General features: G+C 34.8%; 1 protein-coding gene and 1 pseudogene across 7 annotated transcripts; one reads left to right on the plus strand and one right to left on the minus strand.

Annotated features, from left to right (window-relative positions):
* Positions 1 to 59069: 59069 nt before the first annotated feature.
* Positions 59070 to 118015, minus strand: LOC149533395 (uncharacterized). 7 transcript variants are annotated; one of them, XR_016357295.1, is made up of 5 exons: positions 117117 to 117961; positions 116789 to 116898; positions 116220 to 116474; positions 59657 to 59686; positions 59070 to 59445 (listed from the first exon to the last, which is right to left on the minus strand). XR_016357295.1 is itself a non-coding variant. In XM_089805456.1 (3 exons), the coding sequence occupies exons 1-3, from the start codon at positions 117776 to 117778 to the stop codon at positions 116335 to 116337; spliced, it is 909 nt and encodes a 302-aa protein (XP_089661582.1). In that variant the 5' UTR covers positions 117779 to 118015; the 3' UTR covers positions 115993 to 116334. The 7 variants fall into 7 exon arrangements, 2 of the variants coding, with proteins under 2 accessions (XP_089661582.1, XP_089661581.1); XR_016357296.1 differs by lacking the exons at positions 59070 to 59445; positions 59657 to 59686 and adding exons at positions 66510 to 67059; positions 100116 to 100152; XR_016357297.1 differs by lacking the exon at positions 59657 to 59686.
* Positions 70838 to 71596, plus strand: LOC149533396 (secreted RxLR effector protein 161 pseudogene; annotated as a pseudogene).
* Positions 118016 to 144179: the final 26164 nt, after the last annotated feature.

A 144179-nucleotide genomic window follows, 5' to 3' on the forward strand; every position in this document is an offset into this window, starting at 1 on the left:
ATATCTGCTCTGTTTCTATCACTACTCTATATTTCTCAAAATTATATATCTCTTGGATTTTTGATTACTCCCCCTTTGTTCATGCTTCCTTTTTGCTTTATTCATCTCTCATCTTTTCATTATTCTCCCCCTTTCTTCTTGCATATTTACTCCTCCTTTGAATCTGTCTCCCCTTTGCTTGTTTATCTCCCCCTTACTCTTTTCTTTCTCTCCCCCTTTTTGACGCTTATGTCAAAGGGTCTATACACTTAAGAGTATAACTGTCCAAAAAGGATTTATGCACTTCCATGATTATCTTTAGAGCTGCATCCCAGTTGTCACATGCAACATCTAGTGACTTGAGTTGGATTTCCAGCTCAGCTGCTAGGTATACTAGGCCATCTGATGTAGAAAGATGGGGATCTTTCTTTAACAAAGTTTCTACATATCCTAGCTCTTTATGGAGTATTTCCATATGTGGGGTGAGGGAGGCTTGAATGTTTGTCAACTTGGCTCTTATATTAGCCTCTTATGTTGTTAACACAGCTAGTTCACTCTGTGATTGAAGCAATGCATGAAAATACTTCTCACTCTAAGCTGGGTTTTGAGGTAGTTGCATACCTGATATATTGAGATTCCTCTCCAGACTCATAATTCTATATCTTGTGTCTTGAGTGAAGATTCTAGGGTCACACAGTTTAGTGAATAATGAGAAAATATTCTCAAGTACCTTCTTCACATCCTCAACCTTTGTGGTTAGTGCAACTTGAGTAAGTGCTATCTCACCAGATATTCTCTTGTTCACTTTACTCTAGAATTTCTTCTCTGACCACTCAAGAAGTTGTGCACTTGTCTATATAATATCTTCATTATTGACCTTTTCAACAATTTCTGACATTTTTTCCTATAGAGGCTTTGTTTTTTCAGGTGTAGGCAAGCTAAATGCATCTAAGAAGATTTCCTTGATGTCTTGCAATGGTTTCTTTTGCCTAAATTCCTATCTAAGCACTTCTTAGTGCTTCATCTTTTCCAAAGCTTGTTGTAATATTCCTATTTTTTCTAATGTCATTGTTGTATAATCAAACTGAGGTATCACTATTTCTTCATCTAAAGTTACATCACCATAGTGAGTTACCTTGTCAAATTTTGTAGAGCTTGGGCCTGGTGCTGAAATTTGCAATGGTATAGCCTCTGTGCTCAGCTTCTAAAGGATTTTTGTAGGATTTCTTGATGCTGATAATTTTACCAATGCTTGAATAGCTTTTTGCTCCTTTTCCTTTGGTGTATCCTTGCTCTCTTCAGATCTACTTTGGTTAATCACAATGATTGGACTTGCACCTTGTGGTTGTGTTGTAGGTACATATGTATCTATCTGTCTTGTTTGCTCTATTGCTGTCTCCTTTTCTTCTTCTTTGGCATTTTACCCCTGCTCAATTGTTTCTTCTTTGACACTTGTGTCAACCTTAATAGATGTATCTATTGATTTTTGAATTAAAGGTTGAGCACTAGTAGTTGAAGGGATGGCAGAAGGTGGTTCTTGTGTATTCACCTTATCCCTTATCATGTCAGCTACAGCCTTCTAAAGTTAATCTACACTGACCAATACTAGATTTTCACATAGTCTTGCTTGTAGTGTAGATTGGTCAAGAATTTTGTTCAGATCTTCTGCAATTAAAGGATTGATGTTCTGAGCTGAACTATCAGGAACATCCTTAATAGTTATGGTTTCTGCAAGTATACTAGTGTCATGAGGAGGGCTCATACTTGGCATTTGTGTGTCTTGCACACTTTGTTCTTCCTATTGCTCTTCAAGTATAGCCATGTCTTCAGTTTTCTTTGTATCTCCTCCTCAGTGTTATCCTTTTCTTTATCTTCCTCTTTGTCATCATTTTCATCTCCATTATTTCTGCCCTCAAAGGGATCTTCATCTCCTTGTTTGACAGTTGTTAGCCCATAAATTGATTTCCATATTTGAGTGGATTTCTTTACAACATCTTCAATGTTTTTCTGAAGAATTTTGAATGCCCTGTATTTTGGTGCAAACCTTCCACCATATTTCTTGTTGGCCTTGATAATCTCCCTTTTGTCAATTCTGGCATTACCTAGGCTAATGTGAATTCTCTAATTTGTTTCTCCAAGTTTAAACAACAATGCCAATTATTTTTAACAATAGTATATAATTCCTTTGGCATGGTATTATCTAATTCAAGTGGGGTGTTCTTGAATTTAGACATCATTTCATATATTGATTCTTCAATCGAATCCTGCTCTTCCCTACCAAGTTTTTTAAAATTAATACTTTTCAAACTAGTCAAAACTGCATTATTTCTAACATTTTCATAGATATTTTCAAGATCAAATTTTGGTGGATGACTTACCACTCTAAATTGGCTTGTATCCTCATATTTTGTTCTCTCATCATCAGTTTCTAATTGTGCAATGTATTTCCTTCTTTGTTTATTCTGCACTAGGCCTTTTTGTTCCGTAGCCTTTATCTTCTCTTTGGCTTTCTCCTTGGCCTTTTGTGTGGTGGCTCGTGTGCTTGTCCTAGTTGTTGGTGTTGTTGGCCTTGATGGGCTTGGCTTAGCAATCTTCTTTTCCTTTTCTTTTGCCACAGGTTGTGCCTTGACCTTTCTTTTCTTTGGTTCTTCTTGTATTGGTACTTCCTTAGTTTCTTCTTCCTCGGCACCTTCTACCTCTTCTCCATCCTTATGTTCTCCCAATCCTTGGGTTAATGCAAGCGGTTCTTGAGTTTGTTCATGTTCCTCCTCTTTATCGTCTTCATCATCTTCTTCTTATTCACTTGTGCCTTCACCAAATTTGGCCTTTAATTTCTTCACCAATTTGTCTTTCTTCTTCAATGTGGAGGTTGTCTTTAATTCCATCTCAACTTTGGATTTCATGACATCATAATTTCTAAAGATTTTGGCTATTTTATCAACTTCTTCAGTAAGAAGTGTAGTGATGGTAGCTGAGGCTTCATCAATATTAATCTCATAGCCTAAGGGTCTTAGCCATCTTCCCCTAGGTATGGCAACCTGTACATATGTATAATCAATATCAACAAGAAAGCATATGTCATTATAATAATGTTCAACCAATGAAACAGGTATTCTCATCCTTTGTTTCATAGACTTCTTGAAGTCTTCAAAATAATTGGTCATGATAGTTTCAAAGTTTTCACCCATTTGCTCAATATACTCATTGATTTGAACTGCAACTAATATGTTTGTCTTCCAACTCACCTTACCAAAAGATGGGAATGTGTTTTGCACATAGAAAAATATGCAAACAAGTATCAATCCAAACTTACACTGTGCACTCTCGATTTTTCTGACTGCTCCAAGATTTTCATCAACTATTGTAATTGAAGCTTGGCAAGATCATAGATATGATCCTTCTTTACAATTTTATAGTCCACATCAACTGTAATGCAGGGTACATTGTTTAACCTGCTTGACTAATAAAACTTATGAGAAATTACTCTAATGGAAATGTCCAATAGAGGATCTATTATGGTATCAATTGTTATTCCATGTTTGTTCCATTTGGCTCCTGTATTTCTCTCTATAACCTCCTTTGAATCACTTCACAGTCTTTAGTTGATCTGGGGTTGGGAAACCAGTCACCCTATGAACTATTCTCTTTGAAATTTTGATGGGACCATCTTCCAACCATAAACATCCATCATGTATTTCACTCAACACTATCTTGATACATTTTGTTTTGAACATCGTGGGAAAGTCTAGGGCATGGGTCAAACCCTTTCTTTCAACAATCTTAAATTCTTCTTTCAAAATCTCATTTTCACATAGTTTATCATAGGCTTGCCTCCTATTCCTCCTATCTTGCAATTGTAGCATTTTTTGACGTCTTGGACCATTATGAGTTTTGGGGGAATCATGGAAAGTGTGCCTAATAGGTATTGCTTATAAGCAACATCTAGAATTGCTTTAAAATCTGCTTGCTTCACTTCATTGATAACTAATTGAACATTTAAAACTTCTTGTCCCTCTACATTCCTTGAGTTGGACGCCATTTGACAAACTAGGGTTTATACAAATTTCAAACTACATGACTTAGTTTATGAAGAATACCTTGGAAATTCAATGAACTGATGTTGGATCGTCACTAGAATCTGTGCAAATGCTTCAAACTAGTTTTTGAGTCACCTTCTCCCTCTGCTTGCTCTTGTTTGAATTTGTTATGATGAAAAATGAGTGAAAACCAACCTTATACCCTTCAAAATTCTACATTTAATGCTTAATGCTCATACAGTTGTAAACTTGGCATCAACATAATTTTTGTTTCACTCGGCATCTATTGACATTACCATCACTCGACATCTTCTATAGGTTCGGTATCCACTAACTTAGTTTCATAGCTCAGCACTGACTAGTGTTCCACTCAGCATACACAGAGAACTTTTCATGCTTGGCCATAACATGAAAACTAAAAGATTTAATTTTGAATTTTCACAACACCTTGCATCTTTATTCATGCTAATCCATTCTTTTCAGTGCTATTTTCTTTTAGAATTGACGTATGATATAATACTTTGAATATCAGTCCCACATAACTCTTGTTTGCTTAGTTTGATGAGGTGTGATCACTTGACCCATTGGGTGAAGTGATCCCTTCTCCATTTGATGTACTACAACCATCTTTCTTTTTCCATGTCTTATTCATCTCATTCTTGATGTGCTCAACATCTGCCTTGCCTTTGCCTTTATCAAATTCACAACTTGGTGCTTTGGACCTAGTTGGACAATGTTTACTGATGTGATCAATCTTCAAATAATTGAAACATGTAGTTTGACTCAACCACCTCTTGTAATTACCACTAAAGTGAGTCCTAATGCAGTTTTCAAGTACATGTCCATATTCTTGACAATAGTGATAGTTATATCTTCTATTGTAATCCCAATCATAAGAATTTCCATAGCTTCTTACCTTTGTTGGCTTGCTTGATGACCATGTGGACTTGGATTTGCATTCAAAGGCTCTATGTCCATACTTCTGAAAGTTGTAGCAATATCCTTCAAATTTTGGTACATGCATGGTTCTAGTTCTTCATTCATGTGCATGATGACCTTGTTTATTGCACTTATGACAATGGACCATGTTGTTAGACTTAGCATTCTGATTTGTATTCTTGATCCTGCACACATTAGCAATATGCCCTTTCTTTCCATAGTTATCACAAGTAGGTTTGGAATTCTTACCTTTGTTGTTCCTTTCCTCAACAGCTTTGGATGATTCTCCTTCTTCAATGCTTGTGTAGCCAAATCCAAATGTATCTATATTGGATCTAGGGGATTTTAGTAATTGCTTAAAGTACTTGATGGCTTCATTTGGCTTGTTGAAACTTTCAGCAAATTCCTTTTCTCTTTTCAGGTCATTCTGCAATTGTTCATTTTGCAACTTTTGACTACAGTGAGTCCTAATGCAGTTTTCAGGTACATGTCCATATTCTTGACAATAGTGACAGTTATATCTTCTATTGTAATCCCAGTCATAAGAATTTCCATAGCTTCTTACCTTTGTTGGCTTGCTTGATGACCATGTGGACTTGGATTTGCATTCAAAGGCTCTATGTCCATACTTCCGAAAGTTGTAGCAATATCCTTCAAATTTTGGTACATGCATGGTTCTAGTTCTTCATTCATGTGCCTGATGACCTTGTTTATTGCACTTATGACAATGGACCATGTTGTTAGACTTAGCATTCTGATTTGTATTCTTGATCCTGCACACATTAGCAATATGCACTTTCTTTCCATAGTTATCACAAGTAGGTTTGGAATTCTTACCTTTGTTGTTCCTTTCCTCAGCAGCTTTGGATGATTCTCCTTCTTCAATGCTTGTGTAGCCAAATCCAAATGTATCTCTATTTGATCTAGGGGATTTTAGTAATTGCTTAAAGTACTTGATGGCTTCATTTGGCTTGTTGAAACTTTCAGCAAATTCCTTTTCTCTTTTCAGGTCATTCTGCAACTTTAATGTAGTTATCTCAATGTCCTTAACATTTAACTCATGATGAGCGTTCATCATTTGGCTTAAGGTATCCAATTGCATGTTTGAGATCCTAGATAGTTCTATTGACTTCTCTTCCAATCTGTTTGCCAACATTCTTTTTTCTTCTTCAATCATGGTCTTGTCTTCTATAGCTTTCTTCTTTTGTTCAGTCACCTCACATAGCAGTTAGCTTATGATTCCTGCTGCAACTTGAGATTTTTGTTTTCTTTAGCTTGTGCTCTATTCTTCTTCCTTAGATCTACAATTACTGCATCAAATTTAATGGAGTTACCATCTGCAAATCGCTTTGTGTTGTCAATCTCCTTGTAGTTTGTGTCATTTTCTGCTATGGCAATCTCTTTCCTTCTCTTCATGGAACTCTTCAAAGCATCGTTGGCTTCATTCAGTTGATGTAGTATAAGATGTATTTCAATCTCTTTGTTCTCAATAGTCTTTCCTAATTTGTAGACTTCCATTTCAAGATCTGTCCTCTAAGCTACAAAGCTTCTTCTTCTAAAAACTTAGTTCTGATACCAATTGTTGGAATTACAAATGGGAAACATGTGCTTCTAGGGGGTGAATCAGAATTTCAAACTTTAGCTATTAAAACTTTCACCATTCATTAAATACATGTAATATATGAACTGAAAATAACATGTAAAGCACATACATCTAAATCATGTAAGCATATAATCAAACACACACACACTTAACACCAAATATGATTACCCAAAAACCCTCCAAATGAGAAGGTAAAACTGGGGTGGGGATGACACACATGAATCTCCACTACTGCAGCAATAAAGTGTAGCCAATTAAGGTTACAATGGTTTGACCATGAAACATGATCTGCCCTATAAAAGGCCTGCCTTGTTAAAGCCTTACAAGGACTACTAAGTCCCACCTTGTTAGAGGATTTCAACACCCTGTGATGTAGGAGCATCCAGAGGTATAAGAGCAATCCTATGTCAACCAAAAAAATGTACTTAGACTTAGTTTCTGTTTCATGTGTTTTCATTTTTGGATACCCATTTGGGTCAAATAAAGGTTCCAACTCTCACAATTCCACTATCAGTGTTCTAGGATAGAGTATTTGAACACCTTGGGATACGTGTAAATGCCAAAAAAAATAGGAGTATGTAATTGAACCATCATTTTGATGAAGTAGAAGGTGTAAATTGGTCGGAAGATTGTAATTGTAATTTAGAGCATTCCAAAAAAAGAATCAGGTCGAAAGGCCCCACGGTTTGAAAGTTATTGCAATTTTTTAGTTTTTGGAGACCTCCTAAGAATGCTTCAACGTCAGGTTAAAGGCATTAAATGACCTCGAACAGGGCCAAAAAAGGGGGACGAGCGAAGCTGGTCCAGAGGGCTATAGAGTGCTTTGAGAGCTTTTCAAAAATGTAAACGGTTTGTCAATCGGAGCTACAATTCAAAGGTTATGCCTCTCAAAAGTTCGGTTACCATTTCTGGATTCTTCTAGAATTGCATCGACTTCTAACGCAGCTTCTGTAGCCTTCTATTTGGTCGGTGGATGCCAACTAGCACTTTCTAGAATGTACTCCTAATCCTTAAACCTCTGGGATCTATTTAAGAACATTTCTAGCATTGTAAAAGGAAGTTCGGAGTGGATTTTGAGAGAAGGTACTAAAAGGAGAAATTATCTCCAGACTTATATTGTTGTAAGCCCTTAGGGCATGTTTTGAAGTCTATTTTCTTTGTACTAAATGTATTAGCTTATTTACAAAGTTAATAAAATTTTCCTTTCCTGTTCTATCCATTCTGTGCTTGGGTTGTGTCCCCATCACCATGTTAGAAGTGTGCCTGGTTAAAGGACTTTAGAACATCCACTTGGAATGTCACCCTATCAAAGGATTAACTACAGCATGTTATGACTACTTTGCCTAGGAGATTAAACTAAAACCACCTGTTAAGATGTTTCAACATAGATCTTGTGATTGGCTCTAGTTGACTAATTAAAGATCAAATCTGTATAGTGTCCTTCTTGATCCTCTTTGATCTTATATAGCAATTGTTGTATCCTTCTATTCTTTGTTCTCCTCCAACTGGTTCTGCAATTCACTCTCACTACTAGGTCACCTTGAATGCTTTGTGAACAAATTTGATCATTCACTCCTTGTTACCTCCTGTAATTTGATCTCTTTCTCGCTCAATTCAAAAATAATTGTTGGGGCTTCATCTTTCTTATAAAGACTTTGGTGGCTTAGGGTTAGGTATGAATCTACAGTTGAGATTCATTCTTTTTGTCACTTAATCCTTCCTATTTTTTGTTGCATGCAAATACATAGGGATTCTACAAATAGATTTGCCCTTATCTTTAGAGAATCAAAATCTAACCTTAAGTCAGCTTGAAAACGGTTTACATAGTTGTTTGAGAAATCACAAAAAAATATGTCCAATCTGAGTTACTCAGCACTTGAAGTTACTAATGCTCGACACATACTGTAATTATCTTTCTAACTCAACACTTGAACTACTCAACATCTACTGTTCACTCGACACTTGAACTGCTCAGCATCTACTGTTCACTCAGCACTTGAATCACTTGGCATGGTTTATCTGCTCGGCACTTGCGTGACTTGGCACATGAGTGACTCGGCACAGTCTTGTATTTACATATTATACTCGACATACATTACTAGTTCAGCATGAACTAAGTAAATGTTTTAAGTGTGTTGACACTCAATTGTCAAAACCAATTTGAGATCAACATTAAATTTCTAGTTACTAAGGTGTTGCTCAAATTTTAGTTGAAAGAGTTAATGTAAACAGTAGTTTGGTGCTCCCATTTACAACAAGACATTGGTGTCTCCAATAGATTGGTGCCTACTTGATTTAAGTGATTCATTATTTGTAAGGCTAGATTTGCACAGCCAAGCAATGAATTCTCACCATAGTTTTTCGCATATTGGGTTCCTATGTATATTTGGTGTTCCTATATATTAATGCATGTTTGTTTACTACCTAACGTTTACTTCTTCAAAAAATTGTTAAAGCTACTTCAAAGAACTGTATTAATGTTGAATGAAGTTCAAAAATGTGTATATCATTTCACTTTCCTCACCGAATCTATCAATATATTATGGTGTCTCCAATAGATTGGTACCTACTTAATTTAAGTGATTCATTATTTGTAAGGCTAGATTTGGACAGCCAAACAACTAATTCTCACCATAGTTTTTCCCATATTGGGTTCCTATGTATATTTGGTGTTCCTATATACTTATGCACATTTATTTACTACTTAATGTTTATTGCTTCAAAAAAATGTTAAAGCTACATTAATGTTCTAAGAGTAAGGCTCAAAGATCTTTATTAATGTTGAATAAAGTTCAAAAATGCATATATTGTTTCACTCTCCTCGCTAAGCCTCTCAATATATTACGGTGTCTCCAATAGATTGGTGCCTACTTGATTTAAGTGAGAAGCAATTTATTCTCACCATACTTTTTTCCCATATTGGGTTCCTATGTATATTTGGTGTTCCTAATGCATGTTTGTTTACTACTTAATGTTTCCTTCTTCAAAAAGTTGTTAAATCTACATTAATGTTCTAAGAGTAAGGCTCAAAGAACTTTATTAATGTTGAATGAAGTTCAAAAATGCATATATTGTTTCACTCTCCTCACCAAGCCTCTCAATATATTATTTGGATAAAAGATCCAAGAAGGAATTCGATGTGGTTTTCTCTCAAAAGAATATCCATGAATAAATTTATGTTCTCCCTTGTGTGGATGTTGACTGCTTGCAATTGTTGGTGTTGTTGATTGTTAATCTTATAATTAGTAACTTTGGACTAAGTAAAAGTATTATAATGTATTGATTCACACCCTCTTTGTATAAGTGTGTTTGCATCATGCTTGATGTCTTTAACTATTGTTCAAATACCACTTATCTAGTTTGCTTAGACATTTTATTTGAGAGAAGATAACTATGCTTTACTAAGTTCTTCAAAAGTATTTAAATATGTATGTTCAAATTTTAAAAGGCAATGTCTTTTATAATGTATTGATTCACACCCTCTTTGTATAAGTGTGTTTGCATCATGCTTGATGTCTTTAACTATTGTTCAAATACCACTAATCTAGTTTGCCTAGACATTTTATTTGAGAGAAGATAACTATGCTTTACTAAGTTCTTCAAAAGTATTTAAAAATGTATGTTCAAATTTTAAAAGGCAATGTGAACTAATTCCCAAATCATAAAGCCTATCATATTGATTTCACATTATGTGCATTGATTCTACACCTAGAGCAAAGTTATTGCATAGTTTACAATAAACTTAGATTTATTGTGTTATGTTACTTTTTCTCTAGACGCAATCAATGTCTATAAGTTTTCAACTATAGTAAATCTTGTAATATTGCTATCCAGATCCAACTGTATACTCTTTAAGTCGAGCTCATAACTAAATATAACCATAATGTAGTGTCAAACCATCATTTCTAAAAGTTGTAGTCCCAATGATATATCAAATCAACTTAACCAAAGCCACCTATATCATCTCAAAATAGAGTCATGTTTGCTATTCATTACCTCAACCCCTTAATTGAATCTATTTAATCATCTTAATAATCTTTGGCAATGGTCTCTTTACTTTCTTTTAAAAGTTAGATCAGGTTATTATTACAAAGTGACTAACTAAACCAAAAGTGACCATACATGAATGCTCATGTAAACTTAAGTCTCACACACTCTAGCAATGAGAGTGGGACACACATAGCAATAACTGGAAACCCTAAGTGGAAGACAAAAGCGTAGTAATCATTGCCACAACATAAGATTCGAGAGTAAACTTAAGGGGGGCAATCTCCGTTTTATTTTATTTGGAAAGGCCAAGCATGTTGGTTTATGGTGGGCAAAGGGGAAATTTTAATGCCCGTTGGTAGAGGCAGACAGGAAAACATTCCCTTGTGTGTACACTGAAAACGGAAATCCATGTCTTCCTCTGCACAAGTCAAAACTAAAAATAAAACCAGACGACAAATTCTCTTGAAATTCGGCGAAGCGGCCATTGAAGAATCGAAGCAACGCATGGTAAACTGTTCCTTCGCCTGCCTGATATTTGTTTCGGGATTGCGCCTCTGAAATCATTGAATTGCTTCAACAATTCTCTCAAGAAAATATTCACCTTGTTACCCATGCCTCTACATCTCACAATATTTTAATCTATTCATGTACTTCACAAGCTTATCATTTGAAATAGGAAACTCAATAAAGTTTTGAGGTTTCTACTGGTTTAATCATAGATATTTGAACTTGTTTTTTCAGGAATGCGGCTATTGTTTTTATATAGACTAGCTCTTTGTTATAAAAATGGATTTTTATGTATTTTTTATTGGTCTAATTGTTCAAATTGTATTTTGTAGATATATACCTTTTTTGAATATTGGTTTTTTTGTTTTAATTTAAAAACAATTTAATAGCTAAATATACTTTGAAATGTTTTCTTATATATCATTAGCTTATATTTATTTATTATTATGTGTTAAAGTATATTATATATAAATATTAAAGAAAATAAATGTAATTGAGTAAAAATAATAATAAATAATAATTCATGTGAAATAACCAATATTGATATAATGTGATAGTTTAGACATTATTGTGTTGTTCTTGGCATGATCTTACTTATCAATTCTATTGCATAATCTTTAATATTTCATTTAAATTGTTAAAAATATTACTTGCAGCCCAAGAAATTTGGGCACATAGAGATAAAAAAGTTATGGAACATAAAAAATTTGAGTAGATAAAAGTAAAGACTCTTTGACTATTTTACTAGAGAAAAAAGTTATATATATCATGAAGAGACAATTGAAATAGATACACACTTTATATTTTACAATTGAATTGAAACTTGTTACCAATTTTTACTTATAGACTTGACCTTTCCTATCACTTATAGACTTAGATTGTTCTAGACTATTTCCCATCCAATTATAAATTTTATGAATTTCTTACAAATGATAGCTAAGCCTCTATAGAATGGGTGAGCACACAAGCATAAGACTAAGCTATATGATTCACGCACTAATTTTATGTTTACTATTCCAAATTTACTTTTTATTCAAATAAAATAGAAATGGCATTGTTACAAGCTATGATTCTCTTTCAAACAAAACTTATTGGTATTGTCAAATGAATTAGAGGAAGTTGGAAATGATCCAATATATGTCATATAAGCCAAGTGTTAAAACAAAACTATTGCACATAGTTATATACAATATACTTTATTAATATAAAAAGTATATTCACATAAAAAGTATATTTATATACAATATATTTTATTAATATATATAATAATAAATAAATATAAAAATTAAGGAGGAGCAGTGAATCAATGGTATAACAAACTTACTATCATTTTTACATAGGTATTTTTACCAAATAACGCTAAAATAACATATACAATCGGTCTAATACATCTTTGACACTTATTTTGGAAATTTTGGTCAACCCAACTTTGGAAGGCCATAACTTTTGAACCATTGCTCTGATTGGCTATCATAACCCCTTTTTCAAAATCCGCAACTTCTGATCTACAGAACCCGACTCACACATGTTCCAGCCGACCCCATTTTGAAGCCCATCTGAGGCCTCTAAGGTCTTAAAAATTGTGCCTGAAGTTTTTATACCAAAATTGCACACCAAAAATTCGTAATAACTTCACAAATACTCATGATATAGCATTGAGCCTCAACTGGTAGGCTGATATATCTAATCTAAGATGAACATCCACCTCTGAAATTAGGACATTTCGAGCTCATATGACTAACTTACTGAGCAGCAAGTCTTCACAGAAAATGACTATGTACTAAGACAACCTTTATTCAAGAAACAAAAACAAAAATTTTTGGGTGATGCAAGATTGCTCTTTCACCCAAGATACTCTTGTATCAGACACCCGGGGTAATTTGAGAAGTGACCCAGTCACATCTCAGGTATTCAGAGGAAAACCAAGACGTTTAACCTCCTCTTTTGCTAGTCATGATGAATATTCCACTGGCCACCCTTTCCATTTGACCAAGTACTCTTCATAAGTTATGTTCCTTGTACTTTTTCCAACACGGCTATCCAATATCTCCTTGGTAGTCGAGCTAGCTATTGGATACTCCATGGTGCTTTTGTAACTTTGTCTCCATCACCTCCCTCAGATCATTGTCAAATCTAAAATGTTAAATATTGATGAAATATTCAATTCAACAGGCAACTCCACTTCATAGGCATTTCTAGAATCATGCATCTTCACTATCTTACACGGTCCAAACTTCTTCATTTTCAGCTAATGATATGTACCCACTAGAAAAGGCTCCTTTCTCAAATGAACCATGAGTTCATCTCCAATCTAAATTTCCTTATACCTCCTTTTCACATATGCCTTATCCCTATATTGTGTATTCATCTTTGTAATGTGCTTCCTCTCCTCATGGATATGCTTCAAATGTTCAGTAAAATCCTCTACTCCAGCACTACTTATCTCTCCTTTATCTAACTGTCTCAATTTAGAAGCATTCCTGGGACTGCTCCCATATACAATCTAGGATGGTGATTTACCAGTACTCTTGTTAACAAAATTATTGTATGAAAAGTATGCATATGGTAAAAGCAAATCTCAACCTTTTGGTTTATCTCCAACCAACCATCTTCGCAGATTTCCCAAACTTCGGTTTACAACTTCAATTTCCCCATCAGTCTGTGGATGGTGTGATGAATTGAACTTCAATTTCTTCCACAATGTATGCTAAAAATACCCAACAAAATTGGTATCTCGATCTAAAACTATACTCTTTGGAAAACCATGTAGTCTCATCACTTTTTTGAAAAACAACTCAGCCACATGAACAACATCACTAGTCTTCTTGCAGGGAATGAAATGTGTCATTTTTGAAAATTTGTCAACCACCACAAATATGGAATCATGCCCTCATTGTGTCCTTGGTAAACCAAGAGAAAAATCCATGCTGACATCCTCCCACGGCCTCTCTGGTACAGGTAATGGTTGATACAACTCAATATTCTACTTCACGCCTTTTGCCATCTAACATACTCTACAACTCCACACAAACTTCTTCACATATTGTTGCAACTATGGCCAATAATAATTCTCAGCAACCAAAGCAATGGTCTTACCTCTACCAAAGTGTCCAACCAATCCTCCACTATGTTGCTCCTTGATAAGATTCTCTCATGGAACTTCTGAAAATGCACAACTAACTTCCCTTGAACAACATACCATCTTGAATTATGAAATCCAACCACTTTGTCATGTCATGTGTAATAGGCTTTGTACAAGCTTTCCAAGCCTTGCCAAAATCAGGATCCTCTGGATACAAATTCTTGAGTTCTTTGAACCCAACCACTTCAATATGCATCTCTTTCAAGAAAACTTGTCTTCTACTAAGAGCATCTGCAACTCTGTTAGACTTCTCACTTGTGTGCTTCAAAACAAATGTATAACTCTACAAAAACTCAACCCATTTCAAATGTCTTCGATTCAATTTTCCTTGACTATTCAAATATTATAAAACTTGATGACCAATATACAAACAAACTCCTTAGGAAGAAGATAGTGTCTCCGCTTCTTCAAAACCTGAACTATAGCATAAAATTCTTGATCTTAAACATAATATTTTATTTTGGCATCATTCAACTTCTCACTAAAATAAGCAACAGGTCTTCCTTATTGGATCAAAACAACTCTTATTGCAGTACCACTAGCATCACAGTCTACTTCAAACACGTTGTTAAAATTTGAAAGTACTAAAACAGATTCCTCTATAACTTTTTGTTTCAACAGATTAAAACTCTTATTTGCTCCTACAATCCACTTAAATTATTTTCTATCTCCTTTCATTGTTTCACTCAAATGTCCACAAATATTGTTAGTCCATGAAAAGATCTTACCTCTATCACACCCCTTGGAGTAGGTCATTCAAGGATAGCCTTCACTTTCTAAGGGTCCATTTTTCTACTGAAACTATAGATCCTAGGTACACCAACTCCTTCACAAAACTACACTTCTTTAGATTTGTTAGCAACTTTTATTCCCTCAACTTATCAAACACCTTGTGAGTATGCATCAAATGCTCCTCCAATGTCCTACTAAAGATCAAAATATCATCTAGGTAAGCAATGACAAAGTTACCCAAAAACTCCTTCAGTACCTCATTCACGAGTCTCATAAAAGTGCTCAGTGCATCGGTTAGCCCAAAAAGCATGACTAACCACTTGTACAATCCCTCCCTTGTCTTGAAGGTAGTCTTCCACGTGTCTCCTTCTCTGATGTGAATCTAATGGCACCCACTCTTCATATCTATCTTTGTGAAACATAAGCTCTACTCAAACAGTCCATAATATCATCCATTTGCGACAATGGAAATCTCTACTTGATCGTGATCTTGTTGATAGCTCGAGAATTTGTACATATCGTCCATTCTCCATTCTTCTTTTGTTCTAATAATGTTGGAATAACACATCGACTCAGGCTCTCTTGAATCAACCCCTTTTGCAACAACTCGTGAACTTGTATGTTCAACTCCTCACTCTCTATTGGAGTCATCCTATGCATTGCCTTATTTGGAAAATTGGCTCCTAGAATCAAATTCATTTGGTGATTGATTTTCCTCACTAGAGGTAATCCATTAGGTACATTATCAGACACAATATCAAGAAACTTTCCCAAAATATTTGCAACTTCTACAGGTACCTCCTTGTCTTCTTCTTTACCATCTTTTGAGATTACAACAAAACACATATTCTCAAGCCTCATACCCTTGAGAAAGTCTTTTCCATCAACAAACAAATTCTACTTGTACTACATACCTTCTCTCCTTTCTCCTTCATTGGCTTCAACTTGTGTTTCACTCCATTTTTTGTCAGAGTGTAGGTATTTGCACGCCCATCATGTATAGCATGCCTATAAAACTGCCATGGCCTACCCATCAACATGTGACATATGTCCATAGGTATGATTTCACATAACACCTCATCTTAGTAGCTTCCAGTCTTAAACTTAACTAAGCATTTCTCATGACCATAACCTTGTGGTCATCCTACATCTAGACAATACGGTATGGACACGGGTGTTCCTATCTCTTGAGATTTAACTTTGTGAACATCTTTTCTGACACCAGATTGTTAGGGCTTCCACCATCAATTATCATGTCACAACACTTATCTTCACATTTGCACCTAGTGTGAAACAAGCTCCTCCTTCAATCAGGTTTAGTCGCATCATTTAGTGAGACTCCTCTATTAATAACGACTTCTCCTCTTTCAACATCTTTAGGATGTGATGACTTAGCATCTTCATCAACATGTGCAACTCTAGCATGGTCGTATGTTCTTCTTTCAGTCCTTTCTTAACACTAGGAACATAATGAAGACATTTTCCACAGAATCCTCCTCTTCTAGCTCCTTGCCCTCTTCCTCTTCCTCTCTTATCTCTATTGCTCTGATCATAGAAATGATTGAAATTGTTTCCCCTCTTATTCTGACTTCTACTACTTGCATCATCCTTTTTCTTTTGATCATCATTTTGACATCCATAAGATCGTCTGTCAGATCTTCTACCACGACCTCTTCTACTATTCTTGTTATCAAACTTCTTTCTCATATTTTCCTCAACGCTTAGGGAAAACTAGTATGTCTCTTCAATACTATTCATTTGAACCAGACTTAGCTCCTCCTAAATGCTTGGCCTCAACCCATTAAGATAACAAATGATTTTCTCCTTATCATTTTCTGCATGGCCAGTTCTTATGAGAACTTGGTGCAAGAGCACCTATTCATTTTATATCTCATGGATAAATTCATATTTTAAATTATCTTAAATATCGTTTCAATTTTATGTAAGGACCTATTAGAGTTCATTCAAATTATTTTGTAAGGCTATAAAAGCCATTAAAAATCATAGTGACTTACAAGGTCCTAAAAAATGTCAAGTATGAAAAAACCATTCAAAAAAAAATCAAAGTAGGGTTCAAATTGTTTAATTTAAGTCTTAAATTCATTTTTATCATATTTCAATGGTTTATGGAAAGTTTGAGGTCATTTGGATAATAATTGTAAAAGTTGTTCAGAAGTTACCAAAATTGTAATGACAACTTGGTGACAACTTTTTAAAAGTTGGTTTAAATATGTTAATGGGTAGTTATAGGTTGGTTGTAGAGTTTAATGTGCTTCCAAAATATATATTTGGTCTCCAAAACACAAAATTGTAATTTGGAGAAGTTGGAGGAAGGATTTGGAATGGAAGAAAACTTATTTTGATGTTGTATATTCAGCTTTCTAGTTATTTTTTCCTGCAATTTCTCTGATGTTTTGGTTGATGCAAACCCATTGTGAATGCTATAGACCTAAGACTTGTATTTTTAGAAATTTATATTAGTTAACTTTGATTTGGTTTTGGTTTCAATGATTTCCATTACGTTTAGAAGAAGTTATGGCCGTTTTGGTGAAGACTGGTCAGATTCTGTCATAATATGAACAGTTTTGAGGAAATTGCAATAACTTTTATTTCATTTCTTAGATTTGGCTATAACTTGGAGAAAATATTGGTAACTCACTGTTATTGAGTCTCAAAAAAAGGATTGGTTTTATTCTTCCATTTATGGAAGTTATTAATGAGTGATTAAGGGTTTTAAATTCTACCCTAATTGAGAAATTGTTCTTAAAAGATGCAACATTATTGCATTCATTTGACTAGTTGGAAAAGATTATAAATGTGAATCCATACCTATAATTTCAAATCTTTTTGGAAGGCCCATATAGCACACTTATGTTCTGCTCTCTGCATCAAGGGGTATCAGAGCCCAAAAGGTCTGGGCAAAAGGTATTTTGTGGTTGTGTGTTTGTCTTTTACAGGTTGAAGAGAGAGACCCTGGATACCAAGAGACTAGACCAAGATAGAAAAGAGGGGAAAGGCCTAAGGAGAGGTATCAAAGACGAGAAGAAGAAAGGTAAAAGAGACTTTCTTGTAAATAGATTTATTTATGAAATTGATGCATGGTAAATTTTAGGGTATGGATTCACAAAAGAAGAAGGAAGAAAAAAAGAAAAGACAAGAGGAGATTAAAATATTGGAAAAAGAAGTAAAGGAGCATACAAAGAAGTTGGAGGCACTTCTTAAAATCCTAGAGCAGAAAATTGCAAATGGTGAAGGAGATGAAGAATTTAATTTTTCAAAAGTTCAAGAAGTTGAAAAAGATTTGGGAAAAGAGAACGAACTTAAGGAAGAGCAAAGAGAAACAAGTATAGAAGAAACAAAAGAGGAAGAGTTGATTGAATCTAATATGGACTCCATGAAGATGGGCATTGTTGAAAATGATTATGTTGAAGTATTTTCAAATATAAAGGATAATAATGAACAAATATTAGAGAGTTATAAGATTTATGATGAGAATGATGGTAAAAGGGAAGAGTTGTCCAGAAGCTTTGAGAAGAAAGATGCAAATTTTGGGATTGATTTTGATACTAATCAATTGATTTTTGCCCATAATTTTTTCGTTATACTCATTTCAATGTAGGTGATGAAGAAATTAGATTGGAGAGGACATAAATTTGTTCTTAATAGGTTCATATTCTCAAGCAAAAGAATTGAAAGACCAAAAGTGAAGATGAAGAGATCTTTGAAACCCCATTTCCAAGAGGACTTGGAAAAATTTCAAAGTTGGAAGTATGGTGCAAGAGCACCTATTCATTTTATGTCTCATGGATAAATTCATATTTTAAATTATCTTTAACATGGTTTCAATTTTATGTAAGGACCTATTGGAGTTCATTCAAATTATTTTGTAAGGCCATAAAAGCCATTAAAATCATAGAGACTTACAAGGTCCTGAAAATGTCAAGTATGAGAAAACCACTCAAAAAAAATCAAAGTAGGGCGAAAATTGTTTCATTTAAGTCTTAAATTCATTTTTAACATATTTCTAGGGTTTATGGAAAGTTTGAAGTCATTTGGATAATAATTGTAAAAGTTGTTCAAAAGTTGCCAAAATTGTAATGACAACTTTTACAGGTTGGTGGCAACTTTTTAAAAGTTGGTTTAAATAAGTTAATAGGTAGTTATAGGTTGGTTGGAGAGTTTAATGTGCTTCCAAACTATATAAATTTGGTCTCCAAAACACGAAATTTTAATTTGGAGAAGTTGGAGAAAGGATTTGGAATGGAAAAAAACTTATTTTGATGTTGTATATTCAGTTTTCTAGTTATTTTTTCCTATAATTTATCTGATGTTTCGATTGATGCAAACTCATTGTGAATGATACAGACCTAAGAATTATATATTTAGAAAGGTATATGAGTTATCTTTGATTTGGTTTTGGTTTGGATCATTTTCATTACGTTTAGAAGAAGTTGTGGTTGTTTTAGTGAAGACTGGTCAGATTCTGTCATAATATGAACAATTTTGAGGAAATTGCAATACCTTTTATTTCCTTTCTTAGATTTGGTTATAACTTGGAAAAAATATTGGTAACTCACTATTATTGAGTCTCACAAAAAGGATTGGTTTCATTCTTTCATTTAGGGCCCATTTGGTTGCTGGAATATGATGGGAATGATCATTGAGAATTAGAATATATTTTTGAATTCTTTGTTTGGTGCGCAAAATGGGAATGGGGAATAGGATTACGTATTCCCATTTTAGCCCAAAATGAGCATAAGTCAATTCCCAAAAATATCAGTTATTGGAATGGAGAATAAGATTTGCCTAGAGGAAGATCAAGGAAAAGGAAAATTCTTTGGTTGCTGATAAAAATGCCTTTCAGAGAAATTGCAGTCAGGGGGCCACGGGAGGCCATGCATCCCATGGCCCTCAAAGCCGCTTTAGCAGAGTTCATTTCTACTCTCATCTTTGTCTTTGCAAGAGAAGGCTCTGGCATGGTGTTTAGTACCATCACTAAACTACTTCTTAAATCATCACCTAAATTGTAGCTTAAATCGTAGTAAATTTTTTGGTACAGTTGCATAACTGCTTAAAAAGATCATTGCTTAAACTCTTGCTTAAATCGTAACTTGTGTGTTACTTATTTTCAAATTGCCAATTAAATCATCGCTTAATTAGTCTATTAAATCGTTGATTAAATACTTACTTAAATCATTGCTTAAATTGTAGACTAAATTGTCGGCCAAATCATAGCTAATATCGTGGCTTTACGTTTCTTATAGTAAATTGATGGCCAAATCGTAGCTTATATCGGAGCTTCATGCAGCACCAGCAAAAAATCCCTAAAAATATTGATTGCAAGAAGTGGTAAAGATAAGCCATAGATCTGGAGGACAAAAGAATTGTCAAAAAAATTCTCAAATGGATTTTAGGTGAACCAAACAGGAATGGGATTGTCATTTTCCATTCCCATTCCCTACTCTGACTCCCATTCCTATTTCCTATTATAATTTTCTATTCCTATGCTTGTCACCAAACGGGCCCTTATGGAAGTTATTAATGAGTGATTAAGGGTTTTAAATTTTGTCATAGTTGAGAAATTGTTCTTAAAAGATGCAACATTCTTGCATTCATTTGACTAGGTGGAAAAGATTATAAATGTGAATCCATACCTATAATTTCAAATTTTTGTGGAAGGCCCATATAGCACACTTTTGTTGCGCTCTTTGCATCAAAAATCAATAGAACTCCTTGGTATACTCCTAAACAAATCTTCTCGCATGTTTAAAACCTTGAATTTTCTTTAGCAGATTGAGCTCATAATCCACGGCAATGAATAGTCACTTCAATTTAGCTATTATACGATCTAATCTGATGATTTTGTCCTTCCCTCTTCTATTTCATTCCAATTGAATCTCCTACCACCAAATCATCGTATGTCCCTTCAATTTTGCCTTCACAAACTTGAACCTATCAAGATTCTCAATATCTTCATACTCAAAATATTCCTCTAATTCATTGATCCAATTGATCAACTCTTGTGGGTTAAGATTTCTCAAAAATGTGGAAACCTCAAACTTAATTATTTTTCCAATCTTGGAGATAACCTTAAAAAGTCTTTCTTCTTCAGTGTTCAGAATTGCCTCTTCTTCAACATTTTCTTCTTATTCGCCTTAATCATCACTTTCATCTCTTACGGAAAGATTTATCTCTCTACGCATATGTTCTATCAATGCTTTCTTTTGTCTCTGGAGGGCTCTAAAACCCTTAGGTCTAACAACTACAACTCTCCTAGTATGCTCTCTTTGTAGAGGCATTTTTGTGATTTCATTGAAACCCTAGTGCAAACTACCTCACAATTGGTGATTTATCTACATGCTCAACTCAAACCACGGTCCTGGTGAAACTGCCTCACAATCGATGATTTGTTTACAGACTCAGGAACTCCTACTCTAATACCACTTGATGAAGAGTACTCTCCTTAATACCACAAACACATAACAGAAAAAAAGAAATAACAATTGGCAAGAACAAAATATGGGCTTCTTATTATCGCCACAAATGCGGAATCACTAAATTTTGAAATACAATATGCAAACCCACGTGGGCAACTTCCTTACAATAATTTGCAACACCAAGCTATGAACTATCACTCAGAGTTGTCCTAGACAATGTACAGGTATTCTTTATATAGGAATTTTTACACCACCTGGGAAGTTTCTAGATATCAAACCATAACCCTTGAGATCGACTTAGTCTAAAATTATATATAGAGTCGGCCCAATACACCTTTGACACTTATTTTAAAAATATCAATTGGCTCAACTTTAGAAGGCCATAACTTTCAAATCATTGCTCTGATTGGCTATTATAACGCCTTTTTAAAATCTACAACTTCTAATCTACAAAACTTGATTTGTGCAAGCTCTAGTCAACCCATTTTGAAGCCCATCCAGGGCCTCTAAGGTCTTCAAAACTGTGCCTGAAATTTTTATACCAAAATTGCCCACCAAAAATTCACAATAACTTCATGAATATGCATGATATGGCATTGAAACTGAACAAGTAGGCTGATATATCAAAGATAAACATTATGTTAAAGTAAAGGTTTTTGGGCACACTTATCAGTGTAATCTGGCACAAATCTCAAGGCAATGATTATTTTATGCTTTTCTAGTGCTTTTTTGACCTACCTATGGTTTTTTGGTCGTAACTTGCTCATCCGAACTTTTTTCCCAAACAAAATATCATCGAAAAGTTAGTTTCGAGCCTGTCATGATGGTGTAGTTTATTTGAATTTTTTTATGTCATTTGGTTGTCAATTTATGCAGTCAAAGTCAAAGGTTCTATTTTGCACTCCGGGAGACATATTTTGAGACATTCTATTTTCCAGATTCTGCTCCAAGCACATCCCATTCATTTTTTTTCTTTTCTACATTCTAATGGATATCTTGGTTGTTTCCGGTATGGGGATTGATTTTGTTGTTTCAGATAATTTTTCATGGGTTATATTATCTATTGTATCATCCTTATGTCTCTATTGATCTTTGTTGACATCCTTTTGTAGTATTTTTGGAATCACACTGAGATAAAGTGTCACTCTATTGCATTTCAGGATCTTCGACATCTTTGTGTTTTTTATGTACTCGCACTACAATATAAAGTGCCTTTGGGGTTTCGTGTTGGTCATATTCGCCATCTTTCTTTGTCAAGTGAGTATTGCTTCCACAGCATTAGCCCCATGATGTGTCAAAGGCATGTGTCATTATAGGTGTTTGTACTTCTTTTGCACTCTCGATGTTCCTGATTCTTCTTTTTGTAGGAGATATTGCACTCAGTTTCAGTGTTCATGTCTTATCTCTCAGCATTATAGGGGGTTATCTTGGTTCTATTGCTTTCTTGGTTTGATGGAGTGAGATATGTATTTAGTATTTGATCATATGTACTAGGTGATTGCAGTGGCTAGATACCTATGAATTTCAATGAGATGGATCATTTACCATACAGACATTCTTTCATTCTTATTTTTAAAGGCCATGAAGATACCTTACATCTTCGATTGATCAGCTTTCCTAATGTAGGGGCATCCTAGGTGCAAGGGCAATCTTGAATCACCCAAAAATATTTTATTTTTAGTCTTTTCTATATTAATAAGGCCTAGTAGACAAGGTGGTTACTATTTATGGAAATTTACTATTTTTAGTATGTTTGTCATATGAGCTCAGAATGATCTCATTTTCTACATGAAGGTTTATTTTAGAGTTGTAAACCTACTCTAAAAATCTCATTACTCAAGCATAAGTATTGTAGAAGTTATTGCGAATTTTCAATGGAAAATTTTGCAGAAAAATCTTTAGGCTCACTGTTGGAGGCCTTAGAGTACCTGCATGAGGTCTGAAGACTTGACAAAAGGGCGCTAGTGTCATTCCAAGTCTGTAGATCAGGAGTTGGCATTTACAAAAAGTGGTTAAATAGCCAATCGGAGCAACGATTTGTGAGTTATGGCCTTTCAAAGTTGGGCTACTCGAAATATCTAAAATAATTGTCAAAGATGTATTTGGCCGACTCTATATGTATTGTTAGGGTCTATCAGCCCTAGGTATTACATTTCAATGTCTACAACCTTCTCGGGCGGCATAAAATTACCTATTTAAGAAAGGCCTGAACATTGTCTAGGATAGCTCTAGGTGATGGTTTGCAGCTTGTCTTGCAGATTATTGTAATAAAGGCACCCGTGTGTGTTAGCATATTTTACTTGAGAATTCTATAATTTCGCATTTGTGGTGCAAATAAGAAATCCATATTTTGTTCTCACATTAGCTGTTGTTTCTTTGTTTTTGTTATGATTTTATGGTTTTAAGGGGGGGCACCCTACATCAAGTGGTATCAAAGCTAGAGTTCTTGAGTGTGTGGATAGATCGCCAATTGTGAGGCAGTTCACACCAAGACCATGGTTTGGGCTGAGCATGTACACAGATCACTGGTTATGAGGTAGTTTGCACTAGGGTTTCAGTGGAAGCACGAAAATGCCTCCACAAAGAGAGCATGGCAAAACACCTGTAGGTGTTACACCTAAGGGTTTTCGAGCCCTCCAAAGGCAAATGCGAAAAGGAATAAATCTTCTTGTGAGAGATGAAAGTGAGGATGAGGACAAAGTAGAAGAAAATGTCGAAGCAGAGGCAATTCTAAACCCAAAGGAAGAAAGGCTTTTTAGGGCCATCTCCAAGATTGAAAAAAGACCTAAGTTTGAGGTTCCCACATTTTCGGGACTCTTAACCTAGAAGAGCTAATCGATTGGATCAATGAACTAGAGGAGTACTTTGAGTATGAAGATATTGAGGATCCGGATAGGGTCAAGCTTGCAAAGGCAAAACTGAAGGGACATGCAAAGATCTAGTGGCAAGAGGTTCAGTTGGAGCGAAATAGAAAGGGAAAAGACAAAATCACCAGATGGGATGGGATGATAGCTAAAATGAAGCGACAATTCATTTCAATGGATTACAAGCTTGATCTATTGAAGAAGATGCAAGGAATGAAGAAAGTGGAAAAATCTGTTCTAGAGTATACCAAAGAGTTCTACCAAGTTCTCGTTAGAACCGGCCATGCAAAAGCCGATAAGTAGAAAGTTGCCCGTTATCTTAATGGGTTAAGGAAAAGTATTCAGGATGAGCTAATTCTAGTTTGAATGAGCAGTATTGAGAGGCATACTAGTTTTCCCTAAGAGTTGAGGAGAAATTAAGTAAGAAGTTTGACAATAAGAATAGTAGAAGAGGTCATGGTGGAAGATCTAGCGGACGATCTTATGGAGGTCGTAATTATGATCAAAAGAACAAGGATGAGGTTGGAAGTAGCAATCATAACCAAAGGGGAAGAAATTCCAATCATTTCCATGATTAGAAAAATAGAGGTCAGAGAGGAAGAGGCAGAGGACAAGGATCTGGAAGAGGAGGCTTCTGTGGAAAATGTTTTCACTATGGAGAAGAAGGGCATAGAGCATTTGAATGTACCCAATGCCAAGAAAGGACAGATCAAAGAATAGAAGGTCAGCTGAGAGTTGCACATGTTGATGGTGAGGATGCTAAAAGAGGAGAAGTCCTAGTTAACAGAAGGGTCCTGCTAAGTGGTGAGAATGAACTTGATCAAAGAAAGAGTTTGTTTCGCACAAGGTGTAGATGGTGTTGTGATGTGATCATTGATGGTGGAAGTGCTGACAATCTAGTTTCAAAAACGATAGTCACCAAGTTGAAGCTGAAGAGACAGAAACACTCGCATCCATATCGTATTGCTTAGGTGCAAGATGACCACAAGGTTATGGTCAATGAGCAGTGCTCAATGAAGTTCATGATTGAAAGTTACTAGGATGAGGTATTATACGATATCATACCTATGGACAGATGGCATATGTTGTTGGGTAGGCTATGGCAATTGACAGGCATGTTGTACATGATGGGCGAGCAAATACCTACACTCTAACCAAGGATGGAGTGAAACATAAGTTGAAACCGTTGAAGGATAAAGAAGAAAAGGTATGTAGTGCTTCCAGAATATATTTTGTTGATAGAAAAGAGTTTTTAAAGGTATGAAACATGAGCATATGTGTTTTGATATAATTCCTAAAGATAGTAAACAAGAAGTAGAGGAGGTACCTACAGAAGTTGCATATATGTTGGAAGATCCTGATGGATTTCCCCCAATGAGGAAGATCAGTCACTAGATAGATTTGGTTCTAGGAGCCAGTTTTCCAAACAAGGCAATGCACAGAATGACACCAGCAAAGTGAAGAGTTGAATAGCCAAGTTCATGAGTTATTGCAGAAGGGGTTGATTCAAGAGAGTCTAAGTCCATGTGTTGTACCAGCAGTATTAGCGCCAAAGAAGAATGGGGAATGGAAGATGTGAACAAATTCTCGCGCTAGCAACAAGATCACAATAAAGTATAGATTTCTATTGCAAAGGGTGGATGATATTATGGATTGTTTGAGTGGAGCTAAGTATTTCAGAAAGATAGATTTGAAGAGTGGGTACCATCAGATTCGTATCAGAGAAGGTGATGAGTGGAAGATTGCTTTCAAGATGAGGGAAGGACTATATGAGTGGTTAGTCATGCCTTTTGGGCTAACCAATGCACCAAGCACATTCATGAGGCTCATGAATGAGGTATTGAAGGAGTTTCTGGGTAAGTTTGTCATTGTTTACCTAGATGATATATTGATCTTTAGTAAGACATTGGAGGAGCATTTGATTCATATTTGCAAGGTGTTTGATAAGTTGAGGGAAGAAAAGTTGCTGATAAACCTGAAGAAGTGTAGCTTTGTAAAGAAAGAGTTGGTGTACCTAGGATTTGTAGACTCAAGAGAGGGGATAGGAAAGAGTTTAAGTGGACAGTAGGAGCAAATAAGAGTTTTAATCTATTGAAACAGAAAGTTACTAAGCAACTTGTTTTAGCACTTTCTGATTTTAACAAGGTGTTTCAAGTAGACTGTGATGCTAGTGGTACTGCAATAGGAGTTGTTTTGAGCTAGGAAGGTAGACCAATTGCTTATTTTAGTGAGAAGTTGAATGATGCAAAAAGAAAATATTTTGTTTATGACTAAGAATTTTATGCTATAGATCAAGCATTGAAGTGGAGACACTATCTTCTTCCTAAGGAGTTTTTTTCATATATTGATCATCAAGCTTTGCAATATTTAAATAGTCAAGGAAAATTGAACCAAAGGCATTCAAAGTGGGTTGAGTTTTTATAGATGAAGTAGAGACACTATCTTCTTCCTAAGGAGTTTGTGTTGTATATTGATCATCAAGCTTTGCAATATTTGAATAGTCAAGGAAAATTGAACCAAAGGCATTTAAAGTGGGTTGAGCTTTTGTAGAGTTATACGTTTGTTTTGAAACACAGAAGCAGAAAGTCTAACAAAGTTGCAGATACTCTTAATAGAAGACAACTTTTGCTGACAAAAATGCAAATAGAGGTGGTTGGGTTCAAGGAACTCAGTACATTGTATCCAGATGATCCTAATTTTGGTGAAAGCGTGGAAAGCTTCTATAGAATCTGTTACACTTGACAAGACAAAGTGGTTGGATTTCATGATCCAAAATAATATGTTGTTCAAAGGAAGCCAGTTGTGCATTCCCAGAAGTTCAATGAGAGAGAATTTCATCAAGGAGAAGCATAGTGGAGGATTGGTTGGACATTTTGGCAGAGATAAAACCATAGCTTTGGTTGCTAAAAATTACTACTAGCCGCAGTTGCAGTAAGATGTGATGAAGTTTGTACAACGTTGCAGAGTATGTCAGATGGCGAAAGGAGTGAAGTAGAATACAAGATTGTATTAGCCATTACCTGTACCAGAGAAACTGTGGGAGGATATTAGCATGGATTTTGTTCTTGGATTACCAAGGACACAGCAAAAACATGATTCTATTTTTGTGGTGGTTGATAGGTTTTTAAAGATAGCACATTTTATTCCTTGCAAGAAGACTGATGATGTTGTTCATGTAGCAGAGTTGTTTTTTAGAGACGTGATGAGAGTATATGGTATGCCAAAGAGTATAGTTTTAGATCGAGATACCAAATTTGTTGGGTATTTTTGGCATACATTGTGGAAGAAGTTGAAGATAGATTTGAAGTTTAGTTCATCACATCATCCACAGACTGATGCACAGACAGAGGCTGTGAATCACAGTTTGGGAAATTTGATGAGATGCTTGGTTGGAGATAAACCAAAAGGATGGGATATGATTTTACCACAGGTGGAATTTACATATAATAATTCTATCAATAGGAGTACTGGTAAATCACCATTCCAGATTATATATGGGAGTAATCCTAGAAATGCTTCTAAACTAAGGCGGTTGGATAAAGCAGAGATAAGTAATGCTGAAGCAGACAATTTTGCTAAACATTTGAAGAACATCCATGAGGAGGTGAGGAAGCACATCATAAAGATGAAGACGCAATACAAGGCTAAGGCAGATGTGAAAAGGAGATACAAGGAATTTCAAATTAGAGATAAAGTCATGGTTCATTTGAGAAAGGAGTGTTTTCCAGTGGGTACATATAATAAGTTGAAGATAAAGAAGTTTGGACCATGCAAGATAGTGAAGAGACATGAGTCTAGCAATACATATGAAATGGAGTTGCCTACTAAATTGAATATTGCACTAGTATTTAACATTTAAGATTTGACAGAGTACTATGAAGGAGGTGATGGAGATGAAGTTGTAGAAGCGCAGTGGAGCATTCCACCAGCTAGTTTGGCTACAAAGGAGATTCAGGAGATACTAGATAGTCGTGTTGGAAAAAGTACCAAAAATAGAACTTATGAGGAATATCTGGTCAAATGGAAAGGGAGAACAATTGAGGATTTATCATGGCTAGCAAAGGAGGAGGTTAACCGTCTTGGTTTTCCTCTGAACACCTGAGATGTGACGGGGTCACTTCTCAAATTACCTCGGGTGTCTAATGCAAGAGCATCCTAGGTGCAAAGGCAATCTTGCATCACCCAAAAATATTTTATTTTCAATCTTTTCTATTTTAATAAGGACTAGTAGACAAGGTGGTTACTATTTATGGGAACCTACTATTTTTAGTAAGTTTTTCATATGAGCTCAGAATGTTCTCATTTTCTACAGGAAGGTTCATTTTAGAGTTGTAAGTCTACCATAAAAATATCATTGCTCAAGCATAAGTATCAGAGAAGTTATTGCAGATTTTTGGTGGAAACTTTTGTAGAAAAATCTTCAAGCTCACCATTGGACACCTTAGAGCGCCTGGATGAGATTCGAAAACTCAACAGAAGGACACTACCGTCATTTCAAGCCTTTAGATCAGGAGTTGGTGTCTCCAAAAAGTGGTTATAATAGCCAATCAGAGCAACGGTTCATGAGTTATGGCCTTTCAAAGTTAGGCTACCCGAAATATCTAAAATAATTGTCAAAGATGTATTTGGTCAACTCTATATGTATTGTTAGGATCTATCGGCCCTAGCTATTAAGTTTCAATGTCTAGAACCTTCTCGGATGGTATAAAATTACCTATTTAAGAAAGGCTTGAACATTGTCTAGAACAGTTATGCGTGATGGTTCGTAGCTTGTCTTGCAAATTATTGTAATGAAGGCGCCCATGTGGGTTAGCATATTGTATTTGAGAATTCTATAATTCCGCATTTGTGGCACAAATAAGAAGTCCATATTTTGTTCTCGCATTGGTTGTTGTTTCTTTATTTTTGTTATGAGTTTATGGTTTTAAGGGGAGCACCCTACATCATCTTCAGACTTAATCTTCTCTACCTAGTCATGTTCCATATAGTGGAGGTTCTTCAGATCAGCAGTTTGGCAGTGTTTGCAGCCTCATGCTTCAATGTTCTTCATGATCATCCTTCTGTTACTATCTTCTGAAACATTTCATTTCCATCTCTTTTTGAAGTAGGATTTTTCCCATGTGGTTTTCTCTATTTCTCCTCTTTACAGAGATTTGGTTGTGCTTGGGTACCTCATCAGGCCTTGTTGTTGAGACCCAAATTTTCTTTCAGCAGTAGTTTCTAGGTTTTTAGCTACTCCTTAAGTTTATCTTAAGGGGGGGTGTTAGAGTAATAAGATATTGCCTTATTAATTAAATCATTTTGATTTAGTTATTCACTTATTATCTCTAGTTTACTTAAGCTAAACTTTAGGCATATAATAATTATTTATTTTATTAATTATTATCATGCAACCTAGGTTTTTACCTGTTAGGATTTTGATCTCCTTTATAAGGATGATCTCTCTTTGTAATTTATTAATTCACTTTTGATTATAGCAATTTCTCTTTTGCTCATCAAGAATGTCTCATCTATGGATCTCGCAATTCTAGCCTCCATAACTTTTTGCTTCTCTCTTTTGTGACAAGTGTTTGCATGCAGGTGATTCTTGGGAGTTGTGGGGTTGATCTTTCATCAACTTCAACACATTCACCTATGAAATTAGGACATTCTGAGCTCGTGTGACTGATTTACTAAGTAGAAACCCTTCACAGAAAACAACTTTCAACTGAGACAACCCTTATTCAAGAAATAAGAAGAAAATATTTTTGGGTGGGAAGTTCCTACACCATCATTACAAAAGAAACAATACAAATGTTGTTACAATTTTGTAATTCAATAATATTGAAATGCTAGTTACAGGTTGAAAGTGATGACATGACATTTTATGTCTTTAATCTCATTAATGCTCGATGACACAACCTTAGCACATGGTGCTAAGAGTTGTGATTTTCACAACCCTTTAATCTCCAAGCAAAGTTGGCAAAAAGGTTTACTTATCAAAACATTTCAACATATATCTTTGCCATTTTTATGACACTAAGTCTTAACATAATAAAGAAGATTTTTACTAAACAGTGCTACTCAAATATAGTATAGTTTCATGGGCATTTTGATTCTCCAAATCACATTCATAATATGATTGTTTCATGCATATAACTTATTGGTCTTCCAACTTTATAAATGTGTCATTTTCATCAAGCTCAATTACCTTGTTATAAGCATCATATAGCAACACCAATTGGTAAGTCGTGTAATCAAAGCAAATACCATATTGAAACAAAATGACATTAAGTGCAATGCAATCCTTATACAATGTTGTTCCATATATTAACCGACTTGTCAAACTGAATGTACCATGTCAATGCAATGTGTTGCTCCAAGTGTTGTGTGTAACTGTGTGAGCATCAAAATGAAAATTCCACTAATAACCCACCAAATGATCAATGCAATGTCTAATGATTCTTAACAAACCGAATGTTGATAAGTAGAAGATATTTTCCAGAAGTCAAATTGTTATATTTCTATCAGGATTCAACTCTATAGTTTTTTTAATCAAACACATTGTCCCATGGTTCATAAGTAGTGGATATGTGTATGAACCACTACTCATGAACTATGGGTCAATGAGTTTGACTCAAAAAACTATATAGTTGAATCTAGATAGCAATGTCACAACCTAAAGATTTCTAATTCTTTACAAATTGAGAGTATCAAATGACTAATGCAACCAATGAACAATGCAACCAAGGCAAGGAACGTGTCCATATTCAACAGTTAGTGTTTTTGGCATCAAGGACAACCTAAGGAGACAAGAAAGAAACTCTCCTGTTGTCCTTGGTGTCAAAACACTAACCTCTCCCCCCATTTGGATCAAAGACAAACGAGAGGAAAAACAAGAATGGTGTGCATATGCTCACAAAATCAAATTGAAAACTATATCATGTAACACCATTTAGTTGAAAGATTTCTTCATATATATTGGACAACTTTTCCCAAATGGTTTGGGCATTTTCATAGTCCATAACTTTTACAAGAGGATCATTGGATAATCCACAACAAACGTCATTAAACATCTTTGCATCACACCATATGATTTCTTCTCATGTTGAGTAGATGGAGGGGTTGTACTAGTATAGGCAATTTTAATTATTTACAACACTTCATAACCTAGGAATTTCAAATGACATTTCATTCTATATTTCCATAATGCATAATATGTACCATCAAACAAAGGTGTCCTAAAACTTGGAATTCCTTCTTGACCAACCATGGAAAGTACTCCCTAACTAGGAAACCCTTAAAGAAAGGGTTTGACTTTGATACCAATTATTGGAGTACAATATCACTAAGAGAGGGTTGAGGGGTGAGTCGGTAATATTACAAACTTTAAATCGATTTTTACTTAAGCATGTGATTTAACTCAATGGAAGCAAAAGAGATTACAAGACAAATAGAATATGCACAAAGAATGTAACATAAGATATGTTAGAGTGGAATAGGGAATAAAACCAGTCAAATCGCCTCACTAGCTTATGTGAAAATACCCTTTTACAGTGTCTCACTAACAATGTTATCTCATCGATAGTATTTTCAATGTCTCACTAACTTATTATCACTTTAAGAATACTAATTCATGGAGAGTCAGACTATTTGGATCAAAATAGAAATCATATTTCAGTACAATACTTCATTGGATACGATTTACACTTTGTATCAAGCATTGCATCATATTATAGTAAGATCGCTACCCTCAATTAGACACTTCTGATTATATAACTAATATGCACAATAAACAAAGAATGTTTTATGAAGACCTAATATCTCTATGTGTACATTGAACAAATCCACACCTTCATGTTTTTGTAATATTTTAAAATAACCAATTGAAATGAAACTTGTATATCAAATTGTTTTTCAAATCTAATCAAATTATTTTTTAATCCTCAAAAACTGATTTTCCTTCTCTTAAAATATCCTTAATGGAAACAAACTAATCAAAAAATTAAATCTCTATTAGTTGTCTCTGTCTAAAATTGTAAGTTCAAACATTCTTTCCTCAAATTGAATAGTCCTTAAAAAGACATTGACAATAGTTAAGAATCAAAATAGAGCATAGACTAAACACCTTACAAATATCAACAACCCATGACTACAATTTAGAAAGAAATGACACAAACACTTAAATCATGTATTCATAAGATGTATGCTTAAGGCTTACCAAAAAAATCCTCAATATTTGATCTAAAAAATAATAAACCTCAATTATACAAACTATACATAGAACCTTAAGCTTTACTATTATCAAAGTAACATCAATGTGTCGAACACAATAGACTCGGGCTAAGAAAGTATTCGTCAGAAAATACTCATATGAACAATGTATGTACAAACGCACGTTGAACCCAAACTTCATCACATATCAACATAAAATATATACGGCAATATGATAATTTTTAATAGAAAAACAAGTCCTCAAAGCTTTACTGACCCAAAACAAACCCTAGAAAGAAAGACATATTGAGTAAAACCCATATGATGAAAAGATTGAGTTTAGCTAAGAACTATGCCAACAAAGATTAATCATATATGAAACAAATATTAAACACAAATAATTAATGCAATGTCTAATGATTCTTGACAACCTAAATGTTTTTTATTCTTGACAAAGTAAAAGTATCAAATGACCAACTAAAAGTATCAAATGACCAATGCAACCAAGGTGAGGAACATGCCCATACTAGATAGTTGGTGTGTTTGGCACCAAGGACAACCTAAGGAGACTAGCAACATTAACTAGTTCTTCCTTAGCATAGATAAATAAGGAAAAGGTGGGAACCACTTTACCAAATTCACTTTTCTATTGGTCTAGCAATTTGATAGTCCCATTGATCTTAGAAATATTGAGCATATGACCATTGGCGCAAATGATATGATTAGGTTTGTGTGATTGCTTATGGATATTGGACAAAAGATTAACAAAGGGGAGGAGAACACTTGTGAGCTTTTTGAGAAAATTACAAAATATGGAAATCAAAAAATCTTCAAAGAAGTATTGCAAGAAGAGCCACCAGAGGAAGTTGTGTTTAATGTGGGGGTAATGGTCTAGGGTAAATTGAAGTTGAAAGAGTATTTTGGGGTGTCCATACTAAAGGAGGTAAGGAACTTCTCGCTCAAGATTTTAAGAATTTATCCAAATGAGTCATGGTCGATGTCATTTATATAGAAGAAAATAAACTTTAAAACATTGCCCTATTTTTTGCATGTCTTGATTGTAATAGCTTACTAGCAAGAAGATTTTTTGATGATTGGTTCAATAGTTGAAGGACTAAAAAAATAAGCAACCTTGTAATCAACACTCTAATAAGAAGTTGAATCATCATCACTTACTATCTAGCAACCATCAATATGTGTGCCCTCAACTTTGCACACATCATCAACTAAAGTGTCAACATTATCTACCTCATGGGATAGCTCTAATGGCATGGTAGAAGTTATTGATTTGACAATAGTTTCACACACTTCTTCCAAATTAGATGCAACCAAGAACAAGGAGCTATACCACAATCCATCTATTGAGGTTTTTAAGGTCATTGCAAATGTAATGGCATTGCATGTTTGGTATATTTTTCCAAGGGCAATGATCTCTCTCTTATATTGTGGATAAGACATGGAGAGACATGTCCCTTCATGAGACATGTCTACTCATTATTATTTAACTCAAATAATAATTCATTATTATGTTAATTAAATAATAATGAGTACACACACACACACACATCTATATATGTATACACATTTGTGGGGGGGGGAGTATCTTCAATTTAGTCTCATGGGTTTATCCAACTGAAGCTACCAAACACTAACACTCCCTCGTAGCTTATAGGGAGGATAAACAGGATAGGTATTACACCATTGGTAATATTAGGAATGACAAATTCAAGGATATCTTGATCAAAAGATGTCCACAATTTTGATATCACATTTGGCATCATGAGTATTGGCCTCCAAAAATATCAACATATGATATTCACCAAATAGTCTAAGTAATGGCCTACAAAAATTAACACGTGATATTCACCAAATACATATCATATATCTATGCAAACAACTCATAGACCGTCAATTTAATGACATATAACACTTAGTTGTTGATTTACAAGATATAATCCATCATGATGTGTTTCAACATTATAACTAATGTATATCGTGATTTAACTTATTGTAAGATCGGTACCTTCCAATATCTTTTGCAAATACAAGTGATAATCATTTGGAAGTCATCATTTCCTCATGATGTACTAATGTAGGCATGGTACTAGGATAAGGTGGAATAAAATCAACTTAAACCTACTAACACCCTACCAAGAGTACACACAAAATCCAAACACAAAATTGCAACAAAAAGACCATAGAATTCATAGATTTGTTGATTGATTACAAAAGGTAAACAATAACCAACATGCCTTATTGTGATGCCTTTCGGGTTGTGGCCTTATACAAAGGAATACAACAGTAGACTACAAGTGTGAAGTCTTGTCTGCTTCATACTAATTCCTCCTATCTTGCTTACTATTCTCCTACATCAAATCCAAGTGTTTATATAGCCAACTAGACCACAAGTTGGTCAGTCGAGCATTTAATTATAATATAGGTCCAGTCTTGGAGATGTAAAGCATAACCCAAGCAACGGGCATCAATTGTTCGTGTGCTCTTAAGGATAGGTCCACACACAAGTTAGGAGTCAGCTCCCAATTGTGCAAGATGCCACATCATCACAGAAAATTGCACAAACAAAAACAACATACCTCGTATGATGATATTAGTAGAAAATAGAGACCGAAAAGAATGACATAGAACTTGAGAAATATGACACTTCATCATTTGTGCTCTTAAAGCAAGGACTGTAAATAGGTCTAACACAAAACTCAAGGTAGAAATGGCTACACTATGAATAGAAAAATGGTACATAAAACAAGAGAAGTTTTTTGGGTGATGCAAAATTTCTCAATTGCCCAAGATGCTCCTGCACCAGACACCTAGGGTAAGTAAAGAGCAAATGTCCACATCAGGTGTAATGTCCCCTCTTTAGTATGACATGGCATTGTTCGTAGATTTGCCTATTATAGACTCTCATAGACAGATGGGATTGATGAGAGAGTCATTTTGGCATTTATTTGGTGATTGGATGGCTTATAATGCTCTTGGAGATATTATTTTATTTATATGGGACCTACATGTTATAATTCTAAGTTACGTTGCACTTTTTATTTTATAAAGTTATTTAATTATAAGAGTGTATTATAATGAGATTTTATAATGGATGCTTCTAGAAGTTCTTAGTAACTTCTTAGAAAAGTGAATAAATAGAGGGCTTGGCCTCTCATTTGCATATGCAGGATTTGATAACTCAACTACATCTTTTATGAGCATTTGTGGAGCTTGATAGTTTGCAAATATTCGGCATAATCCTTGAGAACGATACCTCTCAAGAGATTGCATAACTGAGGAAGTGAAAGACCTTCTGAAGGGTTGCACATTAGAAGTGGTACTCATCCATTTCATGTTGATCTTCACTGGTATATTCAGTTTGGATAGAGATTTGATTGAGGGGTTTGAAGGTTTTTGTTGCAAGAAGACTAGCGCTTATTAATACATCAAGAGGATCAATTCTTGGATATAAATCAAGGCATTTCTGAGGCGTTTTTGACAGGTCCTGTTATGCAACAACGGCAGACATTTTTGCTCATAACTTCCAACCAGCTAGGAGTCTGATTTTACAATTTTGGGAGGTCATTCTACAACCCTAGGCGCCCCTTTTCTTGGCATTTTCGGCAACTAACACTCCAACAATTATTTTTGCCAAGGGTCGTACAATCTACACAAGTACGATTGTACCTACTGGCCGTACAGGGTCTGATCTGGAGCAGTTTTCTGGGCACAACACTGTTGTTCCAGCTTCAGCATTCAACCACAGCATTTTTGGCAGTAATCAGGTTCCATTTTGATTGCATTTGGTTAAAAAAATTGCAAATGTTATATTCAGATATAAGGGTTTAAAAGTTCAATCACTGTGTAATGGTTTTGCAATAATTCAGTCATTTGTATTTAGTCAAAGCCTATTGTGAAATCATAATCAGTCCATTCCATAAGAACTCTTAGTGTTGCATATTTGTAATAGTTTCAAGTGTCAATTAATTGCAAATTCTCTGAGGTAAGTGACATCTATATTGAATGCATATCCATTGGTACTGTTCAACATCATTGTTTTGTGTGGGTTCGGTATTAACAATTTTCAATCAGTTATTTACTATCAGCAGTTTAGTTGATTACATGCCAAGTGTTTGACAGAATTTCCATAGAACATATTCAGTTTCATTCTACAGCAGTACAGTACAGATTGCATGCTAAGTGCTTGACAAAAATTCCTTACTTCAACCTTGGTAAGTTTAGCGGTATTTTAACAAGGATCTTTACATCAAGCATCCCTAATTGTCTGCCCTGAATCATAAAGATCCAACTCAACTTGTGTAATCCATGAATTGTCTTCATCTAGATTATCTTTCCATTGAACAAGGTATTCCATGTAGTCTCTTCCTCTGGTACTCTTGCTTATTCTTCTATCCAAAACCTTCTCAATGATGTTAGCCTTCTTCTTGGGTTAATCCAAGTTATCTTTTAATTCCTCATCTTCTTCAAAGTACTGAAAGATGTCTGCAATGTTGAATATAGGTGAAATATCCATATCTCTAGGTAATTCATCTTCAAAAGCATTTCCATTGTCAAATTTCCTTAGAATTTTAGAAGGACTAGACTTCTTTTTCTTTAGCTTACTGTATGTACCAACAGGAAATATGTTCTTCAAATGAACCATTACTTTATCTCCAACCTGAAAAGATTTATATCTTCTCCCTTTATCTGCTCTTTTTTTACATCCAAGGTTACTATTTTCCATATTATCTCTCACTTCATCATGTAAAGCCTTCATGAAATCTACAAATTCTTTAGCTTATGCACTTCTCTTTACCTTGGTGTTTAAGTCTCGCAATTCAGTAGTTCCTTTAGGATTCAATCCATTAACAATCTCCAAAGGTGTCTTCTTGGTGCTCCTATTCACAAAACTGTTATATGTGAACTCTGCTTGTGCTAGAATGAAATCTCAATTACCAGGTTTATGCCCAACCAAACATCTCAACAAGTTACCCAAACTTCTATTTACTACCTTAGTTTGTCCACTAGTTTGTGTATGAAATGTAGAACTGAACTTCAACTTGGTATCCATTTTCTTTCGAAGTGTCCCCAAAAATGACCACTAAATTTAGTATTTTGTCTGACACAATAGTCTTAGGAAACCCATGCAATCTCACTATCTACTTAAAGAATAATTCAGCCACATGTACTGCATTAGATGTCTTCTTGCAAGGTATGAAATGAGACATTTTTAAAAAGTTGTCAACTACTACTATAATAAAACCATTACCTCTTTGAGTTATAGGTAACCCAAGAACAAAGTTCATATTGATATCTTCTGAAGGCTTACTAGGTACAAGCAATGGTGAATATAATCCCAAATTCTGACCAACTCCTTTTGTTGTTCGACAAATTTTGCAACTTCTAACCATCCTATGTACATCCTTATAAATTTGCGACCAAAAGTACCTATCAAAAAACACTTCATTGTTTTATCAAATACAAATTGTCTGGCAATTTCACTACTATGTTTCTCCTTCATGATATTATCTCTCATAGATCCTCTAGGTATGCATAACTGAATCCCCTTAAGCAATATGTCTTCTCGAGTGAAATAATCAATGCACTTATCCTCACTCATCAACTTGTTCTTACAAGTTTTCCAAGGTTCTACAAAATTAGGATCAGTTTCATACAAATGTTTGAAATCATCAAAACCAAGTACCTAAACTCTCATTTCTGAACAAATTCCTTCTTCTACTCAAAGCATCAGCAACTTCATTTGACTGCTCACTCTTACATTTCAACACAAAGGGAAAAATCTGCAAGTATTCAACCCACTTCATGTGTATTCGATTCAACTTGTTTTGACTTCCCAAATACTACAAAGGTTTATAGTTAGTGAATAACACAAAATCTTTAGGCATCAAATAATGTCACCACTTCTTCAACGCTTGAACAATAGCATACAATTCCTAATCATAAACTGAATATATTTTCTTAGCATCATTCAACTTTTCACTATTGAAGGTTACAGGTCTTCCATCTTGACTCAAACAGCTCCAATGGTACTTCCACTAGCATCAAAAACAACTTGAAAAACTTTACTGAAATCAGGCAAAGTAAATGTAGGTAATTTAGCTACTTCCTATTTCAATGTTTCAAAACTCTTGTGTGCTCCATGTGTCCACTTGAAATCTCTTTTGTCACCTCTCATTATTTATGTCATGGCATCACATATTGAATGAAATTCCTTATGAACTTGCCAATCCATGAAATGATCTAACTTCTGCAACGTTCTCAAGTGTAGGCCAATCAAGAATAACTTTTACCTTTTCAGGATCCATCTTGAAACATCAACTGAAATTTCAAAACCAAGATACACAATCTCCTCCTTCATGAATGAACATTTCTTCAAGTTAATTAGCAACTTCTCCTCCTTCAATCTTTGCAATACTTTTCTAATATGCTCAAGGTATTCTTCTTTAGTCTTACTAGGTGTGTTAGTTAAACCCAAAGGCATAATCAACCCTTCATACAAACCTCCATTAGTCTTAAAAGTAGTTTTCTATTCATCTCCTTCTCTAATTCTAATTGATGATAACCACTTTTCAAATCAATCTTTGAAAAATACTTTGCTCCACTCAAACAATCCATTATGTCATCCATTCTAGCCAAGGAAAACTTATATTTTATTGTGCTCTTATTGATAGCTCTAAAGTTAGTGCACATTCTCCATTTGTCATTCTTCATAGGTACTAATACAGCAAGTATTGCACAAGGACTGAAACTTTCTCTAATTAGACACTTCTTAAGCAATTTGTGCACTTGTCTATTCAATTCAACATTTTCAGTGGGTGTCAACCTATGTGGCACTTTATTAGGCAAACTAGCTCCAGGTATCAAATCCATACAATGACTAATACTTCTCATAGGAGGTAAGCCATCAGGTACATTATCAAAAATAATGTCTTGAAACTTTGCCAACAAAGACTTAACCTCAGGTGCATGTTCTAGTTCACCTTGTTTCTTAGTCTTTCTAGAAATCAAAGCAAAACAAATATTATGTTCTTTCATATCCTTAGTAAAATGTATTCCATCAACCAAACATACTCCAACTATGGTACAGTAGTTCTCATTAGGCTTTTCTACCAAAGGTAACAAAATTTGCTTCTTCCAATCAACTCAAATAGTATACTGATTCAATCTACCATCATGCAAAGCTTGTCTATCATACTACCAAGGTCTACCTAAGAAAAAATGACAACAATCCATAGGCATAATATCACACATGACTTCATCATGATAATTCCCAATTTTGAACTTTTCAAGGCATTACTCACAAGTAAATTATGCTCCTTATGGATCCAAGCAACCTGATAAGGTTTAGAATGTCTCAATCTCTACAACTACAACTTGTTAACCAGCTCCTCAAATGCCAAATTATCAGAACTTCCACTATTAATAATTACCTTGCAACACTTTCCAGTGATCTTACATCTGGTCTTGAACAAACTTCTTCTCAAAGCAAGTTCTTCATCAACTTCCTTGTTCCACAAAATTCTTCTTATCATCAAGTTCTTGTCATACTCAGATTCATTAGGTGTTTCAGCAACTTCTTCACAAGCCAAGGTATCCCTATTGTTACGTCCAATCTTCTTACCACAGTTACTACATTCAAAAACTCTATGTCGGTCTTCTCCACATTTGAAACAAGTACCCTTAAACCAAAATCTTTCTTCTCTCTTACCACCATTGTTGTTTCTAGAGTAACCACTATAGCTACCTCTAGCATAATTACCTTTTTTTCCAATAGGTACTTTCCATTTTGTTTTTCCTTTATCTTGCATCGGATTGTTAGATTTGCTACCTTCTCCATATGTTTTGTCTCTGCCTATTTGAAATTTTACCTCTTTGTCTTTGATCATGTGTCTTCACCAATCTTTCTTCAGCTTTCAAGGCATACTGATATGTTTCTTCCACACTATCCATCTTAACATAACTAATCTCATCTTGAATTGATGTCCTCAAACCATTCTGGTATCTTTCCATCTTTTCAACTTCATCATCCACATGTCCAAATCTAATATCCAATTTATAAAATTCCTCAGTATATTCCTTCACACTCATGTCCTTGTCTCACATTCTACATTCTCCTTAATAAGTTAACTTAGTAATTTGCAAGAAGGAACTTTTTCTTCATTTTGCCAATTATCTTTGCCCATGTCTTAATCTTTTCTTTTCCCCTTCTCTTCCTTTCAGTCTGCAAGTGATCCCACTAAAGTGAAGCATGACCTTTCAACTTTGTAACTGTTATCTTCGCCTTCCTGTTATTGGGAGTGCTTTCATACTCAAAGTACGTATTCATCTCAGAGATCCAATCTAATATTGCATTAGTCACAAGTCTTCCATCATTACAAGCAACTTCAACATAAGGTATGGAATTTTCCCTAGACAAGACTCTAAGAAGTCTTTCCTCATCTTGTTCCAACTCAAGTTCAAGATTTTGATTAGGTGTTGCTTCTTCATCATCACTAACATCCTCAAGATGTACACCTCTCCTCTAGGTTGTTTCAATAGCTTCAAGTCTCCCTACAATATGTGTCAACATGTCCATTACAGCATTACTTGCATTTCCTCTACCTTGAACCATTTTGACAATAGTTCCTACAAGATCATAACATTTTGCAAGTTATAAGTCAGATTTTAGATCTGGCACCCTACAACCAATCCAATTAAGGTTCTCAATGATCCAATTCACCAAAAAGAACTCAACCTCTAATACCACTTGGTGCAAGCATGGTAACAGGATAAGGTGGAATAAACTCAACTTAAACCTGCTAACACCCTACCAAGAGTACACACGAAAGCCAAACACAGAGTTGCAGCAAAGAGACCATAGAATTCGTAGATGTATTGATTGATTACACAAGGTAACAACAACCAACATGCCCGACTATGAGGCCTTCCAAGTTGCAGCCTTATACAAAGGAATATAATAGGTGAATTTGTGTTTGCTTCACACTACTTCCTCCTATCTTGCTTACTACTCTCCTACATCAAATCCAAGTGCTTATATAGCTAGCTAGACCACAACTCGACCAGTCAGACATTTAATTACAATATAGGTCCAATCTTGGAAATGTAAACCATAACCCAAGCAATAGGCATCAATTATTCATGATCTCTTAAGGATACGTCCACACAAAAGTTAGGAGTCAGCTCCCAACTACGTAGGATGTTGCATCATCACAGCAAACCGCGCAAACCAAAACAATGCATCTCATAGGATGAAATCAACAGGAAATAAAGACCGCAAAGAATGGCACATAACTCAAGAAATATGACACTTCAGCATTTGCGCTCTTAAAGTAAGGACTATAAATAGGTCCTCAACAACATGCCAACTATGCATGGCACAAAAGTCAAGATAGCAACAGCTACACTGTGAACGACAAATGGTACAGAAAATAAGAAATGTTTTTGGGTGATGCAAGATTGCTCCTACATCATGTACATGGGGGTAGGCCCATTAAAATTATACAGTCACACACATGGACTTTTAAACTCCGTCTTTATATCAATCATCCAAAGTTTCATTTGAAGAAGTGTCAGACTCCCTCTGAATCTGATATCAATCTCCCTTTTCCTACAAGAATGTTCTCAAATGAAAAGATCAAGGCAAATAGCTCTTGTAATATGTATTGAAAATATAAATAAGAGAGAGACTAACCCAAGAATAACAATAATATTAGTAATAATCATTTATTCATAATAATTATAATAGTTTAATATTTTTCCTTTCCTTAGAATAACATACTTACTCTATTTAAAATTATATTCTTATTCATTTCTAATTTTATTCATATTTCAATCTATTCAATATTATTTAATAACAATGTTGGAGAATCACTCATTTTTAACATATTTATACTTATCTTACTGTAGAGCCCACTACATTGCTAATGTAGGAGAACCCGATATTTAACTCTTAAGTTTCCACTCTATTTCTTTGACTCGTATTCAAATTGCAATCACGTATTTTAATTGCTTTAAAAAAATGTGCCACCATTCTCATCGCTACCTTGGCTTGGGAGCAAATACGCAAGTAAAATTCCATGCAATCATTTAACTATCACTTTTCATCTTCCATGTGTGCTTTCAAAACACTCTAACATACTTGGTTTACATGAATTTTCCCAAGCAGCGATGTTATGGTTGTAAGAGGCTTTTGAACATGAAGTAAAACCAAAGAAGCAATTGGTTGTTGTGGAGAGTCCATTGCATAATAGAGGTGCCTTGTAGTATGATTTTTCCTATGGTCACATACACTTCCTCGCACTAGCTTTCCATCAGAGATCGCCTGTCACTGGTTACATATATTTCATTCTTTATTAATCTGCACAAATCTGGTAGAACACATCATGTTATATGTATTTTCTTGCATACAGTCTGTTTGAACAAAATGGAATCAAAAGATGCCTTTTTCTCGTAACCCTCTTCCAAAGTTTGATAAAACATCTCAAACTTGTATTTCACTAATATAGAATATTGTTGATTCATACTCATTTCTTCTTCAATTTTCGTACATGGTCTTTTGGTTGAACTTTTTGAACATTTAGAAGGTGGTAGATAAAATATCATATGACCCAATAATACCAAAGAACGTTGTTTGCATTGTATACAAGTAGCAAAATTCCAAATGCACAAACACCTGATTCTCATATACACCTTGAGGTTTTAGCTCACAAACTCTTTTCTCTTTTGTCTACATATAGGCAATTGTGTGCATCATTTTGGACCAACTTGGCTTTGATACCATGTTCAGGATTTCAAGATCACTACAAACATAATCACATTGCTTGTTTGGTATATGTTTTCTGAGGGCAAGAATCTCTCTCTTGTATTGTTGATGAGGCATATCACATCATGGGACATGTCTATTCATTACTATATAATTAACGTAATAATTGATTATTTAACTACATAGACACATACATACATACAATTTAGTCTTATGGGTTTATCCAACTGAAGCTACCAAACATTAATACAACTACCATGAAGTGCATTATTTTAATTTATTTCTCCAAGTATGATTTACAAAGTTAGACTTGCAGTGACTTGACTTGACATCACCATTTAACACTCAAATCCTGAGTCCAATCATGGGCTACATCACATTTAGCTCTAGTGTCCTACGGAAGCTCAACCAAAACTTCATCCTCTACTAACTGTCCAATCTTGAGTGTAAATTCAAGAGGTGTCTTCAAAGATAAGCTAACTATATCATGTGTCATAATTTTTGTCCCATGGTTGCACTGTAAACTAGCATGTGTATTAAGTCTTCCTTACTTCATTATATGTGCATTAAAAAACATAAGCTTTGCAAGAGAAACATAAACATTGCCTTCTCATTTCATTCTTGCTCATCATGGGAGTTCTTGTAACCCAAGCATTCAGTTTGGATGTAGAACCATCTTCATTATTTGATTTAACAGTTCTACCATACATTTTAACATTGTGCCCATGACTAATTTTTTTCTCGTTAGATGAAATTTTCTCCTTAGACACCCTCCTAATATCAACTCAAGATAACAACAAAGTTCAAAAAATTATTAAGAGAGTATAGTTCCTAAGTCATCTAACATATTTTGATAGTCATCAAGGAGCTTAGGAGCTTCATATTCACATCTTTCCCCCATCTAGATTGTGTCCTAATCAATCTGTTCTCTAGATTTCCCTACAATACTATAGTAACTCATATAACTTAAATCTGTGAGTGTTGATTAATCAAAAAATAGCTATGTGAGCTCCACGAGTTTTTAAATCAAACTCCAAAATGGTGACAGAACCACTTGGATGTTGTTAAGGAAATAGGATCAAATGTAATACCTTTAATTCAAATTTATATGATTGATCTGCCAAATTTTATCTCTCAAAACATTTTCTTGATTATAAGTCTCATGATGCTTACCAAGGAAAATATTTGCACATGGTATCTCCAATACTACATCTCTAATATACACCATTTTATATCTTAGTAATATAGCTTCAAAAGTTACATAAGAGACATGTACTAGATGATCTCCATAGACATCAACCAAATGAATCCATCCTGATAGAAAGTTAAACTATTGTTAAGATCGTCAACTTTCATGATGCCTCTACATAATCATGTAGTAACTCACATGATAAAAAGAATATACACATATCTTTTAATTATAAGAAAAAAATTTGAGACTCAACCTCGGCAAATATAATTACATTTTAATCATACCAAATTTACCTCTGAAGTGATCCACTTCTGTTTTTGAAAGGGATTTGGTTAGAATTTTAGTAGTTTGTTCATTTGTGCCAATATATCTCACTTGTATGATATTTCTTTCCACCGTATCCCTGATGTAATGTTAGGGGATCTCAATATGTTTTGATCTATTATGAAATACTTGATTCATCGAAAGTTTTATACAACTTTAATTGTCACAGTATCTAATAATGGATCCATGGATTGTTCAAACAATCCTACCAGTAATTTTCTCAACCATATTGCTTCTTGAGCTCCCATGGATGTTGCAATTTACTCAGCTTCTGTTCAAGATTGCTTTCTGCTAAACTAGTATATCATGGCAAAGCATAAGCTAAAACAACACCTTGAGGTGCTTTTGTGATCAACAACACTATTGGCACAATCTAAGTATGAATATACATGTAGACATATATCAACATTATCATATTTTAATCCAAGTCCAATAGTTCCATAAAAACACATCATGATATGTATTGTTGCTACAAGATGTACTCTCTTGGGTTCGGACATGAACTGACTGAGAGTGTTTGAAGCATAGCAAATGACTAGCGTAGTACTTACCAAATACATCAAGGATCTAATTATCTGACAATAAAGAGTAAGATCGGCTAATTCTGACTCAGAGGCTACATCTTTTAATTTATGTAAATTTGTTTCCATGGGTGTAGACTTAGGTTTGCAGTTCATCATTCCAAATCAATTTAGAAGATCAAGAATGTATTTACCTTGATTTAGAATAATACAATTCTCTTCTTGTCATTGTCTAAAGAAGTAATGCAGGAGACCCAAATGTTTCATATCAAATTTTGAAGCAAGATCTTGTTTGCATTTTATAATGAGATGATCTTCAACTATGATTAGTAAATCATCAACATAAAGAACTAGGATTAACATGTCAACATTTGTTACCTTGATATATAGATTAGGATATGCTTCGTTGTCGGAGAATCCCAACTTGGTGAAATATTTGTATATCCCTTCATATCAAGCTATAGGGGCTTTCTTAAGGCCATAGATAACCTTCTTTAGCCTACAAACATGAGAAGTGCTATCGTGAATAATAAACCCTTCAGGTTGCTTTAGATATACAAGTCCTCTTCTATAATACCATTTAGAAATGCATTCTTTACATCCATTTGAGGTATTTTTCATCCTTTTGTGGCGGCGATAGCAATTATGGTCCTCACTGAAATGTACCTAGCAAATAGCGCAAATGTTTCTTTGTAAATAATTCTTGCCTTCTAACAGAAACCTCTAGCAACAAATCTTCCTTTGTATTTTTCAATACTTGTATAGGTTGCATGTTTGATTTTAAATATGCCATACAGATGCAACAATTGATTTTCCTTTAGGCTTGAGTACAATGTCCCAGATATTGTTCTTTAGAATGGACTTGATACTCTTCAACCATGGTATCTTTCCAAACTTAATGTTTTAGAGCCTCTTCAGTGTTTGTGGGCTTTGACTTAATAAGCTCACTCATAAGAGCGGCATAATTCAAGTGACCTCTAGGCTGTTAAACTGTAGTTCCGTCAGATTGATATGATCATGAGATTCATTATAAATGGTAAATCATCATTAGATATATATTCTTTATATATATATATATATATATATATATATATATATATATATATATATATATATATATATATATATATATATATATATATATATATATATATATATATATATGGTTAGTTATATTAAATATACTAAACCAATGATGATTAACTATGGAGACATGTCTCCTCCTTCTCATATTTATATGAGAAGCAAATCTGCAATTGGAACACCTCAATCAAATTGGCAACGTTACTACATTTGCAGAAACAGTCCTAGAAAATCAACATGGTATCAGAGCCTCCTGCAAATGTAAGACAATACACGCTAAATAAGTGACTATCCAATAACTGAAACAAAATGCAAGAGAAATATATGCAAGGAGAAAAATAATCCTCAACGTGGATGTTTCAAGGTGGAGGAGATGATGTTTCATATGCGATCAGTATTTTAAATAAACTTGTGTGATGACAGAGACTAAAGATTTATCGGGTATCACATAAACTCTTCTCAAATCACCAACACTAAATCTATTTCGTAAAAGTATATACATATAAAAGTAATCTGGTTGTCGGAAGAAGAAATGGTGATATTTTGTTATTGCTAAAATATGTGATTCGATTCGGAATCACAAACTGACAAAAGACAAATTAACCCGTGTTTGTCTCAACATATAAGGCTGACATGTGTCAATACTTGTATAATAGTGAGAAATATCACATAACTAAGGTGTTTATCACCGTCCAGTGTTATGCATTAGTGCTCACAGATGTAATGTCTTCATCACTATGCAAATGCAATCACCATTCTAATCTATGTTTAGTTCAAATCTTTGTAACTACCGACTGTTGGTCTACCTCTTGCATCACATCAAATATTACTTGGTGTTAATTATTTTTTCTTGCTAAGAAATAAAATCTTCATTGATAAAGCTCTGCATGAGGTTGAAGTGATCGATCGAAGGTCTAAACAATAGAAAAAAACATTATAAAAAGTGATCTCAAGAAGAAGAAACTTGGAGCACATTGAAATCTGTGGTGGTCAAACTAACATAAGTGTCATCTACAAAGAGGAAGAAATGAATCAGAGCTAGAATATGAGGATTGTGCATATTTATTAGCACATGGTACCTTAGAATTTGATAGTTGAGATAGTGCCAATGAACATCGTGAAATGAAATTAGCACTAGAGATTACAATAATGTCAAATAAAACCGATGCGGGGATAGTATCACTCTCGATGTTTGCACTTCTTCATAAGACCTGATATTCATCACGTGTCTTATTGACCTTCAATACCATGTAATTATGGTGGTGTAGATGACAATATTGCCAGCAGTCAAAATTGGTATGAATATGCTTCACTTTGGTTACATGCCTTCATAGACCCGAAGCATCTACACTTATTATTATTAATGACAAACCTTCCTATAATAATGATGAACCCAATTAGTGTAAAACCATTCTTAATAATATATGGATCATCATAGTGTAATGATCGATTGACAACAAAATTTATCCTAATCGTAAATGATGCTTGCAAATTGGAAGCATATCTAGTTCTAAGTACAACTTCACATGCATATTATGTACCTTTGCCTTCTGGGTTACCAAGTTATCAAGCGGTTATCCCCATTGAATCCATTAGTTATTCCCATGTAAGGCTTGCTTGATAAGAGGAACATTCTATGGAAACCTAGCTACAAGACGTGGCTACCATTGCAGTGTTCACAATAGCATTCAGATGTTCACAAAACCCGTGACGACCGGTATTGTCCTAGAGGACACTAATATAATGGAGTTTTGTGAGGTTCAACAATAATTTTAATACAACTCATATCCTTTCGTTAAAATGGTTAAATCAATTATATTCAAGCTATTAAACCCTTGATGGAAGGAAATCACAAAGATTTGTGTAAACCCTTGACATTGGAAATAAATTAAAAAGGAGTGATGTGGAGGTAAGTATTTATCTCTTTATTATTAGATTCTTTGGTGAATATGATAATTAAAGTGATAATAGATTTAAGATCAAGGTACATCTAATTGTTAAATATATTTGGTATTGATAAAGAATAGATTACTAAATATGTAGGTGTTATTCATTGTTATTTTTGAATGAGAATTTCATAATCATTGTTATGTTTTATTGGTAATGATCACTTTTATGATAAGGATATTATAATTGAAAGTACACTTTGTATATATATATATATATATATATATGTACATACATACATATATGTACATACATACATACATATATATATATATATATATATATATATATATATATATATATATATATATATATATATATATATATCTATGTACATAGATATATATATATATATGTATGTACATAGATATAGATATGTACATATATATATATATATATATATGTACATATATATATATATATATATATATATATATATATATATCTACATATATATATATGTATATATACATATACATATACATGTATATGTATATGTATATATACATATATATATACATGTATATGTACATGTATATGTATATGTATATGTATATATACATGTATATGTATATATACATATATATATACATGTATATGTATATGTATATATACATGTATATGTACATGTATATATACATATATACATGTATATATAATGTTCTATATGTACATTCATATATATACGTGTATATGTATATATATACATACATGTATATGTATATATATATATATGAATGTACATATAGAACATTATGAATTTCTCAAAAATAGATAAATTATGAAATGATTTATTTTTTGAGATCAATATAATATCTTAAGTATAAGGGTGAAAGAATTCTAGTTTATATATATAATCCCACATAAGTAATAACAAGGACAATTAAGGATATTGGTATATAGATAAGTATTCTTTGAGTATTACAATTATCTATTCATTCAGACTCTATTTATTTATATTTCAATAAGAGCTATGTGTTTTGATCTCCTTCTCTAAGAATGTTATTGCAGAGAGAAGGAGATTAAGAGTTAGAGGGAGTAAACCAATGTTGTGATGGAAACTTTGGTGATCAATAAAATTGTAACAGTCAAGAGGACTGAAATTCATGCAATAGGCCTACCCCTTGAGTACATCATAAGAAAGTTATGACTTTAATTAAACTATTGACAAGTCTCTCTTTGATAAATGAAACTTGACAGATGAGTTGTGGAGTCATTCAAGTGGCACAATCATACTCAATCAAGTTATTGACGTATTGTGGAAGAGTTTGTGTTTGCTTCTACTATTAAGCTAAATAAATGTTTATTATTTCATTGGATAAAAAAAGAAAGTTCAAACTTAGACAGAAGTTATCATATTTGATACAAAACAATATAAGAATGAGTGGGAATTTTACATTGTGGGAGGAATAATATTCAATGTGTCATTCCCACCTGAACCTTCATCAGAAGAGATGTTCTATTCCCAAATATTCTAAGAAGACAATTTTTGAACCTTCATGTGCAGATAAGTATTCTTATTTATTTGTTTACATTTAACTCTCTTATGTTTCAATTCTAAACATAATATAAGAGTTATTTTCCTTGATCTTTTCCTTTATGTTTGAGGATGTTCTTAAAGGAAAATAAAGTTGGTACTTTACACATACTACCAAACATTGTGCAGACTCAATCTTATAAAGTAGCACCAAAGAAGTCGTGATCTAGAATTCATTAGTCTTATGAGGATCAAGTTGAATAATGGAAGGATCTTAAAACAAATATCAATGATGATCGAGGTTTTGAGTATTCTTCTTTATTAAGAGGGAGTCTGACACTTCTTCTAGGCAACGTTGGAGCTTGGATTATTTATAATTAGAGGAAGTCTAGAAATACATGGGTGTGACTTCGTGATTTTGATGGGCCTACCTACATGTACATAATGAGAAATTATTGACTTATCACCTGAAGGTTGAAAAGATTAAAATATTCAAAGGAAATTCAAAAGTTTATGAGTAACAAAATGATTTTAATGGGCCTACACCTTGTGAACATCATAAGAAATTGAAAAGACCCTTAAATAACTTGCATGATCATACTCTAGATACCGAGTAGGTAAAATTGTTCAATGATATAAGAGTTGGAATTTCACATTGTGGAGGGTAAAAATAATGAACAATGTTCAAATTCCCACTTGAAACCTTCTTTAGAGAGGAAAGTTAATGATTTGACGTTTATGGATTGTCATAGAAAGATAAGTAATTCTTACTCTCGAGTATCACAGTTATCTACTTACTAAAGTCTCTCTCTTCTTGGTTATAAATTTATACGTACTATAAGAGTTAATTGCATTGATCCTTTCCTTTATATCTAAAGATGTTCTTGCAAAAAAAGAAAGTTAGTACGTTTGCTACCAAGATTATTGTGCAGGCTCTGGAAGTGAACATTTTTTTATGGTTAAGATTATGAAGAGGGAATATGACATTGCTTCAACTTAAGAGGGAGCAAATAAAAAACATGATTCTGTCAAAAAAAAAATTTAGAGGGAGCAGACCATATCACTTCAGAGGTAAACTTGATATGGTTAATGTTTATTATTCTTATGCACTTATTGACTAACATCATATGGTTGATGACTATATGCATAAAATGATAAATCTACTCTTGTAGAAAATGCTCAATGACTTGATGTCATGTGACCTTGTGATACTGGTGCACTTATCACAAGGATGAGTTATATCAATACAAATGAGCAAAATGCTGATTTTTTTTTACCAAGCCTCTTGAAAAGTTGAAATTGTGTACCTCAAAGGTAAACTTCGTATGACATTTTTGTATCTGCATTTATTAAACCATATATTCATGAATATAAAATTCTTTGCTTGCAAGCCTATTTTGTGAAAAGTGACGACTTTTCTTGTGAAAGGTGATGACCTTTCTTGTCTTCTGATCCTATTTAAAGTGACGACTTTATTATAGTTGATCTGTCTTCAAACAATGGTTGAGTTTAGTGTTATCTTTGTTCTTTGGGCCGGATTTTGTTGAACAGGCTGATAACTTTCATGGTTCTTTGGGTTGGATCTTGTCGGACACCATGAAAACCCATTGTCTTGAAGTTAGGGTTATCCTTATTCTTCGGGCCGAATTTTGCCAGACACAGTGATAACCTTCATGGGTCTTTGGGCGATGTTGTTGGACACCATGAAAATCCATTTGTTATGGTTCTTCAGGCTAGATCTTGCTGGACACCATAACTTATTAGACCACATTTCAAGTGGTGTTTTTATATCTACTTTAATTCCCCATTTGCTAAAGGAGTGTTGAGGATTCTAGCCTCATAGTGTATTGAAGTAAATTCCATATGTTAATTTACACGTGTGTTAATGAATTCATATTGATCTGCCATGCTAGGGATATCATAGTGAGATGATATCTCCTTATACTCAAGAACATAGTATGTTCTATATCAATCCTTCCTAACTAAGAGGGAGTGTTAAACTGTAGTTCCGTCAGATTGATATGATCATGAGATTCATTATAAATGGTAAATCATCATTAGATATATATTCTTTACACACACACACACACACACATATATACATGGTTAGTTATATAAAATATACTAACCAATGATGATTAACTATAGAGACATGTCTCTTCATGAGACATGTCTGCTCCTCATATTTAAATGAGAAGCAAATCTGCAATTGGAACACATCAATGAAATTGGCAATGTTACTACATTTGCAGAAACGATCTTAGAAAATCAGCATAGGCTTCTTTCTTTCTATAAATGTGCCCTTAGGTACAACATAGTTTGCTACTCCTTCAAGAATTTTCCTCGCCCAAAGTGGTTGTTTTCTATTATTAGCAGGTTTAGAAGTAGAAATTACAAGTTCATAATTTTCTACAATTGTCTCCCTCTGAAATTTAGTGTTTGAATTCTCTTCCATTTCTTGAGGTGTCTCATTGTTTATCTCACTAATGTTTTTAGATGTTTTGAATGTTATGGCTTTTTCAAAGGTTACATCTCTACTTAGTTCAATTATTTTTTGACCAAGAACATAAATCATGTAGGCTTTGGATGATTCACTATATCCAACAAATATCCATTTCTTTCCTTATAAGCCTAGGTTTGATCTTTTCTCCTTAGGAATGTGAATATAGACTAGGCAACCAAATATCTTAAGTGACTTAAATCCGACCTATTTCTAGTAAAAGCTTCTTCATGAGTTATGTTGTCAAGGCTAGAGTGAGGACATGTGTTTTGTATGTAAACTGCAGTGTTAGAGGCTTCTAGCCAAAATTAGGTATGAAGGTTTGGATCATGGATCATAGCTTTAATAGCTTCTACTACAATGAGAGGTCCCTTTCAAATTCTTCCCTAATGCACAACTTACATATTTCATCATGTTCAGATTTTAATTTAGGTATTATTGTAACAAGTTTTTCTACAAAAGGTAAGACACGAAAGTTAAGTTGTCCTAGCCTGTTATGCCAAACTTCATTTGTAGTGGATAAATCATGAGCCAAGGCTTGATTTGAACATTACATAGTTTATTCAAAAATCCATCACAAACTCATATTGCATATGCATTCTTAATGTTAGAGTTCTTAAGCCAAGTAAGGACCTTCCCATCCAAGAATGTGATACAGTGCCCTTTGTTTTCCAGGGCTGATATGGATGCTAGATTTCTTTTGTTTCCTAGTGCAAATGGCACTCCAAATAATTGTAAGGAAACTCCAGGTTTTAATTGAATTTTGCATGTCCCAATTCTTTTTATAAGGTGTGTGGAGTAATCTACAATAGTGACTTCTTCATTTGAATTTTCATCAACACCATCTAATTGTTATTTGAATCCAATTATATGATGACAGGATGCTCCAATGTCTATGACCCAAGTATTTATACTAGTCATTAATTCACTTGATAATGTTGAGTAGAATACCATTCCTTCTATATCCTTCACTTTTATTGTAGAGACTTGGTTTTCTAGTCTTTCATGGCATTTTACTGCAAGATGTCCAAACTCATCACATCTATAGCATTGTACTTTAGACATATCCCTCTTTCTTTTGAATGAATGTTTATTGCTATAGTTTGTTTCCAATCAATCAAGCTTTGGAAGTTTGAATTGGGCACTTATCCCTTGTATGAACGAAGTTCATTTAGAGCCAATATTGTTAATTCTTTATTGACAATTATTTATCCAATTGTAGATAACTAGTCCCTTCAATTATTCTTATGAAGTAAGACGTAACAGTTTCTCCCTTGTTCATTTTTATATGCTACAATTGTTGCTTCATATAGTGCAAGGGCTCGACTAGTCTTGTTAATCTAATACATGTTTTCTAAGAAGGTAACATGGCATGAGCAATGTCCAATTTTGATATGACAAGAATTGTATGATCCTTGATTGAGTCTACTAGGATCTTCATGTCTCTATTGTTATTCTTTTTCCATTGTGTTTCCTCAGTGTCATCATCTGGGATAGGTAGAAACACGTATGACTCTAATTTTTATTCTCTAAGTGGCATCATTAATCTGAGTTCCCATGAGACAATTTGAAGCACCCTCAAGTTTATCTTCAAATCTAATTTTGCTCACCGTGATTGTTAATTAAAATTGCAAGTTCCTTTTGATGATGTTTTAAGGTTTTCTGAGGTTGTATATGCTCTTGATATTATTTCCAACATGGCTCTAATGCCATGTTAAGGAAATAGGATCAAATGTAATACATTTATTTCAAATTTATATGAGTAATTCTTATTCTCTAAGTGTGTCATGATTAATCTGAGTTTCCATGAGACAATTTGAAGCACCCTCAAGTTTATCTTCAAATCTAACTTTGTTCACCATGATTGTTAATTAATTGCAAGTTCCTTTTGATGATGTTTTAAGGTTTTCTGAGGTTGTATATGCTCTTGGTATTATTTCCAACATGGCTCTAATGCCATGTTAAGGGAATACAATCAAATGTAATAAATTTATTTCAAATTTATATGATTGATATCGTCTCTCAAAAGATCTTGGTGATAAACTTATTTTCTTATGCAAAAATTATATAGGTATATATATGGCAGCCAACCTGTAAGTATACTTTGAATTTGTTTGAATGAAAAGTATTTACATATAAATCAGATCTCTGCAACTTGTATTCTCAGATATGACAAAATATCTGAGACTCTCAGATATGACAAAATCATTCACTATTATTCTTAGTTTCACAAAATCAATGGTATATATATATGATAAGATACTTTCTTCAGTCATACAACTTGCTTTTGCATCAGACTAAACATTTCTTATTAGTGTGATCTTCACCCATCCTTTTGCATCTAAGTTACCCAGTTCGCTTGTTTTGGGTTCAGACCAAGGTTGGGTTCAAACTAGTACTTGGCTTTGGTACGGTCCACCCAGGGTTAGAACCCAACCAAGTTGGTTTGTCTAGGCTGAACCCAGATTAAACCAGGGCAGACCTAGAACAAGGTACATTTCTACTACAAAACATTCTATAATTCAGTGCAAAAAACAATTAATACAGAATTTGAATAAGATCTTTAACATTACAAAACAAAATTTGTTGAAGTTCAGATATTTATTTCATCAAATTATACTAGCCCTCAGGATTTCTTCTAGTGAAATTGTTATATCCAATTGCTGATAATGCCCCCTGTTTTAGAAGCTCCCTCTAGTGATAAATCAAATTTAAACATTAAACAACATCTTCAGCAGGTGAAGGGAGTCGGAAGCTAGTTTTTTAACATTTATCAAGTAGGATGTTAATTACATAAAAAAATTCTCTATACAGTGAAAAAGTAATAAACCTTTGAAGTCTTGGAAAGCGAGAATGTTATTGATGCAGCTGATCCCATTGGCATTGTCACTGTTTCCAAGTCAACTAATGCCTTTGATGATGATGATGATGAAGAAGAAGAAGAAGAAGAAGAAGATTTTGATGATCCATGAGATGATTGTAAGTTAGTGTAAAGTTCCAATTGCTGAAATTCAAAACAATGACATTGAACTCAATATTATTATTTTAATGTTGGCATGATGCTTTGATTACAAGTTTACGGTGTTTTTGTTGTTTTTATGATACCAAGTGACATTCTAATCTTAATTAATCCTTCTAGGCTGCACACACACATGTATATATGTACATACACAACACACATATATTTTACATGTTCTTGTACAAACAGACTCGAACCCTAATAATCAGACATCTTGTTTATATGTGACTCAAAACAGTCACTTCAACAGAAAACTCAGAACAACCACGGTACATTGAATACATAAATATTAAATAATGTGTACTGTTAGGTGTTAATACGCAGAAAGTTTCCATGATCTCTGCAAATATCTGTAAGTACTCGTACAACAGTTATAATGACGAATTCTTCTAACACTTAGCTGGTCTAAGACCTGTAGATGAAGACACTGGAAGAGGTTTGAAATAAGAATGTGTGAGAGAAACAGTAAAAAGTGTGGAAGAAACAATTGAGAGAGGTATATCCTTTGTTTATGCAGTATGGTATGACTGAGACAGTGTTTCCTTTTATTCTCTTTCATATATTAAGAATGACTATGCAAGCAAATCATTCAAATCACCATGTCACAGCTAAATATAAGGGAGGCAACAGAAATCATTCAATATGATTCGCAGATTATGCAACAGCCATAGTCATGGTTCAAATACAAATCATGCCAGGATACAGAAAACAAAAACCCTCTGGGACATACTCTAGTTGAACACTGGAATGAGCTGTCATTAAGTGACAGCGAAGATGTTTAGAGACAATCTTATGACTTTTCGAGACCACTCAGGTTTCATAGGTCTTTAAGCAATAGAAGGATTTTATTTTTTATGGCATCAAGAAGCTTTTGTGACAGTGACCGTCTCCTCACACCCAATGTCATTCTCAAAGTTAGTCTACATGCTCAAAAGGTACGAATAGAATGTAGGAGAGTGGAGTAACCAACAGTGATTAAGAGGGCAAATCATAAATTTACATGTATATATGTTTCAAGGTGACAAGTCCCCAACATGCATTGTAATATACAAAGGTAGCACAATGAATACCTCTGCTGATATATCTCAAAGTAAAGGCAGTGGTCTAAGTGGCTTTGTTAAAGAACAGAGAGAATGTTTTATGGTATGTCAAAAGAAGGGAGGGAAAAACACAGTCTTGAATGTACAAGAATGACAAGTAATCATATTGACAAAAGCCTAGAAAAAGACAATGAGGAGGTTACTCACAAAATCAAACCTTAAACAAAAGGAAAACTAAGAGTGGTTAATAAAATTGTAAGGAAAGAAAAAGTGAACAGTCACACAAGATTTCCTTGTCCTTGACAAATGCCAATGGTCAAGAGCCATACAAATCTTTGAAGAACATAATAAAGCCATCACTGCCAAAATAGTCAAGAGCAACTTTTATATATCACATGTAGTCTCTTATTTTCAAACTGGATGTACAGTGATAATAGCTTGTAGAAGGAGATCGTTAACAAGATAAAGATCAGCAAGACAACTGCCCTCAGAATGATATAGTAACAGTTTTAAGCATTGGAAGAAACAGTCAGTTTCAAGTGGTGTCTTGTCAAGAACACTGTATTAAGGCTTCAAAGTCTTGAAGACAGTCAAGTTATTGTCAAGGCAAAGATTGCATAGTGACACAGTAACTGTCAAAGAAATGTGAATGGAATATAGATTAAGAGTCAATGTAAATTACAGTGGGAACAAATTTTGAAAAGGATGATCCTAAATTATCTAAGATAAGCACGAAATATGGTGCTAAGGGGTCAAATAGGTGACAGTCCCTGGCCCATATGAGTGATAGTCCAAAGAGGTACGAAAAGCAATACAGAACCTCACAACTAAGCCATACAAATCATTAAAGAAGTGAGTCTACAAATCTGACAGGGGCCATTGGTTCGTATGTCAAAAAACCCAAAGGGGACAAACAATCAAGGTTCATTATGTGAGAGAGACATAGACTAAGGTAAATCTGCAGTTATAAATGAAATGAGCATGCACATTTCCTAATGGCAGATTTCAAGATCACAATGACAGTCAATATATGCAAAGACAGTGAAAAGAAGAAGTTAGAGAGTTTGACAGTCCAAGAACTACTAAGTGCAAAGCAAACTATGTTCATGGGCAGTAACAATCAACCACTCCAAAGTAATCTCCATGATGTGTTAGTGAGCATTGTAAAGGGAGCACAAAGACTATAGACATATCTGCTCAATAGCCTTTTTGAAAGTTTATTTGTAAATATAGCATTGCAGATGCTCTTGAAAGTTATCGAAGCCATCAAGTGGAGGACAAACAACATATAAGAGCATTAGTATGCCAAAAAAACAGAGGCAAAGATACAAATAAAAAAGGACACTCTCTTTAAATCACAGTGACAAAGAATATTCACCATGAGATATGGACAAAAGAGCTCAAAGGTTGGCCTCCTAAAATCGTCATAGAGGAATATCAACTAGGAGAGGCTACATCGAAGAGTAGACAGCACTTAACAAGTCATGAGAGTGCAAACAAGATGACAGTGGTCCAACAAAGACAAAGATTCATATGAAAATTTCGAAGGCCAGAAGGAGACTAGTGTGTGACAGAGAAACAAGAAAAGGTGCAGACAAAACTGTATAAGAGACAAAGAAAAGGAGCAGTTTTGGAACTCATGATCGTCATTTGACATGTGTAGAGATTCCCAATGGATATGTATGCATCTAACAGGCAGTTTGAATATATTATGATGCATTTTGCAGCAGTTTTGGGGGGTCTTAAATGGCCAAGTTTTATTTGATCCGACTCCAAAGTCATTCTAGAATTCATAAAATTATGCTAAGGACACGTGGTCTATTATTTTGAGAGGGTGTAGACTGTTGAACAGTTTGGCAAGGTGGAACAGGAATATAGGAGACTAAGAACAAATATAGGGGAATTGGGACACTCTTAATCTGGTTTCCAGCATCATCCACGCATCTACGAGTTCCAAGCCAAGTCAGCCACATTCATCAAGTGGGAAGCTACAGCAAAGTCAAAGCACTGAAGACAAGTCATCAACCACTCCTAGGAGCCCAAGCAGGTGGACCCAGTCTTTTGCATTTATTTCCTTAGATACTCCTCTATATTCTGTCACATGGAGAAATAGAGATATAAAGATATCTAAACTCAATTTTAGAGTTAAATCTTATAAGTATTGCAAGTATTGTAGCTCCAATAAAGCTAATTCAGCAAAGATAGCTTGTAACTCAAAATCAGTCACTTCTATGACTCAATAGTAAATACTATTTTCATTTCATTTTTTCAAGTTCATTTTCAAGCATTTCCAGATCTGTAGCTTCTGTTTCAGCACCCTCAGTTAATGAAAAAGGCATATTGGACCTTCAAAGTATGTTTCCTTGTGTGCAAATCAATGGATGACCTCTATTGTTAATTCTGTAACTTGTTATCATACTGATCTGATAACAGATCAGTCTGATCTGTTCTTAGATAATATAGATTGATCAAATGTCCTTGCCTTATCCTCCTTATGATATCGGCGTCTATCCTTAAATGCTAGTTTATATTTAAACTAAAACTCCTTTGTGTTAGTGTCAACTAAACTTGTTGTTTTAATGAAAAGGTCCCCAACTTCTAGGGATTAATTAAAGGATGTTTTGGAAGGGACATGTCCCTTGTAAAGACATGTCCCTAGGTCTCTCTACTTATAGTGGGTATTGTTGAAGTCTAAGAGCACAAAAAGAACAAAGATAAGTCTGCTCCTTAGTCAATACTGCCCACATACGATTTGCAGAAATAAAAGACAGAATTCTGAATTATATTTCTAATTCAATTGAAGGCAATACTTTGAAGTTATTCACAGCAAGTCACAAGGAGAAGAAGGTTGAATCTAGTCTATATTCAGTCATAAAATTTGCAGAAACTTTACATAGTATCAAAGCTCTGGTAGTCGAACCTAGGCTCTGCAAATTTAAATAATCAGATCTTAAACATATCTAGCACTTTTCTTCTACCTTCAATGGCATACACAATCAGACCCGAGGACAGGTTTGATGGGAAAGAACACTTTGATCCCTGAAATTTTCAGAATCATGATGATTCTTGAAGAAAATGATGTAAAACAATTTGTTGATAAACCATCCAAACAACCTCCAGTTGAACCTCATAAATCTATCTGGAGCAAAAGAAATAGAAAAGCCATTCAAATCATATTAGATGGAGTAAAAAATGATATCGTACCCATGCTTACAAAACATCAAAGAGCATTTGATATGATGAATGCATTACTAAATGCATATGAGGTCAACAATGCAACTAGAGTTCTCACACTGAAAAAGCAACTAAATCACATACAAATAAAGAAAGGAGAATCAATGAATTCTTACTTCCTATGGTTTGCCAGCATTAGAGATAACCTGTCAAGTATAAGAACCATTATTAGTGACATAGAATTAACACTAATGGCTATAGATGGATTACCAAATTCATGAGAAACTTTTGCACAAGGAATAAGTGTCAGAGATAGACTTCTTGACTTCAACAGACTTAAGGGGGATTGTCTTCAAGAAGAATCCAGAAAATTAAAGAAAGGAGGGAAACTGAAAACAGAAGATGAAGAACTTCATGTTCTTAATACAAACTCCTATAAGGGCAAGAAGAAGCATTTCAAGAAGAAGGGAAATCAAAAGAATGGTAAACCCAAGAAAGATCTATCCAAAATAAAGTGTTTCAGATGTGAAAAGTTTGGACACTACAAATCAAATTGTCTTAAGAATTCTAAACAACAAGCAAACTATACAAATGTTACTAGGGAAGAAGATACCTATGATCCTGAGAATCGTGTATTATATTCCATTATCAAATGAAATCTCAAGTAAAGCATGGGTAATTGATAGTGGGTCTTCTAGACATATAACAAGATACAAAGAAGCACTAGACTCTATATCAGAAAAGGTTAATGGCGAAGTTACCATTGGTGATAATTCAGCACATTCTGTAGAAGGAATTGGAAATTGCACCTTGAAACTAAAATCAAGAAATTCTCTTCTGCTCAAAGATGTAATCTACGTACCAGGAATAAAAAGAAATTTAATCTCAATTACAACACTTGAAGATGATGGGCATGACGTTGCATTCGTGGACGGTAAAGTAATAACGTAAGCAAAGAATCCTCAATCAAGAAAACGAAGTTGGTTGGTCAGAGAAAAGGATATTTGTATGAATTGAATTAAGAATCCAGTTGACCTATTGAAGCCTTAATTCATGAAGCTACAAACATAAATGAAATATAGCACAAAAGATTAGGGCATCTAAATTTCAAAACCTTATCAACTATGGAGAAGATGGTTACTGGTCTACCTAAGCTAAATAAAGACCACTCAAGCATATGCAAAGGGTGTGCACTGGGTAAGCACACCAAAAGTCCATTTCATGATAGCACAAGAAAAACAAATAATGTTTTTGAATTAATTCATTCAGATTTATGTGGACCTATGTCTGCTCCTTCTCTTAGAGGATTCTGGTATTATATTTTGTTCATAGATGACTTCTCTAGGAAAACGTGGATTTACTTCTTAAAGTGCAAAGAATCAGAAGAAATCCTAAAGAGATTTAAAAAATTCAAAACATTAACTGAAAACTTATCAGGGCACAAAATTAAAACTCTTAGAACTGATAATGGAGGGAAATACACCTCAGATTTGTTTAAAAGGTTTTGTAAAGAAATAGGAATTAAGAGGGAGTACATTGTTCCTTATAATTCAGAACAAAACAGGGTAGCAAAAAAAAAGAATAGAACAATTACAGAAGGTGCTAGAGCTATGATATTTGATCAAAATCTAGAGTATTATCTTTGGGTAGAAGCCTCTTGTACTGCTGTCTATATTCAAAATCGAAGCCCTCACTCTTACCTTAGAGATAAAACTCCTGAAGAAGTCTTCACTAAGGTTAAACCCAATATAAGTCATCTTAGGATTTTTGGGTGCCTCATATATATCCATGTTCCAAAAGAAAAGATAACCAAGTTACAACCCTCTGGGAGGAAAGGTATTTGTGTAGGGTATAGTGAAAGATCTGAGACATATAAGATTTTCATACCAAGACAGAAAAGTATTGAACTTAGTAGGGATGTAATTTTTGAAGAAGCTCTAACATTCAAAAGAGCCCTAAGTTCTGAAGAACCTTCTCCTTTAACTAGTTCTGAAAGAAACAGTGAGTCTGAGTCTCAAAGGGAGAACATAGAAGAAATTGAAGATGAAATTCAAAATCTAAATCTTGGAGAAACTCAAAATTCAAAAAAAAGACCACTTTGGGCCATTAAAACAGTTGAGGAAGCACAAGACTTTGTTGCACCTTTTAGAACAATCAGAAAACGCAAAAGACCTAAAAGATTTTCTAGTTATACAACAAACATGAATGATTTGTCCAAAACAGAACCAACCAATCCTTCAGATGCTATTAAACATACAGCTTGGAAAGAAGCTATGACAAAAGAATAGCAATCTATTATGAAGAATGATGTTTGGGAGATTGTTCCAAGACCTAAAGGAAAATCTATTGTTTCTTCCAAGTGGATATTTAAAATAAAGCATGTTGCTGACGGTAGCATCAAGAAATATAAAGCTAGATTTGTAGCCAGAGGATTCTCTCAGAAAGAAGGGATTGATTATGAAGAAACTTTTGCTCCTGTCGCCAAATATACCTCTATAAGAGCAGTCCTAGCAATTGCAGCATTGAAGGGATGGAAAGTACATCAGATAGATGTAAAAACAACATTCCTAAATGGAAAGATTGCAGAAGAAGTATATTTGGAGCAACCTGAAGGATCTGAAACACATGATCCTAACATTTATGTTTGTAGGCTCAAGAAAGCTCTCTACGAGCTTAAACAGACTCATAGGGCTTGGTATGAAAGAATTGATAAGTATTTCACCGGCTTAGGTTTCTCCAAGAATGAAGCCGATCCAAATTTATATTATAAAAGATGATATGGTAATTCTGATACTGTATGTTGATTGATGATTTACTAATAACAGGTGATGATCATCCTATAGATCAATGCAAGAAAGATCTAAAGATGAAAGACTCGGGACTCCTTCATTACTTCCTAAGACTGGAAGTACAGCAGAATTCTGACAGTATTATACTTAATCAAGGGAAGTATACATCAGACATTTTGAAGAGATTTCAAATGTGGAATTGTAAGTCTATGTCTTCTCCAATGGAAACTAATATATATAAACTTAAAGAAGCAGCAGGAGAATCACCTTCCATAGATTCTACTCTCTACAGACATATGATTGGGTCCCTTACGTACTTAATAAATACAAGACCTGATATTTGCTATGTTGTTAATGCCTTAAGCCAGTTTATGTGTGAGCCAAAGGAGATTCACCTAGTTGCAATTAAATACATTATGAGATACTTACAAGGCACTCTTAATTTTGGACTCAAATATGAGAAGGTTAACTTAGATTTACATGGATTCACTGACTCAAATTGGGGTGTTAGTGTTAAAGACAGGAAAAGTACTTCAGGATGTTGTTTCAGTTTAGGATCAGCAATGATATCTTGGATATGCAGAAAGCAGTCTTCAGTAGCTCAAAGCTCCACAGAAGCCGAATACATTGCAGCAGCAATGGCCTCTCGAGAAGTAGTTTGGCTAAGGAAGTTACTTGTTGAATTATTTGATTAAGCCATGAATCCTACGATTATTCATTGTGATAATCAGAGTCCCATCAAGCTTTCAGTGAATCTAGTTTTCCATGACAGGTCCAAGCATATTGAAATTCCTTACCATTATTTGAGAGATATGGTAGACAGGAATTCTGTAAAATTAGAATACATTTGTACTGCAGATCAGACAGCAGACATACTCACCAAACCTCTATCTAGAGTGAAGATAGACCACTTCAGGAGAAGACTTGATATGGTTGAATTGTAATCCATTTGTATTCTTTAAATTATTAATATTATTAATTTTATTTGTCAGGCTGTTGACTGTTATGGGCTCCACCATTTGTATATTTGTATTCATTATTTATGAGGTGACGATCTCTAAGATAATGAACACTTGTATAAAAGACATTATGAGAGATGACGATCTTTTAGATAATGTGCTAAACAGTAGAGTTCCACTGTAAGATCTAGATGAGTTCAAGATCATATTGTGATGTAGACATTGTTATGTCTATAAGTCACAATTGGATAAAGAAAGAATTTTAATATTCTTCGTGGTTTATCCTGTGTTCTGGTAGATCTTAACTCAGGATCATGTTGTGATACGAATACCAATATCTATGAGTCACAACTTGGATAAATGAAGAACTTAAATTATTCTTCAGATTTATCCTGTATATTGTTATCACTAGTAACAATGACTTGTCATATCACAAGTTTAGTAATATGACATTGTATCATGTGTTCTACGACACCACATGCTAAGAAGATTTAAATAGATATAGAGTATCAATTCTTGCTTGTTCATCTTTATTGATGTTGCTAGATATGATATCTCTTAGTATGATTATCAAGTTAAGAGGGATTATTAATTTTGTAACTTGTTATCATACTGATCTGATAACAGATCAGTCTGATCTATTCTTAGATAATATAGATTGATCAAATGTCCTTGCTTTATCCTCCTTATGATATCAGCGTCTATCCTTAAAATGCTAGTTTATATTTAAACTAAAACTTCTTTGTGTTAGTGTTAACTAAACTTGTTGTTTTAATGAAAAGGTCGCCAACTTCTAGGGATTAATTAAAGGATGTTTTGGAAGGGACATGTCCCTACATCTCTCTACTTATAGTGGGTATTGTTGAAGTCTAAGAGCACAAAAAGAACAAAGATAAGTCTGCTCCTTAGTCAATACTGCCCACATACAATTTGCAGAATTAAAAGACAGAATTCTGAATTATATTTCTAATTCAATTGAAGGCAGTACTTTGAAGTTATTCACAGCAAGTCACAAGGAGAAGAAGAAGAAGGTTGAATCTAGTCTATATTCAGTCATAAAATTTGCAGAAACTTTACATCTATCTTTATAATTTCATGTTAAGAATCTTCAGAATTATCTTCCATATTCGGCACCTTTAAAAATAAAAATTCATGTTTGATATAGGTTTAAGTTTGTGAACTTGTCATTATTGTTGGTTGTGAAGATCAGTTGTCTCTTTGTATTCTGATCTGCTTTTTTCGAATGTGATTTTGAGAGTGTTTGAACTTTGAAGAGACAACATATAAGACACCACATTCATCTAAAATGCCCTGGAATCTGAGTCCAGTTCTGTTCTGTTTCTGATTCTTTCCAGATTCCTGCTGAGTTATGACAGGGTCCCTCCTGGGTGGTTGCATCCCTGTGGTTCCTGCTCCCGCAGAGCAACAGGACCCACAGATGACCCAACCAAAATCCGGGCGGACCCTGAAAGATCCCCTTTCTGCCTTGAACTGTGATTTTCAGATTTTTTCCACTTGCTGATTGGAGTTTGAGGGGATATTTTTGGTGTTTTGACTTACATTTTGTTTCCAGGGATTTGTTTAATTATTCATGCTTGTTTGGTTTTCAATGAAGGATTGATTTTGAATGCAAATATAAGAAAATGAATGACTTATATACAATTTCAGAATTCTGGCATAACAGTTATTGCAATTTTAAAAGAGATTTATTTCATCAGGACAAATAACATAACAGGGGTCCAACTCCTAGGCTGAAAGTAAGTGTTTTATTGATTGAAATTCCGGTTTCCTGCAAATAATGGTGTCTAAGTAGAACTAATGCCTCCAACGAGATCTATTTGCTTCAATTATAGTCAGAGAAAATAATTATTGAAAGAATTGAAGAAATTGCTACAGATTCCTTCAGGCTCCCAGGCAAGATATTGAATTTGCTTAATTTTCAATCAAGACTTGAACATCTCAATTACATATGCCTAGATAAGTCTAATAAATCCCTATGTTTTCTGATTGCTAATGCTGACAATAAATTTCCTTTCTTATTCGAACCCTAATCACTGCTGTGTGAATTATTTGACATCCAAGCTGCCTCCAAAGTGATAGGACTGGCTAGGAGAGGCCACATGAGGGCTGGAAAAAGATATGGCTGCCCTAATTGCCTTCAAGAAACTGATAAACCTCTTCAATCTGCATATGAGTTCCCTGTAAATGCTGACGTCAATTTGAACTGAAGCCCAGGAATTTTGTCCAACCACTTAGGAAATATTAAGATATTTGCCAAATTATTCATAAAATCCAAATCTGGGCCCAGAACTGAATTCTGATTGACACACTGTGATCACTGATGCAGCCTGAGTCCTGCAAGCTAGCTAACAGTTCCTCCTAAAAATAGGAACTTGCACTTAAAAATAGAAACCTCGCTTCAAACACTAGAAACTACTCAAGAGTATCTTGTACTACATTGTGGTCACCGGATGATCATCTAGTGGAGTACCAGTTATCCCTAAAAAATAGGAGACGTCCCTAAAAAGTGGGAACTGGCATCTAAAACCTCAAATGGGTCACAAAGCCACTGCAAAGCTCTATGACACTATGAATGAGTCCGCTAACCATACAGTTGAACTTCAGGAACTCGAATGATAGGTCAACCAAAGCTTATTTCCTGTCACCCAGAAAGGGCATATTGCAAACCCACAGGCGGTGGGCACCCAAAATGGGCCCCACATGCCATTTTAAAATTTTTTAAATCTTAAAATCCCCTAAAACCCTAATTTTGACCACAAAGCATGCATTTGGTTATTTGATGATATTTCAGTCATCTCTCAAGCATTTTTCACCATTTTTCACTGTGTACTTACTATTGACATGGTGAGACTTTTGCGAATTATGAATATGATAAATGAGGTATTTTATTTATAGTTTTATTAACAATTATGTATTTATGAGTATCACGATTCCAACTTCCTATTATTATTATATGTTTAAAGTTTTGAAATAATGGTGAATGAACATTGAACTTGTAAGAACCTATGATGTACATAAAACATTATAATATTATAATATATCAATATGTGTGTACTTGAAATACCTACATAAACACCCATTATACCAGAACCAGCCCAAGAAAAAAAAGATTGTCAAAATTGGGAACTTGAATCTGTATTAGAACCAAGATCGGTAACTTAGGAGTAGATAAAATAGAAGACAGATTTATATTACAAAGAAATAACAGAAATAATATACTGAAAGACTTTAAACTTAATCACCAAAATCTGATACAAATATGGAAATATGTAATATTGTAAATTGAGAATGTCGAGATAGTTACATCAGATTATAGCTATAAGCACAAATTTAACATAGCCATTTCCTAGAATTGAATGTAAAAGTTTATGACAATTATAAACGGCAAATGCAAATGTATTCAAATCCTAACTCGCATCAATACCTCACAAAAATGCCACGGTTGGATCTATTCTGCAGCAATAACAATAAATACATAAAAAGGAACTCTTACAAACCTGCACGCAGCTTCCAGGAAATCCTCCACCAACCCCAAAAAAGGAGGGCCAAGAAAAGAAGGGGTAGGCTGTAAATAAAGGACCAGAACCCAAAATGGGATGGTCAGCAATGAACACACTTGCCAAAGTCCACAAACTTCTCACAACAGTCACTCTAAATCAAATTTGCAATATTTGTAGCTGAAATACTAGTTTCCAGCAAGCTGCAATGTGAAGTCACTCCCAATCCTCTAGATTGTATCTCTTAACAACGTGGAGAATGTCATCTGAAAGCTTTTCGTCCTCACAATCCAGCAAGAAGAAACACGATCTCCTTCAAGAATGTTAATGTATAGATTAGTCAAAACATAAATTATAATGATCTTAATGAATCTGTAATTATTATGTTACATATGTTTAAGATATTAAATGGAATCATATATATATATATATATATATATGATTCATATTATAAACATATTTCAATATATATTGGAATCGGTATACTTCCCGATTTAACTAATCGACTACACTATGAAACTGCCGACTTAACTAACAGCCAGTTTAATGGTTGTCATCAGTCTTAATATTATCGGGGGTGACTTTGAGTCACGCCCGATAGATGTGGCTCCAGCGTGAATCACGCCTATTGGTCGTGACTCACTGTCTACCCACCATAGTATTTATATAACATTGAACCCGCTGAATAATACATCGAACACAGAAATACAATAAGTCTTCAGTGCTATCAGCGAATTCAGTATTATATCATTCTCTCTGCATTAAAATAATATCTCAATATTATTTAATATTATATTGAAACAATCCAGAAGTATTTACTTATAGTCTGATACTTTAACATGGTATCAAAGCAGGTTTAAAAGAAGTAATCCTGATATCAGACTACAAATATCTAGGTCATAGAAGCAATAGATATTATTTAAAATAAAATGGTGAACGGTATGAGGCTTGAAGACAGACTAGAAGATGATTTAGATTTTGCAGGCTTGAAGCTACGTCTAAAACTTTTACTTAAAGAACATGGTCTAAATAAGCTTATTGAAAAATCTAACCCATCACCTAAAGGAAAAGATGACTGGAAAAATGGGAGTGACAACAATAAAGCTATGAAAATTATTGTGGACGGTGTTAAAACTCATCTACTCCTTGCAATCTCAAAACTAGACACTGCACATGAGATGTACAATGCTCTTGAAAATATGTTTGAGATAAACAATACTGTTCAGATCATTACATTAAAGGACAAAATGTCAAATATTACAATGAATAAAAGAGAGAAAATTTCCTCTTACTTCATGAGAATAACTGATCTTCGAAATCAACTCTCATCCATAGGACACATCTGTGATGGAAAGGAGTTAACAATAATGGCTCTTAAAGGACTTCCATCATCATGAGATACCTTCAGACAAGGGGTATCCTCTCGGTCAAAACTACCTAAATTGGAAAGACTTAAAGCTGATTGTATACAAGAAGAGCGTATGCAAATTGATCAAGGCCAAAATGTTTCCTCCTCAAAAGAAGATTTTCAAGTTCTCTCAATTCAAGTAAATAAGAAGAAAAGAAAATTCAAAGGAAAAAGGAAGCCACCTAACTTTCCCAAAATGCAATGTTATAGGTGTGATAAAATTGGTCATCCAGCATCTAGATATCCTGACAGAACTAAGTCACAAGCTTCACTTGCAACCACTCAAAACTCTAATGGAAATTCTGAACACAATGCTTTCTATTCAGCACTCTCCAATGAAGCATCAACCAGATCAAGTACTTGGGTAATTAATAGCAAAGCCTCTCAACATATTACAAGTTTTAAAGGACAGTTAGACTCTCTAAAAGAAGACTATGTTGATGAAGTAACCATTAGAGATGTTACAAGCTATCCCGTAATGTGTATAGGAACATGTACTATTTATCTAAAACCAGGGAAAACAATTGAACTTACTAAGGTACTATATGTACCTGGTATAAAAAGAAACTTTCTTTCTATCTCTGCTATTGAAGATGAAGGACTCAAAATTACATTTATGGAAGGAAAGGTCTTAGCTTGGCCTAAGAATTCTAACATAAAAAATGCATACAAAATTGGCTCTAGACATGGATGTTTTTATCAAATTAACTCTCTCTCTCATTCAGCTCTAATTCATGATTCCTTCAAAGAAAATGAAATCTGGCACCGGAGACTACGTCATCTTCAATTTCGAGGATTATCTTCTATAGGAAAAATGGTAACAAGTATACCTAAACTTAATCCATACCATGAAGGAACTTGTAAAGGTTGTGCTCTAGGGAAGAATATTAAAACTACATTCCAAAATAGTCAAACCAAATCCAAAGAAGTTCTAAAACTTATTCACTCAAACTTACGTGGTCATATGTCAGTTCCTTCTCTAGGAGGTTCTCTATACTATATCATATTTGTGGATGATTTCTCGAGGAAGACTTGGATCTATTTCCTTAAAAGTAAAGAATCTGAAGAAATCTTGGCAAAATTTAAAGAATTTAAAGCCCTTGTAGAAAACCTTTCTGGAAACAAAATAAAAGTCTTAAGAACAGACAATGGTAAAGAGTACATTTCTGACATCTTTATAAATTATTGTAAAACTGTTGGGATCAAGAGGGAGTGTTTTGTTTCTTATAATGCCCAACAGAATGGAGTAGCTGAGAGAGAGAATAGATCAATAGTTCATTCTGCTAAAGCAATGCTTCATGATCAAAATCTTGAAACTTTTCTTTGGGGTAAAGCTTCAAATACTGTTGTTTTCCTTCAAAATAGGTGTCCTCACTCTTATCTTGAATTTAAGACCCCTAAAGAGGTATTTACCGGGAAGAAACCTGATCTTAAATATCTAAGAATTTTTAGTTGCCCTGTCTATGTACATATTCCTAAAGAGGAGAACCAAACTAGAGCCCTCAGGAAAGAAAGCAATCTTTGTAGGTTATAGGGAAACTTCAAAAGCATATCGCATCTATATCCCTGGACAGAGAAATATTGAACTAAATCGAGATGTAATATTTGACGAAGATTTGGCCTACAAAAGATCTAAAGATGAAAATGAATCAAATTAAGAAGAAACTCTAGAAGAACAAAACTCTGATAATGAGAGGGAGTCTCTAATGGAGGAAGATAAATCAATTGAACCCAAGGACATTACTCACACCTCTAAGGAGAAGAAAGACCACTATGGGCTAGAAAGCTAATTGAAGAAAACAATTCCATTCCCTCAGATTTCATTAGGGAAAGAAAATGTCCTAATATATACTCAAGTTACATTGCATTAATGAGTGAAATCTCCAAATCTGAACCATCTGATGTAAAAGAAGCTATAAAACATCAACATTGGAAAGACGCCATGACAAAAGAATATAACTCCATACTTAAAAATGATGTTTGGGATATTGTTCCTAGACACAAAAATAAATTAGTTGTCTCCTCAAAATGGCTATTTAAAATTAAACATGTTGCAGATGGAAGTATTGACAAGTACAAAGCAAGATTTGTAGCAAGAGGATTTTCCCAAAGGAAAGAATAGACTATGAGAAAACTTTTGCTCCAGTAGCCAGATATACTTCAATCAGAATTGTTTTAGCCATTGTTGCATCCAAGGGATGGAAAATTCATCAAATGGATGTAAAGACTGCATTTTTAAATGGTGTTATAGAAGAGGGAAGTTTATCTTGAACAACCAAAAGGATTTGAAGTACACAATAAACAATCTCATGTATGCAAATTAAAAAAGGTTTTATATGAATTAAAACAAGCTCCCCGAGCTTGGTATGAATAAATAGATCAGCATCTAACTAAACTTGACTTCTCTAAAAACATTGCAGATCCAAATTTATATTACCAAGTAATACAAGGGGATATGTTAATCATGGTTTTATATGTTGATGATCTTTTGATTATAAGAGAAGATCATCTAATTGAAAAATGTAAACAAGATCTCATATCTGAATTTGAAATGAAAGATCTAAGAATACTATACTATTTCTTGGGACTAGAAGTATGGCAGCATTCAAAAGGAATCTTCTTAAATCAAGGCAAGTATACTCTGGATCTACTCAACAAATTTGGCATGTTGGATAGCGAGGCAATGAAAACTCCTATGGAAACAAACCTCCAAAAACTAAAAGAAGCAACTGAAGATTCTAAAAGTGTTGATCCTACTATATATCGACAAATAATTGGTTCCTTAATGTATTTGGTGAACACAAGACCTGACATTTGTTATGCTGTAAATGTTCTCAATCAGTTCATGTGCAAACCTAAACAAACTCATTTAGTAGCAGCAAAACACATTCTCAAGTATCTCAGTGGTACTATTGGATATGGTCTCAAATACACTAAAACTGAACTAAATCTAAGAGGATATACAGATTCTGATTGGGTAGGAAATTCAGAGAATTGGAGGAGCACTTTAGGATGTTGTTTTACATTGGGTTCTGCAATGATATCTTGGTTTAGTCAGAAGCAGTCTTCAGTAGCACAGAGTTCTACAGAAGCCGAGTACATAGCTGCATCTATGGGAGCAAGAGAAGTTGTATGGTTGAGAAAACTTCTATTTGGATTATTTGGGAAGCCACTTCCACCTACTACTATTTATTGTGATAACTAGAGCTGCATTAAGCTATCTCTTAATCTTGTGTTTCATAACAGATCAAAACACATCGAGATACCATACCACTATGTTCGAGACATGGTTGAGAAGGATGTAATCAAGTTGGAATATATTAGTACAAAGGATCAAATTGCAGATAGTCTTAACAAACCACTTGCTAAAATAAAAGTGGAGCATTTTCGCAAAGAACTTGGTATGATTGTAAAATCTGAGGACATGTCTCAAAGAAATTGATTATTGTACATTTTTTTAATATATTATAAATTTACAAAACCTATGTTAATCATTAAAAAGTGACAACTTCAAAATGATTTCACTTGTATCAGAAGAAGTTGTTGTAAAGTGACGTCCTTACAATAACTTGCAGCATGACTCATTTCTACGAAATTGTTTCATGCAAAGGCTTTATCTTATAAATCAACAACTAGGCAGTTGATATCATTAATTTGATTATCTACAAGTTGCTTGTATAGATATATTTTCAGTACTTGGTGTATATCTTGCCCTGATATTTTGACAGGTCAATACCATTCTAAGTACTTGGTGATTATCATTAAATTGATGTTTCTGATAGGCCATTACTCTCAAGAGCTTGGTGAATATCATATTATAGATATTTTGATAGACCAACTCTCATGTTATATGATGTCAAATATAAGTTGATGAAAATCATCTCATTGATGAATCAACCATATCTGATATTAAGAAGTCTTATGATCAAAGACTTCTTCTGTGTATTTCCTTCTTACTAATCTAAGAGGGAGTGTTAATGTATAGATTAGTCAAAACATAAATTATAATGATCTTAGTGAATCTGTAATTATTTATGTTACATATGTTTAAGATATTAAATGGAATCATACACACACATGTATATATATATATATATATATATGCAGATTCATATTATAAACATATTTCAATATATATTAGAATCGGTATACTTGCTGATTTAACTAATCAACTACACTATGAAACTGCCGACTTAACTAACAAGTTTAATGGTTGTCATCAGTCTTAATATTATCGAGGGTGACTTTGAGTCACACCCGATAGATGTGGCTCCAGCGTGAGTCACGCCTATCGGTCGTGACTCATTGTCTGCCCACCATAGTATTTATATAACATTGAACCCGTTGAATAATACATTGAACACAGAAATACAATAAGTCTTCAGTGCTATCAGCGAATTCAGTATTATATCATTCTATCTGCATTAAAATAATATCTCAATATTATTTAATATTATATTGAAACAATCTAGAAGTATTTACTTACAATCTGATACTTTAACAAAGAACAGAAGCGTAAGCAACAACAATACTCAATATGCCTTTCAAATGAGAACCAGGCTCTATTTATGCTTTCTCCAAGGAGGTCAGTCCTCTCTACCTAGGTAACTTTATTACTTTACATTTAATATTTCCCCATGTCACTTTTAAATAAAAGGCCACTTTGATACTAAACACTTTATTTTTATATATTCAATCTATCCATAGTCCCTTATAAAATAGATTATAACAATGATAATATTTAATATTTAATTTAACTTTATAAATCGATAACTTATTGTTATTAATTTAAAAACTTCAGAGTACATCAAATCTCGTGATAAACATGAAAACCAACTCTACCAACATTGCTAAAACCAACTTTATCAGTGTTCATCACTAACTTCCTAAAAATGAGCAATACACATATGAACAAGAAAAAAAAATTGTCAGCAACCTCCATGACTACCTAAACCCACTCATTAGCCTCAAGAATCTTGTGAATAAGCTAACAATCTTTCCATGACAAATTGGCTCAGGAAAAAGACATTACACTCTTCTGAAATTGACAATGCTAAAACCTTTCTGCAAAACACTTAATACATAGACATGCAAAATACTGAAGTTGTGCCTTATCAAGATGAATCATTGTATCCTTGTCTATAAGAGCATCAATACTGATCTTAAAATATCAATTTGGAGCATCAAAATCATAGTTGTAGGCTCATCTTTTACACATTCAAAAATCACTTGTTAGAGTACTCTTACCCTTTTCAGTCAAAAGTCAGTAGTTTAGAGTAGGTTTAGGTAAAGTACCAATAGGAACCATTCTTCTTTGAAGGTTAAAGTCTAGCACCAAATCCCACACTCTGAGCGGAGATCACATGCTTCAACAAGTAGCTTATAGCTTAGCTAGGGTGCATACTTTGTTGGTAACAAGAACATTGTGCACAAAGCAAGAATGTTGGTGTCCACTAGAATTAAGTTCATATAGTGATTATAGACACTTCCTTTTGACACCATTTTGTTTACTCCCCACTAATAAAGTCTTGGACTAGAATAACATGTAGTAGATCTTTTTGTCACATATTTGCCTCCTCACAACCCAAAATTTGAATGGCCATATACTTAGAACAAAGGAAAACTCAACACAAGACATTTAATAATGGAGACGTAAAGTAGTGTAACAACTTCCTCCACTAACCTTAAGAAGAGGGTAAAGTAAAAAACATTCTTAGAGCTTTATAACTGTTACAAAAACTTCACAAAAATGAGATAAAATAACTTTCATATTACAACATAGTACTATATATTATTCTTGAATCAATAATAGATTACAAAATACCTGTTGAACAAACCTCTCTCAGAAGTATCACCAACCAGAGATCCAAAGGTAACTAAATAGCTATAAGACTTTTACATGCACACTCTGAAATGTCCCCTTTTCTGATTTGATATGGTATTTCACACCTCTAATCAGATTTTCAAAATCAAACAACTGATATCACAAAGATCCACCAAATTTCTCAAGAAACCCCAAATCGGGTATGCTGAAAATAGTGCTAAAAGCTTCACAACTTCACAAATTATTAATAAATCTGAAAATGAAAATTTTTACAGAACTTTCAGCAGCATAACAGCCTACAAATTGACATTTCTAGATCCGTATAGCCTTTACACAACAGCTCGAAAATGTAGGACCAAAACTATGCTCATCGGGCTCCCGAAATAACACAAAATATGCCCGGAAACACCACAAAAAAACTAGTAATCTATCTCAGAAGTTTAATCACGTCCCAATATATATATTCAGCTCTATTTTAACATTTAAAAGTCTGATATACAGCAGCAACCCAAACTGATATGAAATACTCAACTGTAAACACCAAACTCATACAAAACACACCCGAAAACTCACAAATCTGCACTGTTCAGCACAAAGGCAAACTCTGTATGAGCATGCACATGGAATGGCTTCAAACTCCCATCCTTAGCCTTCCTGGAAACCTGCAAACTCTCGTTCTTGGGTCTCCTTCTCCACAGGTTTGGCAGCCTCTGAAGAATAACAAAGAATGAGCAAAAATCAAGTTCTGGAATGAGCCCAAAATGCCTCCAAACCCCTTAAAAGAGGGCATAACTGTAACTCACGTCCAAGAGAGGTTAATGAAACTTATTTTAATAATAATTTTCATTTATTAGTCCAACGGTTTCCAAAGATTAACCCCCTTTTTCCGAAACTTCACTTTCTTGGGCCTGCCTGCCTTAGCAAAGATTTTCTTTTTTTAATTATTTGAAAAGGGGACATGACACACTCCAACTCACACACCTAATATATAGGAGATACAATACAAGAAAACATCAAACTATATTACAAAATTATGGGATAAAACTACATATAAAGAGGTGCCCCTTGTATCTCCAACCAAAGATGCCTTATTAAGTGTCAATACGTACACCAACACATATAGCTCCCTTTTGGAGCTTATTTATATGTTCATCACTTTTTTTAATTTCCTAGTTTAGGAGACCCAACTTCCAAAGGCCTCAAAAAGCTCGCAGCATGGTCTATAACCTTCTGAACCACTACGCCATTTAGCCACATTTTCGTCCCACTTCGAAACGTTCAAAATTGAATATAATTGTTTTTGACAATTTTCCAAAAAGGAAATTTTAAGATCTTCTAAATCGAACATGATATTGGAACAATTTTTTTCGGACATGCTTATCTAGCCCATCCGAACCTTTTGGGAAAGCATAGTTGGAAAAATTTGGAGACTCGCCCTTGACTTGAACAAACTCACTAGTCCATGAACAAAGTCATCATGGATGGTGGTAGTATTGATAACCTTGTATTAAAAGAAATGGTGCAGAAACTTAGATTACAGAGATTTAAAAATTCTTGTCCTTATGGTATCGATTGGTTTTAATCTTTGTTACCTGATTCGCGTATTGGATCCTGGATCCGAATTTGGGTCCAATTTGGATCCAGATCCGCACATGGATCTGTGAGGATCTAGGCAAGATCCGTAATCCTACCTATGGATCCATCAAGATCCATGGCCCACAGATCCTGACAAATCCACAGGCAAGATTACGGATCCTACCTGGATCCCTGACAATCCACCGCGAATCAGCATGAATCCATGCTAAAAGAGGCAAAAAAGGTGTAAAAAGTGGGCCCAATCAATTTTTTAATGTTTTTTTTGCCTAAACCCTAAAAACGACCCTCTAAGTCATAATGCAAGTTCATTACTCTCTATTTTGCTCTCTCATACTTGCTAGTTTGAAGTAAAGTGCTTAGATTCGAAGGAGATCGGTTGTGGAGCTCCAAGTACCTTGCAAGAAGTGTTTAAGGTATGCATTTTCAACCATATTCTTGATTTCTTTCATAGATTATTGATTTATTTTTAATTTTCCAAATTTTCAAGTTTTTGTGTAAGTGTGAAGCATGGTTTTCTTTCTTTCTTTTTTCTAGATTGCAAGAATAGAACAATGAGTAGTCAAGCCTCAGTAGGTGGGAGTGGGGCTGCATCACCAAGCTTCAAAATTGATAAGGGGTCTCCTTTATGGAGACACGCAACAAGAGTCACACAATGTCCTGGGTGTGGGGCATACATATGGAAATGTAATTATTGCAATATACAACATAGAAGCTCCTATTCCTGAGTGAAACTACATTTTTTGGGCCCTACGGGTGAAGGAATTAACATGTGTCAGAGTAGTGATAAGAAGGGATTACCAGCTGCACAAATAGCAGCATTAGCAAAAGGGCAAGATGATGCTGATAGAGCAGTTGCAAAAGCAAAATGTGGTGCTCCCAAAAGAACAAATACACCAACACCATCATCGAATCAAACAAGCACAAGAACACATCATTTTTTGCCTATGCCAACTACAAATGATGAAGATGAAGACCCATCTCCACTCACCCACAAGAGAGGCCCACTAGATAGGGCATTCCAAAATGAAAACAGAGACATTGTTGATCACAAAATTGGGCATTGTTTAATTTTGTGAGATCACCTTATTTTAGGGAGATGGTGGAAGCAACAAATGATGCACCCCGTGGTTACAAACTGCCTGGTTATGAGAAATTGTGCACTACCATATTACATGATGAGAGGAAATCTATAGAGGCTGAACATCATCCAATAAGAGATTTTTGGGTTCAATCGGACGTGTCTATTATTTCGGATGGGTGGAAAGATTGTAGAAACCGTCCTTGATCAATGTTATTGCTATATACCCTAAGGGGGCAATGTTCTTGAAGGCAGTTGATTGTGAAGGGCAAGTGAAAAGTTTAGAATTTGTTTTACGCATTCTCATTGATGCTATAGAATCAATGGGTCCTGATAATGTTATCCAAGTGGTCACAGACAATGCAAAAGTTTGCAAGGCTGCAGGGATAATTGTAGAGTCTAGATATGATCATATCTTTTGGACACCATGCACCGTCCACTCTCTCAATTTGGTGATGAAAGCAATTGGCACCAAAATAGATTTGGTGAAAAAGATATATGAGGAAGCTAAAAAGATTCAAATGTTTGTGACAAATCACCACATGTCACAAGCAATTTTTAGGAGTTTCTCGGACTTGGAATTATTGAAGGTAAATTTGTATATTTAATATATAATTGAATATTATTGGACTCCTTTTTTGTTGTTTACATTAACATGTTTTAATTTTTAAATGTATTACTAACTTGAGTTTAACATGTTCTAAGTTGCTGAAACCCGCTTTGCCTCTCACACAATCGTCTTGAGACAACTTGTGAAGGTAAAAGAAGCATTGAAACATATGGTTATTAGCCCCCAAAGGGGTATTTGGAGAATTCCAATACAGCAAGGGCCTTAAATGTGAAAAGAATGATACTAGAGGAGGATTGGTGGGGTCTTGTGACTTATGTGTTGGAAGTCATCGATCCAATAATGGCAATGCTTCGCTTTGCAAACAGTGATGAGCCATGCCTTGGGGATAATTATGATTCCATGGACACTATGCTGGAAAAAATTAAAATGGTAAGTTCTACGCTCTCTTACAACAATTTTTTATTTGAGAGATCTAGATTCTAAAGTTTAAATTGACATATTCACTAATTATAATTATTATTCATATCTCATATCCTAGGTCATATAGAGGAGGGAAAATGATCCTAAGGACACCCTTTACAAGAAGGTGGAAACAATTGTTCATCATCGATGGAACAAGATGACCACACCTTTGCACCTCCTTGCATATGCTCTATCCTCGAGGTATTGTAGTTCTTATCAAATGCTTGTGCTTTTTTTATCCAATGTTTGTGTTATTGATATTTGATAGTGTTCAATTGTCTTTTGTTATCCCCAGGTACTATAGTGTAGATGTACTTCACCTTCTAGGTAGAGTGCCACCATTTAGAGATGCAGAGGTTGCAAATGGGTATAAGAGGGCACTAGCAAAAATATTCCAAGATCCAGAGATTGGGGCAATTGTGAGGAGTGAATTTGTTGCCTTCATCTCAAGTAAGAATTTCCACCCTATTGCCATAGCTAACCAAAGCAAGATGGATGCCATCAAATGGTGGTACCTTCGTGAACAAGCCTTCATGTACCTCCAACCTCTTGCCATAAAGGTCCTATCCCAAGTAAGTTTGTAAAATTAAGCTTAAGGTTAACACTCTCAACTCTTTGAATTTATTATTTAATTTATTTATCTTTGATTGTTGTATTGATAATTTTTAATTTCTCTTTAGGTTGTCAGCTCTTCTACAGCTGAGCGGAATTGGAATACTTACTCCTTTATCCACTTAGTCAAACACAACCGGTTGGTTCCAAAAAAAGTAGAAGACCTTGTGTTCATTCACAACAATTTACGGATGTTGTCACGGAAGGATCCAATGTACAAGACAAGGCCTAAAAAGCTTTGAGATTAAGCACCCAAGACCCCTGATTTAGATATGACCATCTGGGATCTTGCTAGATCCACTTTGATTGATATGGATAATGAGGAGGATTATGAGTTCACAATCCCCTCCACTACTAGTGGCTTGGGTTCCTCTACTGATACAGATGCAGCACTTGCAGCTCATCAGTACCCTCTGATGCAGATTTTCTTGAAAATCCATTTGATGATTAAATCAAAAACTTTAGTCTTGACTCTTGACTCTTTTATGAGTAAATCATGTTACAAACTTTGAGTTAAATGATCTATATTTCGAATGTTACAAACTTTCACTTTCAGTAATTCAATGTGAATGTGTTGATTTTCTTTATAGTCGTGAAAATTGATTAATTATCATTGATCAAGTATACTAGATTCATAGATGCAAACTAGAATCGCAGATTCATACTATGAAATGATTTAGTTTTAGAATTATGTATATTTCTCTTATTTTTTAGTACATATAATGCATATATATTTTCTAATGCTAAAGAATTCCTTATGGAACATCTTCTTGTCACCTTGGTTGTTAGATGTAAGAGCATCCTTGGGTCCTTAACAATCAAGCATCATCAAAAGAAAACAGTTTGCTTTATGTCCTGTTTTTCAGTTCCAATCTGAGTGTTTGTGGTTTCTTAACAAGGACCTATCATGGATCAGCTTCCTAAAGTCGCTGTTAAAGATATGGTAGCGGCGGTCAGAATTCAAGGACTGTTCTGATAAATCTGTATACATATATGTGTGTATACATGCATAAACATACAGAACTGATATTGCCATCAGCAAAATAGCTCTTGAAATTGACCAAATTATCATCATCAAACTAAGTATAAATTCTGAGGCATTCATTCTCTTGGATCATGTTTGATCAAGCAAACAATTCATGGTTATGATTGTTTATTGCAGATCTAAGTTTACACATGATTAGTTTAACCTAATCACACCCAATTAGGATTGAGTTCCTTAATAAATGCTCTTTAATATCTAATCGTGTCTCTTCATGAAGAGACATATGGTGAATAGACTTGACTGTCTATGATTATGTCCCTTGGAGCAAATATAAGATAAGGATCCAAACAAGAGATATGACCATCAAACAAATGATTATTTCTCTTCAAAATTGGATTGCAGTACAGTGATCAAATAAACAGTAGCTCAGATTCAGACCTGTGAATTGTATTCAGTATTTTCAATACTGATTCAGCATTTTGAACATGGTATTAGAGTCTTGATCCTTCTAGAAAGCCTAACAGCTTGAAGGTAGATCTTCAAAACCAGTCTAAGGGAGATCCGATCGGATTATTTTTGAAGCCCTGAAAATTTGTGTTATGATAAATATCGTGCAAAAAAAATTTATTTTAATTCAGGCCACATATTTCAGCAGTGACATTTACTTGTGATATGAGTTTCATAACAATCCACATATACCTTCAAATGATAATACAAAGACAGAATTGGCTCTGGAAATAAATATTTGAATACTCTCTGCAATGATAACAGGAATATATTTTTTAGTTGAAATTTCTGATAGCAGCATTGCTAGCATATGGAAAAAATTAAAGTAATAATTTGTTCTCCAGTGATGAAAGATGTCATATCTGCTTGCCAATAGCAATCTAAGTTAGAATGGCTTCAGTATATATTTCCTGGAGACCATATGAATGTATCTGCAGATGAAATTCACTATCAAGTCGTTTGATAGATTCAAATGAAGAAGGGGTAAAAAATGTCAAAGAGTTCGATGACTCAGTGGATCCCATGCCACCGTTTACCATAAGTTTGCAAATAAAGACAAAACTGTCAGGCTAGGAAGTTCTTTATTATATATGTTTGGAGCTGTTAAATAACAAAAAAACATATATAATCTTGATGTCTTTAAGGACCCGATTTTGAGAATATATTTTAAATTGGTCTTCGATTAATTTAACTCGAGCTGCCCATTTGAATTATTATTAGCATAAGGGTGAAAAATGACATGAGGCTGTCATATTCTGAACTATACCTTTCTACTCCTAAGGAATTGGATACATATATTGTTTGAGAAAAGACAATAATCTGTTGTTGAGAAAGATTACATAGAAATTTGAGGCTGCTAAATGTCTGAAGCCTGCTATCTGATTCTGAGTGTAAATAAGGTGTCTAACTCTGTTCTGGAAATTGATATTTGAGCCTACCCCTAGCTTGAGAAGGTGGCTTCAGTCCTAGTGGGACTCTTGTTTATGCAGAAAACGTTATCTATGAAAACATGGGGCACCTAAATGTTCGTACCAGAAAGAAGTCCAATCAGCATAAATGCCTGATCAAGCCAACTCAAGGGATAAACTCATAATTTATTACATTCACTCGTGTTATTATGGAATAAGACAAGTACATTTGTGTATGGGAAGTTGCCCTTGTGAACAATGTTGTGATTATTTAAACTAATAAATCATGTGCCTGATGACAAGTCCTTTGGAGCAAGATATTTTCCATGATTGGAGTATATGAACAGGACTTGCCTCAGTCATAGAGGGAGCAGCTTAAGGATCTACATTTGTTGGCATCCAATGATATTGATTCAAAGGGAGTAGACCATGACAAGATGGTTTCTCTAACTTTCAGTTGAGGTACATGATCACTGAAGAACAGACAATCGACATTCTCACTAAGCCTCATGCTAGAAGAGAAGTTTTGTGTACTTTTGGGACAAGCTTGATATGTTAAAGAATGAAGCCTTAGCTGAAAAGAAACTTCAGCATCAATGATCTATTACTTGTATCCTTGCATATTATTTCTTTTGAGAGAGAACTTCGAGATGAAAGTCATTATTTTCGCCCTATGGATTGAGCCATGGTTGATCCGCCCATTGATATGGTTCAAGGTGGATGTCATGTGTGTGATGACATGACAACGCCATGTGAGAGAATCCATGGTAACTCTGTGTAGAATCTGTTATTGTCATGTGCATGACTCTATGACTTTATGGGCCTCCCCTGTGTACATTACTGAAAGGTGACGATCTTTCCAATAATGTACGCTTGTATTCAACATTGTAAGGTGAAGAATTTACAATGTTCACTATTATGACGAATATCATGCTGACTTGATAATCATGGAAATATCTTGATAGTTAATATCTCTTGGACTTATTGATAGATATCATGCTGAGTAGATATTGGTTGTGTATCAATATGTTCTTAATGAGATAATCATGGTGGATATTATGTGACATAATATTGGTGGACATGCCATGATATGTTATGGTAGGCATCATGTGACATGATGTCAGTGCACATACCACCTCTCATAGGGTTCGCCAAATTTTTGAATTCTTCAAGTTCAAAATTTGGCGAACCCATAAAAAGTGTTAGAAAATTGCTTAAGTTCATCAAAAAATTCGTACAGAACTATTTTCTGGTCATTTTTCAGGAAATCATTATTATTCAAGTTTTTTTAGTGTTTTCTAGGAAAAAAGATTATAAAATAAAGCCATTTCTTGCTAAAAATGCAACCCTCTAAAGCTCAGCTAGGGAAAAATGATCGTGTCTCAAGGTCACATCTATAGAATGTTTGAAGGTCACGTCAGGTCCATTTTCATTATCTGTAGGTCATGTCTGTTCCATTTTCATTGTTTGGCGTTTCAAGATTCAATTGTCTGAAGGTCGTGCCTTGCGTCTGCTGCTCCATTTTCATTAGCTGACTCATCTCCATTTTCATTCGCAAATGCACCTGTATTTTCTTGCAACTGCGCCTGCATTTTCTTGCAACCGTATCTCTGTTTTTGCTTGTGTTTTTGTTCGCATCACCAGCGTCGGTCAACAGTAATATGAAATGCTTGATATGATTATAAAATAAATGTTATTTTTATTGTTATTAGGTTTCAATAGTTTATAAGATTATAATAATAAATATTAAATGTTATTTTTATTATATTGTAGGAAACTATTTATATTTTATGCATATTTATTTATTTTTAATCTGTACAATTTTAATGTTGTCTATGTTTATTTATAATTATTAATTTATTTATTATTACTATATTTTATTATTATTTTTTAACTTTGTAATATTATTGTTTTATTTAGTTAAGATTGTTATTAAGAGTAAATAGATTTCCACAATCCATGAAATAATAAGATTTTTGTTGTTTTATTTAGTTAAGATTATATTTTTTTATCATTTATTTTATTAGTAAAGATTAAACAAAAATATAGTTTTTTTTTCTTTTTTTAAATTACATAAGGCGAATTTAATTTTGAATATTTCTCAATTTTTTGACTTGTCAAACTTCATCCGAACTTCATAGTTGTCAAACTCGAATTGGAACCTTGTGACTTAGCATACCACAACTAGGATATACGAATGTCATGTGACTTGAAATCTAGTATAATCCTTGATATCATGTGTTAGGTGATGTCTAAACCAATTCATACTTGGTCACCTTCCCTAGCTAAGAGAAAGTGTTAAAGATATGGTAGCATCCATCAGAATTCAAGAACTGTTCTGATAAATCTGTATACATATGTGAATGTATGTGTACCAGTTCATATGATGAACTGGTATACATGCATACACAGACATACATAATCATAACAATTATTGCCATTAGTGAAATAGCTCTTGAAATTGACCAAATTATCATCATCAAACTAAGCATAGATTCTGAAGCATTCATTCTATTGGATCATGTTCAATTAAGCAAACAAACAGTGGTTATGATTGTTTATTGCAGATCGAAGTTTGCAGATGATTAGTTTAACCTAATCACACCCGATTAGGATTGGGTTCCTTAATAAATGCTCTTTAATATCTAATTGTGTCTCTTCATGAAGAGACATATGGTGAATAGACTTGACTGTCTAAGATTACATCCCTTGGAGCAAATATAAGATAAGGATCCAAACAAGAGATATGACCAACGAAATCAATAAATGATTATATCTCTTCAGATTAGGACTGCAGTACAATGATCGAATAAACACTAGTTCAGATTCAGACCTGTGAACTTGTATTCAGTATTTTTCAATACTGATTCAGCATTTTGAACAATCGCATGTCTTTATGTTTCATGTGCATGAAGATCTAATTCAATATTCTCAGATGGCATGTTCTTTGTTGGCTCATCAAGCGATGCATGATAATTTGCTTATGCGATGTTCACCTTTGCTTGCAAGGTTTCATGGCTTTTCATGTGGGTTCTTGGATCATGTGGACCTATATCAAGGTCGTTGGTTTACTCATGTTTAATTATGAGTTTACTAATTTAATCTTATGGGGTCAATCCTATATTGTGTAGCACGTTTACTGGTTTAGGAAATTGTGATCTTTTGTGTTGACTTGCATGTCTTGATGGCTATTCATGTAGCGTAAGATGTATCTTGAGGAAAGTGAGGGAGGGTAGCAGAGGTTAGCAAGAGGAAGAGAATGAAGATCTTCAAGAAGGGACTTGTTGATAGAGTTGGCTTGTAATTTGGATTCTTTGTATTGGCCACAACCGGGAAGGCCTTACAACTCAGCATGTATGATGTTCATTTGATGTAATTGGATATTTTGTTATTAAAGAAGTTACTTTCAGTTGTATCTCTGGTTGTTTTCGTTGTGTGACTCGTAGCTAGAGGTTTGGTCATCTCCTTTGGAGATTCAACAACCCTGTATTGCATCATCATGTCCGAGTAACTTCTCCATCATCCTATTGTCCTCCGTTATCTTCTGAAATTTCTTCTCTTCTTAAAGGAAAAGGTATCAAGGATTTAGTAGTTGATCCAATGACAATTAAAATGTTGGTGATAGTTCAGTTGTCCCTGGAGTTACTTCACCATTATCATTACAATCATGCCCACGCATATTCATATTCTACAACATCAATATCAATAAATTGGCCAACTACTGCTCTCCTCTAGCAAGGCCATTAAGCATTAGTTTTATGCTGGCCACTTCATGCATCCTTTCCTTATTTGCCATGGTTTCTTCTACCTCTTTTACCTATAAATGTTCTAAATAACATTATTTTTAAGAAAATAAATTGCCCTCTTCTCATATTTCTTTGGTAGTACCTATTAGCTATTTAACTAGGCTGCATCTGAATAAGTTTTCTGCATTAAGTCATCAAATTCCCAACAAGCTAGCAGGAAAACCAGCTTTAATGCCACTTTAAAGTCCGCGAGCTAGAATTTAATGCATTTTGGGTAAACGTTTGACAAACTGCACCAGAATTACATAGGTATTGTGTGGAGATAAGATAATGATATTAATGTCCAACAAAAGCCCACCAAAAGGTCTATGGGACTGGAGTGTTACAGCAATGAGGCTGGCCACAGCAGGAGCACCCAACGGTGTCTGAAAACAAAAGCATACAACAAAACAAGAAGAAAAGAAACAAACAGAGGCCAAGACAAAAGACTAGGAGGCCTTTCTAGGTAGAAAGAAATCAGTCATAGAAGGATATGCCTGCCGATGGGTAAAAGCTCTGCTCTGTCTCTCAGAACTCGTAGAGGAGTGTGACTGCTGCAAATAGCCGATGCCGGATCTGGCAGATCTGGAATGATCGGAGGAGCTAGTAGAGCTAGACGACCTTTTCACACCATGCAAAGGAGATAATGGTGTGAAAAAGGCAGTAATGAGCTGAGTAGAAGTATGTCGGTGAGGAAGTAGTGACTGTAGAGTGCTATCACGAAGCATAGTAGCCTCCTAAAGATAAAATGCAAGACACCACTAATCATAGTAACTGAAAAAATCAAAAAGAGAGAAACACTCCCGGAACAGACAGAAAAATCTCCCTCTAATCTCATAGTAGATAGGGCAATGGAAAAGAAAGTGAGTCTCAGTCTCAGTCTCATCCAAAGTACACAATTTACAGATCCGCTCTCTGTTGTCAATATGATGGTTGATTTGAGCCCGAAGACGGTGAGAACCAACTCTGAAGGACCCTAGGGAGATACGCAGGGCATGAGAACACCGCCGAGAAAGGTAGCTAGGACGAACAATAATCCCATTAGAGATCTCCAAAAAGTGCTCCGCATAAAAGGACATCCTTGGAAGTAAACCAGCAAGTGGTTCAATCCAAGTAGTGGCAATGTACTATCTATAAATGTCAAGTCTAACATGCTCATTTAACTCCTGCCATGAGGGGAGAAGATGAGCAGGGGCATTTAACAAGAACTGGCAAGGTAGGAGGCAGTAAATATCTATCCCAATCGATCCCAACAAAGAATTTTGTGCATACCAACAGCGAGCTCGAAAACCAAAATCAGAACTCGCAGTAGTAACCGAAGAACAGTAAGCCAAGTAGGAGTACTGATCACAGTCACCAACCAAATCTGCAAAACCATGTAGACAATGGAGGAACCAAATCAGATCAAAAATGGCCACAAGACTAAAAGGATGAGCATCGAACTCAACAAGAATGACACTATGAGGAGTGAACCTGTGACATCTAATGATGTGCCGCAAAAGCAATCTCTGAACCCACTCAATCAATGCCCAATCAAAACCGAGGAGAGACGGACCCCAAACCACAGACCCATAAAGAATTGTCGGCCGCACAAGGGAGTCCAAGTGGGATAACTTGGACGAGGTATCCTAAAAGTGATGTCTAAAGCATTATTTCTCAAGCATAGCAAGAGAGCCCATACCCTTGTTGACCTGAGGCTGAATCGTCAGTCTCATACTGAACCGCGGTCCAGAAAACTTAACCCCCAGATATGTATAAGATGAAATGATCTCAATCACCTGTCTCTAAAAAAAGAAGTGAATATGGGAAGTCTTCAAGCAATTAAAGATCATAACCCGAGTCTTACCCAGGTTAACCACAAGTTGTTGCTAGTCACAAAAGGAAGCCAAGCCATCAAGAAGCCTTTGTAAATTGTTTGGAGAGGAAGTAAGAAGAACCACATCATCCGCAAAAAGAAGAACGAAGATCAGGACCTGGTGTAGATAGCAACCATCACCTGGGAGTGAAGTCTTCAGAAGGAAGTCCTCAAGCTCATCAATATATAACCCGAACAAAGTAGGAGAGAGGACATCCCTGGTTGACCCCAATGGTGCTATGGATTGAATCCGAGAAACCCTCAGGGGTTTTGAATCTGCCAATCACAGTCTCATATAATCTCATAATAGCAGTAAGTAACATCTCAGAAATCCCAATCTCATGAAGCCTCTCAAAAAGAGTCATCCTAGGAACAGAATCAAAAGCCTTGCAAAAATCAACAAAGCAACAGTAAACCTCCTCCGATCTGTGTCTAGCCTCCTCAATAATAGCCCGTAAAGTGAAGATGCAATCCATGGTCTGATAGTCAGCCCAGAAACCAACTTGCCCTCTAGCCCTACAACCTTACCAATCAAGTTCACCAGATAGCATAGCATTAAGGGTTGTCGCAAAAACTTTGACAAATGTGTGCCCAATCATGATGGTTCTGTAATTCTCCAGATTAGAGACTGGACCAGTCTTATGGATAGGATAAATCAAATGCCTGAACCAAGAAATCAGGAACCCGATGCAAATCACTCTATTGAAAAGAATAGTGGGATAGAGGCCCAGAACTGAGGCACCAAACTTGAGGAGCTCCACCTGGAAACCCTCTTCATTTGTAGCTCTGCTACATCTCATGGATTTGATGGCCTCATAAATGCAAGAAGGGATGAACAAGTGGCAGAAAGGAGGCAGAATGGGGTGTAAAGAAGGCTGCCCAAGATGTCATAAAGAGTCATGGTGTGGGAGGCAAGGGAACAAAAGTCGAGGATGAAGGACGAAGGGGAACAGCGGGGGGAAAGGGTGTGCCAAAAAAGATGGGGGTTGCGGATCAGCATGGAACAACGGGATTTGCACTAGGAAGCGGTAAAGGAACGTTGGATTTTTGCAAGATATCTTCATAAAATGATATGTAGACTATTGTTTAATATTAGACAATAAATGAGAATCAAAACATAAATTGAATATAGATACATATATATTGCTTCCTTGAATAACACATAAACACAAGTAATGATAGATCTAACTAGCATAAAATCAATAAATGAACTATAACAGTGAATGTGATTTCGATACTAACCCTCATTAAACTCAAAGGTGCATCTAAAATTCATTCCAAGAACTCACAGAAGCTATTGGGACTGTTGGTAACAACTTCTATACACTTTTAATGACCAAATATCATATCAAGCTCAACACAGATTAGAAGCATGAACTGCTAATAGCATTCCCATTAATAATCACATGGTAAACATTAGGATATACAGAATTTGGCCTCTCAATATTTGCAAATCAAGCCCATAACAAGAGGATTAAACCCTTTAAAAACTATACTGCTTCCTAGTGTGCCCCATTGCATATGGGGACCCCTTATTTTGCTTCCCATTGGTAGATTTAGGAAGTAGAATAGCTTGGCAACAACAGGAGCCTCTCAAAATGAAATGTTGAAAAATCATAAATGGCAAAAAAAAATGGCTAGGTATGAGAACAAGAAGGTTAGAGTCAAATATGGAGTCAAGCTAGTCATTGGCATTAAAAAAGTGGAGCAATGTTGTGTTTAGAAATCACTTGGTTAGATAAAAAGGTTTTGATCCAACTTGCCAGATACAAAGGTGGAATCCATTGCCTCAAGTGGCAGCTTGCCAGATAAAAAGGTAATACCCACTCCCTCAAGTGGCATCTTGCCAGAGAAAAAGGCAATACCACTCCCTAAAGAGGCAGCTTGCCAGATAGAAAATGGTATCCACTCCCTCAAGTGGCAGCTTGCCAGATAAAAGGTGAAATCCACTCCCTCAAGTCGCAGCTTGCCAGATAGAAAGGTTATATCCACTCCCTCAAGTGACCACTTACTAGATAGACAAGTGGAATCCACTCCATCAATTGGCAACTTGACAGATAGAAACGTGGAATCCACTCACTCAAGAGGCAACTTGACAGATAAAAAGGCGGAATCCGGTAAGTGGCAATGGAGTGAATTACATTTATTGGCTAGTGGGGCCAAGGGGTTTGATCTAAGTGAAAGACTTCAATGAAATGAGATGAGAAACAAAGTTAGACAGAGATATGAAAGAATTACAACCCATCATGAGGCCCTTTACTAGGGTTGGAGCAGCCTCGATAAGCAATGTTTGGTCCCATTTTGCAAGATATATACTCAACATTGAACTTGCAGGCCCTACAATCAAGCATATGAAGCTTGGGCCAATCAGTAAGGCCTAATGGTGAAACGTATGGATCTATTCCGATTAAGATCAGGCCTAAATTCAATGAGAATCAAGCCTAAATCGGGCCCTAAATGGAAACATGTGGGCTTCGTTTATTCCACCAAGCCCTATAATCAAACATGTGGATTTAGTTTATTGGATCAGGTCTAAATCCAAGCATTACAAGGCCTAAATCGGACTTCTTATCAAGCATGTGGGCCTAGAGTTAAATGAGCTAGGCCCCATATCTCAAACACGTAGTTTGATGGAAATATTGTCATTGATGTCAAAGGTAGAAACTGTTGAAGAAAAGTTGTCATTGATATCAACAGTTAAGAATTCCATAGATGATGATTATGTTGAAGCACTCTTGAGAAGATATATGAAGACTCTGTGATTGGTGATAGAGAATATAATTAGATTGCATACATATATATCTCTATACACACACATCATGTACACCAAATTAAGGACTGTGCATCAGTAATATGAAAAGATACATCAAATACATGGACAGCTGTGTGGAGAACATGGGAGATAAGTAAAGATCTTGGCACAAAAATAAGGTAAGCAGCAATGACCATGATGTGGGTACATAACCGCTTACAGCTATGAAGATACATAGATGCATGAAGTAAAGTATTTATTTCATGTATTATCCAAGACAATGACATATATATTTAACCTGTTATAATAGACATAAGAATATTAAAGGTGGTCATCAACATGCTCTTTTACGTCATACGCACAAGGCAGGAATTCTGGCACAATAAGCATGTTGACAGCAACCAGGTGAACACAGAGATGAGGATTGTGTGACTAAAGTTCAGCAATGATCACTACCTAAGACAAAATAAAGAATTTATTCACTGCAGTAGCAATGTTAAAAGTATGAAGAACACCATATTGATAACGATATATAGCAACAATTTACAAAGAAATATCTACCAGATGTCCTGATAAATAATGATGTAACTATCAGAATTGGCACGTCATTGCAAGATGGTACACATGAGAATGGTTGAACCACAAAGAAATATAACCTAAGAAAGCAGCGACAATAATTAGTAAAAATAGATAATACGCAGCAGAGCCTGATAAGTCCATGAAACCATATAATAATAAAAGACGGGGAAATGAAAATGTGTTTGAAAAGTCTGCATATTCAATGACAGCGATAGTTGAATCTGGGAGTGCAACAGCAAGATAGAGCAGTTGGTAAGACAACAAACACATAATAGTATATACAGGAAATATAGAATAATGTTTTTGAAGAAAGATGTCATCAAGACTACAGACAAGATATACGATTATAATGGAGTAAGGGAATTAAATAAACAAATGAACTACCTTATGAAAGAAATATGTCAACTGGTTGAGACAGTAACAGGCTTATCCAAGAAACGTTACAATATGTTCAACAAATGTAGCAATATAAATTTTATACAGAGACTGTAATGTCCCCTTTTCTGGTTCATTAATATTGTCACATTCTTAGCCCTTTCCGCTATGCTATCGTGAGCTGACCAGGAAACCTTTGAGGTATCAGAGCTGGTTTTGGTCTAGGTGGTTGCAGTTTCAGGCCAGGCAGAGTGTTTTAGGCAGGTTTCTCAGATACTTACTATTTATAGTAAGTCAGCTGGGTCTGTATTTTGCTATTCCAGTATTGGAATTGGATCGCTTCATCGAGAGCTTTCCATTGAGCTATCAGACCAGTTATTCCGAGTTCAATTGGTTGTTCATTTTTATGCCAGAGATGCATTTAGATTATTTATTATGCCACTTTCCTATTACGTGGAGACATTAATTAAAGTGGAATAATAAGACGGGGAGAAATATGAAGAGTCAAGCAGGGGGGAAAATAAAGAGACGCAGGGATCGTTATAAAAGGACATTCAGGTGTTCATTTTGGTCATGCTTGGATATGCATTTGGTTATTTGCTCGCTATTGATCTCTCTTGGAGAGTCAATTGGAAGCTTTAGCTTTCAGCCCGCTTGGAGAACGAAAACCCACAAGACGCAAGACAGTGGATGAAGACCCATCGTAGTGGAAGCATCATTTCAGGTGCCTCACTTGCATTTCATTGCATCTCTTGTTTTAGCATCTCCAATCTGACTGTAATTCTGTGTTTAAGATTGGATTTTTTGGTGATAATAATAGTTATTGTATTGCTGATGTATAATGCAATAACAAACCTGAGATTATTGGAATCTGTTATATTGGATGAATCGCTGGTTATTTGTTGAATATTTAATAAAATCAGTTGCCAGTATTTTCTGTTCATTATTCTATGATTTTCATTTGAGAGTTTGAAGGTGATACCCAGCTGGGGTATTACAAGAAACAGGCTACTCCAAGAAACGTTACAATATGTTCAACAAAGGCAGCAATATATATTTTACACAGAGACTATGGAACAAATTCCAATAGAAAAGCAGCAGCATTAAGATATAGACACATGCAAAAATACAATAAGGGTTCGATGCCTTAGCAGGAGAATATTTGACACAGCAGCGATAACAACACATATGTCAATAATGATCGCATGCTTTCAAGTGAATTTTCTGTAGATTGTCGACGACAAGGAACACCGTATATGTTAGAGCGATATAGATGTACCAAGGAAATTTACAGTATTTATTTATAAATTTGTAAAGTTCAAAGACATAAAGATAGAGGCGCTTTTATAGATGTTATAATATAAGTTTGATGGCAGCTGGGATCAGTATGAAAACGGTTGAAGTCGATTGAAGCAAGAATAAATATAATTCAGAAATATTGTTATCAATGATGAAAGCAGTGGAACCAAGCAGTGAAGACATTATTTTGTATATAAAGAAACATACAGTCAATCATTGAGTACTGAATGTTTGGTACAAAATTATCATTAAATAATATAAGTTTGATGACACCAAGCAATGATGAAGTACACATAAAAATAAGAAGGTTTGAAGATTAATAGACATGTCAGCCATTTGAGAGAAGCCATCATAAAAAATATGGAGTGGTAGATAATGATTTGAAATAAATTAATCAAATCAAAAGCTGCAAGTAAAAGTAAGGGCGAGATTATAATAAGAGATTACAATAATATAAAAACACAACTTTCAGGAAGTATCTTTTGCCAAGAGATGCATCTCTTACTTGGATTAAAAATATATATAAATAGTGAATCTCGTATTTGAAAAGAAAAAGGAAGTAAGAAGAGGAATGTGAGAGGAGTGAAAAAGAAGGTTATATAATCAGATTAAAATCTGATTTATATTCATGCAGTTAAGAATTTGTAAGGAGCATGTGATGTGAACAAAGATTAGAAATACATATGTTTACAAGAATAGAGGCTGACTTGCAGAAGTTATGAAATACAAGAAAGAAGGAGGCGTGTGTGGGTGCTGTTAAAGAATTCATGCCAAGATAAGTATCAAATTAAAGAAGAGAGAAGTGTGCAATAAAAAGTTGTCCATCATTAGTTGATGGATAGCAACATTGCCAAAGTGGAAGAAGTTTGTGTGGTGCGGGTTGGTGCTCACGAAGACAACAGTGGGGGTTAGTGCTTCCCGTACGTCCGTGCCTGCGAAGTGTAGGAGTTGAAGCTTCTAGTGAGTCAGTGCTCATAAACATAAAAGTTGGATCCTCTAGTAGGTCGTAGCTTACAAATCTTTGTAAAAGAACAAGTTTATATAAAAGCATTTATTTGCCATGGTTTTCTCCCGCATTGGGTTTCCACCTAAATCTTGTGTCATTGTGTTCATGTGCATTATTATTTATTTCAGCATTTCAAGATATTAAAGTAATCGTTTGGATAGAATGTGTTAAATTGGCAAAGTTATTATTATATTGAAACTCGTTCCCTTGGTCTGCCGTCCCCCCATCCCCCAGGGTAGTGTAACTATGATATGGACCAAAGTCAGGCCCTCAATCAGAAGCATGGCCTAAATCTGGGGTACATCCAATCGAATTGGGCCCAATATCTAAATTTGTGGGTCTAAGTTCGATACAAGATTTCAAATTTAAGATAAAGCCTCACAATTTTCAATACATTGCCTCAAAGCCTGGTCCAAGCCTCAAATTTCACCATAGGAGGCTCATATTTTATAAGAAATTAAATCCAACTATGCATAGGAGGAAATTCTATTCAGTGAGGGGACTCACTTTGAAGATTCAAATACAAAGGAATCAAATTCAATAAGGGAGCAACGAATTAAAAATTTAAATACAGATGGCATCAATTATCATCGAGGCATTTAATGATTGATGGTTCTAATTAAATTTTGTAGCCTAAAGACGAAAACTGATCCGGGCAAGAAACCTATATAAGCTTGAAGGATTTTTTCAATGTCCAAACTTAGAGAAAATCACTTCAAAACATTTGTTTGCAGATCTTTACATAATTGTTCCAACCAGAAAAGGACAGATAGAGGATGATTTTTAATCAATTTGATGTAGGTCTGCATATAGGTGCTGGTAAAAACCGGTCTTTTTCAAGTTTTCATGCCAAAGCAGGACTGCATAAAAGCATTTACAAGCAAATAAAGTTATGATTTAGGTCATCTCCAGCGAATTCAAGGCATGAAATCAAGAGAGATCAACACAAGGCTTCAATTTTTACCTTTCAACAAATGTCGTTTCTGTTAAGAGACAGAGATCTAAGTCATTTTTCAGAACTATATATTTTTCTACCAGGCATTATTTCAAAGATCTCTCACTTTTTCTCACAAACAACGAGTGAAAGTGAGTTTGCAAGAGTGGTATGATGTGTAGGCTTGAGAAGTCATTAAAATTGCAAGTATGTCATACTCTTACAGACCTAGATTTGCTATTTCAGAATGTTGATTTATAGTTTTAGAAGTCTGATTTTAACATTCAAGCACCTAGCAACATCAAGATTTAATTTACTATCTTGCAAGTTTGATAAAACAAAATTAATATCTAATTGTGGTCTTGTATGGCAGAGGCTATTGAAGGTTTAAATTCAAAATCTGCAAGCAAATGGAGAACCTCGTGCAAACTTGAATTTCCATCAAAAAAATCCAAGTTCAATAAATGGTCCAGCTACATGCCCCTCTTTCACCGCTTCTACAAGTGAAAGAACAAGTTTGAAAGCATGGAAATAGGCAGATTTCAAGATCAAAGTCTGTACATTAAGAAGAAGACAAGAATGCAAGATCAAGCCAAGGCAATGAGAAGAATTCGAAGAGTAGAAGAAATTTATGGAGTGGGAACAACTTGGGCATCCAAGATAATCTACGGTTTAACAAAGTTGAGCATCAAGAGATTTTTCCTCATCATCATTGGGTATCCATCAAGTCTATAGGACGAGCATGCTAAGGTGGCCCCCATTGCAATATGCCAAAAGATTAAAAGGCAAAGAGCTTTATCTTCTAAAAGAAGATTTGTTGCAAACCCATGCGGCATTTTATTATTAGCAGATTGATGGGTGTCTTCTCATGCAAACTTCTACCTAACCTCTGTTCTCATTGGCCCACAAAACATTGCAATTTTTTGATTGGCCCACACCGTAGTGCTCTTTTGTAATTGGGTGGGCATTTAATAATTGTTAGGGGAGGTTAGAAACCCTAGTTAGGGTTGTATTGGATTAACGTTGGCACTTGATTTCAAATCAATCTTGGCCATTCATTGTACTAAGGACAACCATACAAGGCCAAGGCCTCATTTGTGACTCGTGAGATTAGGAGATTAGAATTAGATTAGATTAACTAAGGGAGACTAGGAGAAAGTTGCCATAATACTACCAAAATTATTCTTTCTTTCACTGTTGGTTTTCATGGTGAACGTTTGTGACTTTTGGAGTATTGCATGGTTTCTTCACTCCCTCGCTTAGATTAGATTTCATTTTATGTTAAGTAGAAGTAAATGAATAAAAGATATTATTGAATGTTGATTAATGGTCAAGCTAGTGTTTATCCCTTTTGGTACTTGTTGATTGTAAGTAGCAGCGCAAAGTTAGTCTGGGCCTAAATTGCAAGTGTTCAACTTTTATTGGAAATGTTCATTTAGATTGCGCCTTCATAGGGTATTTGAATGAGTATTGAGAATATGAAAATCAGTCATGCATCCTTAGAAGATAGCACCAGTCATGTATCCTAACAAAATCAGCCACACTAGCTATCTCAACCTTTATCCTTTGTAGTTTGTCTAGTTGAAAAACAATGGAACAAGTTGAAGTAGTTTATATCTATTGGTTGAACAGCGTATGTCCTTTGTGATACCCAACATATCACATCATTAAAACTGAGTGAAAGTCCAGAATAAGAAAGAACCTTGAGGTTGTGTCATTTGACTACACAATCCATATAAATAGTTTAGCGTATAAGCATTATTATCCAACAGAGAGTTAGAAATTTAGTATTTCATCCTGGAATACTACGTACTCAGTTCTGCATGTTGTAGTGACATAAAACTCTCATCAGCGCTTTATTGAAATCCTCATACCTTCCCTAATTGATTATCAAATATTGTGGCTCCCCTAACTAGGTGGTATGGCTCCCAAAATGGCCACAAACTGTGTAATGTCCTACAACAAAATGGAGTTTCTTACTTTTTTCCTAGATGAGTTCTGCCGAATTACCCAACACCTTAAGTCCTATACTGCTGCAATCCCTTCTACAGGTAAAAGCCAACATTTCTATTTGTATGGCATGTACTCTTCTTTGAATGGACAGACAAAATAATCAAATATTGAAATTAGGCACCTAGAGGAAGCACTCAATTGATTCTCAATTAAAATCATTTATTATTTATGTCACCAATGTCTTTGATGAATTCCTCACCTTTGGCATGATCTTGAAATAAAATATGCAAAATTCCTTCATTAATCTTCAAATAATCATTGAACCAATGAAATGCCAAGAATTGAATCATTAATGTCCAAAGTTGGGGTTTGACCAATGAAATGCCAAGAATGAATTTTCTTTTGGAAGTTTTTCCTTTTTTATTGCTAATGTGATTATAGTTTTAGTCGGATAATTGTGAAGTATATATATAAATGAGATATAACAAACAAAATTTTCTTACTATATATTTGAAGTTGATAGTCTTATGTGTGTGTGTGTGTGTGTGTGTATTACACATCATCTTCTTATAATTTCTTTATCGACTAAGCAATATTATTATACACATGCTTACCCGTCGAATGAAATGTCCACTAATCAAATATACTTGTTAACCGTCTAAGTAACTGACAATTATTCATTTATTTGTGTGACTTAGGTTGCAAGTTGTTTAAATTGTCTTCGATGGACGTTAGCTGTTTATTGAGAGAGACACATCACAAATGGACGTGCCTCCCAATTGGGAGACATGTACCTTTGTGATGTGTCTCCTGAAACTCCTTCCTCTCCTATTTAATAAAGGTGATCAGGCAGTACTGCAATCATTGAACACATCAGTTTTACAGTCTTCAAACATTGCACTTTGCTAGATATAAGAGATTCTGCCAACTAAACATTATATAAATGAAAATATACTCTATTTTATAAATTAAGATTGAAGTAATAAGTAAAGTTGTGAGATTTATTTATTACCTATAAAGCTGAGCTCGCGCCCTGTAGCCCGGATTCAGGTCCGGGTTCCTGCGGGTCCAGATTTGCGTCCAAGTTCATTGCGGGTCCAGGCAGGGTCCAGATTTTATTTACAATCATGAACATAGATTAATGAGCGGGTATTTAATGTATATCTTTGACATTTGGCATTGATCAATGATCAAGCAACATATATTCATACTAAGATAGGACTAAGGGTGCAGTCCCATGAGGGAGGCTTAAGCTCTATTTTCTAGGAAGTGGGTGGTCTCATGAGCAAAATATAATTTTGCTACGGGATTATTTAGAATCTTCTCCTAAAAAGTAGAAGCCCCACATTTTTAGGAACCGGTTGAAAAAGGGGTGGGGCTGGAAATAGCCCCACTAGCTTAGGAATGCTTTTTGCCATTTGTCAATAATCTAAATTTTAGATTTTAATTAAAATGTAATTTTAAAGGGAATTTAAATTTTCAGCTTATTTTAAATGCATATCTACCTTAAATTTCGGAGCTATAATTTTGAGCAGCATAAATCATGGGACTGCTAGCTTTAAAATATTCCCTAAAAAATAGCAAGCGGCTTCCTCTCTATTTTATAGGAAGCCCCCTTCCATGGGACCCCAGCCTAAGTTTTGCAATTATGCGTGTTTCTCTTTTAGATATATAGACACTCACGAACCCAAATGCGAAAAAATAAATTTGCTTAAACCCATGAACCTGAACTTGAATCCAAATCCGTCCCTAAACCCAAATTGGTAACTTAGTTCATTACATATTAAGGAAAAGATAATATTGTTAAATCTGATCATTACATTTTTAACCTCATAAGAAATATTTGATTCTTTATTATTTCCCAAGTGACTTTAATGTGACTTAATATTTTACGTCCAAAAAACCATCACTCTTTTTGTTATCAAATTGTCTAGTTAGATAAAATAATTAATTAAATATAGTCATCTAAAAGGTAACCTATTTAGATGCTTGATTTAATTAAATCAATCCCTTATAGTTATTAGCCAATAGGCTATTTTACTTGGAAATAACTTCCCACCGGAATCCTCCAGTCTCACGATTTTTCTAACAGTCAGCTTATTTTTTGCATTCCCTTTGCTTGCCAAATTGACAAAATGAAATCTTCTTTTTTTTTGGATGGAAACAACCGGATTACAGATATCAGCATCTCTGCCATTACATAGCTGATTACAACATTATGAGTAAGCGTATATCTAAACCAGAAGCCATCCTTTGGCTAAGCTGCCAAGTGCAGGGGGATCCAGTCCGTCAAAGTCACCCAGGGGTCGAACCTGGCCCAAACGCACCTCCGGGGGTTTGAACCTTGGTGGATGGCAATGTCAATCGTACCATCATCCTCACCAATTGTGCCCAACCAATTGAGCTACAACCCTTTGGCACAAAATGAAATCTGACTCTAGACAATGGCAAAAAAATGCTGGAGACAAAATTCAGCGCTGATTAATGAAAAATCTAAACCGACACAGCACCGTCCAGGATACGAACAGCCTCGAGAACATTTTAAATAGCCTTCACGCCATTCAAAACCCCGTGTGGTAACGACAAATTTTGGAGGAAACAGCAGAGATGTCGAGCAGAAAATTAAAGAAGGCAGCAAATAGGATACTGGCAAGGTCAGGAAAGATTTGATCGAAAGAAGTTTTGATGGAGGTTTGTTGATGAAAAATTTGTGAGGCCTTTCTTCACTGATAATGGCTCAAAGCCTTGTGCATTATGACAGTAACAGAAATCCTAGGCCGGATTTGCTAATCGAATTCACGAATAACACAAACTCTATGGATGAACTTCAAAATCCTCTTCTGCATAATAACAGTTAGAAAACTCCCAAGCTCGAAGTCTGGGCTTCAAAAGCCTAGGAACCCAGCTTTTCTACAGTTGGGTGTCTAAGAGAAAAGCGGTTTGCTAACATTTTCCACTACAGGGCATTTTGCACAACCTGTTCAATTTCACTCAACTTTGTTCAAACGCAACAAACTGCCCTCTCACAAATAACAAACTTTTAACTTGTGTAAAGATCCCCCAGCTTGAGCTACCCTTTTTCAACCGAATTCATGGATAGGAAGAAACTCAACATCTCAACTTTCCTTGCAAACATCGCCTGTCAAACGCAGAGCGACATGATCATTTATTGGGCACAATTATGCGAATTCCGAGGGTTTCGTTGCTTTCTCTGTCATTACACGTTTTCCTCGACTGACCAGATCTCTGTCAGAAAATGCCATCTTGCTCTAAGGAACTCAAAAATCTCACAAGTTTGGTTGAACTGTAAGCCCCCCTCTCTCACACAAATCTATTTGTATTTGAAATTGTTTTTATTGATAGAATATTGTATGTATGGTGCTGAAAGGATTTAGTATGGTCTACAAATAAAACAAAATGCTATCCCTGTTCTGGCAATCTTTAGGCTGTAGCAATTTCATACTCATATTTGCATTATTGAGTTGATTTTTATTTTCTAAATCTTCGTACTACATTGGTAAATACATGGGGGACTGTATGTATCATGAAAGAATCTAATATATATTATACTTTTAGATTATAACTCTCCCACAAAATCATAGTGTACCTAATTACTTGCTGTATATTTGGCCAGTGGATATATGCACACTATCGTTGTTTATATTTGTCAAATTCCCAATTGGCAAATTTAATTGAAGAGCTTATAATGATCTGGATATCTAAGGTAGTTGGCAGTTAGGTGTTTTTTTGGATGTTTGTCTGTAATCAGAAAATGTAAAAAAATCAAATATATCAAAAAAGCGATGATTAGGGCATTAGAGTGGTATTACAGCACATTGGTTGGGTTAAAGGATTAGAAGTAAATGAGTTTTGTATGGTAATTAAAAATGAGAAATAAATATGTTAGTTTCAGGTGTTTTGGTGGATGGAGATAAATGGTTTAATTTTAGTTATCAACTAATTTTTTTAAATATAAGGTAATTTAAAGATTTATCAATTTCAAAATATATATAAAAAAGTGAGGTATAATAATCTTTTTAATCAATATAATGTAAAATGTTGTGGAATAAATTAAATATTATTCTTTTAATAATGTACAATATAGTTATTTTCCAAAAATTTATGTCATTTTAATGCATTATGAATAAACTTATTGTTAAATACCTATGTTCCCTCGAGTTTCCGGGATGGGGACGACAGGGAACAGCAGGATTGGTTTCCAGGACAGCAAATTTTTTTGCCGATTTTGGGGACAGGAGAGGGATGGCAAATGGGGACGGCTATATAACAATAGGGGAAATTAAAATATATAAAGAAATTTAAAATATTTAAATGAAAACATGGATTCAGCATGTACTTATACATAATAGAATCTAAAAATATAAGAATCAGCAATATTCATATGCCAAATTTGTGTTACTTTGGGAGTCAAAATCTAATTTGTTCTAGAAGTCAAAGTAAAAGTTTCCTAGGTGTCCCCAAGTCCCCAAGACATTTCCGAGATGGGGACAGCTGAAAATATACCGGGGACATGTCCTTGGGTAACACTGTTAAATACATAGTAATGTATAATATATGAAGTTTTTTTTTAATTTATTACTATTGGGAAAAAAATTATGTTGCTAAATTATAATTAAAGTTGAAATCAGTAAGCCACAACTCAACAATAAAGTTGCGAGTGTAACATCCCCATTTTCATGGTCTTAACAAACTAGCATATCACAGAAATACAGTTACTACTTCATATTCATAAGAAGATGGTTATAACAGTTATGTTCATGTGAATGAGATTAATGTTTACAATCAGTTAAACGAAAATTTCATAACTAACAATTGATAGCATCATTGATAAAGGTAAATATAAAATGAGTTTTCCATACCCGAAATTCCGAAACTGGAATCTGCCTAGGGCAACATCTGCAAAACCCAAATTAATCCACATATACCACTTAGGGCACAAATAGTTATACTACTGTCAATTACCATCAAATACCAGTATATCATTTAGGGCATCAAATACCACTATATCATTTAGGGCATCAAATACCATTGTATCATTCCTTTTCTTTTTACAGTTAGAAGATATGCTCATATTCGCATAATTGAAAGACGGAAATAACAATCCATTGGATAGACCTATCTCTTGCATATAGATATATTTCATGTTCAATTGGAAGATCAACCAATCTAACTGGTTACCAATTACATTGACATGAAAAGTTGTGTTCATTAAAGGAAATAACTAAATCAATGATATAAATCAATCCATCATATCTTCTACTTGTAAAAACGTCATAAAAGTAAAATACTTGTTACCAACAAATGTTTGAATGCATAACTTATCTTTCTTTGGTGCATGTCTTGGCATCTTGTGGAGAGGGGAAACATTGTCAGGGATTTAACTTCCCAACCACTGACCTTAACTTATCCCCACGCAATCTCTAACGAAAAAGGCCCTCCCTACCCAGAAATAGACATCGAACACCTTGACCATCCACTGAGCATCCTGGTACTTAATTCCACCACTCAACTTGACAACTTAGTATGCTTGGACAGTCATGAGCTAACTTGGATGTTCTTTTGAAATTTATTATAAAAATTATCATGAATACATACATGGAAGTTCTGATTTCTGTTCTTTCCCTTGTAGGGATTCCTTCCTCTTCACCCCCTTTCATTGGCTACTCCAGCAGGGGTGAGTCCTTGGAGAAAGTAACTCTCAATTGTGTATAAATCATTTTGTTATTTCCTGGAATTCTATCCATGGGTGGTTAAACTGCGAGTACTATCTTGAGCAAATGATAATTTCAGTCCGCACAAATCAGAGCTACAAGGCAGAATTTTCAGTAGATGTAAGATAGAGATTAACATAGATTTCAAGAATTCACAAATCTAATAATTCTTCCTTCATTTGAATATAACAGCATTCAGAGAACTTAAGAATCAGAAGGGCAAGTGTATTGGCTTAGATCACATAATGGTATGTATATGATATCATAAAATCGATGCATTGCGACAGAGCATATAGTCAGCCATAGACGTGATTCAAAGCATTGGAAACAGATTTTCAACAGAGTATGGGTAAAGAACTATGACTAGTGCATAGAAAGTGCGCCATCGCTGTATGGAGGCAGAGTTCATAACCTGATCAATGTCTCCTGTTGGTTCAGTTCATGCTCACGGCTTGGAGCGATTCCTATGATGATATAGCAGGGTTGTGAAAGGCAGAAAAAAAACAATGTCTCAATACAGAAAATAATATCTTGAGAAGAAGTAAGGTGGGGGAATTCCTCCTCCCTCAGTCGTGCCATGATGTATATGTATTATCTTTACGGCTCAATGAGCAGCAGCCTTTCTTGCTTGCTCTAAGTAACAGTTACAAGATCATCAGATTCAAGTTACCGAGATTTTGAAAGAAGAAAAAGAGAGGTGGCGCCAAGTGTACTTGGTCGTCTCACATGGAGCAATATAAGTTTGAAATATCAAAAAGCTCCTTCTTTAAAACATATATATATATATATGCATATCTATATATATTATTTTTAAATGATTCCATCATGCTATTATAATACGTATCGCTATATACATGCGCAATTTGGAGAATTATGATTTATTTTAACATCATATCCTCTTTATAGATGCGCATGTATATACCTATACATATATTAATAAAGACGAACTATAGATATTACTTTAAAATCATGGTACATACATACATACATACATATGCGTACATATATATATATATATATATATATATATACATAATCAAATTCATTTTCAGAAGCATTACCTTTGTTGTTCTGTGATGGTGTCTCCATTTTTCTTTTTCCATCACAGAACAACAAAGGTAATGCTTCTGAAAATGAATTTGATTATTTTTAAATATATCTATGTATTTATATGTTTGTCCAAGTAGCTCAAGGTATTGCCCAATGTACACTCTTGCTTGCCTAGTCGTTTACCCTTTGCCATGGTGATTCAAGATTCATACCTATTTGCCCAATGATGGTGATGCCCCTAAGCCCAATTCTTTTCTGACAATGCTTCCACCCCTTTGATGTGCTTCCTACAAGGAAAGTCTACACAATTCAATCATATTCCCCAAAATAATAATAATTACCATAACAAGTTATTAATCATAAACTATCATAATGGCTAATTGCCATTTCACTTCTCATGAAGTCATGTTGAATAATCAACTTTCCAAAATAACATTAAAATATCATCATAACAATTAGCTAGCATGCCAACTTTATATAAAATTATAATGATTAACCATCTTACCATTTCACATGATTGCAACTAATTTTACCTGTCAACTGACTCCACATGAAACCTCAACGGTTATATGAACATTTCAAATGGAGCCAAAATTGGGATGCACCAATGAGCCTCTCATCTAAGAGAGTTTGGGTGTATGTCTACTCTAGTTTAACAATCTCAACAAATAAATATTATATATTATATACTATTTAAGTCTAAATAATTGTAAAATAATTACTAGTAAATTATAACATGAACATAATTAAGCAATATATCAAAGCTCATATAGTCATTTAGAAAACTTATATTTAAATGTTGTATCTCCATTCTAATACAATGTAGGTGATTAGTATTTGTTGTATAGGTGATTAGTATTAAGATCCATGTAGGGTTACAAGATAAAAGGTTGGAGTCAGAATTATAATTGAACGAGTAAGGGGTCAGCTTTTAATAATTAATTGTGCAATTTATGTCGCTATCGGCTTAACCATTGCACCTCCTTTGGGTGCAAATGCTAGTTATATTCCAATCAGCCCATAGGAATTTTAAAAGACCAAGGGTCTCCACCAATTGCTTATGCCTACAAAAGGGGCATTACATCGTTACAACATTCACCAATTTCTCAATGATCAAGCATTATAACTATATCATGGTCATAAAGAGGATTCTCATAATCATCTAGAGTAACAAGACAATACAAGGCAAGATCTCTTGAGAACGGAGGGTCCATTGAATCTCCATACATCTCCTAGATTTTGATCCAAAGAGAAAAAAGGCACTCAATGTCAATTGTGACATTGGTTGTTTAAGAGTCGATATCATAGCCAATAAACCTGAGGAGATGATCAATCTGAAATTGATACGCGAGTTGTCAATGTAGATTATATAGTTTAAGAAAAAATCCATTAACATAAGGGCAAGAGATTGAGCTGTCAAAAATGCTTCAAGATTTTGCTTGCCAAGACTTATACTTCCTCCTTCCCAAGTCAATAACAAAAGGATGATTTGACATAATAATAATATTATTATTCATTAACCTTAGTCACACAATAGATCAATAAAGAGACTCAATCCCACAAAAAAGTGCAAGCTTACCCCCCTAATTACTTAATTACTAATCCCCCTATAAATATATAACCTTAATAGATTACAAATGCCAAATTACTTCATAAAATTGATAGTACATTTTTCTGAAAGAATGGAATAAATAACTGCTACCAACGAAAGCTCCCCGAAAAATTACGCACATTCAAAAAAAGGTAGCCAAAAATATTGTCGTATGAGCCTGAATGGGGCCCCAAAGAAAAGCTGTAAAAATAAGAACTATACATCACTTAAGGGTAATTTTTTTTTAAAATGCCACCAAAATCAAAAGTACCTACATCATTGCAAAGCTCTAAAAAAATTGCCCCTTATCAAAAAAAAATTGCTCTCAAAATTGAGTTAATATGACCGAAAAAAAAACTTCTAAAGATCAAATACCAAAATATAAAGGGACATGAGTTGGAAGGAAAAGGATGGCATTGACATTACAAGGACGATGTTAGCAAATTCTAATGAATAAAATATTTCCTAGACTCGATATTAAGGTTTCAAAATGGTTGTTATTTTGTCTCAAAACCACTACTAGAAGGTAAGAAACTACTTATCAGCCAGGGAGGGTGATTTCACAAAGTTGAGCTGTTTTGGGGAGAGGAGGAATATGCCCCAATATTTTTCCACCATGAGAGAGGAGATCACTGGGTGACACTAGCTAAGGCTGCCAATCATTTAGGCTGTGAAATGGGCCAATTACCACCAATGACTACATGTAGAGGGACCTATGCCATGTGGCACTCTCACCCTATGCTAAATGTACTTTCAACCTATGAGTACAAGTACGTACTACATGGTCCTAATCACTGCTTATAAAAGTCTACAAATAATATCAAGAGTTAACAATCTATCAAAATAACCAATGCTGGAAAAGATTCTTCCTACATCAATATGACACAAAATATGTTTTCACACAATAATGCCATACAATCTACATGGCAGACAAAAAAATGTCTAATGGCTCTACACAAAATTGCCCAATTTCAATGAAAAGACAATTGACCTTTAGGCTCTTGGACCTTCCAGATGCACTGATAGTGTTATATTAGACTCAATATTATTTGAAACATCAAGTACCCACTAGATTTGGCATGCACCTCCCCGCTTTAAACCCTTGTAGGTCTAGCCTTCACTATCCAATTTAGACACATCAAAAGGCCAAGTTGATTTTCTCAAAAACCCTTAACTTAATGGTGAGTTTATATTTACTCTAGTAATCTCCCAAAAGCATTGCATAATATAACCACAAAGAATAACTCCCCTCAAATCTGATATTTTTATTGTTTTAAGATTCTTTGAGTCATCATTCAAAGCAAGAGAAAAGCATACTCAACTTTTTATGACAACACAAAATTTGTAGTTAGATTCATCAAAAGACTACAAGATGCAATCCCAAAAACTTTGATACCATGTAAGATTTGGTTATGAAGATGGTGATGTAGGAGCATCTTGGATTTGCTCGATGGCTACTTTGGAGTTCATAGAAGGAGGCTCGGTAGTTTCTTTGGAGGATGCTTGGACTAGTACTTGGTTGAAAAAGAGGTGCTTGGTGGAGGTTACTCGGTTATCTCTTGGCAGTTCTTGGTTGAGAACTTGGTGGATGAATGGACTTGGCAATCCTGGAGGTGCTCGGTTGTCGAAGGAGATCGGCATGGCTTGGGGGCACTCGGTTGTCGAAGAAGCTCGATGATTCTTGCGGGAACTCGACATACACTAGGAGCTCAATGTAGCTTGGCTGCAAGGTTGCCCGAGTTACTCAGTCAATAAAGGGACTCAGTCTGCAAAGGAGGACTCGGCATATACTAGGGAGTTCGACTAGTTCGGTTGTTGTGTTGACCGAATAGCTTGGTCGATGAAGGAGCTTGGTTATGCTTGGAGATTGTTGTTGCTTGAAGTGGTGGTTTCTGGCACTCGGTCGGGTCTTGATTCTAACTTTGCTGAGTTGTCTATGTTCGGTCTCCAATGTGAGCCAACCATGGTATTTAATTTGTGTATGGGTACTTAATTTGTGTTGGAGGCCAACTTGTGGCTCAACATATATTTAGTGTAAGGATTTAATTTTATTCGGTAATGAACTAGGCCAACTTGTGGCTTAATTGGGTATAAGTATGGGGTTTTGTGGAGTCTTTAGGCATCATCACTATCATCCAGCTTGGAGAACGGGATGAAGGGTAGATGCGAACTTTGAAGAGCTAGTAGTTGTGGCTTGAGAACCAAAAGATTGCTTGGTGGACCTAAGGGTAAAAGTGTGGATTCTTCTTGGTGTTCTTATCCAGTTGTGGATCTGGACTAGCTAGGATTAGGATTGTAAGTTGGATCTTGTGGGATCTTGCAAAACTAATATTGTAATTGTTGTTTTTGGCCCTAAACTGGAAGGCCTTACAGTCAGGCATATTGCATGTAATCAATTAATTTATGAATAAAGAGTTGTGATTTGGTATCAAATCTTGGATTATTGTTGTTTGTTGTTGTGTTTCCGTTGTGTGGTTATTTGCTGGGGGTTTGGACATCTCCTTTGAGGATTCTCTTGCCTTGCACTGCGTCAGATGGTCCCTCCAAGATCAAGGTGCTTCAATGCAAGCATAAAGAGAGGCACAAAGTGAGAGAATAATCCAAAACAGTATAAGACAATTCAAATTCTAATGAGAAAGCCTTGTATATACAAGAAAGGGTGAAACATAAAACAACATTAAATTAAGACATGTGTCTTCATCTTATGGACTTGAAACATAAAAAGAAAATGCCCCAAGTAAACTTAAGTAATAAGGTGTATATATGGCCTAGATGGCGAGCCACGTAGGTAACATACCCTATCGACATTAATACTAGAAAAAAATAATGGCCACTCACAATGTAAGAGAAATTACCCCAGGAAACCCTTTCAAGGACATTAATACTAGAAAAAAATAATGGCCACTCACAATGTAAGAGAAATTACCCTAGGAAACCCTTTCAAGAAAAAACCAAGCAGATAAACCATTCACTTACTATATTAACTCCATGACATAATAAGATTTTGAGCACCTATCTTTTGTGTTAATCCATGTGCAAGCATTGATAAGTATATCAATACAAGAAATCATGCAGCAATATTGCAATATAATGGACATAAAGCAATGGGCTGAAAAAGCTACCTATTACAGCCATAAGGAATCCTCAAGGGCTCTTGCCATTAAACCACCTCATTAGAGACCAATTGACCCTATACCTCTCAATCAAGGCAATGCTCCAAAACTCCACAATGGTGGCAAGGTGTACAATCTATAAGGGATATAGAACATGCAAAGCATCCAGCACAGCATCATGGTATTTTAGGGTTTATATTTGCACACCTTTAAGCAGCACAAAGTAGCTTTAGATTGTCATCTTGTTTTTTGAAGCTGATGACATCTTGACAAAAATGATTTTTACCTTACATATTTTTCTCCTTGTAGCTAAAATCTTGCATCATAACATACCTAAGAACAAATGCAAATTAGACACAGGGTATTTCACAATAAGAAAAAAGTGGCATGCGTAAAACTGTCATGTCCCCATTTTGGAGGCAATTTGATTTAATTAATTTAATTAATTAGGTTGTCCAAAATAATGAATATTTTATAAGGATGACTAATTAATTATTTTAATTAAATAAATAAGTGGTATTAAGTTAATTATTTATAAAGTTATCAAATAAATAAATATTAAAAGGTAACTTTATATTTAATTAATTTAATAAAGTGACTTGAATTATAAAATATTTTATAAAGTCACTTAATAGATAAAACAAAATAATGTTCTAGAAGCTTCTGGAGAAAGTGGAGGAAAAAGAATAAATAGGCACCCCGGCTTCATTCTAATCATCCAGATTTGTTGTTGTTGATGTTGATGTTTGTTGATGTGCATTGTGGAGCCTAAGGTTTCTGCAATAGTCACAACTGGCCATTGAGAACGAAAACTCTCAATTGGTACGCAATTTTGAGGGTGTGAAATATCACTTGAATTATTGCAGCTGGGAGGAAGATACTTCAGTCTTCTATTTGTGCTACATTGAAAAAAAATATTTGAGTACAAAAAGTAGGCCGAAAAAGCAGCTCGAAAAAAGCAAGCCGAAAAAGCAGCTCGAAAAAGCAATTCGAAAAAAGCAAGCCGAAAAAGCAGTTCGAAAAAAGCAGGCCGAAAAAGCAGTTCGAAAAAAAAGGCCCAAAAAGCAGCTCCGAAAAAAGCAATCCGAAAAAGCATTTCGAAAAAGCAAAAACGAAAAAACAAATCGGGAAAAAGCAAGTGGTAAAAGCAGATCGGAAAAAAGCAAAGCAAAAGGGGCAGCATTGAAGGAAAATATTACAGCCATCCACAATCAAGTTCTTCACTTCTCATTTGGCATATTTTCTGAGAAATGTAAGTTTTCAGCTGAGTACAAAATATAGCTTCAGCACTTCATTATTTTACATTGTACTTGTCTTTGTTTGCCAATTGGCATTATTGGTATCAAAGGAAGGCTAGGATTTTGCAATTGAAAAAGCGTTGTAATTTTTACACTATCTATATTGCAACTCTAGAGTTGATGATCAGCTTATTAGTTTGCATTCCAATTGTTTGACAAAATATCAATTGGCTGTAAGTTCTCTTTTTGGCATAAATAATGTTATAATTTTGCATACTAAGTGTTTATATTAATGCCACTTGGTTGTAAGTGCATTAATGCCATCCTAGGTTGCATCCAAAGTATTTGTCATAATTACTAATTGCTGTAGCTGCATTTTGCAAGTAGTTTAAGTCACATATATGTATTGAATATTGCCAAAATTAGTTGCACATTCATGTTAGGTCATTGTTTAGACAATCTGGAGTCTTTTTGTAAGCATTCTCTTTGAGGCAAATCCAAACAAGAATCACTGCAGCAATCTAAAAAGTTATATCAGTCAGATGACCCTTGCTTGCAAAGTGTTTGACGAAATGTCAAACAACTGAAGTATAAGGATTTTTTGTGATTGAAGAAGTTATAACCTATTGGGGTTATTACAGTGGTATCAGAGCTATTGACCTGCCATCCTGTTGGGTAGATTAGACATTGAATCAGTTAGTTAATCATGTTTACTTCAAGTACTCAGAAGCAGTGGGACAAAGATATGAAGACGCTTAAACAAAATTTGAAAAGGTTGGATGAAAGTCAGAAAAGGATGAATGAATTGATGGTTTCCATGTTTAAAAGGACTACATCACAGAACAAAGAGAAAGAGGAACAAGAGGTCTCTACAAGTGAGGTATCTAGAAACCTCTACAAGGAGTTTGCAGCAGTTGGTGACCAGCATATAGCCGAATCGAGGGAGGACAAAAATCAGACTAGCTTGGAGGAAGATGTTGGGCACACAATACTTCAGAGGGTAGTGGGAATGGATATTACACAGATTGATAGTAACGTTCAACTTGATACTCAAGTTGAGACAATTGTATACAGGTCGTTAGAGGGTGATGTCACAGGTACTCGGGATGGTTTAGTTCCAACAGGCAGTGACTACAACGTAGTGGGTTCAGATGATGATTATGAGGATGTTGTTGTGCATGATGGTGAAATACTTGGTAGAGATGAGCAGACATTGAGCATTCATGACTCTGCTGAAAGAGAGTACCAGGCACAGGTAGATGCTTCGTCATATGAGGTTGAGACTGGTAGTACTTCACATGATTTGTTCAGCTAGCTGAAGGTGAGCGAAGATAGTATTGTGACTTCATTATCTCATCATGACAGAATGAGAGATATGATAGAGGATCACATCCAGATGATTCAGTTACAAGGTAGACATAAGGGAGTTCAGGCAAAGTCTTCTTGTGTTGACTTACAGGTGATTAGGGAAGGAATGGGAACGATGAAGTTGAGTTATTTACATCTTCTATCAGATCGTGAACATCTTCTTAGCCTTGTCGGAGACTATTCAGTTGCCTTGAGGAGGAAGGAGGAGGAAGTTGACAGGCTTTCTCGCGAGCTTGAGGACACTCAAGCTTCTTTGGTAAATACTCCATTGGCATTACAGGATTGGGAGAGACATGGGAATAAGCATGGCATGAAGTTGAGTTTAGTCTCATCTTGCACTCCTGATACTCAGCTTTCTGCGACAGGCGGATCATATGTGGTTGCTGATAATGTTGCGAGTTCATCTTGCATTCACATCCAGGATACAGGGACAATGTCAGACAGGTATGTGGAGTTAGTTGGTATTGGTCATATTACTCAGGTGAGGAGTTTGCTTGAGTTACCAGCTGATTCTAGTTTACGGATATGGACTCGAGATTGTTTCATTGTCATTTGGGATTCAGTTGACTGGAGATCTTTGACACTTTTTGGTAGCAGTGATTGTTTGGGTGCTATCATAGATTTGATTAGCAGATTGCATGGTGTTGTCTTTTCTTGTGCCAACAGCTTGTCCAATGTTGGTATTAGTTTTTATACACCGGTGTTGGGCTTGGTTCATATATCCAGTCGACCATTTTTGCTAGAATGTGTTGATGATCTTTCATATTTGGCAATGTGTACAGATGAGTCCCAGGATCATATTGGCATTGATGACATCCAGGAGGATGCAGTGGACAGTTTTGAAGATTTAGCTTCCTTGGCAGTTTCTTTTGGTACAGAGGAGTTGGACAGCAGTGCTCCAGTTTTTGATACTCCGTATGTTGATATGAGCTTTGGAGTTGATTCGCAGGATATGGTTGGTAATACTCTAGAGACCAGTAACTTTGAGGATACTCCCTTAGACATTGTGTCAGAGGAAGTTTGTAGGAGACAGTCTAGCCAATGCCATCATGTGTCTAGTCAGTTGAGAGTTAGCGAGCAAGACATTGCTATCTCTTGCCAGCATTTCGATGTTGCTTGTCAGTTGTTAGCAGTTTATGGATGGGGTTCTCCTACTAGTGATGAGCAGGGAGGCAGTTATTTTTCCTTGACAGAGATCCACTCTTTATGGGAGGCTATTCGGATTCTGAGACAGAATTATATGCAGCTGGTAGCCGACAGAGATTATCTTATGGAGTGGGGAAGTACAGCATACGATGCATTATTGGCCAAGGAAGATGAGGTGAGTGAGCTTACTCAACAGCTCGAGGTGACTTCTGAGATTCTTGAAAGTACACAGTTGGCTTTCGAGGAGTCACAGCTTCATTTGGCTAAGGTGACCATGGAGTTAGAGCGATTGCAGTCTTTACCAGATTCTGTACAATCACAAGCTGTGGTGTCTGGTGATCCGAGGATGTCCATGGTCGAAATTATCAGAGACAGTGGAGATGGGGATGCATCCATCCTTGATACTAACATTGGCATATCAGGTTCGTTCCCACTAGAGTCAGGTTCAGTTGAGATGGGTGCTGCAGCAGATTGTTGTATGCCTTACATGGTGGTGGCCTCTAGTACTGATAGCACGGAGACTAGAGATGTTGTATCAAAGATCATGTGTGATGTTGGTGAGCCGACAGATGGCATGGTTCTTGCTAGTAATACTACTCCCTTGGCGATGTCTTCGGAGGTAGTAGTCAGTTCCAACTTGGTTAATGATCGATTGCAGTTAGTTTCATCTGGATTGCAATCTGAGCCACTGACTAAGATTGGCACATTCTATTGGCATTACACTGTGAGGTATGCTCATCAATTTACATTTGATGACCATGTTGATGAGATGATGATACAGAGATGTACTTTGGTTCCTAGTGCTTGTCATCAGTTATGGGACGGTTTGACGCCTCGGGATGAGAGTTGTGATGAGCATGACATGGCGATAGGTTTTGCGGTTGACAGCTTGATAATACACGACTTAGAGCAGGAGTTTGGGAGTGATGCTTCAGCAGTTGTTGTTATTGATTCTACTCCTTTGGCTATGACATCTCCTGACTTAGCTGGTGATCAATCACAGTGGGTTGTATCACTTGTTCATGTGCATGGGAGTTATGGCTATGAGACAGAGGCCGGTGATCTGCAGAGTTGTGTTGACTGCAGGAGTTGTTTAGTGTGTGGATTCTCCATACTCGGTACAGTTTCATTCGGGAGCGTTCACCATTGTTGTAGAGTTGGATTGTACATTCCGTATAGGCCAGTGGGATGCGTTGATGGTATTTATTGTGTTGGCAGTTGTGATTTTGGAGTTTGGTTGAGCTGTAATTGTCAGTTTGATTATGGATTCCTCTTGGTTATATTGCAGAGGATATTACAGGAGCCTGTGTTGATTGATAGCAGTATAGTACATGACTACATTTGGGATCCAGGCGGATTGATTGGTTTATTGTTCAGCCATAGCTTGGGGACAAGCAATTTCAAGAAGGGCGGATTGTCATGTCCCCATTTTGGAGGCAATTTGATTTAATTAATTTAATTAATTAGGTTGTCCAAAATAATGAATATTTTATGAGGATGACTAATTAATTATTTTAATTAAATAAATAAGTGGTATTAAGTTAATTATTTATGAAGTTATCAAATAAATAAATATTAAAAGGTAACTTTATATTTAATTAATTTAATAAAGTGACTTGAATTATTAAATATTTTATAAGGTCACTTAATAGATAAAACAAAATAATGTTCTAGAAGCTTCTGGAGAAAGTGGAGGAAAAAGAATAAATAGGCACCCCGGGCTTCATTCTAATCATCCAGATTTGTTGTTGTTGATGTTGATGTTTGTTGATGTGCATTGTGGAGCCTAAGGTTTCTGCAATAGTCACAACTGGCCATTGAGAACGAAAACTCTCAATTGGTACGCAATTTTGAGGGTGTGAAATATCACTTGAATTATTGCCGCTGGGAGGAAGATACTTCAGTCTTCTATTTGTGCTACATTGAGAAAAAATATTTGAGTACAAAGAGCAGGCTGAAAAAGCAGCTCAAAAAAAGCAGGCCGAAAAAGCAATTCGAAAAAGCAGGCCGAAAAAGCAGTTCGAAAAAGCAGGCCGAAAAAGCAGTTCGAAAAAAAGGCCGAAAAAGCAGCTCCGAAAAAAGCAATCCAAAAAAGCAGTTCGAAAAAGCAAAAACGAAAAAACAAATCTGGAAAAAGCAAGTGGTAAAAGCAAATCGGAAAAAAGCAAAGCAAAAGGGGCAACATTGAAGGAAAATATTACAGTCATCCACAATCAGGTTCTTCACTTCTCATTTGGCATATTTTCTGAGAAATGTAAGTTTTCAGCTGAGTACAAAATATAGCTTCAGCACTTCATTATTTTACATTGTACTTGTCTTTGTTTGCCAATTGGCATTATTGGTATCAAAGGAAGGCTAGGATTTTGCAATTAAAAGAGCGTTGTAATTTTTAGACTATCTATATTGCAACTCTAGAGTTGATGATCAGCTTATTAGTTTCCATTCCAATTGTTTGGCAAAATATCAATTGGCTATAAGTTCTCTTTTTGGCATAAATAATGTTATAATTTTGCATACTAAGTGTTTATATTAATGCCACTTGGTTGTAAGTGCATTAATGCCATCCTAGGTTGCATCCAAAGTATTTGTCATAATTACTAATTGCTGTAGCTGCATTTTGCAAGTAGTTTAAGTCACATATATGTATTGAATATTGCCAAAATTAGTTGCACATTCATATTAGGTCATTGTTTAGACAATCTAGAGTCTTTTTGTAAGCATTCTCTTTGAGGCAAATCCAAACAAGAATCACTGCAGCAATCTGAAAAGTTATATCAGTCAGATGACCCTTGCTTGCAAAGTGTTTGACGAAATGTCAAACAACTGAAGTATAAGGATTTTTTGTGATTGAAGAAGTTATAACCTATTGGGGTTATTACAAAAACCAAGAAGGAAGAAGAAGACAGATGGTCAAGTTTCTACTTAATTCTTGAATTGGGGACCAACTTTCTAAAGTGGAGTGTGTCATATGCCTTAACACACTTTTTCATTAGTCCAAGGCTCAGGACCATGCAATACAGAATGCATTTTGTGGAGTCAAATCCTGTTTGCATTATATTATGTGCTATTTGACCCAAGCTTAACAGTGTGGTTGCATTTTGTGGACTCGAATCCTGTTTGCATCATATTATGCGTTATTTGACCCAAGTTTATCACTGTGCTGGATTAAAGTTTCAATATGGAAACCTACTTGATGCAACACAAGGTATCATTTCATAAATATATTGCTATCATAGAGAACAATGACATGTTGAACCAGAAAAATGCCACACTGCTCTTTACCATGCAATATTTTCTCCTCAAAACCCAAATGCTACATTATAACAAACCTTCAAACAAAAGCAAATTAGATGCAAAGGTTGAGAGAACAAGATGAAAGGGTTGAGGGAGAGGTAGAATCTCTACTGGTCCTCAAGTTTTGGAGACCGATCTCTAAAGTGTAATGGTATGTTTCATGCCTTGAGGTCACCCCTAGGTGTAGCATAAAATGCATTAAATTGTCTCACAACCCCTCCTAATGTGGGTTATTTTACCATGCAAATATCACCATGGTGCCATAGGAACTGAATGTGCACACCTCCATTGTGCAACAGATCAATGACATCTTGGAGCAAAATGACAGGAAGCACAAGCTGTCCTTTACCTTGCATGTTTTTTCTCTAAAGCTGCTACTGCACAGTAGCACACCAAAAATAATTTCAAACTTGGCGTAAGACATTTCATTATAGGCAACAAGTTGTATGGATAACTAAGAGGAACAGGTAGAAGACACACAGTCAAGCTTCTATTTAATTATCACCCTTAGGGATATCTTTTCACTAATCTTTTTATCACACCCCAAGTGAAATACACAACGTATTTTCTGGCTCGTATCCCCTTAGCATAATAGTGTGATCTACTTTGACATCGGCATTAAAGCATGGTGGTTTAGAAGGATCATACCCTTTTAAAAATCACAAATGGCCCATTTTGTATCTATCCAAACACAGAGAAACACATATCTAAGCTGAAGGCATGTCTGCAAGCATGGTACCACACAACTTGTATATCCTCCTATAAGCTACAGCTAGAAGTGGATCAATGGTGATTTAATGACAGGACCAAGAAAGTGGTTTCACTTATGGGAGGCTGGTAATCACCATACTTCTGAGATGGTTTTGAAGACAAGTTACAATTAATAATAATAATTTGAGGTCACATGTCCCTGGTTCTTGAATGGGGTGACAATTATGTTATTTTTCTCTGTAATGGTATTTTTTCCAGGAATGTATTCTACAGGCATGCAGAGCCACTTTTTAGCGTCTGGACAGTAGTTAATCCTCGGCTAAGGCCAATCCCCACTGGTTTTAGTAGCATTATCACATGAAATTTTAGGTTAAAATACAAGATAGTTGTTTGTATAATACATTGCATTGGTGTTGAGGCCATAACAATCCTAACAGGAAATTTCAAGTATGTTATAAATGACAAAGTTGACAAAACTCCTAATTTATATAAAGAAACTAACTAGACAAGATACAATAATTTAATAATGTCCAACAAGAGACCAACAAAAGGGTCTAAAGGACTGAAAGTTACAACTAAGAGACAGCCAGCCAAAGGAACACCAAAAGGTTCCCAGGGAAAGAGCAAGCAACCAAGAGACAAAAGATAGAACACTGAGAGACACCACCAGGGTGGCCAAAGCAGAGGAGAACAAGGACAGACAACTAAGAGCTCCCAGCAATCAAGATGTACCCAGAACTGAAGGGTAACCACTGGGGTCAGAGGGGGTCAGGACCATCTCCGAGAACCACTCGTAATGGAGGGCTGCTGCCAAGATTTGTGATCTCTGAAGGCACTTTTTATGAGGCAGCATGAACAGGTAAAGTGCATTATAGTCACAAAAAGGTGTATCTATGAAAATCTGAATACAATGTTACATATCACACAATTTACTTTGTATGCATTCTGCTCTTTTATCATGCATTTCACATTAACATGCTATTTTGTAATGTAAACTTGTTCATTCATGCAAGCATGCAAAAAGGTGTATTCACCAAATAAAAAATGCTAAAAGAAAACTTTGGAATGATGAATGCATACAACAGCATCACAGTCTTTCTGAGGAAGCAGATCTAGGGTTTAACCAAATGAATAATTTAAGTCTCCTAAATAGGGACATAAAATCATCGTTTGCATAGATTTTTTTTTTTTAATTATATCAAAAACTAAATGAAGATCTCCAAAAAAAAAGGCAAGTGAAGAACCATGGCCCTTGTTAGCATGTTTGCAAATAATGGGCAACATGTCAACCTTGTAACTCCCAGAAAAGCCAGATCTCCTAGGAAAACATTTGACTTGAAAAGTTTCCTCTCAAAATCCAACTGTTAGAGTGTCCTGCACTTTTTCACCAACTCATTGTAGGCTTTGAGAATTCTATAAAATATGATCTTATATGTATTACATCTATAGTGGAACTATGAATATTAAAGAAATTTCAGTTGGGGTTCAAGAAATGAAAGCATATACAAAGAGCATACAGCAATAAAAACATGTGCGTGAACTCAATTATGAATGGAATATCCATTTAGTAATTGTACACTTTTCTTGTGAAGAAAGACATTAAATACTATGCTGGATAAGAAATGTACTTGACACAAGGAAGATACAAACTTAACAAAACCAATATACAAATACAAGGCACAAAGAATAGATTCAGATGGTGCCATGGTCTCTGGACAGAGAGAGAAAGAGAGGAACATACCAAGAGCTACTTCCAGAGAACATGTTTCCAAAACTTAAACCATATTCTGTGAACTTGATCGTTTACATGAAGCTAATGTCATTGGCCACAATATACCATCGCTATTATCTGCTATCTAACTAATAGCAGATGTGTTCCCCTCTTTGGATGCTTGCACGAAGGGGTCTGCAATTTCGACTTCATCGTCATGCTTCTTTGATGCCAATCTCTCGGCTTTGCGCATTTTCTTTGCCTCCTTCTGTTGTTGTTTTTTTTCTGAATATAATATATATATACAAAAATTAACAAAAGTGTCTTTCTGTAAAATTCAACACATATTCAAATTAGCAACTACATTGTTCTTTTTTCGAACCGACAAACCTCCAAGAGACAGCTCAGGTAGGATAGAGCTGAAAGAACTAAAGAAAAGTTCGGAGGAAAACCAAAATATTCTTTTATTTATAAAGCTACTAGAGAGATTATAAACAATGACACTGCAAGATTTGAATATAAGCAGCTCATTGAACATTCATGGGTATGGAATAAACAATTATTAGCAGTAGAATTGATCAAGGATAAAGACCAATTACTTTGCTGTCTCCTAGCCTCGGATTTGGCAAAAAACTCCATCCACTCGTCTGTCAAAACAAACGTGGGCTCATCCTCTTCCTCCTGTATCTCATGTGCATCTTCCATTCTACTGTACATGAAATCAGAAAAATAAAATGACCCTCCAAACAGAGGCATAGGACAAAAGCAGCTAGACTAAAAAGGAGAAGGAAACAAATTATACTTATGCATACAAAATAGATAGGACTTAACAGTATAGCAAGTCATAACAACAAATTAGTAAATAGAACTGAAAAGTACAGTGTTACTATTGCAAAAGGGATAAACAAAAGAGAAATTGTAGCGCACCCTTTTTCATTCCAAATGTCATATACGGTGTCCATATGTGAAGATACTGTTTCCTCGGCAACACTTCCTGAAAATGTTTGCGCAGTCTTCAAATCAGATCCATTATGACCAGACTTTACAGGGCAGAAAGGTGGCATGGAGGGGAAGAAAGGGACCGTTTGAGGCATAAAACACAAAGGAAATGGAGGAAAAGAAGATCTTGTTGGCGACAAACAGGGATGCTGACAACACCTATGTGCTCTGCAGACAAAGAAATGATGGTGAGGATATGCGGGTGTCCTATGGGCGTGAAATGGTCGACAAAAACAAGGAGGTTGGACAGAGGGATATTGGCCTGCTGATGTTAAGCTATTATGTTTATCATCCATAGCTATTGATCTTGCTGAAGCATTAGAATGGGACGGACACACATGGGGCACCTTCTCGGCAGTCAAAGATTCATTTGTTTTAGTGTGCTCTGGTACAAATAGTTTAAAAGAATTGGGGCACCGTGGATGGGCATGACCGCGTGCATATGAAGGGTATACCCAATGGTAGAAAGGGCAACAATTGTGTGGGAAACAATGATGGTATGGGTGCGGGTGAAAAGGAGCAGAATTCGAAGAGGAGCTCGCGTTTGGTTGTGGAACAAGATTTTCGGGCGTTGTTACAGTGGACTCCATTATTCAGTTACGAATCTGTTTTCAATCTGTAATTTTTTTTGTCAGATCCGCGGGCTTCGAAAATTTATTTCGAAACTTTAGAGCGAAACTATTCATATGCCATCTGAAAACCTACTTCACCTATATATACTTATATAAAACATGTTCAGAGACTGACTCATAAAATCCAAATCTAAACAGGCGCTTCAAAAGGATAACTCTAAACATATATATAAGTATATAAGCTACTAGCAGCACATCATGAAAAACATTGTTTTTAGAAATTTGAATGGTTATGGTGACTACTTTTTTAATTTTAAATTGGTTTGGAGTACAATTACTATTTCTATTTATTTATTTTTAATGTTAGTATCAAATTATTCTTTTATTTTTTAAATTACATTTGATATGTAGTGTTTTATTTGCATAACTTTAAAACATAATTAATTTTCTTCAATTTGATATGATATTAGTCATTTATTTAATTTTAAATTTTGTAATCTTTAATTTATATGTTTATGGTTAGGGTTACGAGTAGGGTTATAATTAGACTTAGCATTAGGAATATGTTTAGGGTTATGATTAGACTTAGATTTAGTGAAAGGGTTGGGGTTAGGGTTGGAATTAGGGTTAGAGTGAGGCATACAATAAGATAAATGTTATGATGATACTAAGATTTATATTTAGGGTTAGGTTTTGGCTTAGGGTAAAAAGGAGTGTTATTGTTAGACTTAGCATTAAGAATATGGTTAGGGCTAGGGTTATGGTTAGGGTTATAATAAAATAATTGTTATGGTGATAGGTAGGCTTATATTTAGGGTTACAACTTTGGTTACGGTTAGAATTAGGCTTATAGATAGGGTTACAATTGGAGTCAATATTACAAATATGGTTAGGGCGAGGGTTAGGCTTACAATGAGGATTAGTGTTATGCTTATGGTTAATATAGGCTTATGATTAAGATTTAGACTCAACAATACAGTTAGGCTTAGGAATTATGATCGAGGAAAGGGTTACATTTAGTAGTATGGTTAGGGTTAGAATTAGACATGTAATTAGGAGTAGGAGTAGGGTTAGGGTAAGGAGTAGGGTGAGACGTAGGATAAGTGAAGGGTTAGACATAGGATTTGAGTTAGGACCAGGATTACTCTTTCAATTGGGGTTAAATATAGAATTATGGTTAGGGGAACACTTACAATGGGACATTTATTGGAATTATAATTAGTATCACACTGAGGAGTAGACTTGGGGCTAAGGTTAGTGTTACATTTAAGAAGTTTTTTAATGATTCGTTATATTATTATGGTTAAGGTTATTGTTAGGTTATTGCTCCTCCTATGGTTAATTTTAGTGCTACCATTAAAATTAAGGTTAGTGTTAGTGTAACTATTAGGTTTTTTTAATGTGGATTAGTGTTGGTGTCATTTGTACACCTAAGGTTAGTATTTGGGGAACTATTACATTACATTTAATAAGTTTTTTAAGGTTCATGTTGTAGTTAAGGTTATTGTTAGAGTTATATGTCCTATTATGGTTAACATTAGTGATGTTGTTACACTTAAGGTTAGTGTTAGGGTTTTTTTATATGTGACGCAAGGTGCTCGTCTTAATACCATAAACTCATAACAGAAACATAGAAACAACAGAAAATGTAAGACGAAATATGAACTTCTTATTTGCACCGCAAATGCGAAATTACAGAATTCATAAATACAATATGCTAACCCACATGGGCACCTTCAGTACATTAATTTGCAATACAAGTTGCTAACTATCCCCAGAGCTGTCCTAGACAATGTTCGGGCCTTTCTTAAATAGGCAGTTTTATGCCACCCGGGAAGGTTCTAGATGCTCAAACTTAATACCTAGGGTTGACAAACATTAACAATACACAGAGTCGGCCGAATACATCTTTGACAAATTATTTTAGAAATTTCTTTAGCCCAACTTCCGAAGGCCATAACTCATGACTTGTTGCTCCAATTGGCTATCATAACCACTTTTTGGAAATGCCTACTCCTAATCTATAGGCTCAAAACTACACTAGTACCCTTTCGTCAAGTTTTCAGACCTCATTCGGAAGATTTTTCTGCAAATTTTTCCACCAAAAATCCATAATAACTTCTCTATTACTAATGCTTGAGCAATGAGATTTTTATAGTAGGCTTACAACTCTAAAATGAACCTTCTCGTAGAAAATGAGAACATTTCGAGCTCATATGACAAACTTACTAAAAAATAGCAAGTTCCCATAAATAGTAACCACCCTGTCTACTAGTCCTTATTAAAATAGAAAAGACTGAAAATAAAATATTTTTGGGTGATGCAAGATTGCCCTTGCACCTAGGATGCTCCTGCATCAATATGGGTTAGTGTTATTGTGACACCTATGATTAAAGTATAATGCATGTTATTGTTAGGGGGATTGCTAGGTTCTATTTAAGAAGTTTTCTACGGTTTGTTTTATTATTACAATTAAGGTTATTTAGAGGGTTGTTGCTCCTATTATGGTTAACGTTAGTGCTATTATTACATTTCGAGTTAGTGCTACAGTAATTATCAAGTTAATTTTTATATGGGTTAGTGCTATTACAACACCTATGATTAGTGTTATTGTGAGACCTAAAATTATTATTTTTATGGTGTACTCTCTCTCTCTCTCTCTCTCTCTCTCTCTCTCTCTCTCTCTCTCTCTCTCTCTCTCTCTCACTCTCACACACACACACACACACACACACACACACACATCTCACCATTGTATGCCTATCTCTATCGTTATCTTTAATATCTCTTTTTAACTAAAGGCATCACTCTATAAAAAAACATAATAAGATCCCTCTCTTATCTCTAAATATGCCCCCTAGAATCTCTCTTTCTCTCTCCCCTCCACCCTCCTTATTAAAAATATTATATTATTGCTAGTTAGTACTATAGTTATAGATAGGATTAGGGTTAGGTATATAATTTACTAAATGCTTAGTTGAATCACATATAGAGGTAGGATACAAGGTTTACAATTTCATTTATATCACTCTTAATGTTATGGTTAGGGTTAATAAGTGGTTAAGTGTTACACTAAGATAAGGGACATGTTTAAGGGAAGCATGCAATTTAGGTGTAGTGTTGGAGCATTTGGAGTAGACCTATGGTAAAAATTAGGATGTAGGTTTTAAACATGACTTGAAAAGTGAAAAAAAATTAATTATATCTTGTTCATGAAAGGGGAATTATAAGTCCCAAAATAACTATTTAGATGATGTAAAAAGTGTGAAAGAATAGATAAGAATCAACTATATGACAAATATTTCTCCATAATGATGTGAGAATATTATATGTTGTTGAATTCTTAATAATACTAATGCAATTTTTACTAAAATGCTTAAGAATTGTATTTAATAAATATGCCTATCATGAAGGACAGCAATGTAGAGTCATGATTTGTCATTAATGTTAGTAAAATAAGGGTTACACTTGGAATAAAGAAGTTTCTTAGAATTAGAATATGAGGTTTATACTAAATTTAGTATGCAACATATATATCTAAAATATCCTTTTTAACTAACATATTTAGTAGCCACATCTATTTAAGACATTTTTGTGAAAATTAATTAATTTTCTCTTGTTCTCTTCTTCACAAAAGTTACATAGAACTATTGGAAACTTACAATTGGGACAATTTTTGTTTTGTAATTGATGTCAAATCTATTGGTAAGACATATTGTTACCTAATCTAAATGTCATATCTATTTGAATAATGAAGAGGATTTCATAAATTGCTCATAACAATAGCACCTAGAGGAAAGGCTGAGTTATGGAAAGGAAGCTACAATGGACATTTGATTAGATAGACTTTAATGAGACAAAGTAATTTTTTATATCAAGAAAGTTAAGTAAATGGTTAAAGAATGTTGAGTGATGCTACTGTCAACCGAGCCACAATAAGTGTCGAGCAAATCTAGTGTTGACCGAGCATTAGTATCGACTGAGCAAGTTAGTCGATGTTGAGCTAGAAGTTTTACAGTGACCGAGTGTTAAGTGATGAACAATTGTTAGAACTTAGTGATTGTCGAGTAACAATATCGAGAATTAATTTTGAGGAAATTGTGATTCTCAGCCGACTCAGTTGATTTCTTGGTAGATGTAAATCATGTTGAATATATGATTGATGAGTTGGATCATTAAATTCAAGGTGAGGATTAGGTAAAAACCTAACAGACATATTCTAGAGAAGTTTCTAGAGGAAGATCAAGAAGACAGACAAATAAAATGAATCGTGTTGAACCTTACCATAAACCCTAAGATTTACAGTGATCGTGGAAAATGGTAAAGCAATAATTACCCATATAAAGAGATATAGAGAGAAATGGAAAGTGTGTGAGTGTGAGTGCTAGTGTATGTGCTAATTTGTGAGGCCAATATAGAAGAAGGTTGATCAAAGATGCACAATTGTGTGAGTGAATGTGAAGCTAAAGGAGATTGTTTACGCAAATGTTGTTGATATTGATAAGTGAATCTGAGAAAAAGTCTTAAGTGTTGTTGAAGGGGGGAAGACTGATTGCTTGAAGGGTTGCCAAGATAATCAAGAACAAAGATGATAATGGAGAGCTTATCAATGACTCAACACATGAACTGAATAGTGATCTGAACTTGCAAAGTGAGTTGTAATCATACAGATCAAAACCTATTATTTTCTTTCCAATCATTGTAAACAATTTGTATTGAAATCCTTTTAACAGATGTTGACCTAACAGTCATTTGGAAGACTTAACAGTCTATGTAAATCCTTTACCAAGGTGACATTCTAAATGAAATGATGAAATTCCTCTAACAAGGCCACTCCTAACAAGGTGCTAAAATCCTCTAACCAAGTCACATTTAACAATGTGTATTATAAACATTTAACATGGTTGGCTCCTAACAGAGCTCACTTCAAAATAGTGATAAAAGTGGTGACATGTTGCTAGTGGTTTGTCCCAAATTAGGTTTCCACGTAAAATCCTAGTATCAAAATTGTGGCAAATGTTTTATATGTTTTTACATTTGATGATGTTTTCATTAAGAAAAGCATGTTATGTTTAAGACAATAATTTTATCATTATAGTAGAGATTGGGCAACTGCAGGATAAGCAAAATAATGAACATTTATGTTTAATTGTTCAAATGGTACTTATGGACCTTGAGTAATTGATTCACCCCACCACACCGCCCCCCCCCCCCCCCAAGTTATTCTTAACATTTCTAACTAGAATAATTGGGAAAGACAAGCTCCAATGTAACTAATTAGAAGAAGTAAAAGTATGCAACCAAAGACAAGAATGAACTATATATAAAATGTTTAGCATATTCTTCAATGATTAGGATTGTATTGTGACCTTTATTTGAACAATGAATGAAAGACTTCTTTCATCGTTGAGGGAAACCCAACCACTTTTGCAGACGTGTCATGTAGAAATTTTGCAGCGTCCTCCATCTACATTATTTCTATTTCTTCAACATAATCAATTGATAACGTTGCATTTGTCACAACTTTAATTATGGTTGTGCACAATTCTTTAATTATTCGTAGGAATTTTCCAAACTTAGTCTCAAAGAAGGTATTTGAGGCTACTGAAGTAGTTGAGCTAGTACCAATAATGTTTGATTCTTTGTTTGAGGCATCCATAGCTCAAACAGTAACTTGCAAACTTATAAACAAATATCTATATATAGAAATAATGAGAATAAAAAAGTATTAGTAATTAGCATGATTTTTTTAAATGAATAATTATCAAAATAAGATAAATCAAAATCAAAACTATTTTAAATGAAACACTTAGATTGTAATGCTTGAAATATGGCGAGATTGCCTTCCACTTTTTTAATATTACAAACATAAACATTAAATACATTTTTAATGAAAAATACTTAAACAAAACACACACCTAATCTAATTATACAATGATAAAATATAAAATAAATATATGGTAGTCCATTTTAAACAAAACATTAACTTTAATAAAATATAGCAACATTGCCATCTATATTAATGATAATTTTCAATTATGAAACACACAAATATAAATATTTTGAAAAATGCAAATGTAAAACTATTATGAAATATATAAATATAAAACATGCAAACCAACACTATTTTGAAATATGGAAATCTAACATTAATTTGAAACATGAACATTATAAACAGTCAAATGAAAAGTATTATCAAATACATAAATCAAAAAGATTTTGAATGTAATTCTAAATATAAATGAAAATAATTAAAATTGAAATCTAAACCTAAGTAGAACATTACAATTAATTTTGAAACTAAATCTAAACCTAAATCTAAATGAACAACTAAATCTAAATGCAAAACTAAATTGCAAATCCAAAAAAAAATACAAATCTCACTTGCAAATTACTTACTCCAAAACTTCTATCCACTCGTCCTCAAAAACTTCATTCTACTTTTTTTCGAAAACTTCAATATCCTTCTCCAAAACTCTCCACCTCTTTGTCTCTACAAAAACACAACATGAAAATGAAATTAGGAGCCTCTATTTTATGGATGTGGCTATCCTCCCACAAAAATGTACATATGACCAAGTTTCAAAAGATCAAAAACATTATGGATATTTTAGAAAATTTCAGCATTTGATCTTCATGATCTGCATAGTTTGTAGTTGAAAACAACAACAAAATTGGAGAAAAATCAATATGTTTTCATGAATCCGAAAAAAAATAAAAAAATGTTTGACCTTTTTTTGTCTTTGGTACTTTTTTGTGGGAGATTAGTCAGTGCTCTATCTTATAACTTATGAGAGGCTCCCCATATCCCCCCTCGATGTCTCTTGACATTCCATAATATGTTTTAGATTCACCTACCCCCACAAAAAATAAGCATGAATGTGCATGCAAAAAGATATTTAACAAACAAAAAAAAACATTTCATATATGAAACATTTTAAAGAAATTATTTTGGGTCTATTATTCTGGGTCCTATTATTTTATTTTTTTAAGAGGGGTAAACGCTTTGACCTAGAGCTATGAACTAGTGAGGCCACAATTGGTGACCTCATCCCCATTAGATTTGAACCTTGATGGCAAGGATAACAACTCAACAACTTAACCATCACAACATGCCACTATTGGCTCTGGGTCCTATTATTTGGTCATATTATTTCAGCCCTAATTTTTTGGGCTTATTTTTTCGGGTCCTATTATTGTGCCCCTATTGTTTGGGTCCTATCATTTCAACCATATTATTTTGGCCCTATTATTCCAGGACTGTTATTTTGGCCCTATTATTTTGCGTCCTACTATTTTGGGCCTATTATTTTGGCTAATTTTATATTTAATTTAAAAGTTTGTAACTGTCATCCAATCTTTTTTCTTATAGGGGCATATTCATTGGTATATTCTTGTGTTGGGATTTGTTGTTGCCATTGTATATGCCTCTCAGCATAATAAATATTTCAGACTGAATTTTAGGGAGTCACTTCACCTTCAAAGGAGGATTTTATGTTTAATAATGTTATTTTATCTTAAATATTTTACAAGCTTTTATTGAATTAATTATTTCATGCATGCAAATTTCAATTAAGTGTTGTAATTTAAAAATTTTAATAATAAGGTTTTTAAAATAGAACAAATTTTTGTTTTAAAATTAATTTATAATTGTCATTTTTTTATTGATTGTTTTCATTTATTTCTAAAGATTTTATTATTTTCCACAATTCAAAAAATAGTAATAAATAAATCATGTCAAAAACCAATTAATTTGTGCCAAAAAGTAGGTTGGTGTGTCATCTACAGTTTTGTGGGATTATTTTTATCATGTCTAGCAATTTTTGGCTATCTTCACCATTTTGAGTACTTGAGGTGGTGAGCTCAGACCAAGAGCTTGGGCTATCAAGCATTAAGGATTTGGAGATTTTTTATTGCACAATTTCAATCATAAGACGAGTTTGAAATCTTTTGTTTGTTTGTTCAAACAACATTTTAAAATCTTTTATTTCTTCAAATGAAAAAAAAATAATATTGGGTATTAGTGATTGTCTTGTCCTATTAATCCACCATGGTCATGATTTTGTGTTTCACTGGTTTATTTGGGTATGGAGAATATTTTAGCTTTGTTTTGAGTTGTAAGGTTTCCTTTTAAGAAAAAAAGGCATTCACATAGAAAAAGATGTAGTCATTCATATTTTTCTTCAATTTCTTTACGCACAAATATAGGCATTAGATTTAGTCCTCTAGCTACACACCTAGAAACACCACCATTCTTGAGTCAAATATCGTGGGACGCCACAAACTAGGGAATGCTAATAAATTTATTTTGATGTTGATTTCTTTTGCAGACTCTATATTATTAACTAGTTTCCAAGTTTATTTACAAACTTTAAACTGACCCAAATTTTTACTATACAAGGGCACTTTAGACCAAACCCATAATGGTATTCATTTTCTTTTAGCTCTCTTTCTTTATTAAAATTTGTGTTTCTCTTAGTTCCTAGTGTTTTCTTCTTATAACACATCTTTAACATTTAATAATGAAGGGCCTACCCACTTTCTCATTGATAGCAACCACAAGGTGTTCTAAGTAATCATTCTTCCTAGTCTGCTTGTAGAATTTGGAATCCAATATCCTATCTACTTGTAGACGTGGGGGGGGGGGGGGGGGGGGAGGGGGGCTTAGTTGGAGGTCTACTACATCCTATGTGACATCTTGGAGACTCTAATCAGCATTTGAGACAGGTCCTTTATAGGCAACCAAATTTGCAACATTGAAGATTGGTGACAAACCTAAGTCTATATGCATCTCAATCTTATAGGCATTATTCCCATACTTGGAAATTATTTTGCAAGGACCTAACCTTCTCATTTGGAGATTGTGTGGTATCCCCTTTATTAATCTTTGTTTGTTCAAATGCACCATCACAAGATCCCCTATCTGAAACTGTAATTCCCTCTTTGAGACATCCATCTTTTGTTTCAATCTGTCAACATTATTAGTCAATGCCTTCCTTACACTTTCATGGACTTCCCTCATGGATTAGCAAAAGTCCTAAGCATAACTACTACTTGGAATCCCATCTCTCAAGGCTCTCAACTCAAAAAACTCCCTAGGATGCAAACCATAAACAACTTCAAATGGACTCTTACATGTTGATCTATTTATTGTATCATTGTAGGCATATTTAGCTTTCCCAATGAGTTGATCCCAAGTCTTCCCATACTCCTTTGTGAGGCAACTCAGTAGGTTGCCAAGACTCCTATTACCTCTATTTGGCCATCAGTCTGTGGGTGGTAGGTAGATCCAAATGACAAGTTAGTTCCAAGTCTTCTCCACAGAGTCTTCCAAAAGTGGCTCATGAATTTGGTGTCCCTGTCTGAAACAATACTCATAGGTAGTCCATGGATTCTAACCACCTCTCTAAAAAATAAATTAGCAATCTGACAAGCAACATGGATAGTCTTGCAAGGCACAAAGTGATCCATCTTACTAAACCTGTCCACAATAACATAGATGCTATCATACCCCTGCCTTATTTTGGGTAGGCCAACTACAAAATCCATGCTTATACATCCCCATGGTCTACTAGGGATTGGAAGAGGTTGATAAAGATCAAAATTTGAGGATGTCCCCTTGGATTTTTGGCACACTATGCAACTCTCAACATATTGTTTGATGTCTCTAGTAATCCTAGGCCAAAAATAGAACCTAGTGATTAACTCTTGAGTCTTATTGACTCCAAAATGACCACTAAGTGTCACATTATGCTTCTCTTGGATCAAACTCTCCCTCGTTAACCCTCTAGGAATACAGAGTTGATTGACCTTAAACAATAGATCATTCTATAATGTATAATTAGAAAACTCACCGTGGAAGTTGTTTTTAAACTCCTTGCACACCTTGTATATTTGGACAAAATCTTCATCATCAACATGTAGATTTTTGAAGCTGTCAATACCTATGCTTTGTAGTTGAATCTCTTGGACTATAAGGAGCCTCCTACTCAAAGCATTAGCTACTTTTTTCATCAGTACCTTCTTGTGCTTGATTATAAATGTGTAGGTTTGCAAATATTCTACCCACTTCATATGTCTATTGCTTAGTTTTTCTTGAGAGTTAAGGAAGCTGTGAGCTTGGTTGTCTGAATACACAACAAATTCCTTTGGAAGAAAATAGTGCCTCCACTTCCTTAGAGCCTAGAATAGAGCATAAAACTCTAGGTCATAAGAGGAGTAATTTATCTTGGCATCATTGAGTTTCTCACTATGAAAGGCCACTAGTCTTCCTTCTTGGCTTAGGAAAGCTCCAATAGTTACATTGCTCACATCACATTCCACTTGGAAAAGTTTGTCAAAGCTAGGAAGTACTAATGTAGGTAGTTCTTCTATCTTCCTCTTGAGTGTTTCAAAGCCTTGATCTGCTTGAGGGGTCCAAAGGAACTTTGTCTTCATTCCTCCTTTGGTTGTGTCCAACATAGGAGCACATATGCCACTGAAATGTCTGATAAATTTCCTATAATACTAAGCTAGTCCATGGAAGCTTCTCACATATGATGTTTTCTTAGGAGTAGGCCAACTTAGAATGACATCTACCTTCTCTTGATCCATTTTTAGGTTACCTTGTTATAAAACAAAGCTAATGTACACTAACTCCTACTTCATGAAGTCATACTTCTCCAAATTGATCACTAGCTTTTCATCATACAATTTCTTAAAAATAATTTGTAGATGCCTAATACGTTCCTCTTTAGTTTCGCTAAAAATCAAGATGTCATCTAAATAGACAATAATGAACTTACCAATGTAATCTACCAACACCTCATTCATCAACCTCATAAATGTAGATAGAGCATTGGATAAATCAAATGACATCACAAGCAATTCATACAATCCTTTGGTAGTTTTGAAGGTTGTCTTCCACTCATCCCCTTCATTCATCATGATTTGATGATAGCCACCTTTCAATTCTATCTTGGTGAAATACTTGGCTTCCCCTATGTAAGGAAACTTGCAACAAAGAATATAACCATTTCCACATAACCCATAATAAATCTGAAATAAACATAGAATGAAAATCCACATGCAAGAAAATAGACAACATACCCACAAAATTGTGACACAAGGTATACCCTGGGAAACCTTCATTGAGGGAAAAACCCAAACTCCAAAAGTATCCATCACTATGTATTATTCAGCAAAAAACACCATTGCAATACAACCATGGAAGCCTTCAAAGCCATAGCCACCACCGAGCAAACTATGTAAACAAGCATGAATCCACACATCCCATGCCATGCTTCCAACCTTCACAAATGCTCCCCTGACTAACTTGTCAAGCCTTGTCCCGTTCGACTATTTCCTTTTCTCTTCTCCTTGTCACATACAACAACTACCCTTGTGGTTGCTTATATAGTAGCAAGTTCCACAAAACCACCAAGTGGTATTACATAAACCATGTGTTACCTAACCCATTGACCCCACATTTAATATTGGGCATTTAATTCTTTTCTCCAATATTAAATAATTACATAAAATATTATCAAAATGTTACAATACAACTCATCAAGAATATTCCATGGGAATCTTTACATGTTGCACGTCCATCTAGATGCTCTTAGATACAATTACATAATAAAATAAAATAATACAATATAACAATATTATGCAATGTGTGCAACACCAATTATCTCAAAAATCTCCCACTTGGTGTATACATTGCATAGGGTCAATCCATAGCCCCATAAATGAACAAGGGAACAATCTCTCCCAACACATCCACCATCATGGATCAAAGTACACCAAGTGCTCCATCCTAGTACCCACAACAAAATCAAAGTATCTAGTATCTCAAACATGAGTGAAGCTACCTCCTATTATGCCATTGCCACTGGACATACATAGAAGCCATCCAAAGAGAAAGCCACCCAACCTGTTGCATTAGAAGATCATAAAATCCTATACCAACTGAAATCCCAAGCACAAAAACCTGATCCAAAGGTAATCACATGTCTGTATAGTTGTCAAAATATCTATAGCTGAAATAACACCCATAGCAAGTGCCAAACCCATCCAACTATCCATACCTCCAAAGGTATATATCAAGTGATTCTCACATCATCAACATATCCAATCTATAACCTACCATCACAAGCCTCAAGAGCAATACTTGTCACATATATACCAAGAAGCTCCCACTACAAAAGATAATGTCAAATCTATAACCAATCCACTCACAACATCTCAAAGAAGTGAATCCATGTAATCTCAAGGACATCCACAACACATAAACCAATAACCTACAAGAACAAGTCTTCAACACTCTCCCAAGTTCTCCACAACCAATAGAGGAAAGAGATAAAGGAATAACCATATCATCTCTCACATTACATACATTAGCACAAAACAGTGATCACAATCTCCAACCAATCTCAAATCCAATGTAAGTAAAATTGAACATCTAGGAAGATAACCAAGACCAAAGAGAAACCATGCAAATCATAACTTGTGTCATCTCCTTCTACACACACCTCTAGATGTAAACTATACAAGTATGATCTCCTCCATAAAACCCCAATGAGAGGCCTCAACAACACCCAAACCATACCATATAACTAATCATGGATGTAAGCCTCTCACAAGAAGATCAAACTCATAAACCATTCTTAAACCAAGGAATATGCCTAATATAAAACCATCTCCCAAACTCAACCGACATAACAACATATGCAAAAGGAGATAACCAATGCTAAACCATCTCTCAAATGAACCCACTAGAACTAACTCATGTATTGTAGCTCAAGATCCATATCCATGAAAGACAAGCATAAATATAATACACTTGAGAAAAGCAATGGGCTATACCTCTCAAGTAGCAAACCGCCAAGTAGACCAAGAGTGGGGAATGATAATGCTCATTAAGATATCCAAGTCTTCAACCAAGACTCATCTAAGAACAATCTCCTCTCAAGTCCATATCAGGTGAATGCCCCTTAGACTTCCTGCTGAAAGCATCAACCGTCCAACACATCTCTAATCCAAGAGAAATCAACATCACTACCGTCTCTAAGTATCCATGAGTATCTATAACCAATTAATCCATGCCAACTCCAAATACAACATAGCAATATCATGAAGTATCCAGCTTATGATTAGTGTACTCAATACCAAGAAACTAAACCAAGATCAATGTCAAAGTTCCAACCATGGCCACAGGAACATAAACATGACAACATTATCTTACCATCTCAAAAGAGATAACATGATCCATATGAACATACTATAACATGTCACAACTCTAAATGTATATCAAAAGTATACCATGACATAAAAATGAAAACCATCCTCACACCAAGGATAACATGCCAAATAAAAGCATAAACCACACCTTTACCAAGAACTCCACTGGTCCTCAAGATGCAACCATCTCCACACACCATGAAGATAACCAAGACCTCCATGAGTCCTCAAGATCTAACCATCTTCAAACACCATGAAGATAACCAAGTGCACCATGCAAATGTCAAAGACACTTCTGCAGCAATAGGATCTAAGACAAACCTCCAACATCTGCAAACACTTAATAAATACATCAATGCCAAAAACTCCCACTCAATCGTGGTACCAAGTCACCTATGGCATCATAAAATCCATCTCCTATATGAAGATCCTCCAGGTCTACACTCACACAACCAAATTTTCAGTACCAAGTGAAACCAAGATCTCCAAACCAAGAAGATACAAACCAAACTAGGAACTAATCTTGTATTATCACCTCATCACTGTCACAAGCTCCCACTAAATCGTGTATCCAAGCTATCCATGACATCATAATGAAAACATCTGTCCTATAACCATGAGAATCAACCAAGGCATCAAACCATCAAAGAACTCAAAGTGCACATCATGAGCTCCTCAAAAGAAACCAAATAACCATGATTCTCAACCAAGAAGACATACCACCATAACCAAATTAGAAATCCGAACTAATGAACATCAAGGATGTACTTGTATATCCAATCATGTTATGCCAAAATCCATGGCACCATGATCACATCCATGAACTGAGCAACTAAATCTTAACGTGTCCAATTTGTCAGCATAAAACAGTCAACCACAATCCTCAGCCATGACTGCACCTGATAACAACATCTCATCCCTTCTACATGAAGACAAATTAGTAAATCACATGACTTAGGGCATAGACAACCCAAATCCAAGCCACCAATCTAAATATGCATCAATAATGAAAGATCAATGGGCAAAGACAACCCATAACCAAGCTATAAATGCAACCTGTAAGTATAGACCGCTTACAACACTGCACAACTTGTAGATCTAACAAGTCATCATACATATCCAAAATAAAACACTAATAACCATATCATTATGAGACCAATTTGAAATATGAACCGAGTATACAATGACATCAAATCTTAAATCTCCAAACATACAATGTCATAAACTCACAGTGTTACCATAGTCAATATATACCATAAACTACCTAGATTAATATATCAACAAATAAATTATGCCAAACTTGCACCAAATATGAACCAATGTGTAGAGCTCTCCAAGAGCTTTCCTTTGACTACTCGAATTTCAAAATCTAACTCCATATGCCCAAGTTATGCCTTAATTTGTGCTCCAGATAAATAACATTTTACTTTCAGGCTCTTAAAACTTAACAAAATGTCAAAATCACAAAACCAAACCTACACCAAGTTGTAGTGCTCTAAATTAGTTTTCCAATGCCTATAAGAACTCTGAAATTTGATATCCTAAGAGAAAGTTTTGGTTGTTTTAGTAAGATAATCTTTTTACCATTTTCACTGTGATTTTTCTTTTTCTTTTTTGTGACAAAATTTTTGACGGGATTTAATTTGATGGCCATCACGGGCTGGAACTAAAAAACTCTTTCATTTCCTCTAAATATGGCCAAACTAGGGCATATTATATATCAAAATTTATGGAAACGTCAACACGGATCCAATGGCGAGGTCTATTTTTACTTAGGAGGAAATTTTTGCAAGATCCTTCCAAAAACCCTCATTTAAATGAAACATCCAAAAAAACTCTTTTGTCCATTAATTTCACATGCCCAAAATATTTCAACATCTCATCATAACAACAAATCCAAAACCCTCAGATCTGCAATAAACAACTCATATATATCTTGTCATTTCTTTTCTCCTCTCATGCATTCCCATGGATTCAATCTAGGGTTACAATAATAAAACCATAGCTCTAATATCACTTGTGAGGAAACTTGCAACAAAGAATATAACCATCTCCACATAACCCATAATAGATCTAAAATAAACACGAAATTAAAATCCACATGCAAGAGAATAGACAATATACCCACAAAATTGTGACACAAGATACACCCTGGGAAACCCTCATTAAGGGAAAAACCCAGCCTCCAAAAGCATCTATCACTATGTATTATTTAGCAAAAAAAACCATTGCAATACAACCATAGAAGCCTTCAAAGCCATAGCTACCACCGAGAAAACTATGTAAACAAACATGAATCCACACATCCCATGCCATGCTTCCAACCTTCATAAATGCTCCCCTGACTAACCTATCAAGCCTTGTCCCACTTGACTCTTTCCTTTTGTCTTCTCCTTGTCACATACAACAACTACCCTTGTGGTTGCTTATATAGTAGCAAGTCCCACAAAACCACCAAGTGGTATTACATAAACCACGTGCTACCTAACCCATTGACCCCACATTTAATATTGGGCATTTAATTCTTTTCCCCAATATTAAATAATTACATAAAATATTATCACAATGTTACAATACAACTCATCAATAATATTTCATGGGAATCTTTCCATGTTGCACATCCATCTAGATGCTCCTAGATATAACATTACATAATAAAATAAAATAATACAATATAAAAATATTATGTAATGTGTGTAGCACCCATTATCTCAACACCCTAAACAGTCCATTAGGTCTTCAATTCTAGGTATTGGGAATCTATAACTAATGGTGATTCTATTAATGGTTCTAGAATAAGTACAAAGTCTCAAAGTTCCCCCTTTATTGGGTGCTAAAGTAGTAGGGACTACATATCGGCTAATGTTTTTCCTAATTAGGCCTTGGTTTAGGAGCTCTTGGATTGGTTTGGCATTTTCCTCATTTTGTTGAGGAGTCATCTTGTAGGAAGCTTCATTAGGTAGGGTAGCTCCTAGGATAGAGTCTATCTAGTGGCTCACAAGTCTCTTAGGAGGTAAGGTTGCAGGTTGTCCATCACTAACAAAGACCTTATACTCCTTAAGCAACTCTTGCACTTCATTTTGTATGTCTATTTTATTGGCAGCAATTCCATCTTTAGGTTTTAAAACCAATGCAAACCCAACTCCTTCCCCTTCCCCTAGGGTCTGCAAGAACTCATTTTCACCAACCATGAGCACTTGGTCTTGAAGTCTTGAACTCTCTTCTTCTAGCAAATATTGGATCCTAAATGTCTCCCCATCCTTTTTGAATGAGTATTAATTTTTAGTCCCATCATGTATGGCCTGATTATCGAATTGCCATGGCTTTCCAAGTAGAAGGTGGCATGCATTCATGGGAAGAATATCACATAGTAATCTATCTTTGCATCTCCCTATAATGAACTCCACCCATGCTTGTTCTCCAACAAGTATATGTCGCCCTTTATTGAGCCATGTGACCTTGTATGGATTGGCATTGGGGGGTTCTTTTTAACTTCAACTTGTTGACTAACTCTTCATTGATTATATTATTAGTTAAGCCTAAGTCAATGATGATTCTACACACCTTTCCCATGATCTTATATATGATCCTAAAGAGTTCTCTCCTCTGACTTGGTTCTTCTTTGACTGGTTCCTTAATAAATGTTCTCCTTATCATTAGATTCTTCCCTTGCTCTGATTCTAGGGGTACCTCAGAGTGCTTGTTGCTGCTACTAGATTCCTCTTGTACATAGTTGACCCTTTTTGTGCATCATTGGGAAGTTGAGCCTTTTTCAGGGCACCTATATGTAGGGTTTCCTAGATGATGGAAATGATAACACTTCATGGTGGCAAAGTAGGAACCTCTTCCTTGATTACTGCTCCTTCCTCTCCAACTAGGGTTAGAGCCTTTATCCCTGCTGAAACCTCCTCTTCCTGAACTTCCTTCTTGTTGTTCAGTAACCTTATTGTCTCCTTCTAACCTATAGTATGATCCTCTTCCACCATAACTTCTACCTCTTCCATCTCTGCCCTTACCTCTTCCTCTGAAGTTTGAATCTGCCTTCTTTTTTTTTCTTCTCGTCCACTTTCAAAGCAAGTTGGAAGCACTTATGGACTGTTGTAGGTGTCCATAAATTGATCTCTTCTTGTATGCTCCATTTCAAACCCCCTAAATACCTAGCCACCTTAATGACCTCATTTTCTTGCACTCTTCACCTTAAACACAACTTTTGGAACTCTTCAGTGTAAGTTGTTATATCCATGTCTTTTTGCTTCAAACTTTATCTCTTCTTGTGTAGTTGAACCTCATAATCCTCTAGTAGAAATTTCTCTTTCACCTTTGTTACCATGACATTCCAATTTGCAATGGGCTTCTTTCCCACTTTTTCCTCTCTTCTTGGAGGTACTCCCACCATGCTAGGGTTGATCCCCTTAGTGTAGATTTTACTACTTTAACTTTTTGTGCCTCACTCACACCTTTACATTCAAAGTGATTCTCCATTCCTTCAACCCATTACATCACCAATTCAGGTTCCATCTTCCCACTAAAAAAGGAACTCCTTCTAGGGCCTTCCCACCATATGCTTTGATGGATTTTAAGAATGTCTCTTCATTTATAGGAGGTTTAGGTTTAGGGATAAAGTATTCTTCATCAATCTTCTCCTTACCCTTACTGCCACTTTCACCTTCTTGATCTTTCTTCTTAGCTGCCTCAGCAACTTCTTCTAATTTGGTCTTCATTTCTTCTAGAGATTCCTCAGGGATTATGTTCCTCTCCTTCTACTCACCTATCTATTTGGCCAATTCTGCATTGGTCACCATAGTTTATTCTCCAACTAACTATGTAGGCTGAAACATCTACCCACAAACCCCAATCTTCTTACTGTGATACCACTCTAATGTAATGCTAGGTTAAATTATTTCTTAGTCCTTACCTTCCCAAGGATTTTCTTAGGCTTTCTCTTAGCCTATTAAGGTTCATTTGATTCCCTAATCTCTAGAGTATTCTACACCATCCTCCAACCACTCTCTACCTAGCTACATAAAGGGTTGTAGTTCCTTCTTCTCAAAATTGCTCTTCAAACTCACTAGCTAACCTACTTCTTAGTCTTTCTTGACCATTTTCCTCAAATTTTTAGAGTTAGGTCTCTAAAAAGTGATGTCAATCTTCCCTTGGACTTCTAGACAACAATTTTACAATGTATCACCAACTTCTTTGCTCCTAAGCCAAAACTACCAGAAACAAGGCTACTAGAACTAGCCCTCCAACTTGAGTTTTTGGGCTTTAGTCTTAATTTTCCCAAAAATGAGGTGGAAAAAAGACCTTATACTCAAGTAACTTTTTGGAAAATCTCAAAGAATTTTTCAGTCCCAGGTCTCTAAGGTGTCTGTACACCCCAAAAGCAACTTTTTGGCCTATATTTAAGGGTTTCACAATAAGGAAGACAGGTTTGTCTAGGGCATGAGCTTTCCCTCTACATAACTTGTCATAAAACCTTTTCCTCTAGTAGATGTTGACACTACTCACCCATCCTCATTCTTCAACACTTGGTTTAAAGTATCAAATGCTTTCAAACTCCAAAAACTCTCTCTCAATGTTGTGATCGCCTAAACAAGTATAACAGACTTGCCTAGGGCATCACATTTAAAAAGCTTGTCATGCCTTCCAGGGCCCCAAAAGTTATATATAGTATCTACATTGGTTCTACTCCCATGTTCTCTAAATCCATGAAGAACTCATGATAGGAACTCATGCGGGAGCCATTATTGCTTAGGCAGTCAAAATTGAAACAACACATAGGATACTTAGAAAAGAATTTCAAATCCTAGTTAGATGAACACTTAAAAACTTGAAACTTGAATAGAAAAGTACTGTACTAGCACACACAACAAAAATAAAATACTATATTGAATTATTCAATCCATTTGTCCGTACAAGCAATCTAAGTTCTAAGAACTATCTAAAACTGAACTGAAAAATTGTGTATTCAATTGCACAAAATTGATCAATACAATTGTCAACCCTTGGGATGTGGTTGATTCATGGTTTTATAAGTTCCCAAAGAGGTTTTAGGTCATTGGAATAACCACCAAAATCCTCTTTGCATTCTGCAACTTTTCAAAAAGTTGCACAATCTTGACAACTTTTGGCATCTTTGAGCAACTTTGCTCTCCTTCACTTGGGAACTTCCAAAATTGTTTAGTTTGACCCATAAATGATTTCTAGGAATTACTTAGCCCCTAGGACATCAATATGCATGATTTAGGCCATTTTTTTGCCTTCTTGACAACTTTTCCCAATTATTGCCCAATTGACATCTTCTATCTTTCTAACTCCCAAATGACATGTTAGGAGTCCTAATCCATGTAAGAGGATTGAACCACATCATAGAGGACATTAAAACCTCCTATGGTCCTAGACCTATTCCCCTTAACACAAGCTACACTCACCAACATACACCAAAACATCTACCTAGCAACTTTTGTAACCCAAAAAGATGACCTTTATAATGTCCAAACTCACCCACACCCCTGACTTGGCTAGAGTCACTACATGCCCAAAATCCAAACCAACTAGAAACAAAAAATGAAGGCTTTGACTAGGTGCTCCTACCCCTGAAAGATTGTTTCACATATTCCCTACCATTGTCAATGCCTATACGCCTAACAAGAAGACTGAACTGCTTCTCCATAAATGTCTTAAAGATACAAAATGAATCAAAGACATCAGAATTGTACTACAAAAAGTACACCCATGTGCATATAGAAAAGTCATCTACAAAGGTAAGCACATATCAAGCACTTGAAAAAGATGGAGTGGGGAATGACATAAGATCACTGTGCATTAACTCTAATGGTTTCATAACATGTATGGATCTACCTGTTCGAATTGGATCTCTCTGATGTTTTCAAAGTGCACATCCTTGACAAACACCATCAATACAAGAGATTTGAGGTAGCCCGATCACTACCTCCTATGTACTCATATGATGTAGATATCTATAGTTGACATGGCCAAAACGTTCATGCCAAAGATTTATCAATATGTCTGCATGTGAAATAAGGGAAACACCTATAGAATCAAAGCTCTCAAATCCATCAAATTTATATAAGAAAGACTATAAATCAACACTCCTAGTAGTAACAACCAAGTTAGAATCATGAAGATATTGAATAACTACATCATGTGGTGAGAACTCAACTATCTTACCAGATCTAGAATGAAAAATCTGAAAGACAGATAGGAGGTTCATAGAAATGGACAGAACCAAGAGAAAATAGTGTAGGGAACCACTCTCTAAAGAGATAGTGCTTGAACCTAAACCTAAATGTGAAAGATGTGCAGAGTCACCAACTGCAATTTGTGTAGTAACACTCTAAGCAAGTGAGGTAACCAAATCAGGTGAGTGTATCATATGGTGGGAAGCACTTGAATCAATAATCCAAGTAGCTCAAGAAGACAATGCTCATGGAGAAAGAGGATGTCATTTCCTTGAAGGAGGAGGTGGTGGCTTCAGAGAAGTAATATTATGTTGTTTCATGGTCTCCTTTAAAGCCTTAAGACATTTCCAACACTTGGAAACTAGATGTTCTTTCTTGCCACAAAAATTTCAAGGATCACCTATAAACTTCTTAGTCTTGGAGGAAGACTCACTAGACTTAGAAGGTTTACCATTCATAGTGGACTTTTTAGCATCTAATTTAGGAGAAGGATTGGAGGAACTCTCACTACCTATTGAATTTGTTTTGGGCTTTAGTTTTTTCTTTGACTTCCTTGTAGATGTATGAGCAACCAATGCTTGGTTCTTTGATCCTATGAGAGTACCAACTATGGAAGTTTGGACTGCTCTCTAGTCAAAAAATCACAAAATACCTCAAATGTGGGCTTGATAAATCTAGGACCCAAAGCATCCATAGTGAAATGGAAGGTAGAAGAGAAAATCTGAAAGTTTCTATGAAGCTTTGATAGAATCAGATAAATGCACTCTTTATCAATTTTCACTTTTCCACAACCGTGTAACAAAGATCTATGTTGTTTAAACCTCATTAGAAAGTCCTCAATAGAGGTAAAATCATCTAGTACAAGTTATGTAAGCTTTGCCTCAATTTGAAGTGCACTGAACTCATTAATGGTACCAAACAAGTCCTTGAACTTGGCCACATTTCTCAAGGGGAATTTAACCCATCAAGATGAAACTGTAAGATGTGTGAAGCATTCAAAGAAATTAAACTCATGGCCTCATCCATCTTATTCCTGTGTTGCATGACCTCAAAAGGCCTCTATAAAATTGGTTGTACTTCATCTAAACAAGACCATAAACCCTTTGAATAGAGAAGCCATGTCATAGAAGTTATCCATGTGTGATAGTTATGAGGTTTTAGAGGAACTAGACAAGAAGAGGTCTCAACCATTTTTTTAGAAGTTGTTTGTTTATGAATAGTTTTGATTTATTGATCTAAATGATAGAAACAATAATATAAAACACCCCCATAATGTAAAAAACCAAACCCTAGATGCCAAAAAGAATGCGTATACAAGAAAAGAAGATACAAGCTTTTGTTTAGAATTATGTGTACCTTTTGAAAAATATTGATGAAAATAACCATAGATCTAGATAATAATCATAGGTAAAAAATTTTGCAATTCAAAGTATGGCACCTATAGGGGGTTTGAAGTTCTGCCTTTTTAGATCTGCCAATGCAGACGTCGACTCATGCACAATGGTTAGAGGAATAAGGTGCAAGTCTTATAAATGGCACCTCAAAGGATACCATTGTGAGTTGTAGGTATGACCATCTCCAATGTGCCCTCTAAAACAATTACTTTCCTTCCCCAAAAAAATGCCCTTTCACAAGCATGCGCTTGTAAAAAAGTGCTCAATTTTTTTCTTTTTTCTTTTTTGCATGCAAAAAAGAAACAAAAAATAATGTTCTGCAAAGAATACCAAATCCGAAAACTACAACCAAAAACTCTCCAATTAGCTAAAAAATCCCAAATTTCTTTTGTCAAACCCTTGTTCCTCTTTTTCTCCAAATAAGAACAAGCTATAATAGATCTGGCTCTGATACCATGTAGAATTTTCCATTGTACCAAAAGCACGTATTAATGGTGGAGAGGGATCTCATTGGGGATATAGTTGCTACATCAACAACCCCCTACACGATGGAATCAAATACAACCAATTATCATGTGGGATTTGCACTCACTACATACCATGTTGATAATCCAAGCCTACATGGGTGAAGGGTCAAAGGGCTTGAGGGACTTGAACCGATGATATGCACTATGATACCATGAATGATTTGATGAGAACAAATCCATAGATCCAGTAGAACACCTACATCTAAGAACCTGTCACAAAGAAGAAAAAGACAAGAGAAGGAAAGGGTTTGACTCTTAAAATATGCAAGAATATATTATCAAACTAAAATATTGAATGAAAATACAATAGATCAATCCTAGTAAAGGAGATCGTAAAACCCTAAGAGGTAAAGAACATTTAATAATTAAAATTTAATTATAAATTGGAAATGCATGTGCATAAAGTGAATCTTAAGTATGGAGTAAAGGTAATTTAATAAATTAAATTAAATTAATCCTTTAATCTAACAATATCCATTATAACATTATCAACATTCCTCTAACTCAAACTATTTTGACAATAATTCCTTCAAGATCGTAACTTTCTGCAAGTTAAAGGCTAGATTTTATATCTTCCACCCTACAACCAAATTCAACAAGGTTCTCCATAATGCCAAGCTCTCAAGGAAAGAAAACCTTTCTTTGATACCACCTAACGTAGGGTAGAATAAACAAGGAGGAATACAAGCTAGAGAATAAACTCAACTTAAACCTACAAACACTCCCTTGCTTAGAGTTACAAAATGGAGCTATACCCAAATTAGATAAACCACATAGAGCACAAAGCTAGATGCAACATTATCATAGGTGTAATTATTTAACTTCACATATAAAGAATCCACAACATGCCCGACTGTGAGACATTTGGGTTGTAGCCATATACAAATGAAATTATGAAAACATAGTCCAAGATCACATATTTTGTCTTCTACCCTCTATGAATATTGCTTTCCTACATCTAACCTAGCTTCTTCTATAGCCGACTAAGCCTCAAGTTGACTAGCCAAGCATAAAAATTACAATATAGGTCTATACTTGGAAGTGTAAACCAAAATCCAAGCAAAGAAAAATCATGTGCACTTAAAGGTAGGTCCACACTTGTGTTAGGACTCAGATCCCAACTTTACAATATGCTACATAAGCATAATAAACTATGCTAATCAAAATAATATGCTTGCTCCAGAGGAAAACAATAGGAAATATGGACCATAAAAAAGGACATAGAACTCAATAAATATGGAACTTGCACACTTAGGACAAGGATCTAGGATAGGAGTTCCACACTTAGGACAAGGATCTAGGATAGGTCCTTGACATGATGACAACTGCACACAACAAGAAACTAATAGCAATAATAACTAGTTCATGAACAATAGACTGGTATATAAATAAGAAATATTTTTGGTTGATGCAAGACTACTCAAAGACCCAAGATGATCCTGCATCACATAATCAAGCCCATAAAACTTGGCATGCATGGGATCATACTAAAGAAGTACAAAATTATGTTGTTGATTAAGTGTCTCCATGTTTTCAATATTAGAGTTCAAGGTACAAAATATGGGATGCAATTTGGGTATTTTGGCATAGGTACTATGAAAGCTTCTAAGTCAAGTTAGATTTTATCATATAAGATCCTCTAAAGGTTGAGAGTTTAGGATCAATTGTTCTTCTTGAGGCGAGGGATTATTTTCAAGTGGTTGGGGGTTGTTTGTTGGTGGTTGCAGATTGTTTGGAGGTGGTCATAGATTGTTAGCAAGATCATTGATAGGATTTTTTGCTCAGCTTAATTCCATGCCTGATGACAATACAAATTAACATACAATTACAAGTTTTTTTTTATGAAATGCTACACAAAATATATTTACTACCCACGGGTTTGATCGGGCTACCCACGAGTTTATAAATATATTTACTAACAAAAAATGGATATCTGATAATACTAGATATTGCATAATATCAGATATCTAATTATCCTTGTGGTATGGTTTTTTGTTTGGCTTGGGTTACTAACACCTAGGCCTACTAAAAAGTCAATGAGCTTTTTAGTGCACTTTTTGATGAGTGCAAAGATTATTTTTTGTCACATTCCCACTTTTTGGCATACCATGATCCTACACATACCCCATATTTTGTTTTTCAATAGAATCAATGAGCACTGATTGCGTGAATCATTCATACACAACCCTACACCCTAATTGAAAAGAATCATATATCGACTCAAATCAGATGGTTTTTGAGTTGAAAAAGATATTTCTCATCAACAAGTTTAAATATCTCATGAACCATCAAATAAAATATATAATGGCTTTTTTCCTCCCCCTTCCAAAACCACTTATTATTCGTTTGGGGTACATTGCACTAAGTTTGAACTTTCCTTTTAGGACTAGGGGATTTTTTAATTGCATAAAACATCATTAGGAGATCTTTTGCATTTGGTTCAAGAGAATCATAAAATAAGGAACCATTTCTAAAGAATCCACTGTGAAAACATCAAGTAGTAGTAGACCACATGCAAAGCAGAAATTCTCCCCCAATCCACCCCCTCCTCCACCTTGTGTAAAATACACTTAACAATTGGATAGAAGATAAGAATGGTTGATTAATTTTTAAGATATTAGAATCACTATAATGACTACTAACTATCCTTCTTAATTTCACTCAATGAATGCAATCAAATAGAGTGATAAAATTGTTACAATTTGATGATGTCTATAATCAAGAGAACTATTTCAAAATAATTACTATAGAAATTTGTACATTGAACTAAAGTTTATTAAATTTCACTATAGTTCTTGAAAGCTCAAGTGGAATTTTCTACTTATGAGAAAGGATGAATATAGAAACAATGAGATATTTTGCATAATCCATTGCATGGAGTTAACAAACAAATGATTTCTTATTAAAAACAAAAAACAAAAAAAAACAAAAAAAAAAAACACTTATAAAATAATGAATAACCAATTGAAATCTTTGAATACAAGTAATAATTTACAACTTTTATCATTGTAGAAATTTACTAGTAAATCATTGGCTTGTGTAGTAGTTTCTTTTGTCTTTGAATTGATATTTTAAAATAGAACACCCAACCAAATCGTACACATATAGATTGATCATATTATCATATTTGACATGGTCTAAGAAAAAGGTCAATGGGATTTAGGTAACTAGTCTTTGGTAGTGTCAATTCTTCTCAAGAAAGGTGTATATTTATTTCCAAAAATATATTTAAAATCAATGGAATTTCGGTGATTCAACTTTTCCTTGACTCCAATGAGCTAATTAATATGTGATATAATAATATTATATTCTAACTTACCTTGATAATGCCCTCTTATTTGGTGAAACACACAACTTCTTAAAAAAGACTCACTACATCATTCATCTTTAATATTTCAATTATATAGTTAATAGATCATACACACACACAAAATTAAATCTCTTTCAAAATTCACACACACACACACACACACACACACACACACACACACACACACACACACACACACACACACACAATAACCTTTATAAGTTTTATCATCAAACTTGTAGGAAAAATATTAAATCACATTAGTCTAAGGCATTGGACAATTACTAGGGTGGTAGGAATTACTAGGTGGTAGTATTGTTATATCTTGATATCTAGTTAATAATCAATAAAATGGATCTCATTTTGAACACTTTTGAATTATTTAAAATATGTCCCTAGGACTATAGCTAAACCTAACTGGGAAATTATTCCAACTTAAGACATAAATACATGCAATATTTTCAAGGTAGAAGATAGAAGGCCTATGTAACAAATATTCTTCAAGTAATCTCCATAACAAATTTTAAAAAACCATTGAATCAATTTGAACCTAAGATTTATTTGAAACACACACACACACATTCAAATTTAGATGAATCAACTTGAAATATCTTTATTATATCATTAAATATACGAGGAATAACATTTCATCATTAGTTTTTGCTTCTCTTTTGAACTTTTTCATCTCTTCTCTCTAGCGCAATAAATAATAAGGAACATCTCTAATAGAAATCTCTTGTGAAAAGTTCAATTTAAAATATTAGA

This window comes from Cupressus sempervirens, chromosome 10 (assembly GCF_028749045.1).
Source record: "Cupressus sempervirens isolate cs-2001-9-10 chromosome 10, ASM2874904v1, whole genome shotgun sequence".
Taxonomy (NCBI): domain Eukaryota; kingdom Viridiplantae; phylum Streptophyta; class Pinopsida; order Cupressales; family Cupressaceae; genus Cupressus; species Cupressus sempervirens.

Coding starts and splice junctions, on each gene's coding strand:
- LOC149533395 (XM_089805455.1), bottom strand. CDS start 117,778: ATGGAGTCCACTGTAACAACGCCCGAAAATCTTGTTCCACAACCAAAC. Junction 116,899..117,116: donor GACATTTGGAATGAAAAAGG/GTGCGCTACAAT, acceptor TTTCATGTACAG/TAGAATGGAAGATGCACATG. Junction 116,475..116,788: donor CGAGGCTAGGAGACAGCAAA/GTAATTGGTCTT, acceptor TATTATATTCAG/AAAAAAAACAACAACAGAAG.